Consider the following 142,297-nt stretch of genomic DNA (forward strand, 5'->3'; position numbering starts at 1 on the left):
AAGTAAGCCTTTTATGGTCAAATTGTCAAACTGACGTGAAATACAAAACAATCAGCAGATCACAGTAAAAGGATTACAATCTATTTTCTAATACAGGAAAGATAAATTAGCCTGAATCCTTTAACAAAATGAAATTACTTAATAAATAAATAAATTGCCAGAGAGCTTAACCCCACCCCCCCATCTCCAGACCCAAAGTTGCTTCTTTCCCACCACAGATAACAGGCACAGTGCAGATGGAGGGGCTGGCAGCCTGGTCACAGAGCAGAATGGATCAGAGACAGATTACCCACTTAATTTGAACAATTCTGCATTATGGCCGAACAAAATCACTGTGTCTGATCGACTGAAACTAAAACCTGTAATGACAAAACAGATTCCTGTCTCAGAGAGGGCAAAGGAACTGGCAGCAGTTTGCAGAGGGCAGGCATTCCCAAAGTATTTCACCTATTCTTCCTCCCACAATGGACGGGGGGAAACAGATAGATGCTGGATGATAAACAGTAGCTCAGAAAATGTCTTATTTGATGTGTTGGCTGTGAGGTTGAGAAAAGGTAAACTAGGGTGGTAAATTACATCGAACATATCTAACGTACAACACAGAAAGCTTTGTGAGAGATTTCCAGAGCATGAAAGAACCCGTGGACACATACATTATGTTTGTGTAGTGTGGTGAGAGGGGGTCCAAAAAGACAAGCGTCCTGGCCAGCTGTCAGCTGCCCTGTTGATGCTGCTACCCTAACAGATGATGACAGAAGAGATCCCGCTCTCCAAAAGACTTATAGAAGATCTGCAGCATCTTGATAAAAACACTGAAGGACCTAGCTTCCTCAGGAAGTACAGTTGGCTCTGTCCCTTCTTGTAGACATCTTCACACGGTTGTATCTCCAGCCCAGTCTGCTGTCCAGGTGATACGTTACTTAGGTCATCTGTTTTAAGAAGCGTTATAAACTATTATATGTATAACAATCAAATTTATAGGCCTTCTGTACAGCCCATTGCAAATGGGAGTTTTTTAAGGAAATTACCAACACACTACATTGTTAACTGGAACTGGAATTACTGCTGGAGGTCATTTGGTCTTTCTCTTCCAGTTTTGGTCATGTAAATATAAAATATTGAAGTAGTTTCACAGTTTCCCCTTTCATCTTCCTATTGACTCTGCCAATCCCCCTCTGAGCATCCCCACAACATAATGCTGCCACCACTATGTTTCACAGTGGTGAGGGTGTATTCACACTAATGTGGCGTTTTAGTTTCCCTCTGCACATAACTCAACATATAAGCCAAAAACGTCAGCATTGGTCTCAATGGACAAGAGCATCTTCTACATCACTTGTGGGAACATACAAAAATGTAATCCTTTATAGCCTTGTTTTTTACCTCTCTTTAGGAACATTGGAGTATACAGAATAAAAAAAAAAATGGATGCATTACCCTGTTTTATTGGGTTACTTGGCACAAAATTGGTAACAGGTTATTAAAATCTCAAATTATTAATTTCCTACTTTTATATGTTTACTTGAATAAAAAAAAATCTATTAGTGAAGTTTTGAAATTAGTATGTATTGCTTTGACCTTAAATGCATGTAGAGTTACATTTTTATTTTCTTCCACAGCCTAATTAACCTTTGTTCCTGTTAGCGGCCTGTTATTCATTCATTTCCTAGGATCATACTCTACAAAAATGAGGTCTGACTCCAGTTAGTCAAAAAAAAGATCAGTAGGAATTTATTATTTGATTCAAACACAGGTACAGCTTGTCTCGTTACTTCGTCTAGCCTTACTCCGCTGATCAGTCACTGGCATAGATTGTTGAAATTACTGCGTACCAACACAGAAATGTTTCACAGAATGCAGGAGAGAACATGCGGCGTGATGATGAAGAAATAACAGAGGTAGAAACCATGTGTTGCAAACAAGGGGACATCCAGACAGTGCAGCTTGGCTGGGTGAATAAAAGGACTCACTATTGGCCCTTGAGCTGAAAAAAACTGGGTGGGGGGATAAAGTCTGGATAAAAAATTATTGAAACAGTTACCCCCCCCCCCCCCCCCCCCCCACCACCACCACCACCCCCAGTGTGGATTACAACAAGAATCCTTGAAACAAAATGCATTAAGCGTAAAAGAAAAACAGGCACAAATACTGCACTGGTTGCTAAATTCTTGTACATTCGTTGGGGATTGTGCATTTCTCCAGCTTGGTTTTCCCACCAAAAGCAGTTTCTGTTCTAAACCAGGGTCAGAGCTTGCTTAGCACCGGATCCTTCTGCTTTAACCACCAAAGCCTGGTCTACAGCCCTGAAAAACAGTGCTACTGTATCACTAACAGAGAGTTGAGCCTGGAAGTGGAGTTAAAGAGACATTACTGAGAACCATGTTAAAAAAGAAAAAAACATAACTTTGTGTAGCCTAATCTGTCTCACACTTGAGAAAACACTGTGAAAACAAAGAATTTTAGCGTCTCAGCAGTCAAAATAGTTCTGTTGTTGACAGTGGTAATTTTAACTGTATGAAACTTGCTTTATAAATCTCAGATAGTTTAACAACATCAGCAGGCTTTTTACAGATTCTGCTAAAAAAAAAAACTGGCTTGAATAAATGTCCTTAGACTATCCTTTTTCTCAGTTTTCTTCTGAAAGACACTTTTCAGCTCATACTGAGGGATCCCAGGCCACAAGATTAATGAAGTCCCTTAGTTCTGGCTAGGCCCAGGAGACTGCTCCCAGTAGGACGTGCCCAGAAACCGAACCCAGAGGGCTGTCTAGCTGCAATCAGATCTTTCAATGTGAGGGAATTGCAGCTTTACTCCTTTTTGATGACTGAGTTCCTCCCCTTATCTCTAAAGAAAGCCCATCCACCCTACCAAGGAAGCTCATTTCAGCCGCTTGGTTTCCATAAAGTTCAAATCACTGATAGTTGTAAGTTGAGAGCTTCACATTTGGCTCAAGTCCTTCTTCACATTACATCAAACAAGGCCACAATCAGTCCATCAGTCCACTGCTCTGTCCAGTTGTCACTTGTGAACAAGAATGTTTTTTTGTTCTGTTTTAATTACTGCCCTTCCACTTTTAAAAAACCCATTTGGCAAAAGTTACCACAAGAGGGAGAATCAAACATGTACTACACAGGATGTTTGGCAACATGTAATCCAGTTGCAATACCACCTTGACAGCTTTAGGGTCGAACTATAAAAACAATTCTCAGTTGCTTTTTTTTTCTTTCTTCTTTAATGGGAACTTTTAGAAAAAAAACAGCTTTAGTTCCTGCTCAAAAACAAGAATCTTTCTGTCGATGAAAAACTCTTTTTGTTACACTTTCGGTTAAGAAACTCAACTTTTACATGGTGTGTTGTTTCCGTTAAACTGAGATGAAGACCGTCGCAGTTCAATGCCTTTAACTTCATGATGTAACTATAGTTTAGGAAGCACTTTTTGTCAAAGACACATAGGTGATCAGCAAATTCAGATTTCCCTGAATGACAATGGGAATGTGCCATTGTGCATATAAGCACACACCACAACATAGTACAATAACTGGAGAAGCTTAGATTAATATGCTTAGCACAAAAAATAAGGACATGTGTTAGATCATTTTTTTCTTTCTTGTAACAATGCTGGGAATAAATGCTATAGTGTTTAATAGCCTGTTTATTTCTTAATAGGTACCATATTGACTAGAACAAATGCATTTGTGGGTAGAGCAGCACAGTTGGGGAATACTTTCTGCCAATGCCAAACAGCTTTTTCTGCAATCGTCTCCCGTTTGAAGAAAATTGATATAATGCCTCAGTACTGTATAGCAAACCTGTACAAACCCACAACATCCTCCCTGAAATGGTCAAACGTATGATCACACACTGGTGTCGGATGACATCGCATCAGCAATGTGTGACTTCTCTATGGAAATTGCTGTTAGTCAGCCAGTGTTGATCCCCCTGGCATGAACATCACACACAAGCTAATCTCATAATCGTTCAGTGGGGGTTGAGGTTAGGACCGAATGCAGCCCATTCCATCCTCACCACTCCCAAATTCTGGAGGTAATCTCTGATAAACTCTGCTTTGTGCAGGTGAGCACTGAGAAGTTTTGGGATAGAGTTTAATACCTATGGGTAAACTCTGTACGGGATTACCAGTGGTTTCTAAAACTAATCTTTAACTCTATTTGCATTGAGAGTACCTCCAATGATGACAAGCTTCTTTCTAGTGAGCAAGATGCGACCCCAAACCATTACACTGACTCCTACTGAACATTTTTGACAGAGGATATAGAAAGCTTTTCATGTGGGTGTAACCCACATACGCAACTTTGCTACTCAACTCAACCATGCATTTTTCTTATAAATGTGCCACCCTTTAAGGGGAAATAAACACGCTTTTAAACACTGGAAGATGCATTCCCTGAAAAGCGTTGTTAAAACAACAATGCTTCTCTGCAAAGGTCCTTACTTTCTGTGCTAAGTGTATTGATGATATACTGTATCTTCATTCACATGCTGTTTTGGATTTGGGATGATCAATACATTGATCTAAAATAAAAAAAATAAAAAAAGAAACCTTAAATTAACTCCAGGTCAAAAGCAGGTCCAACTGAGCTGTGCTTGTTTCCCCCGTTGTCAAATTGTGGCAGAAACTCCTTCTTTTCATATAAATAGTTCTACAAAAACATCTCCCACTCTCACACAGTTGTCTCTACAAATGTAAGAGATACATACAAATGTACATACATGCAAATACACACAAAAAAACCAATAACCTCTCAATGTGGAATAATAGACCTGAAATCATATATTTATAGAAAAATACAAAAATAAAATCAAAACAAGTGTTGTTTAAACTGAAGTGAATCTCCATTGCGGTCCACTATGTGATGCCTTGGCAGGTCCGTCACTGTTTGTCTGCTCATATCCAGACAACCGTTTTAAAAAGCACCCACAACACAAAGTTTAATACTGTCGTGTAAAAAAAAAGGTCCATTGACACAAAGAGAGGGTCCTTAGCTCTCTGGCCAGCCAGTGAGGTAAACATGAAAACAACACATGTATCTATCTACACACTAAGAGATCTCTGACTTGAGGGGCTTGTGAGTGGAAATGCTCGAATCTTGCCCCTTATCAGTTCGTGGAGACCTGCGTCACTTTAAAAATAAAAGATTTTGGCTGGTCTTGTCCAAACCAGGCATGTTTTCGGTTCTGTGTGTTCCTGCAACATAGCCAGGCATCTGAAGAATGAACCCAAATATTACACCAGGGAAATATGAAGTTCAAAGTTGTCCAAAAGGAGACTTTTGAAATAAATCGTCGATCAGCATGTTTGTAAAAACCTTTGTTCTTATGACGAAATCAGTGATTTCTGAAAAATACAAGCGACGTTCAAAAGAACATCTCGAGGGACTGTATGTGGTGTTCATGTTGTCTGTCTTAAGAAATCCCTCTTCAAATAGCGCCGATCATATTCTCATCTCATGATCAGGACTTTGCTCAAGCGAGGGCTCTCTGGTGCTGATCATTGATGCGGAGGGCCCTTGGTTGACTCCAAATGGAGAAACAGCTGGTGACCGAGCGGCCAAAGGCGACAGAGACGGAGAGAAGCTTGGTGACATCGCCGCTGAGGAAATTGATCCTTCGTGACTAATGGGAGACCTTCGGAGAGAAGACAAGTGGGGGAATGTCCGCCCAATCACAGGGACTTTTGGGGGTACTGACATAGCCCCTGGGTGAGCCACTGACGTGATGAGAGGCGGTGGGTCAATTCTAGGTTTGGGATCCATTTTGGGCTTGGGTTGAAAGGGCTGGCGAGGATTCTGATTCTGCGGTGTGGTCTCATCTTTTAGCCGGGCAATCTCAGTGAAGACATTGGCAAGAGGTTGGAACTGGGGGCACCAGTTGAGCAGGTAATCCCAGTTATAGCTTCCACGAAGCTCCTCGTCACTCGCAACAATAGCGGTGAGCGACCCATCCACTGAAGGTTTGCCGTCCTCAGGAAATGCATAATCCTTGGGGAGGGAAATGTTCAGACCACGGCCGACTCCTAGGTAACCCCCTCCTTCATCCCTGTAGACAGGGAGCTGGCCAGAAAGCAAGGTCCCACTCAGACTGCCTCCTAGTTTCTTTCCTTTAAACCAAGTGCTGCCCTCCAAAGCAGCAGGTTCACAAGAAATGTCAGAAAGCTGGTCCGCATCCTGCTGAATACCAGAATCTGGTCCTCTGGCCGAGATGTGTTCCTGCATGGACGAGGTAATGGAGGCAACGCGAGGGTACTCGTTAATCATCCGGATCTCATCATCCTCTGCCGCCTCAGCTGATCCTCTACCACTGGAGTGGGAGGGATCCAAAGAGCCGCCTCTGGGGTAGGGACCACCACCAGCTCCTCCCTGATCAGCAGCATAACCTGGCAAAGTCTGGTGGTAAATAGTGTCTCCTCCAGGTCCTGAGGTGCATTCATCCAATTTATTTAAGGCAGTTCCTGACGCAAGAGTCCTGTTTCCCGTATCTTGAGCTTTTTTCCTTCTGCGCGACTTGACAAGGAAAATCACCACAGCCAAAACGACTATTAATATGATAACTCCCAGAGACACAGCAATTATAATAATAAGCAGTAAGTCTACATCAGCAGCCAAGCCAAAGTTGGTATTGGTGACATCAATGGAGATCTGGGCAGTTGCAGAGCGAGAGGTGTCAAGTGGACTATGAGCTTTCACGTCCACGGTAATAACCCTGGTTTCCCGTTTAGCTTGGCCTGACCCACTGCTGCTGCTGCCGGAACTGTCCAACTTGAGGAAAATCACACCAGTAGTTTTATTTACTTCAAAAAACGGTGAGTTGGAAGTTAGGGAGTAAAGAACAACTCCATCCACTCCTCCATCCTCATCCTGTGCTTGAATGTGGCCGATGCTCTGGCCTTTCTTGGCTCCCTCTGGCACTTCAAAGGAAAATTTGGGGGAAGTGAACTGTGGGTCGTACTCATCCTCACCTGTGACAAACACCTGTACTGTTACAGTGGCTGAATGGTTGCCTGAATCCACAGCCAAGGCTTCAAAATTGAAGGAGTTGACCTTCTCATAGTCAAATGCCATCTTACTTCTGATTTCCCCTGAACTTTGGTCCACAACAAAGCTGTCTTTTCCTTTTCCTGACCTCTCCACCATGTAGTACTTCAATTGACCAAAAACCCCAGTGTCGTGGTCTATTGCATGGAGAACAGTCACGGCCGAGTTTGCTGGCTGGTTTTCCCGGATGCTGGCTGTCAGCACCTCCACGGGGAAGAATGGATGGTTGTCGTTTACATCCTTCACTTCAACAGTGATCGGAGCTAGAGCAAAATGGCCGTGGCCATCTGTGGCTTGAACGATGAAAATGTGTGTAGACTGGTGTTCCCGGTCAAGCGTTTGCGCAAGCTTCAAGGCTCCGGTCCACTGATCAATGGAAAATAAGTTCACCTCATCTCCAGAGATGATGGTATATTGGACTTCAGCATTGGGAGTAGAGTCTGGGTCTGCAAATGGAAGCACAAGAAGCAGATTAAAAAAGAAAGAGCAGTAACTACATTAGATGAGAATATAAAACACGAGCCCACCTGTTGCAGTCAGTCGTATAATCTCAGTCCCAGAGGCGGCTCCCTCATTGAGTGACACAGTATATTCTGCTCTAGTGAACACCGGAGGGTTATCATTGACATCAGCGATGGTTATCACCGCGGCGACACTGGAGCTCCTTTGGGGGACACCTCGGTCTGACACCACCACAGTGAGGTTGTAAAACGGCTTGGTTTCAAAGTCAAGCCTCTCGGCCAGGAGCAGAGTTCCTACTGTCTGAAAGCCCCGCCCTTCCAGGAAACGCACGCTACTCTCGATCTGAAATGCATTTCCGTCATTTCCACTGGCGATGGCAAAGTCAAAGCCGCAGTTTTCTCGTGACAGGTCACTGTCAAAGGCCTCAAAGGTCAGAATTGTTGACCCTGGGGTGGTGTCTTCAGAAACTGTAGCCCTGCATACACAAAAACAGAACATTTAAGACAAAATGTTGAGACGAGACCAAGGTTAACTAGTGTAATTCAATCAATTAGAATAGCGTCATAAAGTTGATTTGTTTATTTTTTTAAGAAGCTGCTCTTTTACTGGGTGCTTTATTTAAGTATCTTAATACAAAATTGAGCTAGAAAAAAGGGTAGAAGAAAAACTGCACAAGTAAGAGGCATAACCAGCGCCTTGAGTGAATTGTGAGGCAAAAACCATCCAAAAATGTACTTGCCCTGTGTCACAACATCATCTGCCATTTACCATGGCTTGATTGCATTTGGCTGAGCAGCGAACTCGTCTCACCTAAACCTCGTTTTATTGGTCCTACATTTTTCTGCGATAATTCTTTTTTTAATTTTCACTAGGTGCAAGCCATAATCATCAAAATTCCTAGAAATAAATGCTTAGAAAAATGCCTGTCTGTCTTTATAGAATCTGTACAGTTTAAAAATGTCCCTTTTTGAATTGAGCTTTCAGTGATATTCTAATTTACTGATATGCGTCAGTAAGTGAATGTCGACAAACCTGTATTCTGACTGGTGAAACACTGGAGCGTTGTCGTTGACGTCAGAGATGTGAACCTGGACTGTAGTAAGGGTGGAGAGCGGGGGCGAGCCTCCGTCACGGGCTTCAATGACGACGTCGACTGCTGGGCGTTCAGGGTCAAACTCAGCTCGGTGGTTGATGAACAAGGTTCCTGAACAGAAACTGCAATCTAGTCACGGTGCACACATGTAGGGATTACTTAATAGTCAAAACTGAATGGTAAAGATAGCCTCACCGTTGCTGGGGTTAATATAGAAACCCTCCTGAGTGGACGATATCACTTTGTAGGTGATTTTTCCATTATCTCCAGAGTCCCTGTCAGTAGCTGTTACAGTGATAACGGCACTTCCTGGTGGCGTGTGTTCAGGCAGGATAATCTGGAGAGCAAGTATAGTGAATTACTAATATTTATGAAAAAAATTACGGTTTTCTGTATTCATTTATCACTTTTATAGTTTTTGTCACATAGAGATGCCTAAAAATTGACCTGTCAATGGACAACAACTCAACAGACTGTTCCTTTACTAATAGAAACAAATGTGTACTTGTTACACTGCAAAAACGGATCTAAAATTAAGTAAAATGTTCTTAAAGTTAGTGTATTTATCCTTGATTTGGGCAGGTAAATAAGACTATCTGCCAATGGAACGAGTATTTTTACCCCTAAAATAAGATAATTAGACATCCTGCACTTGATATAGGATGGTGGAAATGAATTGTTCCTATTTTAAGTGCAAAAATCTTATTCCATTGGCAAATCATCTTATTTACCTGCTCAAATCAAGGACAGACACACCGATTTTAAGAACATTTTACTTATTTCTAGTTCCATTTTTGCAGTGATAAAAGGTATGTGTGGATAACCTGATTTATTTCTGTCTCATTATAACAATTTTGAATCAAAATTATATAAGATACAGGACAAAAAAGAAAAACAAACCCCAAAAAACTGTGATAAAGATCCCGAATCCAAGTCCAGAGGACAACAGGCAATACCCTCGGAGAGAGGGATAAACTGCATATCATAACACAGTCCCTGCTTTTCCTCAGTGTGTGCTAATGCTGAGGTAATTTCCTGACACAGTTTATATAGGCTCATCTCTACAACTTTTCCCCAGTTAAAATTAGGCAGTTAACTTTTATCACCCACTGTGTGTGCACCCGGGCCATGTGCCTGCGTGTTTTTACAGCAGTCTTAAAGCTGTGTGCTGCAGCGACAATTTCTGGATTAAAATTTATTACGGTGTCAAGTCGTTACAGGTGTGAGAAGGTCAAAAATGAAAACGATCGACTGTGTGCATTTCCCCATGCAGATGTGATTTATAGCGCACATAGAAATAATGAGTTTAACGAGTTTACATATGGATGAAATTTAAACAAAAAGGACTTTTTCTTGTCATGGGCCGTCCTACCTGATAGAGATCATGGGTGAATGCAGGTGCGTTGTCGTTTATATCCTCCACCACTATCGTAATGTTGGCCTCAGTTTGGTGCTGGCTGTCCGTGGCTCTGACAGTCAGGGTGTACCATGTCTTCTCCTCGAAGTCCAGGGGTCCAGTGATTGACACGCCCCCACTGTAACGATGAATCCCAAATTTGCCTGCAGCTGTTGGGTCCAGCTGCAAGGAGTAGGAGAGGGCGGGACCGGAGTCGACGTCGTTGCCCGTCACAAGAGTGATCTCTGTGCCGATTAATGTATCTGGTGACAAAGTAGAAATGAGACGTAGAAACGAGACGTAAATCTGTTAGCTGCACCCGACACTGGTTGCTGAATTTGAAACGGAGCTTGTCCAAAATAAAAATGCTTACTTTCTGGGATGCGAACCTCCTGGGGTAAAGGAATGGTAGGACTGTTGTCATTTTGGTCAACAATTATCACTGTCAGTGTGGCTAAACCGGCCAGTCGTGGACTTCCTCTGTCTGTCGCAGTAACTACAAGCCTGTGAAAGGGCAGAATAATAATTTGTCCAGAGATGTTGTTGATATTAGAAGAGGAGAACATACGTCTTCTCATGCAAAGCACCTCGCCAAATTTACTGTGATGCGTAAAACGTCTTGAAATAAAAGACAAATTTTATTACAGTAGCATGACCTCACACTAAAAATGTTAGAAAATGCAAGCTGAATACATTTATTTGGTTTGAAATTATCAAATAGTTCCTTAAAAATAAGTAGAGGAATCACATAAAAAATTACTAAGGCATCTTTTTGCTTTTAAAGGATTTATTTATTTATTTTGCCACCATGCAAATTGAAGGGGGATGGTAAGAGAGGTAAAAAAAAAAATCTCTAGAGTTTCGGTTAGAAAATTGCTGCAACCTTTTTATACATCTTTTTCTAGAAAACTAACAGGCGTGAAGGGTGATGAAATCCAATTCTACACATACAATATGTAGCAAACTGAACTTACAACAAATGTGTGCATTGTATGTCCATTTACAAAAAGTTCAGTTACATGAAATATATGTTACATAATATCAGGAAAATATGTAATTGTGATAATATTGCTGAAAATTGTGAAGACCATGTCGAATAAGACTTCTCTTCTTTGTTTAGCAACATTTGAACCTTCCCACCGTTTTTTTGTGAGGTTTCGCATCTTGACTACAGAAAATATACTTTATGCGGAAGCTTCAAGGGCAGGCGCAGACTATCCAGCTGGGCATAAATGCTACTGTCACACAGTGTTAATGCACGGCACATGAAATCTGATAATTGCCAAATATTGTATCCTTTATGATCTTGCAAACATTTATGGAATGACATAAATTGTTTTTATATATTGTGCAGCTCCAATTCCACAAGGATGCATGTTGAATGTTTTCATGGACTTTTATCTTAACTACTGGTTTATCCTCACTTAGTTTTTGTGAAGATCTCCCGGTCCATGATGGCAGCTGTGGTGATGCTTCCTGTCATCGGGTCGATCTTAAACAGGCCGCTCATGCCTGACGATTGGATGGAGTATGTTACCTGACCATTTTGGCCTTGATCCACATCCTCCGCCAGCACCTTGAAAAACATTTAGGAAAGGGAAGAGAGAAAAAAAAAAGAAAAAAAGAATTTAATTTTGCCTCAGGAACAGTCAACGGATCTAACGCTATTTGACTTTGCAATTTGAAACCGACTTTTGGGATTTTCTAGACACCTGTATAATTGGCGTTTCATAGCCTTGTGCTTCTTTCATGTAGGCGAAATAGTTCTGCAGCTGGAAGCGTGGAAGGTTGTCATTGACATCCTGAAGGACTAAATTAATTGCCATGAATGATGTGGAGGACACAGTTTCAGCTTTCACAACAAGACGGAGTCTGGGGGTGTCCTCAAAGTCTAGTCCCTGGGAGCTCTGCACCCAGATTTCACCTGCAGGACAGAAGGGACAAGGACAGTGTTACTGAAAAAGGATGGGTACGATCCTCAAACTGGGATAGCTTTACACACCTTCAAGGCTCCACCAAATTTGATAGTCTCACCTGTTGAGGAGCTGATACCGAAAGCCTGCTTTTTGTTTCCACTAAAGAGACTATAGCTGATCCCTTTACGTGTGCCGTCTGGATACTGGGCCTGAGCCTGAGCCACTGCTGTGCCTGGAATTTTGAAGCAGAGAAAATATTCCTTACTGGTGAGAAAGGAGTAGCTGAGAAATGACGCAATTCTCAGATTCCTAACAATGAACCCCAACCTTTCATGGCATTTTCCTGTAAGCTGACATCTCGAGCATTCCTGGAGAACCGAATGCCATTGTACTCCACTTCCTTCACATAAATCACCACCACTCCTTGTGCGGACTGAGCTGGGCTGCCTTGATCCATGGCTTCCACTATCAGGGTCCTCTGAGCCTGGGTCAGATCTCTCAGGGGTTCGGTGGCCTGGATCTCCCCAGTGAGCGAGTTGATGCTGAAGCCCCTCACAGATGTGGCAAAGCGATAAAACACGGAGCCGTTGGCACCGAAGTCCTTATCCTCGGCCTTCATCGTGGCTAGAACGCGCTGCGAACGCCTGCTGGACACTTCAATGACCAACGGGTCTTGTGTGAAGAACGGAGCGTTATCGTTGACGTCAAGGACGGTGACCGTCACCTGTTAGATAGACGTCCCATCAGTGAAGAGAATAAAATCATTGCGTAAGTGAAGCAATTGGCATCCATCACCCCTTTTTCTACCTGAGCGGAGGAGTTCCTGGGCGCAGCAGGCGAAAGGTCAACAGCAAACACCTGGAAGCTGTACGTCGCAAATTTTTCCCGATCGAGAGGTGCCGACGTGGTGACGCGGCCGGTCTCCTCGTCGACGGCGAACGCTCCGTGTGCCTCCCGGCTGAGAAAATACAACACCTTCCCGTTGAGGTCATCATCAGCATCTGTTGCTGACACCTGAAACAGAAAAGAGAGAAAAATATTCAACAACATATAAATAAACCGCGCGCGCGTTTAAAGCTATGATTATCTCCTGATCATCTGACTCACCTGAAGAACTTGAAAACCCTCGGCAGCATCCTCCGAGACCTCCACGGTGTAGCTGTTCTTTTTAAACACAGGGCTGTTGTCGTTGACGTCCAGCACTTTGACCTCAACTTTGACAGTAGCGGAGAGAGGGGGGCTCCCTCGGTCCATGGCCACCACCTCCAAGATATATCCCGATTTTGTTTCCCTGTCAAGTCCACGGGAGGTGGACAGAGCTCCCGTGTTGGGGTGGAGTTGGAAAGCTCCATCGTGGTCACCGGCTACCATGATGACAGAAGATACAAAAAAAATGTCGGAAAAAACTTGTGTATTTCCTGCAACCTTGTACTTTTATCAATCAAGTAACCAAAACAAGACTGAGGTGACGGCAAAGATCTCTTTTGGACATGGAGGAAGCAAGCATATTCTAAATGGCAGATAAAACTAAGCCTGTATATCTTTATCTTTAGATATAGTTAGTAACCCTTTATGGTCTGAACATATTTACAATTATATTAAAAAATTAAATGTGTTTTGCTTTCTGTCAAATGCTAAATGTATTAGAGCTACTGTAGTTGATTTGGATGTACCATTTACAAGAGAAGTTTGAGGCGATTTTGTGACAGTCTAAAAGGGTTTGATTCAAATAACATCAAATAAACAAATTAGCTTGATCCTTTCTAGCATGAAAAACAATGGAATACAAAAGACACTCTCTGTAAAAGCTTAATTATATCAAATAAGACACATTCTAATTTGCCGCAGCAACTGAAGCAATGTAGAGTAACTAACTTTATAGCAAGAATGAATCCTTGAAATGTGGGGTTAGAAACAATATGCTATCTCTCACCGACAATTCTGTACTCTAGCTCTCCACCAGGACCCGAGTCTGGATCCGTGGCCTTGATGAAGCAAAGCTCCACAGGCGCCTGGTTTTCTGGTACCTCGAGTTCATAGGACAACTTTGCAAAGACGGGAACGTTATCGTTCACATCTTGGACCTCCACATGGACCACAGCCTTGGCAAAATTTGGAGGCAACCCTCCATCCCTGGCATACACTGATGAGAGATTATCAATTGATAGTTTAAACTGATGCACAAAGAAGTGTATTTTTGTACACAACAAATCATATAAAGCTTAGTAAAATAGCATGTTTTGAGTACCAGTGAGTGTGTAATGATCCTGAGATTCTGTGTCAAGTTCCTTTGTGGTGGTGATGACTCCAGTCGAAGGATTGATGACAAAACCCTCCTCTGTCACACCTCCATAGGTTATGTGACCATTAGAACCTGTTATAAAAAAACAACAATAAAAAACAAATTAAAATAAGTGTGAAGAAGAACATTGAAACTATTGTAAACTACCAGGCTCAATTGTCCTCATTTGCATTCCCATTCCTTAACATTTCCATACATTGACCGACAAACTTCAATGTGTTGCATCAGTATTGTTTTGTGTTACCAACACAAGGAATGAAAAAATATGTGTTTTTAAAACGTTTTCAAATAAACATCTGAAAACCAAGTGCTGCATTTGTGTTAATTCCCTTCGTCTATCACCCCCAATAAATCCAAGTCAGCTGGGTTCAGTAGTCACTTCGTTATTACATAAAATCAAATCTATTGAGACAGCTTTGCTGTAAAGACTTCAGAGGTTTGTTAGTGAACATTAGTCAACCGCTTGGCCAGGAGAGCTTAGATCAGAGAAGCAGTCAAGAATCTCAAGACAACTTTGGAAGAGTTGCAGAAATCCAAAGCTCGGGTGTGAGAATCTCTCGAAAGCCAACCAAACGAAACACAAACCAGGGTTATATGGAAAAACTGAAAAGAAGGCAATTATTTGAACCACAAGCGAAATGGTACGCGTGGCAGAAAACAAACACAACACACCAAACAACAATTAAACCAACAACTCCCACTCTGAAACATGCTGATGATAGCATGCTGTTTGGACGCTTTTCTTTTGGCTTCTTATCAGGGAAGCATATCATAGTTGGTGCCATTAAATACAGAGCAACAATAAAACCTGCAAAGAGCTGCAAAAGAATAGCAGGTCAAAATTTTGCTTGGATTTCAATTTTTTTAATAAATTAATTCAAACAACAGCAACAACTATAATAATAGAAAAGGCTGGTGAAAACCGTAACAGCAAATTTTGAACAATCGTTTGCCCTGCACTGTAAGCATGAATGCTTGGTATTGCTGTTTGCACAAACGTCATGGATGTTTGTTGCTCTTTGAGCTGTGGAAAGTCGTGTTTGGAGGTGTGCATCAGTAAGACGGCTTCTGTTTGGCGTTCTTCATCTTTATCAGACCACATTCTGTTTTAGAATTGCTCAGTTAAAGCCCATCACTAAATCCAATAGGGACTATTTGTCAAGACTCGAGAAGTGCTACACTCTCCTTCGATCTGACTGAGCTTGATCCATTTTGCGAGGAAGAATTTGCGAAAATTCCAGTCTCTAGATATGCAAAGCTGCTGGAAACACATCCCAAAAGACTTCCAGCTGTAACCACAGCCAGAAGGTGGTTGTAGCCAAGTATTTACTCTGGAGGCGGGCTGCATACAAAAGCATTTTAAGTAACATAGCAAAAACTAAAAGAGTTAAAGAGATGTGAATACTCAAGGCCTATAAATAACTCTTTATTTGCAACATTTGTGCAACTCAACACATTTCCCTCATTTAGTAGGTCTAAATATTCAAGCTGCTTTTGCTACGGTTGACTGTCTCTAGCCCGTTAACAAGTCACAGCATTTTAATGAGCTCATAAGCTTTATGTTTATCAAGGGTTCTGTTTTCGCAAACCTTGATCTCGGTCTGTGGCCGTTATAGTGAACACCGTTGCTCCTGGTCCTCGATTTTCCATCACTTGGGCCTCGAACTCTGCCTGCTGGAACACGGGAGCTTCGTCGTTCACGTCGATCACCTGCACACACAACAGCTGGGAGGTGGAGAGCTGTGGTGTTCCATGATCCTCCGCCACGATTGTTAGATTGAAGACCTCCTGCTCTTCCCGGTCCAGAGCTTTAAGGATGGAGAGAGAGCCTGCAAACAGAGAGAATGTATAGAATTGTTTAGTAAAGGTCTTAAAAAAAAAAGGATTACTTCACCATTTTGTGGCCTTACCAGACTTCCCACAGAAATCCTCATTTGGATTACACGCTTTAAATTTGCATTCAATTTGAATTGTCTTTAAATCCGTCAGTCTCCAGCTAATGTGTGAATGCGTGTAACTTGTGTGAATGCCTCTAATTCACATGGATCAGTGTGCAGAGTCCATTTATGCTTACCCTCCTCACTTTTTCTGTCTCTATCCTAAAGCCTTCCTGTCATCCTACCAACTACATGGAGGGTCAGCCAAAGTGAGAGGAAATATGAAATACATGTTTACATGTGTATGTTTGTACTTTACGTAATTTATAAATGCCACAGCATGCCAATAATACGCAGTGTGCTGACTTCTTTGTGCGGTCTGAGACTCTGACATCTACGGGGGGTCTTGCCTATTTCAGTTAGAGGCAGAAGCAGGAAAATTGTTTGTTTAAATAGGTCAGGACCCTAGTTTTTAGGGCCCTTTACCTTTTTTAATAGGAAAAACAAACAATTCAGACTTAAATTTATTTTACATTACATTACTAATTTTGACTCTGATACAACTTAAAGTATTATCTATTCATATCATGTCAGCCATAAATACTCCCATGACAACAAATGATTAGGAAAAAATTTTTTGTGCACGTCATAAAACCAGCAATGAAGCTTAAGTAATGGGTTTTGGCACAAAGTTGGCAATTTGTAAGCAGTAATCAGTCTAATCTACCTCCTCCATAAGCCATTTAGTTTGGCAAACCTCTTCACAATACACGATAATCTGCCATTTCATCTCATAATAACTCCAGATTTAACATCGCAGAGCCCAGAAGTGAAATCGACCCGGCCGACACTTAAAAGCAATGACGTTAGGACTTTCTTCCATCTGGAAGCTGCATTAGGTGTCTGTTTTATGGTTCTTAATCCCAGTCACCCCCATATATGAAGCGACTGAGTCTCAACGTATATAATTCTGATTCTACATTCCAATATCCTAAATAAAGATTATTTCCCACGAACAAATCTGTCAAGACAGCATCAGAAAACTGGTACAGATACAAAACATTTCTCCAAGGGATTGAGTGATCCTCTAGTAAAAGAAAGTTATGAGGGTTATAAGTACTTAAGCAGTTAAGACAAAGCGCTTCCAAGGGTGTAATTTTAATCTTCTGGAAAGTGTTGCTCATCCATATCCATGGCCATTACGCACATTTTTTATCACGATATTCACCATAAAAGTAGTCTGTATTAATTCTGTCAAAATGGTTACTCAGAAAATATGTTTGTGTTCCTTTCAAGTCTTTACCTACACCGCCCCCCCCCCTCCACCTGTTTTAGTCATCTCAGATTCTACAAACTTATAAATCACACATTTATAAAAGTAAACAACCAAAGTATGCAAGGTACGAGCGCAGATATTCAACATGCTGGCACTACCTGACTTCATCAGATGGGCCGACAGTTATGGAGGACAAAACTGACATTGAGCATTAATTTATTTCTGCATTTATTCTTAATTATAAGTATGTATTGATTGTATACTTTATTTAATCATTTCATTATTTATTTATTCATTTATTCATTTGTGTGTTCATTCCTACATTGTTTTATTCATTCGTTCAATTATTTATTCATTCATTCATTCTTTTATTTATTCTTTAATTTATTTATTTATTCATTCATTCATTCATTTCTACATTTCTTCATGCATTTCTGCCTCGTTATGCAAATGAGGAGGGGCGGTGTCTCCAGGTTTCAACTTCTACCTATTGGTTGGTTAGATATCATTGCATCACTCAAGTCTCCATGACGACACCAGTCACACCAAACACTGCTACCCATGAGATGTATTCTCAACTTCCCTTAAAAGCTCTGAGACCAAACGTCTGCCTGCCGAGTTCGCCATTGCTACACAATGCTTTTTGGACGGAAAGTCTTCTTCTTCTTTTAGGTATTAATGGCGGTTGGCAAGGGTCAAGATAGCGATATTGCGAGGAAAAAAACAACTGGAGGGAAAGTCATTCTGCATTTATCCTTAATTATGTCGGTTTGGTCCTCCTACAGGGTCTGGGAGTTCGTCCTATAACCAGTAACAACTCCATCTGTCTCGGCTGTTGTGTCCTTGGGCAAGACACCGTCACCTGCTTTTCCTGCTGCCCTTGGTCAAAGGGCCCGGCGGCGCCGATCATGTGGCAACCCCACTTCTGTCAGTCTGCCCCCAAGGCAGCTGTGGCTACAAATGTATCTTAACACTGTCAGCATGTGAATGAGTGAATTACTGACTGTAGCGTAAAGCGCATTGGGTCCACGAACTTGATAAAGTGCTATACAAATGCAGGCTATTTACCATTTTATTAGAGGGCAGCTAAGCTTAAGTTACTGGTTCCTGAAACTGCTGTTCACCAAACGGAGAGGATAGAAAGCCTAGCTAGATTTGTTCTTCTCTTCCTCTGCCCATTGAAAACCTGAAGAAGCCTAAAGAAATGTACCTGTGTTAGGATTCAAAGTGAAACGACCGGCGCTGTCGCCTGCTTGGATTCTGTAGGACACTCTGCCGTTTTCTCCTTCGTCTTTATCGCGTGCCACCACGTACAAAATCACAAACCTGTGTAGGAACGACAGAAGCAGTGCATCACAAAAAAATGACATTCTTTTATGCCATAAATCAATCTCATCTTTTGAGAGGAAGATATTATGAGAAATGCGCTAAAAGTGAAAACAAACCTAATGTTTTGACACTCACCCAACAGGCTGATCCTCCATGACACTGACTGCAGACGGAGAGCTAAAAGTCGGAGCGTTGTCATTTTCATCCGTCACAAACAGCTGAGCGGTGACCGAGCCCCAGCGCCTCTGAGAGGGTTGCACTGCTTGGTCCGTGGCTCGCACCACAAGATAGAGGGAGGGCGTAGACTCGCGGTCTAACTTCTGCCCCAAGGTAAGGACACCGGTTACAGGGTCAAGGACCAGGGGGTCAGGAGAGTCAGGCCAGAGATGCTCAAGGGAGTAACGCAGCTCACTGTTGGGCCCACTGCCGTCCTATGCAACACAAAGAATAGGACTGATGGTGAATACCTCGTCTGCAGTTTCTTTAAATAGTCTCAATTATTTAATTAATTAATTATTTCCGAGGAATGACTGTTATAACCTTTTAATGTGCTCTCCATAGTTCACCAGGCTTTGTAAACACTCTTTGAGATTCTCTTTGAACTTTGGCTAAAACTAGGCGTTAGAGATGGCCTTCAGTCAATCAATAAATCAACTATAGGCCAAGTCTTCTCTGGGGATTCATAGTATTGGTAATAAATACATGTTGTTCATCAAACTGTAATATCTTTGGCATCTTTCTCTAACTACACCTAAGAAATGGGAAAAAATGCCTAATATCCCTGCCACATCACAACCTGCTTAGTGTTTCAGTAGCATAGGAATATAAGCTATATATAACAAAACCAGCATTGCCTTTTTATGCCTTTAACACTTTTTCATGCAAAGATCAAAAGATTCTGCGGCACGAGCGCTGCTGCTTTCGCATGATGCTCTATATACTTTACATGTGCACCATTGCTATGCCATTTATAGAAATGCTATTTAAAAATCGCTGGAATGGAATACAATTACTGATTCTCGTGAAGCATTAAGTAAACGCTTTGTTTTATTCCGATGAAGATTCAGTTACTTCGGCATTGCCAGATGATTGACACTGCAATGCCCTTGCATGATTGACACTTCAAATTCCCTACCACACCACTAATAGACAGTATGGTCTTTTAAATTTAACAATGTGTGCATAAATACATAAAAACATTCCCAGCTTAAATAGGCGCCACCACTAAGGCAAACTTCAGGTGTCAGGGCTTCCTCATACAGGTGGATTCTGCTTTTTCTTTGTGCACACAACAACAGACACTGGGACGTTTTCAAAACAGTACAATCTGGAATCCATTTTAAATTGTGCCGTTTTCAGAGAAACGGCCGTCATTGTGGTGTAAAAGAACAATAGAAACTGTAGAAAAAGTTGTTTTTTTTAACAAAAAATGTTGTGCACAATGGGCCTCCTCTGAGACTGAGGGCATAATCTGCTTTCTGACTTATGAAGCATTGAAATTACATTTTAAGATAGTCAAGTTATTCCTTGAATAAAAAAATAAAACCATGACCTCATTTAAAATTCACAAGTAGTCTTCAAACTACGAGCACCTAAAAAGTAACACAATTCACAGATTTGATGGGATTTGATCTTTCTCAAAATCCACTTGATTTCTTTTAGTTTACATCATGTATTTTATAGTGTGGATTTTTTATACGGAAACACACGTCACAGTTTACAAAATAGTGTGACAGTGGCACTGGAATAAAATCGACAAAGGTTGAAGAAAAACCTTCTGAAAGCCAGGCGAACTATTTATCAAGATTATTTTCATATATTACCATAAAGTTAGTCTTGTTGGAATCCAAATAAAGAGAAGTGAGCGATGACTGGAGACGTTTGGGAATTATTGTACGCTGCCCAAATCTAAAGACAGGGGTTAACGGTGCAACGATTTTCTTACCTTATCTACAGCCTGGAATGTATATATAGAAGCCTCCGGCTCTATGTTTTCTGGGATCACAATTGTCACCGGGTCTTCTGAAAACTCAGGAGCATGGTCATTGCTATCCTGCACATCGATGTCCAGCTTGACCAGATGGCTGCTGGGAAACGCCTGAGAGAAATCAGACACCTCAATGTGCAGAGTGTATCTTGACCCCTTCTCGTAGTCCAGCTCGCGCACCAGGTACACGTTGCCCTCCAGACGGTCCACCATGAAAGTCCCGTCCCGGTCGGTCCCTCCCACCACCAGGTAGGTCACTTGGCCTTCCTGCACAGCAGTATCCTGGTGGTCAGATGGGCGCAGTGAGCCAATAATGGAGCCAGGAGCAGTACCTTCAACCGCGTTGAGGGTCATAGAAAGGACATTGGCCGTTGGGGACGACCTGGAGTTGCTGAGAACCTGAAAAGAGGACAAATCAAGTCAAACAACTTCAATTTTTCTAGTATTTGCAGCCAATTTCATCACCGAACAATGGTAGCTCAGATAGCAATCACGCTGAGCATTTTTTTCCCCCAATCAACAGAGGGGCTGAGCCAAAACACACAGAAACAAACTTCAGAACATTTCGATGTATCATTTAAATGAAGCATGCTAGAAAATCATCAAGGCAAAGTCTGTTGTATGTAACAAGACTGAATTTCTTTTAATATTCAGGAGACAGGGCAGCTGTACGGCACACAACCCGGAACTCGTACTTGAGATGTATTGGTGCCATTTTTTTTTTCTTTTGCTATAATTACAAAAACCCTCTTGAGCATTCTGACTGCACATGAAGGGAAAATGTGCAATTTTCCCAAGTAAATAGCTTGACACTGCAACAATCTGATTTCAACCATGGAGGTAAAGAGTAACAGTAGAATAAAAGATTTGATGGGAAAATATAGATACTACTTATAAAAACGCAGAGCAATTACCAACAGCCACATACCTCAGTCTGTGCTAAAGAAAAACATCTATACAAGAGGGGCTTGGACATAATATACTCGATTACCATGGTCACTGGGCTGGATTTCCATCATATATGTTTTTTTTCTAGTAAACTGATAAATCTTTGTTTTTTATTTGGTCAAATGTGTTTCTGGGGGACACGTGTGGGCCCCATTTAGATTTGGCTCAGGCTGGATGGGTATTTACAGGGGCTGGGCTCACAATTGCCATTTTGCGTGGGAGCCATTGGGGTTGGCCTTGACACACAGTATGTTCCTAAAATTTGGCTGGATAACAACAATAAATTCACAATATGTTGTGCAGCTCTTTTGGCCGTTCAATGCTCTACCTCAAATCAGTATTAAGAAAATCACTGCAAATTGTGTAAAACCCAATCACGACCCATATAGGTCCATTTTTTTTACCCAGAGTTGTCCTGTATCAAACTAAAACATTCTGTTAGCGGAGGCTGGAGTGGGGGACGTTAAGTAACCAAAATTTCCATCCAGGGCCCATTTCTCCACACCATTTTCTACCATTTTCAAATAAAAACGTTGGCAGGTTCTTAGCTTGTTAGATGATGTTGGAGAACTAGCGTCTACTTTATCCATAGTCCAGGTTCCCAATGGCATTTTAGAATAATATCAGTTTAAATATAAGAGCCCTGGCTAAACTCCGTTTGGAGTATTGACTAAGTCATTGCGTTAGCCACATGCTAAAAAAAAAGCCCTTTGTGGCTGCCATTTTTAAGGCCATTATAAAGAAGTAGAGCATAATTTTGTGTGCTTGGCTTGAAAAACTGTATTACAATCCATAAATATCTAGAGGTAAAGCATCTAGGGTTTCCCTAACAGTCAAAAGGTTCTCATACTTTACAACGATGTTCATATTAAAATTGATACTATTGCGGCTTTGGCAACTTCTTGCCTAACATGATTACAATTAAGTGATTTGATAAGGTTCCCCGGTGTTTAAAAGATCTTCCACACTGGTCACAGCTGTGGAGTCTCAGCCCACTGCAACTGTTTTAGTGCCCCTTTAAATTATGAGCACTTGCAAAAGTTTTCTCACACTGGCCAAAGGAGTAGCATTTTCCAACATGTCCAGAAGCCTGTTGGTGCTGAGCAGAGTGCCACAAGCAACAGCTCAAATTTCGGTCATTAAAGTTCACATTTAGATCAAAGAGAGAGAGAGAGAGAGAGCAAATGTTTCTGTATGTTTCGTCAGCACACAGTATTAACTGGAACCACAGAAAATATGCTATGAGACGAAATAAATAAGGTTCTATCAAAATAAAGAGCAAATATGCTAATGTTATCATTACGGTGCAGCAAACATGTCAAAGTCTAAGTCTAATTAGCCACGATCACAATACGAATGTAGACAGTGTGATAAGGATGAAGCGTGGACAAAAAGTGCTGATCTGGGTTTGCTGATCTATACCGCAGTGCTTTTTACTCTTCCTGTTTTTCCTGTACAAGACGTCCAGTGTTTTCACGGTACTACTCATAGTGAACAGTGAAAAGTTTCCCTCGTTGGATTCTATCCACAAACTTAATGAAATTTTATCTCAAAATCAATAAACCGGACATATCTCCTCATCCAAAACAAGCGTTTCAGCATGTCTGTGTGCATACGTGTGTCGCTCTCTGCTACTGTACAGCGCTGTGCATCCCCCCCCCTTTTTTTTTTTGTTTGTATTATTCAGCCCAGCTGGCTCTCATCAAATCTCATCTGGGAGCGTTTGATTTCAAGGTGCCTGTTTCCCCTCTGTCTAATCACACTGTCACACAAGGAGCGCAACGAGTGAAATCGGAGGCCAGCGGTCCTGCTGCAATTAGCATCCTTTTCCTTTCTGAAATCACATCAGGCAGAAAAACAAAGAGCTCCAAGCTCCATGGTGAAAGCAAGCCACCGCCGCCCTTTCCTCGAAGACATTTTTTCTCCTGCAGATTAATTCCTGATATTGTATGTTGATATGCAGGATTGACCTTCGCTGGAGAGAATTCAGAAAATCAGTCCTGGCCAGCACACTCCCAGAGCGCAGCGTCAACCTTTCACTGTGGGCTCTGGTTACCCCCTTGACCTCTGGATCAGGAAACACACTCTAGATTTGATACATGCTTTTATTTATGTAGGCATGGGTTCAGCTTTGCTCCTATTCGTAAAACTCTTTTCCCATTTCTCCTGGTAGCTGTACTGTTCACATCATGGAAAAGCTACAGCTAAAGCAAAAGGAGTGAGGTGGAGGCATGCACACCACACTGGCCTTTAGTTCCTGCCTTAAGTTTAAATTAGGCTGTGATCAAAAACTGGAATTTATATTTACTTGTATTCGGATTTGGCAGGTTGAGCTGAGGCCCGGAGTGCCGTGGTCAGCGGCGGTCACGGTAAACCCGTACTCGGCTCGGTCAGCCCATCGCAGAGGTGAAGCGGTCCTCAGCTCGCCACTGGTGGGGTTCAAGGAGAACCGCTCGGCTCTGGGACCTGGAGACGTTGAAACGGATGAAACAGATGCATGAATGCCGTCACTGCTCGGTTACAGACGTGCTACGGTGACTGGATCGATGTCAGACCATGCTGGGAATACCTGATAAAGAGTAGTGCAGGTTCCCATTCTCCCCCTCGTCGGGGTCTTTGGCTGACAGAGTCGCCACCACCGTCCCAGATGGAAGCCCCTCAGTCACCTGCAGCACAAAAATGTCATCGTTTAAAATTTCTCCCACACACGGTCTTGCATCTGTTGCACTTATTATATGTGCATAGAGTGTTTTTATAAATGATCCCTTTTTTAAGTGATTAGCTTAAAAGAAGAAAATGTCAAAAACACCATGAAACTTCAGACGTTATGCAAGAATACTCAACAGTTTATGTTCTACATACATATTCAGGAAGAAAATATCCTGCTGCTACAAATACTTACACTTTTCACATTATCTTACACAGAACTTTTCTATACATATACATGCATATCTTTTTTTTTGGGGGGGGGGGCTTGCTTCTAACAATACTGACAAATTTCACAATATTTTTTTACTTTTTTATTTTTATTTCATACTTTTTATTCTATTTGATGTTGCACATATTCATACTCACATTGTTTGTCTTTTGTCTTCTGTTATACAAGGTAAGACAAGTGAGTTTTTAGGCGCTGATTTAGAGATGCACCGATCCGACACCAAGATCGGATATCGGCTCTGATGTTGACTAATTAGCTGGATTGGATATCGGATAAATGACGCCGATCCAGCATTCTGATCCAGGCATTTCTTTTTTTTTTTTTATTAATATCATACACAACAATAAAGTTACAGCGATCTAATCACTTCAATTCTATGTTTGCAACGCCGATTGCGTCATCCCGCAGAACCCAACAACTAGTGATGAGCAAACACAGAGCAACATGGAGCAAGCACCGGACCGAGCCAAGTCTGCTATTTGGAAACATTTTAAACTTGATACGCTAACAAGTCCAACTTCAACATAGGATATCGGCAACGCAAAAAGTTACAAGAGGTGGTGATACAGTTGGTAAATTCAACGCCACAAACTTAAACAGGCATCTCCAAAATCACTATGCTAAAGAACATGCGGACCTTCTTTTTTAACAATGTCTATTTAAACCTGATGGCATCACTCACATTGCAGGGTATACGGTTCATTCATTTAACAGTAGTATCGGATCGGTATGGAGTTATTACCATATGCAGTTTTCCTCCTAGTGTAGCTACATCCCTCATTGACAGATCTAGCCACGTTGATTCTCACCTGAAGTACCAGCTCCTTTTCCGGCCTTGCATGAGTGAAGTCGGGGGCGTTGTCGTTTTCATCCATCACGGTGATGTGAACGGTGCCTGTGGTACTGCGAGGAGGGGTGCCCCCATCCTGCACGACCACGACAAGCTGATAGCTCGACTGCTGCTCTCTGTCTAGGGCGAGGCGGGTGCTGATCTCCCCTAAAAGCGAGACGGAAAATTACGCAGAGATGAAAATTAAGACAGAGCAGATCGTTAAGTCCTGAAGGGAAATCGTGTAGCTTTTAATACGCCATTACTTTAACTGTGCAGCAATATTAGTTTCATTTTAATTCCCATTAAAAATGCGAAATTAAATTAAACCTTAACGACGTCGCGCTGTTTTCAGTTACCTGTTTGCGAGTTGATCTGGAAGTGCCTGTCTGAGTGGAGCAGCCTGTATGTGAGTCGGGCATTTAGTCCTGCGTCTCTGTCAGTCGCAGACACTCTCCCAAAGCCGGTCCCTGCCAGTAGGTTCTCTCGCACAGCCAGGAACACCCTCTCCTGGCTCAGCCGCGGGGAATTGTCATTCTTGTCGGTTACAGTCACCCTGACAGTGGCGCTGCCGGTCCTGCCCGCTCCACCTGGGCCTGAGGTAGCGAGGACGGTCAACAGGTACATGTCTTTGACCTCTCTGTCCAGCGAGCTCCGAACAAACAGCCACCCAGTGTCTGGCATGATGCCAAATCCTGCCGCGTCCCCGTCGGGCCTCAGGCGGTAGGAGACAGAGGAGGACGAAGACTGAGAGCCTCCAGAATTTCCCGTAGCCTCTCTGTTGAGAGCTCGAACCTGCAGGAAGCGCGTGTTGAGAGGCGCGTTCTCCCGTAGCTCCACTCTGTAGGTGAGCGTGTCGAAGGTGGGGCCTTGAGCATCCTGCGCTTGGATGTGGACCACAAGAGTGAAGGTGGAGCTGAGCTGAGGCGCGCCGCCGTCCTTCGCCACCACCTGAAGATCGTAGCGCGGGACACTCTCGTACGAGAGGCTTCCGATCAATCGCACCTCCCCGCTGCCGCGGTCGATCCCGAACGTCCTCTGGCCGCTGCTCCCTGCGGCCCCGGCGGAGATTAGGTCGAAGCTGAGCTGGCCGTTGTGGCCGGAGTCTTTGTCTGTGGCCTGAATGCGGTAGATGACCGTTCCCATTTTGGTGATTTCAGGCAAAAGGAGGGACTCCGAGGAGGAGGGGAGGAAGGTGGGGGCGTTGTCGTTGACATCCGAAATAGTGATGTGAACGCGGCTGTTTGCGTAGGCTGGAGGAGAACCGGAGCGGGCCTGGATCTCCAGGTCGAGACTGGAGCAGGATTCATGGTCAAGCGGCAGAGCCGTGCGAATGGTCCCAGAGGTGCTTTCCACTGTGAAATAGCCGTTAGGGTCTCCAGAAGAGATGGAGTACAGGATGCCCTTAGAAACACCTGAAAAACAAGAAAAAAAGTAGATGAGGAGAAGCATTTTGTACCACTTGCAGATAGTGAGAGGAGAACTGGTCCAGATCGAAAAACGGAAAAGTACAAGTGTTAGAGGGCAATATCAGAATCAGACGTACTTTAATAATCCCAGAGGGAAATTACTCAAGAAATATCCATAAGAAATGGATATGGTTATAAGTATTGATTTATTACATCTCAGGCCATGTAATGCTTATCTTTTTGTGGTTAGTATCTCTCAAAATTGAGGAAACCTTCAAAAAGAAGCACATTCCTAGATAGGACTTCATGATTTTTAATAGTATCATAATAAATATGATTCTACCTTTGATATATACTCACTATTGGGCAATACCTAAATTCTCCATTTTATTTGTTTTCTTGTTAATCAACATATTAATTAATCCGCCTTTATAGCCCATTGATAAATACCCAGAAAAAAGTATCCTATTATTTTCTAATACAACAGAGACATGTAACATGTATTTCCTATTTTAAAACAAGACAGGCAATAAGTACACCACGCCGTGAATGTTTAATTAAGAGCACAAGTATTCCCACCTGCTTTTGTCGCAGCACGGACCACTCCCACCGCCGTCCCTCCGAGAACGTCTTCGGACACGGTGAAGAAATACTGCGCCTGTTCAAAAACAGGAGATGCCGCGGAGCCTCCCACCACGCTCACGTTCACTCTGGCGTTGACCGGCGCCATCAGGCCACTGCCGTCCTCGGCTGCTACCTCCAAGGAAATAACCGTGTTGGCTTTGCCGTGGAGGGAACGGGAGAGAGAAATCACTCCTGCAAGTGGAAAAAAAAAAAAAAAAGTTTCATCTTTTCATTACAACTCCCAACTGGAAATAAATAAATTAGATTTCTTCACAACAAAATTATAATTATCCCTGCTTACAGGTCTTAGTCACTTATTTACATTTGAATTTCAGTGTTTCAATCCAGTTGGGATCAAAAGGTAGACAGTTATCAATCTCTGAGGAAACAAGTGCTGCAGACCTACAAATACATATACATTTAACGCACTGTTTAATGAGTTTAAAGGGGACACATCATGCAAATTCCTCTTTTTTAGCCCTTGGATACATTTTACTGTGTATATGGGGTCTCTAGGAATGCAGAATAGTTTAATGCAGTCTCTCCAAATGCTGCACAGATATCTATATATTCTGTTTGGGTCTTATTAGACTTAGACTTAGAGACTTAGACAACTTTATTTGTCATTTTGTATGCACAGAGTGCGTACAGAACGAAATTTCGTTGCATACAGCTTGTAAATTGCAGCAAAATTATAATAAGGTGCAGCAGTGATTTAAAAGTGAACAATTGAAATGTAGACAATACAGGAGAAGTCACAGTGTACATTATTAATAAGCCGTTCATTTTTCTCTATTCTCCAAAATGTTTTTTGAACAATTATGTCACAGTATCTGCTGCGGAGCTACTAAACTATGTCATTGACTTCCAGCTAACAAATTACGGGCATCTGCCATTTTTAATTTTGGCATCAATTTTTGTAGTCCAAGCTGATGGATGCTGCAGCTACAGGATAAGTGAAAATGTTTGGTTATTGTGCTTATTAAACCACACCATTCATCATTACACCGTCCCACAGCATGCTACAGAAATGACTGGAAGAGGTGTAGTGGCGCGGTATAAAGCGCCTCATTTACATTTAAAGAGACCGGAACAAAACAGACACAACCTCAGAACAGGGATAGAACAGGGGCTCGTGGGACACGATCAAAGAGGAATTCAGACCGAAGCATTGCAGTTCCACTTTATATAAATCACAACTGAATGATTTAAATTTGAGAAGGAAGAATCTAAAAGCATGATATTTCCCCTTTAAATGTACAGACACTGATTCCTGACTGGTTATTCGAAAAAGGAAAATCACCTGTGTCTTTGTTGAGGGTGAAGAGAGGGGAGCCCCCTCCAGGTACCATTTTGTAGGTCACCCTGCCGTTTTCTCCAGCATCGGGGTCGTTGGCCGTCACCTTCACCACAGAGGTTCCAGGGGCACTGTGGGTACTTAGACTGACCATGTACAGAACTGGGTAGAAGGTGGGCCGGTTGTCGTTGATGTCCACCACAGTGACCTTCACGTGGGACTCAGAGCTTAGACCACCCTGCATAAACAAATCAAAACATTTCATTCAAGAGTTTCTCCATTTTGTTACGTCAGAAAAGGATGCAGGAGCTCATGGTCATTGGGCGCAACGCGGGGGAACACACTGGATGTGTCACCGGTCCATCACGGGCAAACGTGCATGTACAAACTCACGCATTGTTGAACTGTAGGAGAAAGCCGAAGTACTCGGAGAGAACCCACGCGCGCACAGGGAGAACGTGCAAGCAACATGTGGAATGATCCCAAGCAGGGATTCAAACCATGGACCTTCCTGCTGCAAGGCAACAGTGTTACCAACTACTGAATTAAACTTGGAAAAAAAAGTTTTAGTTACACCTGTACATCACCTGTCTAGATATACAGCACACAAACTGTCTCGTTTCGTTTGCTTTGCTAAAACTCAAGTTGGTATTGATTAGAAGCTCCGACAATAAATCTGAGTGGTCTTAAAGAAAGGCTTTTTGTTGACAGTCCCTTAAATATAGAGCAAATTAACTGCGGTGTGTGTTTGTCAGCAAATTATGGCGTTTGCATTTATTACACAGTTACTGCAGGGTTAGTTTATGAGGCTATTAAAAACAGGGATAGCTGAGACAAAGGGAACATATACTACGCGAATAGAGCTGGAGATGGTGGATTTGAGGGAAACCACTGGAGTGACTTAGCCCAGAATGGCTGCAGTTTAGATCCAGTTTAAAGTGTATCCAGTGAACCAAGGCATCTGTTTATTCCTATTTACCGGAAACTTATTAAACCAAAAAGGCCTAATTGAGATAAAACTTTTCTTCTTTTAGGGGCTTCCCGTCAGGGTTACCAGGTAGCATCCAGTACTGAAATGCTACAAAAATACACTGACTTAAAGTATCTGTTTTCTTTCTTCCACATCCCCATCCCTTCCTAGCATTTCCTGTTTTCCACTGATTGCTTTGCCATCCTGTTGCTCCCTTTGATTCTTGAAGACAGTGCAAGAAACAGCATGCTGGGTTCTGACACGAGCGCCACTTTGATCAGATTTATTTCAGAGCGGCGGGTTGCACATCTTTGATTTGTTTACAACATGAAACATCGATCCAAAGTATTTTTTTTTCCATGCCGCGAGATTGTCTCGTGTCACAAGGAATCAGAAATAAGGTATATGTCCTCTTGCAACACATCGAGCTCATTGCCTTTTTAAAAAAATTCAACTTTAGGTCTAAATATTGGTTTAATTTTAATAAAAAGGCTATATTTTACATCTTGTTATAATGGCTTAACAGAGAAGGGACGATGATTTTTGTAGATCTGTCACCACATCTTATCCTCGTCTCCTCTGATTACCTCTTCTGGCTTGCTTCGCCCATTCTCCAACCTGCCCTCTGTATTAAGGCTCTCAATTTCTTTCCATTCACTAACCGTTTCGTCCATGACTTCTGTGGATGCTGTTCTGCCACCAGCTTCTCTATCTCTCTGCCTACCCACTGTCCATGTTCCTTGTTTAGCAATCCAAGGTTCATGCAGTGAGTTTTCTGGTAAAATTTCATAAAAGTTCTCCACTACTCCACTCCTGGCTTAGTCGGCATTTGGGTTCAGTGACAAACTGACAATGACACATTACAAATAATTTAACGAAACCTAATCACTCAATCAAGGGAGTGAGATATAGGTTAGTCTGGCAAATATTTACTCGTATATTGTTTAAAATCTAACATGAGAATAATTGTAATATACTAGAGATGTAATAGTGACATTGGCACTTACTCCATCTGTTGCGGTCACAGTTAGCTCAAACTTGTCCAATCCCTCATCCCTGTCGAGGGCTGTGTTGGTACATAGCTGGCCCGTCTCCTTGTTAATGGTAAAGGGAAGCGTGCCTCCAGAGACTGAGCCCAGGGTGTAGGCGATGGTCCCAAAAGACCCTCGGTCTCCGTCTGTGGCTGACACCTGAAGAAAAAGACACAAGATTTAAGAAAAACACACACATTATTCAAGCTGTATCATCATTTAAACAGTCACCACAACATCACTCCCATCAAACACCCACAATCTGGGTAGAGAAAATTCTTTGTGTCACAGTTTTTACGTATGAGCGGAAAACCTTTGGTTATCACAATAAAATACCACAATTTAGTCACCTCATAGGCCTGTGCATGTGCTCCTGGTCAGATATCACACATCAACAGCACTACTTGTTATGATTCCCAGAACACTATAAAAACAGCATCTGTGCGAGCGATCCACTTTATGCAACTCCTTTTATAGATCCCAGATTTATCGGAGATAAAACTAAAACTAAAATGAACATAAATCTCATCTTTGGTGTGTTTTGAAAACTTCTATGTGACCATAGAAAAGGAGGGAGGTCACTAGAAAACCTTTAATGTGGTGGGATTAGAGAAAAAGAAGAAGAAGCAGCAAAATAAGTTATGTGAGAAGGTCTTGAAAGGTTGGTCAATTGATCCAGAGTTAAAAAGCTTTAATTATTGATGGTCAAGTGACAAAAACCACAATAAGGAAGTTGTTGGACGGCTTTCTATCATTCGTTTAGCCTCTGGTTACTAAGGAGAGCTCCTGCTTTGAAAGCAAGGTATATCAACTTTTTTTTAACATGGTTTAACCTTCTTAACCATCCAGCTTTTAGAAGTTTGAAAGTCAAACTTTCTTTAGAGGCCATGCTGCTGGGTTTGGCCCACTGAAATAATAATAAAAAAAAAACAGTTTTCCCTGAAAAAGACATTATCTTGACAGGATATGTTCATTGAGAGCTTGAAATTATCAGTATTCATTAATCTTGTGTTAGACAGGAAGACCTCGTAGTTAGCACTGTTGCCTCACAGGAAAAAGACCAAGGGTTCAAATCCTGTCTGTGTTGGCGGCTTGCATGTTAATCCACATCCCTGCAGGAATTTTCTCCGGGTACTCCAAAATGCCTGGTAATTGCTTGTCTTCTGCATCTCCTAGTTGACTGTTTGGCAGACTGGTTCACATGTCCAAGGTGTGCCACGCCTCTTGCTTGGTATTGACAAGCGTTTATTTCTTGTATTTTTGATGATTATGGCTTACAGGTAAGGAAAACCTAAAATCCAGTGTTTCAGGAAGATTAAGCTATCGTATTAAAACCAAATCCAAAAAGGACTTTTAAACACAAATGTCAGGCTTCTGAATAATATAAACATTTCTATGCACTTAATATGCGGTTGGGCCCTCTCTTGCATGTATGACTTGCTGGCCAATCAAAAACAGGAACACCAGGGTCACTGAACCAGCATTTGGTGCCTTTAGCAGTGTGGGAGATGCCAAGTCCTGCTGGGGAATAAAATCAGCATCTCTGTGCAGCTTGTCTGCAGAGGGAAGCATGAAGTGCTCTAGCATTTCCTTGACACAAGGAATGCAACTTTTGTAGCCTGTGTGGTGACTCTCGATGCACAGACTCCATCCTCAGTCCACTCCTTGGGAATCTCTGCCAGATTTTGAATGGATTTCGCTTAACAGTCCTCTCAAGGCTGCAGTTCTCCCTGTTTCCAGTGCACCTTTTGCTACCTTTTCTTTCCCCTCAATTTTCAGTTAATATGCTTGGATACAGAACTCTGAACAACTAGCTTCTCCAGCAATGACCCTTTGTGGCTTACCCTGAACGACTGTCTTCTGGACATCTGTCCAAGTCAGCAGTCTTCCCCTATGATTGTGTCACCTACTGACCAAGAGTGAGAGACAGTTTTAAGGCTCAGGAAACCTTTGCATGTGTTTTGAGTTAATTAGCTGATCAGGGTGTGGCACCATGAGTTTCCATCAATGAACTTTTTCACGGTATTCTAACTTTCCGAGAAACTGTATTTTGGGTTTTCATTATATGAACTCCAAAATCATCAAAATTGCAAGAAACAAAGGCTTGCCATATATCACTCTATGTGTAATATTCTAATGTTTTGAGATGTACCTGAACTACAAATGGGGACACCAGCCTTGAATGGATGTTGTCAATGCAAGTTCTCCACACCATGTTTACTTATCCCACAGAGTTTATGGACGCAGCTAAAGTCTGACTTTCCAACAGTTCCTCTTAAGCCCCAGAGATTACGCTGCAGAAGACAGCTGCAGGATATTAAGAAAGTGTGTTATGGTGAAATTATTGTTAAATCTTGACCATATGAGCTCAGTCCACATTTTTCTCACTCCTCACTTTTAAATACAATGCTTCCAACTCTATTCCATCTTAAGTTTGTTGGATGCTGTAACCTTTAAGATGTAGACATCTACTTTGGGCTGAATGTACGATTTCCATCCAAAGGGTGAACGTCTAAGACATTTACTTTCACAGCGAACATACTGCATCTCAAACAATCATTTAATATTGGGCAGAATGGCAAATTATGGTCTAGATATGTCAAGACCTGGAACTAGAGACTAAAAAACATTCAGCATGTTTTCCGTTGGCTAAAATAAGAAAATAAGATAGAAAATCAAGTAGCCTTGAAAAGATGTCCAAAGATGTCAAAAAATGGTGCCTCTGTGTTTGGAGGGAAACTAATGAACACTTCGCCCACATAGTTATTCAGAAATAAGTGGACCTCTTCCTATTTTTACCTCTGAGTGACTTCCTTGTCTACATACCCAAAAGGGTTAGCAACTGAAACTGCTGAAAATTTTCTTTATAGCACTAAATCTTTGTATCTAATGTCCACGTGTGATAGAGCATTTTGTACATCTTTCGATGTAACCTGCTTTTTGAATAATTTGCCATTCCATTTGTTGTATATTTCTTTCAATAATGAGATTCCTTAGACCAGATTAGATCCATTTATAATCATTTACCTTCATTGTACTTGGCAAACGTTTACATGCAAGTTCCGACAAATCTAGGAAAAACACTCTGAGATCTCAAAACAACAAGGATTTCCTTGGAACACACAAAAGGGGAAATGTCGTGTTTGGACCGGGGTCTGGTCTTTTAAAACGCGTCCATAATGGTGTTTTGTGGTGTTTATGGTCCTCGTTAAAAGAATCCTCCTTGCTCAGATGTTTGAACCTTGAAGCAAAGCCAAGATCCGCAAGGCCCCGATAACATCAATCCCTCACTGTCCCAGCTGTCAGCAGCTGGACATCATGTCTGTTAAACCTGCAGTTTCAATTTAATTTTAAATTTTATTTTGTCTTGGGAAGTCTCTTTCCCATATGTCTCTCTGATCAACATTTTAATTTAAATTAAAGCCAAGATAATTAAGAATTCAAAATGAGCTAATTTGTTATTATACGTTTAAAATAATCACTTTTCATCCAGTGTTTTGACTTTAGATCAAGTCTGACTGAACTAAAGCCTCACTGTCAAACCCCAAATTCTCTCCTCTTTCAGACTTACACATACACACGCTGACCACTTTCTCAGCTACACTTGTTAAACTGTTTAATAACACATTAACACACCTTTGGGTTGTGGTGAAAGACGATATTCACAAAACGGACCAAACTCTTTGAGGAATTACCCTCACACGTTGTTGACTCTATGCCCACAGAAAACTGCAGCAGCTCTGAAGGCAATCATGGGTCCGACGTGATACCAGAAACACGTACCTAGTGATGAAACCGGTGAGTGTTGATCTGACAAATATGTGCCATTGTTTCAAACACTACAAATGGACGTGAGTGACATTTTTTTTGCAGTTTGTTTTATCAAAGCACCGAGTCCTGGATTTGAACCTGCCCTGGCCCTGAACTCGACAGAGAAAACAAGCACATATCAGACATCCGGTGGGATACTTCCTTCTGCTCCTCCGACACATGTCTTCACCATTATGCACACCTATTGGCTGCAGGCGGACAAAACCACACCACCATCTTGACTCAGACCGGTGTTCATATCTAAATTAAAACAGGGCTATTTCAACATTTACTTTGCGAGTTTTAGTTGTTCTAGCCAGAGCTAGGCAATGGTTTTTTTTCTGAGTAGTCTTGCTCTAGTTTTCTTTATCAATCTGGACTGGATATGTTGTGGGTAAAGAACATTACAAGTACTATCTGTACAGAGCAGGATCAGTATTAAGGCTATCTTTCCGTGATCTTGGCTTTTGTCTTAATGTCCGTTGTATCCTCCTGGCTGTCTGTGATGGATTAGCCACCTGTGGTGATGGAATACCGCAAGACTTTAGATTCCCCCACACCCACTCACATATGATCAGGATCCTTTTCACTTAATCTAATTAAAAGGATTTTAACACCCACAATGGTTCACCTGGTCATGGGGTGACTTCATCGTCACCTCTACCTTTAATGGAAATTGCTTATAAAAGAAGAGGTAAAAAAATATATATATATCTAAGCTTTAACGCAGCGAGCACATTTGGAAGTATTTTGGAAGACTGGGACGTCCGTGGGAAAAGACTTGCAACATTGCTGGGAACAGGAGTAAAAGCAGGACACTAATTCTCCACGCATTAAACTTTAATGTTACATATTCTTCATGCTGAGAAAAAAAAAAAAACTCCAAAAGAAACACAAAAGTTGGACAAGAAATTTAGGCTCCCAACCATGAAAGTTAAGAAAAAAAAAAAAAAAGATGTAATGATGTTAGCGCAGTTTCTTAGTATACTGCACACAGGGCAGCGGTTAGGCTGATTGAGGAGCTTTGGCACTCTACGCAGAACTTTTAAGGGTAGAAATCCATGACCGTATTGACAAAGTACAACATTTAGAAATGAGTACCAGATGAAAACCACATTACTGAAGGAACGGGAGCATGCATAAATAATTTCTGTTATCAGCGCTGCACCACGACTCGGCTTACGCTGCACGGGCCAACTCGGATCATTTAATCTGACACCAGAAACTGCTTACTCGTAGCTTTTTCTCTGTAAATTCTGCTCACATGTTTGTTTCTAAAAGTGTTTTTTTTTTTTTTAAGCAAAAGAAGGTAATCTCGAAAAACACAACAGGTCCTCATAAATCTGCCGTGTTATAGACTTGGAGGAGCCTGCTCCCTGATCAGAGGAGAAGCCACCCAGACTTGTCAGTGCAAAATTACTCCTCACCGAACTCTTCATCATCCTAGAGAGGTAAACACGAAACGTACACAGCAATGCGAGCTCAGAATAAAACCCAAACCTTACAACTGCTAAATCTCTTTGGGGCGTTTTTTTGGCATAGTGTACATTTATCTCATGCTTGTCTCCATCACTTTTGGAAACAACCATGTGAATCAGTCACGCTTAAGCAGGTTTTTGGATCAGACTTGATTTTTAAAATGTATTTGTGGTCTACGTTTTAAGTCTCTGAAGACCTTTTTTTTCCTTTGCTGCTTTAATAATCAGAACAGTGTCCTGACGAAAATATGGAGTTGGGAAAACAAATATGTTACACGGTTGTCTGTATAGTTGGTAATGATCATTTCAAAGGGCTAAAAGTTGTGGTTTTGATTGACGATGCTCCTGTTTTGCTGGACTTAATATATACAGTATAATGGAGTTGTTGTAGTAGCAAAGCCTCACATTAAGGAAGTGCTGTGCAGTAATATACACAATTTGCAGTTAATGGGCTAAATCCTCCAAAACCACCAAGCATGGTTCTGTTCTCTAATGCAACACCTGATGAAAGGAAATGAAAGTTTATTTAAGAAAAAAAAACTATAAAAACGATTGACATGATATTTCTTTGCTTTGTCTGTAGTATTTACAGTAAATTGGAGGAAATGTTTCCAAAGATTTGGACTTGTAGCTTATTGACTTTGGACGATCATGCCCTAAAGGTCCCGTATACTTGATGTTGCTGCAAGCATATTGCTGTTGTGGGACCTGTGTGGTCATTAGTTATCTCCAGCTCAAGAGTTTGACTCTGGTGTTGTGCCTGCTCATTAGGTGGTTGTCAAATAACTAGAAATCTGAGCCCAGAAAACCGTCTGGACACTGAAATCATCAGACATTTAGTGCAGCCAGTCAGAAACTCAAAATTCATATTCTTATCAGTTTTTTTTTATAAAAGCAAGCTTGATATCTAAGCCCTGCTGGGTTGCCCTGTCTTCCATTAGAAAATTGTCAAAACATATTTAATGCATAATTTGTCCAAGCTTACAAGAGACAGTAAATCATTCTGCCATTATCTTCTAGCTGTTTTTTTTTATTATTATTATTTAAATGGAGTGTTTCTTTTCTTCTTCATCTTCATTCTTACAGCCATGGAGCCATATTCTTTTGCTGCTCTTTGTTCAACTTCTCTATTCTCATCTTCGGCAGTGGTGGGTGTCGGTGCAGATAAGTCTTGCTGTTCTCTGCAGTTTATCTCTGTGAAACACTTGTTCCTGTCAAAGCAAATGCACTGCATCCCAGATACAGCTGCAGCTCTCCCTAGGACTCAAAGCTCTTAAAACTTTGCGTGAAAACAAAAGTGGAGCCATTTTTTTTTTCAGAGGCTTTTTTTTCTTCTTTTTTTTTTTTTACTAAAACCTGGATAGCACATAGAGTCATTATATTGAAATGGACCTCTGTTTGCAGAATGCTGCCAGAATCTCAACTGGAATTTGAATAATAATGATGATAATAGATCACAAGATATGGGTAAAATGTAGCAGCAAATTAGCATTGACAACTATTGCCAGATAACTTAAAACAGATTTTTGAAGAGCTCTATAATGCAATTTAGTAAAAAAAGAAAAACAAATCCCAGGGAAATTAAATGATAGATAAATTGAAATCAATTGGTAACTAAATACGGAAAAGAGCTGTCTGTGATTGGATGTTTCATACAATCCAAGTAACAGTTCATAACCACCTTGAAGATGCTTTGTAGCTGTTTTGACAACTAGTGACTTAAACTAATTTCCTTAACCTGCCCATAGTAGAGGGATGTGAGTATGTGACTACAATTAGTATTGTGCAGTGATAGAAGGTCGTTTAGAATTTAAATTTTTTCTTCTCACGTATAAGGCCCTTAATAATCAAGCTCCATCATATATCAGAGCTCTGATTACCCCGTATGTTCCTAACAGAGCACTTCGCTCTCAGACTGCAGGTCTGCTGGTGGTTCCTAGAGTCTCTAAAAGTAGAATGGGAGGCAGATCCTTTAGCTATCAGGCTCCTCTCCTGTGGAACCAACTCCCAGTTTTGGTACGTGAGGCAGACACCCCGTCTACTTTTAAGACTAGGCTTGAAACTTTCCTTTTTGATAAAGCTGATAGTTAGAGTGGCTCATGTTACCCTGAGCTATCTCTATAGTTATGCTGCTATAGGCTTAGGCTACTGGAGGACATCAGGGTCTATTTTTCTCACTCTACTGAGTTCTACTGTTCTCCACTTTTGCGTTGCTTGTCATCATTTCTGCTTATAAGTTTTTGCTCTCTCTCTTTTTTTCTTAATAGCAGGTACGCCTGGTCTGGCGTTCTGTTAGCTGTGACATCATCCAGAGGAGACGGCTCACCGGCTATTACCATTTAATGTAGAACAGATTACTGGATCAATGTGTGCTTCTGTGCTTGTTTGTTTCTCTTGTTGTGTCTCTGCTCTGTCTTCTGTAACCCCAGTCGGTTGAGGCAGATGACCGTTCACACTGAGCCCGGTACTGCCGGAGGTTTTCCTTCCCGTTAATGGGTGGTTTTTCTTTCCACTGTTGCCTCATGCTTGCTCAGTATGAGGGATTGCTGCAAAGCCATGGACAATGCAGACGACGCTCCCTGTAGCTCTACGCTTCTTTAGGAGGAGCGAGTGCTGCTTGTCAAGACTTGACTGGGTGTCCTTTTTTTGATCAATCTGTATAATCTGACCCAATCTGTATAATCTCAATTTGACTTTGGAAAGGGCCTTGAGATGACATGTTTAATGACTTGAATTGAAGTTTATAGTTATTTTAGCTAAGATGGGGATCAGAGTCAGAATTAAACTAAACAGAATGTAAAACAAATAATGATATACATATGTAATAAAACTGCACAGGATTTTGGCATTTTCATGATTAATAATCAGTATAATTCATCAAAAATACATAACAGGTAAGATAAACGAATATGCGTAAGTCAAAATGGATTTTGAAATGGAAGTAGGAAAAACAACAATCCATGGGTATGAAATACAGGTATGGGTTTACAAAAAAGACCTGAAAGAATCTATATAGGAGGCTAAAACAGCACAAATGTATTAATCAACTTACAGCCAGAGTTTATAGTACCGTGCAATGTGATTTTCCTTTGATAAATATGAAAGTCTAATGAATACTACAAAAATTACCAGAAACATCCATTTTTAAAAGGTTACGGCTGCATAACTGCACATTTATTCTGTAACTTACAAACGGAATCCATGCTATACAACAAGACACTGCCAAAAATGATTCGCAACGTAAGGAATCACAAGCGTGAGCGGGATGAAATGCAAAACAAGTCATTTTGGATTAGATTAAGTTAAAGCACTAACTTACTACTTTTTTTCCCCCCACTAATGCTCACCTCTCACATTCCTTTGCTCTCCGTTGAGCAGCATTCCTAATAGCATTCCTGCATTTCCAAATTAATTTCTGTTTCTCTCTTGCCAATGACTTTAGGCACTCCGGGTACAATTAAGATATATGGCGGGGAAGCAGAGAAGGGAGGCGAAGGTGGGAGTTGGAAGGAGCAACAGGGTGAATAGTTTGGCAGAGGAACAAAAGGCCATGGCTAATGATAACACAAGACCTTGAGACGGGAACGAGGAGGACCGAGGCCTCATCTCCCAACTTGTTCAATCTCCATTCCTCCCCTGAACTCCCCCTTTTCCTTCTAAAGTCTCTCAGCCATTTTTTTTTTTTTTTTTTTTTTTGCTGTCCTCTCTCGCACTCGCTCTTTCAGCACCCTATTACGGCAAGTGCTTGTTGTCTTTCATGTGGAGTTCACGGCTGGAAATGATTAGGCCCATCAAGCCGCGCAAAGAAAGAGAGAAAGGGAGGGAGGTGAAAGAGACTGCGCGAGGGGGAGATTGATTTCTATATTTGGAAGAAAGAATGGTTAAAATCATCAATGAACACAATAAGGGATGATGCTCGCCAAAAACCCGACAAAGCACGTACTTAAAAGCACGCAAAGACAGACATGTTTGTAGATGAGAGGTAAAAAAAAAGATCCCTTTTGCTGCAGAGCAACACAAGGGCATGTGTTGTGATCAAAAATGTACCTTTAAGCAGCATCTTATGCTGAAAAAAAAGAGAAAAAAGAAGTGTAGGAATGCATTTATTTCATAAGGTGAAACAATACAGGATATTGGGTTTTACATCAAACTATAATTTTTAAAATGAGGGTCTACAAATTAGATAAAAGTTTCACAAACCATAGGCTGTGTTTTGATATAGTATAGTTAGTCTAGAACTTCTGTCAAGGTTTGACCCGACCGTACGCTGTGGTTTTACATGCTCGTTCTGATTCCAAGATAACGCTGAAAATGGTCGGGTTTGTGCTTTCATGAACAAAATAAAAGCGTCGCAGATCTTAAACTGTTTATTCTAAAATTATAGCTTCGGATTTGGCCCGTCTCAGCATTGGTAATTAGAACTGATCAAAGTTTCCCTTTAATTTAGTTCCAAAAAAGAAACTACAAACCGCAACGCAAATGTTAGCACCATTAGCCACCTGCAGCCAGCAATGACGGCTGGAGATTTTTTTTTTCTTTTTTTACAAATTGTACTGCCTGTCTACACAAATACATAGAAGAATTGATACAGAATGACAACTCTGAAACTACCTCCTTTCTTAATTCAAAATAATGGCCTCAGACTGCTGTAGCTACAGGGTGTCAAACATAAATAACTCTTTTTCACATATAGAGCAAAGGCTGCACAAAACATCACTCGTTTGTCACCGGCACAGACATATTTTGGGATTTTTGTTTCTTAATGCAGCAGAAGATTTTTTTTAGCAGGGGATTCATATTTTGTGTAGTCATTTGTGTACATTACCGTGTACAGTTATAGCTGGATGCAACAAGTTCAATACACTCTTGCTATTGAGATGTAAGTAATGAATTTCATTTTTTTTCTTCCAGCAACTAGTCAGTGACCCCAGTGATTGAACCAAAATCAGAAAGGCCAACTTAAGCATTGGTTTTATTTATCGTGAGTCATATTGTTTTTGCAACACACACCAACATTACTGCATATTCCACATTTTTTAATATTGTGCAGCCCTAAATAGAACTCATAATATTAGACTTATTTCATACTGGTGTACCTTGCCAGCATCCAATGGTTCAAGGCGCTTGGAAACACAAACATTTCAGACTCCACCTTCTAGCTTGCCCTGTTTGGCAGGCACTACATGTGTCAACCTTACAAAAATAGCGACGTACCCCACAGGTTGAGAGAAAACCCACATATCACACATATACAAGCTTAATGGAATCGGTTTTCTCTGGACTCAGGTGGTCACAATAAAATCGATGACCATGAATGGCATTTTACACACCGACTGCATAGCCCTTTGTAAAACAGCCATCGTTTTAATACACCCTAACCCAACATAAATTGTTTAAAAACCTCAACTGTAAGAACCACTCTGCCTAAAAACGTCTGTCTTCGCTTTGATTGGCAGCTTTGTGCTCAAATACCCACCAATCATAAAGTTGTGTCTTTCTTTTTTTTTTTTTTTACTTGTCGTCTCTATGTTTAACGGTTCAGACACACAAACAGCTTTAAATGATCACTGGTGGAGCCTAAAACACCACAAAAATGCAGGCAGAACAACCCTCCGGGTTAAAGCCTGTTACCAGTAACACCAGAGCTCACCAAAAATCTGTCTTCTTCAGACGGAGGAACTCGTCCAAAACACTAAATGTGAAACTGAAGGATGGTTGAAAACAGCCTCTTAAAGGGACGAACGGAAAAACGTAAAGCAGTGGGATGACCTCGTCTTTCAAACCGCTGCAGAGTTTTAAGAGCTATAGGATATATAGATGGTAGCAGGCGCCCTCCCACTTATTTATAAGCAGCATGTATCGCATGCGCTGGCTCCTGATCAGAGAACGGGTCAGCCTGTTTTTTTTTCCTGAAGGTACCGTGAAATATTAATAGGCATCTAAAGCCCGCCTCTCTGTCTGTGGTTGAGGGCTCAGTAAGAAAAAGTCTGGCCGGTGCGACAGCTGCCTGTAACAGATCTGGGCACGTGTGAAAATACCAGGCATTTTGATTGTTGCAATCTACTAACACAGATGCTAATAGGGAATTTCAGATTAGGTGCTAACACTGAGGGGGGAAATGTCCACATTTACCACCTAGCGAGGCCGTGCTATGGTCGTTAAAGGGTCCTGTGCGTGCTCACAGCAGATGTAATATGGCCCACAATTATCGAGACTCTTTAAGGACCCAATTCGGGTAAAGAACATTGCGCTTTTGCAAATGATCCTCGATTAACAGTCAGATTGATTCAATTGAGAGCCTGACGAGGCTCATTAGAGTTACTCATGTTGATCAACAGTGTTTTAAAACCACCAGACTAAATCACAAAATACATCAAAAGCTAAAACAAGAGCGGAAAATGAATTGCATGAAAGCAATGTTTTCTCTGGAGCCTTCATATTTGATTTATCCAGAGAAGTCTCCCCTGTACTATAAAGTAAGCAGTGATTATCAATCATTGTCTTCCAGTTTAAAAAAAAAAAAATCCTTGAGAATGAGATGAAAACAGTAATTAGGAAGAAAGAGAGCACAAAGAAGCGCTGGAGTTGGACCTCAGACTGAGGTCTGCTGTCTGAGACGGACTTGGATGGTGGGTTTTTGGATGAACGGGGGCATGAATGATGAAAAAACTGTTGCCTCGGGGAAACCGCCCTGTGTCATTTTAATTCCTCCAACTCATCAGCAAAAAACGGAAGATTACAGAAGTGTTAAAGTGGATGCATATGTGTTTCTGGACACATGTGCATGGAGATAGACATACTCGGGGCATTTCAGTGGTTTGTGCAATAAAAGGATGACAAACAGATACAAAGACAGAGGCATCTGCTTTGTTGCTTCCATAATTCAAACACCGCAGCATTTCAATTCAGTTTTTTTTTTACGAGTTTGTGGAGCTCTCAGACCATAAGAATAAATGCTTGGAATATGAGAGCTTTGAATACTTGGAATATGTCATCGGTTACTGATTAAAAACACACTAATATGCTGAAAACAGAAAAGTAACACATCTCCTTATATAGGGCAACAAATGGTTACTTACTTTGACACATCTTTAGTCAAGTAAAAATATCTGTACATGTATAAACAATTTATGCTACTAAAAGCAAAATATATAACACCAGTGATGGATTATAGTAAAATTTCAAATAAAAACATCTTAAGGACAGAATTGATGTAAGGAGAACATCCGAAGGCAAAATGTTTTAGGAGATTTCACAAAGCGTACGTGTTTTTGTACGCAGACACAGAAGGCAGTATTGACTGATCCCCTCTCAGAGCAAAAAACCTCAGAGAGGATGAGATCAATGCAAATGATTTGAATTATCTACCTTGATGACAGCTTCTCTGGGGAACATGGCTCCCTTGGAGATTTAACCTGGTCTTGATTAGATTCTGTCATCGGGGATTCTCTGCTGAATGGGCATCTTCTCCCCGTACGGCACCTCTAGGCCACCACCCCTTTATATAGCCCTGTGAAAGTTATCCCTAAGCCCGGTGGTTCATCACATGGTGTAGCCAGAAATCACACACAAGGAATATTTGTTGATCAAGGAGTAGATTTTCACGCATGCAAACATATTGCACATTAGCTGGATTAAAAAGAATATGTGTAAGGATGTAATCCCCCATCCAGTTTCCTAAGGCGGATTTTCTTATGCTTTTAAAAGAGCTATGCGGCTTTGCTTAAAACAATTTGCTTCCAAACAATCCACCAATGAGCAAATGAAGGATTTTAGCACCAAAGTCATGCAGAGCAAAGGAAGTCATCATGTGCAAACCTGGGAAGGACATAGGTAAAAATTATGATGTTGTCAACATAGCATTTGTAACCAGATCCTGGACAGGTTTATTTGTATCAGTTGTCTCTGCTCACTTAAATGGTATTTTAATCTGGCTAAATTCACAACACAACTAGCCTTAATTATATCGTTATATACTTCTGACCACCAGAGAGCAAAATGAGTTTTTGACTAAAACGCTTGCCTGCATTTTTATTTGCAGCAACTTTCAATGCCTTGAAAGGTTGGTGCCCTTTAATAGAAATTGTGATTGTGTCTCAGAACTGCAGACCAAAACTGTTACTCTTAGAAATTAAAGACAACGTCAAAGGCTGTTGGATTGCCTACACTTAAATCATCTTGTGCTCCATGTTTTTGCAAAAACGTATTGCATGTTCACCCTGCATTCGTTTGCTGCTGCGATTCTTTATTGTGTGATTTCGGCTTCCTCTTGCCCATGTTTGGGTCCTTCTCCATAACTAATGACAGTTAAAACAATTTGAGGAATATTTGGATGCATTTAATTGACAGACATAATATCCAACCTTTGTATTAAATATTTATGGGTGATAAGGACACACAAGACACAAAGAATAATCAAGAAAGCATATTGGGAGGAGCGGTGAGCGCAGAGTAGCAACAGTTCAGCGACACGCCGCAGTGAGAACCTGGGTTGCAGCTGGCATGTTGGGTTCTTTGCTTGAGGCAATGTAAGCAATAAAAAAAGGAACACATTGCTGTCAATCACTGATAAGGTGCAGAAACATTTCAGGCAACAAATGAAGCAAATGTGGAACCTGTTGGACAAGAATCTACACTCTTCATCAAAAAAACCATTGTTTTAAAAAAAAATAAAAAAATCTCTTACAATATATTCTGAGCAGTGACCCTGAACACAACTCCCTAAAAAGCCACAATACTTTTTCCACTGCTGCGTGTTCCCCACCGAAAGCTCTAAATAAGGCGTGTAAAAATGGCAGACCCGCAGAGGTAAACTCCAAAAAAGATTTGTCACTGCCACAAACATTCCTCGTCCTTTACTCCCGCTGAGCCGCCCTTGTTAGAGAAGCGTTGAATCTGTTGCCAGATGGCAGCCTTTAACTCAAAGACTTATTACATCATTTACCTATTACCATCTGTACCCAGTGGCAACGAAAACAATAAATCCAGCAAACCTGAGTTAAAGGACTCTATGCTGACATGTTTCCATTTCAAATTAAATCACAGCGGTTGAACTACCCCTGATTGAAACCGAGTGTCCGTGTGTGTAGAGGGGACAAAGGCTTCCAGGCCAGCAGTCTTTCTTCAGATGAACATTTATGCTTTAGTCTCATTGTATTTCTCAGACCGTAAACGAACACGTTGCTGCACAGGAGGTTCAGAGTAATAAGGCCGAGCGTGTTTATAGGTAAAAGCAAGGCTTAATTGAAGACAGGCTAAATTAGTCTCACCTCACCTCCATAGATGCAAAGAGCTGATTCTGATTTGACAATATTAACTTTAGAGATTTTTTATTTTTTATTTTGTGCACAAGAGCATGCACAAGCCGTGTGTATATGTGTACTTGTCCTTGCAGCTGTCTGAGAACTTTTTTTGCATTTAACCACCAAAGCAAGGACATTCATGGAAAGTGAGGACCTTTTCTTCGTCCACACTTTTTTTTGGGGGGGGGGGGGGGGGGGCTAGGGGTTAAGTTTAGGACTTAGGTGTAATTTATATTGAATCTTAGGGTTAGGTCTAGGTATGTACTGGTAATGATTCGGTTTGTGGTGAGGGTTACACCATAGCAAGGGTTTAAAATGAATGAAAGTCAATGGAAGTCAATGCGAGGTCCTCAGTAGACATTCAAAACACGTATGCGTGTGTGTGTGTGTGTGGGGGATGATATTAATGTGAGTCGTAAGGGGTCAAAGGTTAGCCCAGCTTCAAGCTGTGCCTTTCTTTGCTTAAGCCTCACAGATGAGCCTCCATGTGTGTTTTTCTATGTGGGTGTTAACAAGTCACCCTTGATGGGGCCTGAATGTGACAGCGACACCTGGTATCCTTGTACAAATGGGAAGCCATCTCAGCGAGAGCAATACTAAATCATTTGGATGTGTTTCAATGGTAGATGAGATTTGTTACTGGAAAAAAAAACAGGAATAATCTCTTTATATGTCATTAGCTGTTAACGGCAAAATAAAGCACTGAATACAAGTTTTAGGCAGGTGTGAAAAATTGCTGTAAACCGAAGAGTTCTTTCAACAATTGAAGTATCAATTGTTTATTTTCACAAATTTCAGTGAGTCAACAAAAAAAACAGATGTATGTAAAGACAATATTTGGTGTGACCACCCTTTAACTTCAAGACGGCGTCCGTTCTTCTAGGAACATTTGCAAACTGCTTTTGAAAGGAACTTGGGTGGCAGTTCCAAACATCTTGGACATCTAACCACTGATCTTCTGTGGTTGTAGGCTTCCTCAAATCCTTCTGTCTCTCCATGTAATCAGAGATACCCTTGATGATGTTAAGCTCAGGGCTCTGTGGGTACCTTGCCACCACTTCCAGGATGTCTTCGTCTTTAAACTGAAAATAGTTCTTAATGACCTTAGTTTTATGTTTGGGGTAAATTTTCATACTACAGAACAAATTTGAGGCCAATCACACACCTCTCTGATGCTACTGCAACATGGACACGCATCTGCTTATATTTCACAAGATTGAGGACATCATTAATCCTGACCAAATCTCCAACTCCGATTGCAGAAATGCAGCCCCAGTTGAAAGTAACATCTGTTGGGCTCTTTTTGGCATTAAGACAACAATTCTTATCGCCATATTGCCAGATAGTATAAGAAAAATAAAAAAAATACAGAAATGCTGCCACAAACAAGTTAGGAACCTTGACCTTGCTGCACTGTTGCCTGCAGACATTCATTATTGCACCACTTTCCAGCCCTTTGGCAAACAAACCGCTATTCCGCTACTGTCAAAGATTTTAAATGATCACCCATTAGTCCAGAGCACCTGCTGCCATTTTCTGCAGCCCAGTTCCAGTGTGTTTGTGCATAGTTGAGTCGCTTGGCCTTGTTTCCATGTTAGAGGCCTGACTTTTTAACTACAACTCTTCCATGAAGACCAATTCCGGCCAGAGCTCCGGACAGTACGTGGGTGTACCTCTGTTCCCACTGATTTCTGATAGCTGTGAACTGATGGCGCTGCTGGACATCTTCCAATCTCAAAGGGAAATGAGTTAGATGTGTCTTTGACTCGCTGCACAGTTTCTTTGGCTGACTGCCCCGTCTGTGATTCTCTATGTTGCCCGTTTCTATGTGCTGCTTCAAAGGAGCCTGAACATCTAATCTTGAAACGCCAGTCTGCTTTGAGATCTTCATGTGGGACGGTCCTTGCTGATGCAGTGTCACTACCTTGGTCTTCCACAATCTCACCTTGGTAGCAGAGTTTGGCTGGTCATCAACCAGTTTTAAGCCTCCCTCACATCTATTTCTGATTCAATTAATGGTTTTGTTTAAAGCAACATTTCACACTGGGCATTAGCACCTGTCTGCTATAATTGCTTGATCATATAAGTGACCACAAACCTGCAGCACCTCTGACTTTTTCCAAGAGTACTTTTAACAGTCGTTGGTGGATTGAATGCAAAGGGTAGTAACACCACCACCTTTACCTGATCGAGATTTATCTTTTGTTTGCTCCCATTGTATTATTGTAAGTCGATAAAAGTAAGCAATACATTTTTTTATATGTTTGAAAGCATTGTTTGTTTGCAGCATTTTTGTCATGCCTGCCTAAAACTTTTAACTCAGTCCTGTATAAAAAAAACACAGGAGATTCAACCAGATGTGCATTTTCTCTCCTAATGGCCTTTGTGTGTTCTCCACGTAACTACTTCTGTTCTTTGTTCGTTTTAAAAATCTTCCACCCATTACCTCAGGGAGGTCGTAACATTAAAGATAGCATGCGCAACTCTTAGCTTTGAGCTTACATCTGGTATTGCCTAATACTGATGGAGTTAGGGCAAACGATGCATCTGCATCTGTTTGGCTTTGCACATTTCCACTTGACAAAAAAAAAAAAAAAAAAAACTTTGTGTTTCCTCAATATGTAGTGTTTGTAACAATGCTTTTCGGCAATAAAACTGGTTAAATTCCCCGTGAGGAAAATGTATTTGGTGGTTGGGCAGCAGAGTTGAGTATGTGAGCTGTGTCCATGTAAATGCGCTTTGCTTTGAAATGTGGCAGCACTTATGGTAAAATAATCAATATTACCTCATAAGTTGTCTTCTTTTTTAGGGGGGGGGGTTGCCAAGAGGCATTATTAAAACCAAAAATTATTCAATATTCTCATACTATCTATTGTGGACATAGTTACCATAGCCGGTCAGTTTACTGAGATAACTGCTTTATACAAGTCTGCCAATGTACTCTGGCATATGAAGAGCCAATGTTAAGCACAAAGTATAACCTATGTAACCAATACGTTATATGATTTTATCAGCAATAGGAATGATTGTTGCTTTTTTTGTCTTCTAACATACGTACAAGCTAACACAGAGTGTAGCTGAGCAAATGCAGTTTCAAGGTAAATTCAAACCAAGTATTGTACTTGAAACCACTATTGATAAACATGTTCTAACAAAACAAAAATCTGATTGTACTGCTATAAACCTAATTGACCCGCAGGAAGAATCAATAAACAAAGACCTAGTAGGCTTGTTAATTACAAAAGATTTGAAGTCCATCAATTGTAAGAAACACTTTACAGATCATTTGTAAAGCCAGAAATTATTTGGTATATTTTGAAGGGGTCTTTGTCTGAAAATATTGACTGCATTGTTCTTGTTAAGACGACATGAGCTTTAGTATCCCTGAATACGTGGAGGTTCTGTCTAAGTTAAGCTGCACTTCATCGCTCAGTGATGTTGATCCTTAGCATATGGTTTCTTCCCTTCAGATACAGTATTCTTGAGCTTTAGCTATGAGGTGATATTTTACTGAGAGGAAAATCTTTTGCAGTGACAGCAGTCATGTGTACCATGAGGTTCCAACTATAAGGAGCAAAGACCAGCAGCTGATAATAGTGGATGTTTGACTACCAATTGAAGTAAGTTGATTGAGCAGCTGGGAGAGGTGGCCCACTATGATAACTGGATTAGCCCCTCGCTGAACTGAGCCTGAACCACGGCCAGAGTCAGACAAGGGTCATAGGTTGTGACTTTGGAGGCAGAGGTTTTTGCGTTGATGCTCATTAGTGGCGCTGTTTATGACAAGTCGTGACTAAACACGGGTAGCAAATTTAATTCTGAGATGGTTAAAGTATTTTGGTCCCTTGCAAAACCTCCCGAAGGTCCCAAAAGCTGGGCGACACCACATGGCGTGTGTCTGGGCTTTACAAGCCATTCCACAGTGGTAAAAAAAAAACAAAAAAAAAACAACGTACACATGTCACTCATGCAAACCCAATTCTGCACAGCATTCACAAACAAGTACTGAGCAGCAAACTTGCAGTCGAAGCTGCTACATCTTAATTAATTCTATTGATTAACTTTATTCACTGATGGTTCTAGAGAAAAGCCCTTGTTAAGCTACAAATATACATGATCAGGGGAACCAAGTTCTACACAGCACTTTGAATTATCTTGCTACTGAAACGTGATACGCAAATAAATGTGCGTTGCCTTACCCAAAATGCTAGCAGACATGGGTGCATAGTGCCAGTGAAAAGTATTTATTTACAGTTCTGTCATTTTACATCCACAAACCTCAAGAGTATTCTATGAGGATTTTTGCAAACAGACTAACTACAAACTAATCATGAAATGAAAGAAAAAATGATAAACAGTAGTCAGAATATTAATTAAAGCTGAATAGTTGATCTGTTCTGTGAACAGGCCAAGGCTTTAAAGGGTCTGGGGAAAAAAGCTAAAAAATGTCTACCTACTCCAGATCTGCCCCATTAATATTCATTCATGTCATTTAGATGCAAAAACAACCAAAATATTATATTTTTAACTGTTAATTTGTGTGTGCTTGTTAAGTATGAACAGACTGAGAGTGTCCATGTATTGTCCATTTCTTTCATTTACTTTTTTTATATAGAAATCTGTTAGCTCTTAAGACCCACTGGAAACACAGACCTGTATTACTTCTTTGAATTACTGGAAAAGACCAGATCCTGAACGTCAACTTAACGTAGGGACAATGGCCCTAAACATACAGCCAGAGCAACTACCAAATGGCCTAGATCAAAGCACATTATTTGGGTAGAATGGCCTAATCAAAGTACAGGCTGAAATCGCAAGACTTGAAAATGATTGTTCATAGATCGTCTCCATCAAATCTGACCAAACCTAGGCAACAGTTTTAGGCTTTGGATGGGTAACGCTGGTAAAGAGATGCCCAAAAGAACTTGTAGCATTAATTGCAAACAAAGTTGTCATTACAATGTATTATAAAATAAATACAAATACACTCCGACTTACTTTCTGCAGTAGTTTAAAAAATATTAATCATTTCTTTTCCACTTCACCATTATGCATCACTTTATTTTGGTACATAACATAACATCCCAATAACTTTCTGTACAGTTATGTGACAAAATGCAAACATCCTCAAAGGATACAGAGACCTTTGCAAGGTGCAGTATAAGTGGCTGAATAAATGGAAGACTGTGCTATTAGAGAGTGGTCCAGAGCTTGAGGAAGGTTAAGAACAGGCTTATCCTTTGTAAATTAATTTCCTGATTCTGCACATGTGAAGTGAACTTGGGGAAGTGCTGAGCAAAGCAGCCCTGATTCCGGGAGCACCTGTTAAATCACGCTTTGTGAGCCACTAAATCCCCATCCTTCAAATTTTGACCATACTCAGAAGTGGGGGCCAAGTTATTTGGAAGATGCATTGTTCTGTTCAAAGCTGGTTAAATCATCTTCCCCCTTTGTTCTTTTTTCCTTTACTCGCCCTCGACATTTTTAATCTCGTCTTATCAATTTCTCTGCAGAGAAATCGAGTTAAGCGTTCCTCTGGGTTGAGTGGCTTTCTCCTTTGTTTATTTATCTGTCACTGGGATTTCTGTCGTAATGAGAGACAGTCACTTCTGGCGGTGATGTTTCAGCTGAACAGCAGGAGGCCTAGCCGATTAAAGCAAACACCGGAGGCTTCGTTAAAACCTAAAAGAGACGTCGGTAAACCCACGTGGTGACGTAGCGCTCCCGCTAAAGACACACAGAGGGCCACGAGCACACTCTTCCACTACCACTATGAGCCCATCCTCCACGACCGACACAGCCAACTGGAATTTCCAAGAAAAACAGGTTGGATATGCATGATGCTGCCCCGGGGTCAGATATCCAGCCAACTCATGTGGGGAGCAAATCAAGCAAGGATAAAGAAAAGAGGTAGAGAGAGGCAGCATGAGGAACAGAAAGAGGGTTAGAGGAGAGGGGGAAGTTGGGTTAGCAATGCCCACGTAGCTGCAGTCGGAACCAGATATTTACATGCATTGTATAAAAGACATACGTTTTTTTCACGTTACATGACATTGAATGTTGTTAAACCTTTCCTCTTTGTGGGTATGTTAGGACTAACAAGCTTATTTTTTTTTTTTAAAAGCAGAAGTTTTCACACATTTGCATAGTGTTTGAATGAATAATAAACTCTGATTGATCTGAGTCAATCCCCCTTTTTTTTGGCTCTGCCCAAACATTTTTATGGGACTGAGATCAGAGCTTTGTGATAGCCACTACAAAACACTGACTTGTTGTCTTTTAGCCAGTTTACTAACTAATATGATGGCCTGTTTAGGTACGGTGCCTCTTTGAATGACTCATTTGTACCCAAACTTTAGGATGATGTCCGGACATAATGCTTCAATATTTACACTGAACAGAAATCCATTTGGTTACTTGCTAAGTTTTAACGTAAACCACGGCAAAATGCCCCTGCAACATGATGCTGCCACCCCTGTACGTCACAACTGGGATGATGTTCTCGGACTTGCAAGGGTTGATGCAAAAAAAAAATTTGGCATCAAATCTCATTTATCTCTGGGATAAGTGAGATAATAAATATCCCATGTCGTTTCAGGTTATTATGATAGCTGGACATTCCCATGCTGTTTATGTACTTGCATATAATATTTTAAATAGAATAAAAACTTCAAGTTTCTTGACATTGTAGACAGGGATGAACCCAATTTTTGGAGGTTTGTAATCCTCTACTTTTTATCTTGGCTGGTCTCTTTTGATTTTCCTGTGATGTCGCCTTAAAATACATCCAGTCAGGAACTTAAAAAAGCAACGATATTACCTGGGCTTTCCAAAATTAAACAAAGGAACAGTATTCTTAGTGTATATAAACTTCTAAACTTACAGAAAGTAATTCCAAAAATCAATCTCCCATTATTTAGGCATCTAGCAGAAATAAATAATTCTTGTCATCCTAACTGACGTAAAAAAGAAAAAGTTGTGTCTTATTTAGTGTCAGACTGTTAAAAAAATTGATTATTCGTCATTTAAGACTTAATGACTTTGGTTGTATATTTTCATGAGTATAAAAGTCTTCATCAGTCATCAGTAAGAACAATGAGTTCTCATTGCAAATAGAAAGCATCAGTGTTAACACAAAAGCTGAAGGACAAAATTACGGAAGCTCTCTGTGGGTTTTCAAAGGAATGTCGAGAGGTTAGACAGTTACTTTGTCTGAATGCAGAGAAAATGAAAATCTTAATGGCTTGGAACGAAGGCAGAGATAAACTGGAATGTAGATTAACTTATTGCTGAGCTGCCTCCATGGCTTCAAACAAAGAAATAATGAGATTCAACTCACTGATTAATTGGGAGGCCTTCATTACGCCATGTTTTTCATCACTTATATCTGTAAATGCTTTCATTTACAGTTCTGAATTATTTCCAGTCTCTGACGTCATCATGAAAATAAAAAAAAAGAATCTGATTATCTCGTGCCTCCCAAGAACAAGAGACAGAAAAGTTCTTCACATTCCACAGTTAATGCAGAAAGGAGCTGGAGGGCCTTGTTTTTCACTCTGGAAGAATAAAAGAACACCAGCAGAAAATATTACAGTCCAACGTTAATAACGGGGAGCCCGACTGTGGAGATAATCAGTTGCTCCGCGCCACATAAATCATAACCAGCCCATCATCGTTGCCCCAGACTGCAAGGGAAAGAAGGAGGTGTAAACAGAAGGCAAGATTTAAAGGGATGAAAGAGAGATTACATTAATGTGCGTGATAGTGAGAGATGAGGTGACGACGTGAAGCGAAAGTTTACGTGCGCGGGGAGAGGTGCACAGGAAGGGCAACGGGGGATTCAGAAACACCACTAATGTAGTGTTGTTGAAAAATGAAACAGAAGGTAGAGAAAGCCAAAAGAAAAGGGACAGCAGAAAAAAAAAGCATTCTTGTTTGAAATGTCCGTAAGTAGAAGCGCATCTGTTGTACGACGTTTTATAGTTGGTACTTTGATAGAGGCGAGGGTGGTATATAAAGGTTAAGAGGTTTTACTTGGACTTAAATGGGAGATTAGCCCAAAGTCACGGGGTAAATAGACCTCCAGCACAGTAAGCCAAGGGGCTCAATGTGGGAGGGACTGGGCGAGATGCACTAAGCCACAAAATAATGAGAAGTGATCGGGTCCCAGCTATCACATGGCCGATCACACCGAGGTGGTGCAGCTTATTAGGCAGATCAAAGGAACATTAGGAGATTTGGCTTTAGCAGTGGGAGGAGAATGAGGGATCCAGTGAGATAAAAGATTTAAAGACACCCTAACCTGTATTTCAAAGGCGCTTATTTCAATTATGAATTTGATTTGCATTCTATTGGTTTACGAGATGCATCGAGAACTCGCTGCTGACCGATCTCAACCGACGTTCAGGTTGATTGGCCTTGACCAGAAATTCAAAACTAAAAATCAAAACAACCCTCTTCAGTGGGAAACTTGTTACTGAGCGAAAAAGACTCAAAGTGTTAGAAAACGCAGAGAGGTGGAAAGCTATTTAAAGATAAACTGTTTTTCCTCAAGTAGAGACAAGCTTGTTGTTTATTCAGGCCGCTAGAGAGTGAGTGAGAGAGCAGGAGGTTTGTAACAGATAACAGGAAGGCTCTCTGTTATAGCTTTGACCTTTAAACTTCTGTTTGATATTTCCAAAAAGCAGCCACCATCTCCAAACCCATTAGATTAAACAACAGAGTTAATGCAAGGATCTAAACACGCTAAATGCTAATACATGACAGAGGTGTCTTGAAGCTAAGTCCTAAGTGTTAAACCGTCAAGTCTAAAGTAGTCGAAGTCCACAAAAGTTCAATTTAAAGAAATGAACGGAAACATTTGCCTTTTGAAAAACTATGTTTTTTTTGTTTTCTGTTTTCCATAGTGAAACATCTTATTTTATTTTACTCTCGGCAAAACAATAATGAGATTGGGGTTAATCTTTCTGTCAAAATATTTGCTGTATTTAGCCAAATTTCATGAATTAATGGGCCCAATTGGCTTTTGAGTGCAAGTTGATGGATATTACTTACGTAAAATAAAAGCAAATGATGGTTAATAAAAGTAAAATGCTTTGTGCTTTACCGAACATTTTCTAGTTTAAGAAGATTTTAATTCGTCAGATAAAATCTCCCTCTATTTTGTGCATGTGTGTGTGATAGTTTAACTGTCCGTCCACATTTGCTAGCTAGCTGACAAAATATGTAAAAACTAAATCTTTGATTTACGACTAGGGGCTGCACAAAATTTCCTCTTGCAATACTATTAAAGAGGATCTTTGAAGACAGATTCAAATGTCAGCCCTGCAATCATTCCGTGTTTGCTTTAGAAAAAATAGTAAACCCTGTTTTAGAGCAACTTGCATGCAGGAGTATTCTATCAAAGCAAAACTCGAATGTTCATAAATAAAGAGAAACCAGAATCAGCTAAAACTGACATCGACCAATTAAAGCTAAGTAAAATCAGGAGATCAAAAATCTAATTTCAAGCACTATTTTTTTTTAACATAAACCTTTCATCCTGCTGCTATCAACTGAACCTCCATCAATATACTCCAATGCTTGCGTCTCTGTTAGCTCACCCTTCGAGGTATTCAGTCGACCTCCAAAAGGCACCCACATGATGATATTCCTCTCTGCCCTAAATCCTTCCCCCAGCACCGCCATCAAAGCTCGGATGGCGGCATCATTCCTTAGCCAGCAAAGCTTTACCTCTCGGAGGGGGGGTCACATTTAGCGCGTCTCAGCACTTACAAAGAGAATTGCTGAGAGGAAAACCGATACGGCTGCAGAAACACAGCCAGGTGGGAGTCGGATAAGATGCAACATCAGACGGTGGTTGCTGGATGAAAGCTAGAGGTCCCTGTCGTATAAAGTGAAGTCATGTTTTATTACGCTGAGCTGACTCAGCACGTTACTGCCGGCCCTGTCTGCGTTAAATATCGTTGACACAAACAAGGAAGCATCCCCACCAGTAAGTTAAACCTTTCTTAAAAGTATTCACACCTCTTGAGCAGCTGTTGTTCTAACTCCTCAGAGGCAAATCTAACTCTGGACTGACAGCAATCCACACGGTGTTTATTTGTTAAAAAAAAAAAAAACTTTTCTTTTGACTTCCGCTTCCACAATTAGATACTCTTTTGTGTTGGTTAATCACGTCAAAGCCCAATGAAATGCATCAGTCTGTGGCTGTAGGTTTAGAAAATGTAAAAAAATATTCTTTAGGTGTGAATACTTTTCCAAGGTAATGTAAAAAAAAGTTTTTTTGATAAGTAATAGGACTTTGTACCTCTAACGGTAATCAGAATTATCTTTATTTGCCAAGTTTGCGCACAAACAAGTGCGACTTTGGTTCCAATTTGCCCTCAATGAAGACTTTTTTAAATATAAACACATTAGAAGGCAGATAAAGCTAAAAGATAAGGTATAATCAATGTTGTTTTTCCACGTAACATTGAGAGAAACGTCTCCGTGCGACAGAGGGATTTCCTCCTACGGTACAAATGAAGCGTGAAAACAGAGCCGTTTTAGTGACGGAAACGACAGTAACCGCTCCAGCCATGGAGCGGTTACTCCATGGCTGGAGCCATGGAGTAAAACAACACGTGCCTGTAAATTTCACATCCTAAATCCATTGCTCCCTCGGGGGCCAAACAAAACAAGCCTGTCAGACCAAGTTACCCACCAACTCTAGATGTACAATGGCGCCTTACATGGATAGCCTCTCCCTCTTGTTAAAGCATACCTCGACAGGGTGTTTCCCTTCAAAGCTGTCACCGTCCCATGCCTCCGTTTCCCTCTCGTCTTTAAGTTGTCTTTTCAATCTCTGCCGACTCGCCCTCATCATCGGCGTCGTTTTTCTGGCCTTTTCCCTGCTGTCTCTGTCTTATTGACAATTCGTCTCTGCGGGCTTTAGCTCCAAAGACGACGTGTGCAATATTCTTTGCTGAGACTAAAACCTTAAAAGCCGGGGCGACAGAACGTTAAACAACAATGATTTGTTTTCCTTTTCTCGTACTCTTTTCACCTGTTCTTGTCATCTGAATACCCTCCTCTGCCCTTAGAGGTAACACAATCTATTTAACTTAATTTCCTTACTCAGAAAGTACTCAGAAATGTGCTCTTTTAAAAAAAAAAAAATAGGATTTTCTTCTGTTTCAGTTGTGTTTTTTGTATGTCTGTCACCAAAAAGATGGGGTGTGTCTGGTTCCTGGTTCAGAGGATCCTTATTTTACTAATTATTTGAATATATATATATATATATATATATAAGAAATGTTTTATGCAGGCTTAAGGAAGCAGCAAGTTTTCTCTGCTGCACATTTGTGTAAGCTGTAGCGGCACAAAAAGTTTGAGATGTATTAAAATCAGATAGTTTTCATTGTCGTCCTCACGTGAGCTTATTTCTTAGAAATTGAACTAACATGGCAAATTTGACTAAGATGCGCGGTAAAAGGCTTGGTGTGTTTGAAATTCCAAATTTTCTACTTGTTTGGCAAAGAAAATGTTATTTATTGGTGTTTTACTTAAAGGAGTGGCCCGATGATGCTGAGGCTCAGCACTAGAGACAACCCAATCGATCTGTCAGAAATCTGTATATCTTCCACTTCTCCATTCACAGGCTCTGATCGGTAATCGGCAGGTCAAAAACTGAATATCAAACACTGGTCAATAAGCACGGCAGTATGTAATTATATATGCTGTGTTTCAACATCAGGTAAGGTTTAAAAGCATGTGTGGATGAATAATTTGGAATAATCTTGTTTCATTTTCAGTTGGATTCAAAACCACTACCTCTATCAAGGACGCGGGAGCACGTGTTTTCTCCTTGCTGATATAATCGTTGAGGGGAAAAATGAAAACCTGAAAGGACACGCCGGATCTCAAAAGAAAACTAGAATTTGCCAGAAAAAGACAGATCAGTGCATCTTTACATAACAACACATTAAATATTTTATATATCACATAATGTAGATCAGATGTTTAAGAGTTTTGGGATGCCTCTGTTCTCTCAGACCTTCCCTCTCCAGCTTTCTTTTCCTCTTTGTCATTAGCGCTCTCCCTGTTTTCTCTGTCCCCCCCTCCAGCGAGCGACAGCCTCTGTTCTCTTTGTTCTCCACTTGGTGTAGTCGATAGCAGGGGGCTATAGGGGGCGGCAGACTCAGCAAATGGCTCTCGTGCTCCTTTTGCCGATCAGCTGCTTTGTTGTAGCTAATCTCCAGCTTTCAGTGTGGTACACGCTGGCACAAAGCTACGCAGGCTCAGACTGCATGCAGACCTGCAGATATAGCTTACAAGTAGCCTGGGGCAAAAGATGCATGCTAATTTAGGCTCCAGAGTATAAATTAAGGCAAAATGTGTTTACAGACATGTGCATGGGCAAGAAAGAGCTTCTTTATTTTGTGCAAATCCATGTTAACAGTAAGGTAAAGTGAGGAAAGGTGCTTCTTTCTAGGCTTGCAGCAGCAGAAAGGTAGCTGCAACGCTCTTTCCATCAAAAGGTCTTTCCATATCACCAGAAACATCAGAAAAACAAACTGAGCAGTGTCAGGTTTGGAAAACAACAGATGAGGAAAGGTGAAGTGGGGCTACACACACTCAGCAAATACTTTGCTTTGTGTTACTCACCGTCATCACTGTCTGACTAAGGCCTCTCCTCTCGTTACAGGAAGGGACGTTTTATCAAAAACGCTGCTTTTTTTTCATAAACCCTGAGAGATCCTGTAAGCGTTTACCAGCTTTTGCACAGTGTTGTTTGTCTCCATAGCCCATATATTTATCCAAACTAGCATTTCCAAGGTGGCTCCGTACTGCCTGCCGTCTAAAGCAGAAACACAACGGTTTTATTACAGATATGTCTGGAGAGGTGAGGCTTGGGGAACCTATAAAAAGCAGAAGGATGGATAGATCTTTCAGACAGCTGGGATAGGGGGATATAGCGTAAAGACACGCATATTCCAGACTGCTGAGGAAGCATAAAGACTGTACTTGTCTTGTTTGTATTTATGCATTCGCCAAACAAGGAGCTAAAGTGTGCATGAAAACAGTTTACCATTGCTACATGGCACCGCAAGTAACATTCCCACTACATTAGGTGACCAGGTTAACAGAAATGAATAACAGAGAGAAGCTCAGCAAACTTGGTTTAACTTGAAAGTCTCCGTGATTCCCAGTGGATTTTGCTCGTTCATCGTTCCTGGCACCGAAAATGAGAGCTGGATGAAGCCAAGGACTTAGTCGGTTAGCTCTTTTTTTTTTTTACTTGAACCTGTTTGCATCACATCCTGAGGCACAGATTTCACAGCTTTCATCACAGTGTGCAGCTGCTGTAGGCACGCTCTAAGCCAGATGTATCAGGTGACACCGCACTCAAAGCCGTCAGAGAAATTCCATCTTACCGGCATAACTTACATTTGGAGATTGAACACAGATTGAAAAAAAAAGAGAATAATGGGATTTGGTCGATAATCAGTATACCTGGATACTTGAGAGACAACGGATTTAAAACAATACCGTGAAAAAGAAGCAAGTCGGCAAGACCGTTCCACTTTTTGTGCTAACGCCAAAGCAACTACATCATACATCCAATAGTCACAATGAAGCATCTGTACCAATCCAACACTGATACAGCCAGGCTGAGTTGCTTAAAGGCATACTATGCAACATTTTCAGTTAATTAATGTGTTCCATACCGTTTTGGATGATTAATTGAGTCATTTCAGGTCAAACTGTTTACAATGCAACTGTCTACTTTTAAATCACTGCTGCACCTTACTGCATATTTGTTTACATTTGTTTTACATTGTTTACATTTTCATCTGCCTACTGTTCACTGCTGCACTTTAACCGGAAGTCAATTGAAACTATCCTGTAAGTGACTGCGATTTATCACTGCACTTTATCCAGTACTGTAATTCACTGTCAGGTATCCTGTAGAGTTACTGCAATCTTTCTGAGCTGTGTGAAAACGAAATTTCGTTCTGTATGCACTCTGTGTATACAAAATGACAATAAAGAAAGTCTAAGTCTAAGTCTAAGTCAAACAAAGGTTTTCTCGGCCGCCCTGGTGGTCTGTGGGGGAAATACCGTAATTGCAATTGCAAGAGCCCTCGGCTCGTACACACAGGCTCAGAAGTCTCGTGCAAGACCGCGAGAGTCGGTCTTGCTTTACGGCGAGAACTCCATGTGTTTTTGCCCTGCCATTCCCTATATGCACGCGCGAAAGCAACAACAAAGAACCGCGTGTTAACGTGAAATAAACATGCAAGCATATCGAGTTTTTTTTATTATTATTATTATTATTATTATTAATAATAAATCTTTTTTTTTTTTTTTTTTTTTTTTTTAATGTTGGCGAGGCGGTAGCGTGAGTTTGGCGAGGCGGCCGCCTCACCAAGATAGCGCTGCGGGAAGCTTGATGTTCATACTTTCACTGTGTTAGTCATTGTTTGTACTGCCGTTTTTTCCACTTTTCGTTGCGTTCGCCTGTCTGCTAAGCTTAAAACAACCGCGCCTGGCTTGACGGAGAAACCAGAATAGCTGAGCATATTTATGACAGTGCACTTTTACTTTCGCCCTCTGGGGGGAGCCTCGCTGGAAAATCAACCCCAGTTGCATAGTATACCTTTAATGTTTTGAACACAATTAGAACCAGTGCCTATAAACGTGTATGGTTGTATGTCCTGTCCTGTGTGTCGCTGTGTTGCCTTGTGATGGACGGAAGACGCGTCCAGAGTGTACCCCGCCTCTCGCCCAATGATAGGCATCCCCGGCATCCCCGCACAGACAAGCGAGTGTAGACGATGGATGGATGGAGAACCAGAGCTCTTTCTCACAAATGATACAATGTGAAGGAAAAAAAAGCCTTTTAAATGATCAAGTTAACATTTTACCTTGCTCCTAAACACTTTTCCTTTGTGGTGTATTTGGTGTGTCTTGGCCCGGTCACTAAGACCTGAGACTGCGTTAGAACTGAGACAGGAAGTGATGCGATAAACCAGGAAATTTCCACTATTGTTTGGAGTTCAAACGGAAGCGCTGCTCAAAGCGATATGCTCAAGAGCTGGAAGTCTATACGAAGAAATCACACAAGAGCAAACTAAGATCACACAAAATGTACAGTAGATACACACATCGGCACCAAATCAGTTCAGGAGATATTTTCTTTTTAAAGAATTTAAGGAAAATAATGTCTTATCATGCTTTTAAAATCTTGTTAACAGCAGGGTCCCAGAACATTTTGTTTGATTGTTTTGTACATTTTTTTCCCCGTAACTTTCGCAGCTTTCATGCAAATAGGAATTGCCCTTGTTTCTGTGCCTTGAACTCAAACTACCGTATTCAAAATGCGTTTTGGTAACAAACATCTGCTTGCATTTCTTTTTTCTTATTTGCTGGTATTGAAATAACTTTAAAATATTTTGTTGTACTGTTTCATACTATGTGGAAATATTTTTTCATCTACCAGTTCCTATCTGTGGAATAGGAAATTTTTTGTTTTTTTCTTTTAAAAAAGATTATGAAGAGACTTATATCACCAAAACTATTATACTTTCCATTAAATGGGATTAGAAAAAAAAAATATATATATATGTTTTTCAGAACAAAAATATACTTTAATATCTGTCACTGGCATGTAACTGCAGAAAATTCATGACCATTTGTTATCTATGATGGGGACTAAGGTTTTTGTGTTCAAAGGACTTGGGTGAAGCGAAAACAGAAAAGAAGCTACACCAAAGGGTTTAAATCCTAATAACAAACTAAACAGCAGAGACAGAACTAATTGAAATGTTAAAAAATAAGGGGGAAAAAGCTGGTCCTTGATATTTTAAAGCAAAGCTCTTAATGGTCTTTTTTTGATGTGTCCAAGATGCATTTATGACTTTGCAAATCAGAAAAAGGAAAAAAACATCAATCCATCTCCAAATTGAACTTCTCACACTCTCACTCCAAAAAAGAAGCTTTAATAGGTTAAACACCTGAGTCATTGTTTGACTTTTGTTTGAGAAACCACATCAGTAACACTACAGCTGTTATTCTGATCTGACTAAACATTATAATGTTTGCTGAAGTGCATTTTGCACCTATCCTTCACAAATTTAATTAATCACACTTTTACAACATCGCCCGAGGAGACAGAAACCCGTCTTACTATTCCTGTACGCATTCCTCCTCCTCCTCCTCCTCCTCCTCTCATTCCTCCAGTGACACACATAAAGCGATTGGTGTTAGATGTGGTTCATTTACTGATTTAGACATCTAAGCTGAGCTTTAAAAACATTATCAATGTCCCAAATTCTCCTACAGCCAGAAGGAGAGACCTTAAAAAAAAAAAGAGCCAACATGCACAACACACATCCCTCAGCCAAACACTGTTTACTTGCTCTGACCTCGCACTTTCTGCTCTGCTTTAAACGATTCTCGTTCACCAGAGTAAAGCTCCTCATGAGCAACAATAAAAGGATTTCGCGTTGATCAGAAGGTGATGATTAAAGTAGATTTTTACGGCCCGTGGCAAGGGACGAACCGCGCGTCCACACACCAGCGTCTTTACCGTACGTGTAAACCCGAGCACCCAGCTGTGTTTGCCAGACTGTATGAGACATCAGGGATTAGGCCTGAAAACCAATCTTGACCAACCCTGACTAAAGCTCTGTAAAACAACAAAGAAGAAACGCTTTGCAGACAGAGGCTGACATGAAATGGTCCTTTCATTAGTTCATTACAGGAGCAGAGCCACTGCTGGACACATCTGGATTACTCATACGGCTGTAATCAAACGACCAGCCACGAGCGCGAGCACTCTGAGAGGAGCATAGCCGGTTCAATCGAAGTTACAGGAGAGAGCTTTGCATGCAGTAGCAAAATATTCCTAAGAAGTTTAGTATCTATATGTGTGAAGGGGATTTGAATACAGTTCGTTAACATAATACTTAAGTACCTTAATATCAGTCGCTCTATTTAGGTACTGGTCTCATGTTCCAACATTTTTTTGTTCTGATCCAGTTACAATACAGTGCCTTGCGAAAGTGCTTATAAAGGTGATACTTTCTACATTTTGTCACAATAAAAAACGCACAGTTCTATGTACCTTACTTGGTTCTTATGTTAGAAAACAAGAAACATAACTCACAACTGTGGAGTGGAGAACCACTGGCAGGAGAATCTGTCGATTTTTCACACACTCCACAAATGTGACATTTATGGAAGAGTTGTGAGATAAAGCTATTGTGAAAGGAATGCATGACCCATGTGTATTTGCTACAAGCTATGAAGGAAACATGTTCTCTGGTCAGATGAGACCGAAATTGAGCATTTTACAAAAGTCTATATGACAGACAAAACTAAGACTGTAGACCTCTCTTAACATAAATCCCTGTGGTAAAACATGGTGGTGGCACCCTTATTGTGTGGGAATACTCATCTCTGGTAAGGACCAAGAAGATGGTCGCAGTTGACGGGATGAGCGACATTAAAAATACAACCAGAACTGCAATGTGTTTATTTAGATTGGAGGCACATTTGTGCGTCAGATTGACCCAATATAGGTCCAACTGAGAATGCGTGGCAAGACTTAAAAAATATAAATAAAGCTCTGCAGCCGTTCCGACTGAGCTTGAGCAGTTTTTGCAAACAAAGGGTACGATTACTTCTGCAAATTCTTCCTCTGATCCTCTGCTCCCTCTTGTTCTCGTTATTCAGAGCGACGCTGAGGCTGGAGGACGATTTAGAACGTGATCGCTCTGCTGACGAGGTGCAGCATAAAACTCAACAGCTATACTTACTGTGTGTAATATTTTTAAAAGCTGTTAGAAGAATGCCTTTCTAGCATTTTCAAACCTTAAAAGAACCATGACCGCCGCGGGTTTAGATCAGCGGGTGACTCACGAAGACAGAGAGCAACAACATTGTTGATGTCGTCTGAATTTTACTCCTCTGCCTCCGTGTGCTTGTCTTTTCAGGTTTCATACAGGGACGCCTAACCTTTTTTAACAGAAAACACCTATTCTTCTTGACTCCAGCTCAGACGGCTCACAGCCTGGAAGAGCTAAATCGAACGCCGTGTCTTAAGAGTTGAGGAGGGAGAGGGTCTTTGAAGGAGCAGCAATTCCGGATAATGACTTCCAGAGTGGCTCGGTTCAGAGAGACTGGGACTAATCCTGGAGCCTGAGTTGCCAAGATTTTATACCAAGTGATGTACAAGAGCTACGAGACAGAACCTACAGCTAACAACCAAGACCGGAGCTTTAAAGACCCCTGTCTGATTTTGGGAGGGTGGTCCTCTAAACTGCCTCTTCATGTTGGCACGTGATCAATGGGCCTGCAAATGTTTTTGGCGCTACGACTACAGGAGGCATAAAATATTAAAGCAACAAAGTGAAGCTCAACCTCATGAGAGAACTGTAGCATGAATGTGTGTGTTGTATATTATAGGGTAGCTTATTAATCCCTCTGTGACTTGTTTGTGGGACAAGGAATGGACGGAGAGCAGACCCTATAAGTGTTTTTTTGGTATTCACATCTGACATGCATCTAAGCAAGACATTAGTTCTTTAAAAAAAAAAAAAAAACAGGGTAGATGCCATTTTATTGTCAACATCTCATCAATAACACTTGTCTCTCTTATAGGCAGTCATTTATCAAACTCTTACAGTAGATGTACATGTAAATAGACTCAAGGAGATTACGTTTAATTTGCTTACATATAAGCTATTACTTAGCTGGACCTTCAGCAACTCCTGACATGTGACATTATGTAAGCCACTCTTGTTAAAAAAACACCCCACTCACCACAAACTCCACAGGATCTTCCAAATCGTATATACACGTCATGAAGTAGAACCCAAACACTCTTCCTCACAGAAGAGCTAACTAACTATCCAAAGCATTTTTTTTTTTTTTACATTACGCACTCTATGTAAATCCAAAACGCAAGCCACAGTGCAGAGGCAGATCTGGCTTCAGGTTGACATGGGTGTTAGATGACAACAGCAATAAGTGATTGGAAGTTGGACCTGCGTGCAGCTTTTTGACACCGGTAACGTGATAGGCTGCATTTGTGACAAAGTACACCTCCACTCAGTAGGAGCTGCTGAAAGGGAGATGACATACTGCAGCGTGTTATTTGTAGAGGAAAGGTAGACCAAGAAACAGCCTCTGTGGGTTTTTTTTTTTTTTTTGGAGACAAAACATTTAGCAAAAAGCTTCTAGCAAAACGTTTTTTTTTAATTATTATTATTTAAAATAAAGGGTACTGACACACAAAAAAAATGTTTAATGAGCAGAAAAGTGAGAGCGAAAACCTTTTTGTTTCTCGCATTTAAATCCACATTCCCCGTATCCCGACCTATGGACCTTGCAACAACCCTCTTAACCTGAGCGACCCTGTGACGACCCCCAGCAGGGCCACAGAAACACAAGCATGTGTTCATCCTCTTAAAGAATGAGAGGCCATTTAATCAAAATGACTAGAAGTCCAACATTAGTTGTGAATAAGCTGCACCTTTCCATGCTTTTTTTTTTTTTGTTTTTTTTTTGGTCACTGGAAAATCCATCAGTGTACTGCACATTTAAGAATGTTTTTTTTTTTTCTCGTAAAATTAAACTGTGTAGACTTAGAGATAGAAATGCTATGCGGCTATTCAAGCTAGGTCTCATGCAGTAGGAGAAACAAGGACTAAGTTTCTAAAACTCACCTTGAAATCTTTCTTTTTGATGCTATTCACATTTTTACGGTGGTAAAAAAGCTATTTTTTTCTAAAGCAAGGGCCCTGACCAAAACATCAATTGTCCATGTTGAATCAGGTACAGTTAAAGACCACAATTACTATATACTCTGGTAGGCTTAGATTTAAACAAATTGTCATTCAAGTAAGACATTTTTCGGATAGGAAATGAGAAAAGGCATTTCTCAAAACATAATAAAATAATCTATCTATCTATCTATCTATCTATCTATCTATCTATCTATCTATCTATCTATCTATCTATCTATCTATCTATCTATCTATCTTCTTTTAAAAATTACATTCTGCCAATCAGCCATGGCGACTGAGCATATGTAGAGACATCACTGACCAAAGAGCCAAGCTGATTTCTCACACAAGTTTCTGTTTGGGTGTCAAGAGATGTTCTGCTACTGCAATCATTACCCGCAGGTTGCAGCATTTTGTCTCTCAGGTTTGCATAAAGGTTTGTCCACCTCTGTGTGAACATTGCGAGAAAAAGACGATATTTGACAGATCGCCGAAGGTCCAAAATCAAAAACCAAAAGTTACTCGGATGAGTAACGGGGCCTTTGACCATGTTCTTATCCCCCGTCTATGCTCTTCTCATAGACCTTGACCCAATCAGAGAGATGGATAAATCAGGCAAATGCAGGTCATATATTTACATATGTCTGCTAAACCCTTTCCCCACTTAGGGATCAGAAAACAAATCACGGGGCAGAGAAACCGAGAGAAAGTCAGAGCAAAAAACGACCAAAGTCAGGACAGGGGTAATTTGTAACCGGCTTGTTCTGGTTTCACTTCAACCTATTCCCATACCTGATTAACGGTTACTCGCGTCTCCTCTCCTGTGCTTTAGGTCACTGCGGCAGTCTGCGGCCACACATTCAAACCAGCCATTAGATTAATTTCCTCCCTAGCTGAGTCACCCTGCAGGAGGTCAGTAGTAAACTACATGCCAGATGGAGAACACAGAGCGGCGCTGCTGAGATCATCGTTGATAATTCACTTTTTCCCACCGTTCAATAAACGAGCAGGAACACAGAGCAAAAGGAACATGTGGGAGGGTTCGAAGAGTGCCGTTCAAATCCCGAGAGAGGGAACAATGAGAAACGTAGTGATGTCATTAAGAACAATAGTGGAGTATCAGCGCCGCAGTTGACCTCCCGCCAATCATCAGCAACACTCAAGCTCACATAAAATCATGGCTGAGGAATTAGGTGCAAAAGTTTGCTACTGCCAACTTTACCACCAACCAAATTGTTTAGAGGATGAGGTGAGAAGGGATTGTGTGTGTGTGTGGGGGGGGGGGGTGGCTGAGGAAGCAGCATAACCCGTATGATTAGCTGTAACTAATCATTGGAGAGAAACCCAGAGGGGTTTTGTCTGAAGGTAAAAACGGGGAGAGGTGGTCCTGCACTAGAGTTGAGACCAAAGCCTCAGACACCCTGATGGGGGGAAACGTTACAAAAAGGTCCTTGTGTCTCCGATAGACTCCGAGGTTTACTGCATACATAAATGTACAGCATCATGCGCTGTATATAATGTCTTCAGCTATGAGCTGCGTGTCTGGCTTAGTGTAGAACATGACAGACCGAAGAAGAGCGAAAATAGGAGAAAGAGCAGACCTCCGATACGGGGACAGAGAGCGTGGAGTATTTAAAAGCTGCTCACGGTAAATCACAATAATAGTTCTCTTTGAAAAACTCCCATAAGAGCGGACAAGCGGAGGGACGCTGCCGGCCAACTTGATGGTGCAGATTAAATCTCTATAGCTGGACCATAAATGAGCGTCTCTGTTTCCATAGGTCTTCTATAGTCTGCATCTCGCATTACCTCTGTCCTGACTGTGGTCTGCTCACTAAACCCAGCCTGACTCCCAACTCCTAAAGCTGTCTGGTTTCTCCTTAAGTTGCCAATAAGCACGGAGCAGCAGTTCCCAGAATAAGGAGAAGAGACCAACAGGGTGGCTAGAGAACTCTCTAACAGAAATGAATTGGTTTAGTTTTTTTTCACATTAAAAGAAACAAAAACTGTGTTTGGAAAGAAGGTGAAAGGGAGATGAGCCATTTTGTAAAGAAGTGGTGCTATGCAATAAACAACTGCACTGTATTTAATGTTCTAACTTTAGCTATTGCTTAACCGTGGCCCTCCTTCAAGTTTCATATAATTTTCATTAAAACAGCTTTTTTATATATTGGTTATTTCAATGCTGATGTATGAAACAGTTTTCTGTGCAGACCCTTTTTAAGCCATAATATGTTGGGTAAAGGGTGAATTAAACCCAAAATCGGACATTGTTTAAAAATTACAGGGATGGTGTGTTGGGGGCGATTGAATGAAAAACCTAAAATGGACAGAGATTTAGGAAAAGTACATGCCACCCTAGTTGTGATTCAGATTTAGATTTAGATTTTTAGTCAGTTGAAGGAACTACATTTATATAGATCTGCAATTAAAAACAGTTTTCTTTCTTTTGTTTTTCTTTTGTTTTACTGCAATAACCAGCTAGTGTATTATTTCTTCAACACAGCGCACATCAAACTTAATTAGGAGCCCAAAAACAGGTATCTCAATTGTCCAATAACACTTAAAAAAAAAAACAGTGCATCTATCTTTTATCAAAAATTATATCTTGCACCCTGTGTCACAAATAGGAATCAGGAAAGTTTTGTAAATCATTTTGGTTGGCCCGTCTACTCCTGAACGCCAGTGAAAAATTTGCTCTGCATTCTTTTGCATACCTCTGGTCACATGTAGTAGAGTGAGTCCCTGCTTGCCCTCCCAAAATCTGAATCCGAATGGAAGTTGCAGCTGAGACCCACGGATGGAACTGTCAGCTGCAATCCTGTCCGAGGTTTTGAGATGTAAACGTACCTTTCTTTCCCACACCTGAGAAATCCCAGTACATCTGACACAAGTATACTGTTTTGCCCAGCTTTGCACAAACCCTGACTTGGTGAATTCAATCCCTCAGCTACTGTTGGCTTCAAAAGGAGGGAGGGGGGGGACACTGATGGAGAAAGCATGTTTTGTTTTTGCACCTCTTATCCAAGCTTTGGATATCTGGTGCATTTTTGTGTAAAGGAATTGGTCAGGATTTTTTGAAGCAATTATCTGTTAAAAGGCATCTTAATTTGGACTAAACCCAGTTTAGATAGTCCCAAAGTGTGAATGCCTAATAGGGCTGGGGGAGGTTAAGTCCAAAAGCTGATTCCCTCTGTCTTAAAACACTTTCTAATCTCAAGAAAGCCATGTCTGTTTATGCAAGCGCAATTAATAAAACTTTAAAAGTGTCGTCACGTGTTCATTGGAATTTTTGACAAGACATTGCGCTTTCAATAACCGTTCTGCAAGAAACAAACAACGAAGATGTAACAAGTGGAGCATTTCTGGTCACAGTAACTAAGACAAAAACCAACTGGTGTTAAAAGAAAGAACATATTGGCAATTTAAGTGAGCATCAGTTTATTGATTGTTACGTTGCCTTACTTTTCTATGAAGTCGCTACTCTGAGCGGAAAATATTTTACATGATTTACTCTCGCGTATGTTTCACACAAAGATTCTTAGTGATGGATTGCCTCCTGCCCCTGTTTGCTGTGTAAAAAAAAAAAATCATCAGCCTCTTTAAATCTTTAAACTGTTCTAGTTAAACTGTTTTACTATTTTTAATGTTCTTTTTTTGTTTCTACATTCTATCCCTACTTGCTTTTATTCTGCTTTATTTTCCTATACTTTAATCATGTAAAGCACTTTGTATTGTCTCTGTACTGAATTGTGCTATATAAATAAATTTGCCTTGCCTTGCCTTGCCTCATATTTTGCATTGGGTCGGTATTGGTCCCGGGACAACGAAGCCCATGATTACTTGCATGGAGGTAGGAGGCAATGATACTTTTCTGTGAAACATGAACTAAAAACTGAACGTTTAAAACATTTCTGGTCAGACTACCTACCTAAAAGAAAAGGTAGTAAAAAAAATATTTCATATAGCAATCCCACGTTTTATACCACGCTACTTTTGTATCAGTCCTCTGAATGAAAGCCCTTAACACGTTTTGAACTCAGATTGTGTTTCGTGCAGGAGCTTAACTTGCCTCGTACCTCCATTTGCCTAGTCAATAATCATAGGCCAAATACACAATTGACAGTTGTTGAAAGGGTTATAAAGTAACATACGTTTAAACAGCTGGACGTTTTTGAGACTGCAGCTGTTTTAGGACAATAGAGGTCTGCTTGGTGTTGGCACCTCTGAGTCTGGCCATTAATGTTAGCCTGAATTTATTCTAAATGTAGATGACATGACAATCGTTTATTTCAGATACAATATTATCTGTTTAGAAGCGTTTAAGAGAACCTCCCAAACAATCAGAGGAAGCGACTCTTTCAGTCACTGAAGTCAATTTCAGGAATTGTCACCTAATAAGCCAGCTTGTCCGTGTGCCTCTGTGTGTGTGTGTGTGTTTGCCTGTGTGAGAGTGTGTGGTTGTTTTATTTGTGCGAAAACGAAGCCAATAAGAGCTCCGAAAGCACAAGGTCATACGAGGCATTTTTAGAATCTACACACGCGTTTCAATAGTTTGCGCGGAGGTCAGCAGGACGGTGCGTATAGAGGGAAAGCATTCACTTAAAATGAGTAAGTGATGGATTTATTAGGTGTAGAATTGCCACAGCCGTCCTCTATCTTGGCTGTCAATCTCTGTTTGTGACCAGTTTTCATGTATGCGTACGTGCAGATGTGTGCTGATGTGGGCAATCTGCAACAAAGCCAGATTAATGGAACACTCAGCGCTCCGGCTCGCACACTGGCCATGCAGACCACCGGCGCTGCGTTAACCTAGATATTGGATCAGAAAGGCTGTCAAATCTAGAAGAAAAGTTATATATGAGTCTGTCTTCCAGACTCCACCTGTCATTTTCTTTTAATTGTATGTTATATTTTATACTTCAAACAGTTAAGCCTGAAACCTTTACTCAGTTCTTCTGGCTCTCATCCTTAAGTGGCCCTTGCGTCATTTACCCCTGTCGACTCAGCATATCTGATTTAGGTTTTCTGCCAAATACTTTCTGCCACGTATCAGGACCTGAGTCCAAAGAGAGAAAGAAGAATCCATCCGTCTTATTTATCAACCCTGATTGTTAAATCACACAAAGGAAATGGTGAGGAGCAAAGGAGGCCAGAGCGCTTTATTTTAACATGTACAGGCTAAGTCATATTGGAGATATTACTGAATCCCTGAAAAGTCCAATTAAAACACAGGGAAGGTTAAAAAAATAAACATATAAAGGTCTTCAACCAAATATGTAAAAACCCAGCTTTAACTTTAGAAATTTGACAAAAAAGGAAAACCCAACTCTTTTGCAGGCAGCTCTGAATGCTCTGTTGCAGGTCAGGGGTGGAGCCTGTGGGGGGATGGGGGTATTAATTAAACTAAATGATCCTTCCTTTACGAAACACTTTGCACCATTTATCAGGAAACATGACATTTAGGTGTGCGTTGTAGAGCAATGGGTAGCCTGAATAACCCTACGGGGGTCACTTCCACTTCCCTGTGTGAAGGGAGACAGCTGCAGAGATGCAGGACTAAAGTGTATCTCAAAAGATTTGTGACTGGATTAAGACTCTTTGGTCTGCCCCTCGACAGAAATACAAATGACTAATTATCCAGCGTGAATAAAAGAAAGCATACAGTCCTTGCTGTATAGTCTCCATTTTTCACATTTTGCAGAAACAACAGGGAAATGACTAGAAATGACTTTCCAGTGTCACACTGAGATTAGACCCGCATACAAACTCATCTATGAACACATGAAGAGCCAAGTCTTATAAAGTGACATGAATAGAAGTACTACTCCATTTTGAACACACACACACACACACACACAGACTGGGAGGTGATTGTTACCAGATGAGGGAGGGTTATCAATCTAGTCCCACTCGGTCACATACAAAAGATTGTAGCGACATTTCCCTCATCCTCTCCCTGTGTGTGTGCGAGGACGCACATATGTGTGTGTGAGGGGAAAAAAATATTTTCTAGCAATTTCAAGCAATTCTAAGAGGAAGGGGGCTTATTTCGCCAATGAATGAAGGCTCTCCCCCACCCACTCCAGCCCTATCCTATTAGATGAGCTGGCAGCTGGCCTGTGTACGTCCCATTCAAATGGAGAGACATGTTTAATTTGACAATCAAGAAAACAAAGGGCTTCATTCAGAGCCACGGTGAAAGCTTTGGGTATTGCATGCATGTCTATGTGCCCATAAAGATGTATTTAGTTAGTTTGGTTTTAACCAAGACATATAGATGTGGAAATATTTGAGATTAAAAAAAAATTAACCTGAACTGTGACCATAAATCAAAGCCGCACAAAGAAGTTGGCTGTTAACCAGAGTCGACTGATTTTTGAGCTTGAGAGGGCCTGACCTGTAAGTGGAAAGTCAGAAACTGAAAAATCCATCATCAATAAATTCACCATATCTACCAAATCAACTATTTTTTTGTCACAGATGCTGTTGCTGAGTGAGCAAGACCCAAAGTTAGCTATTTTCAGTATCAAACGGGGCGTTTTGAATTCAGTCACAGGAAGCGCAGCGATGTTACCCAAGTTGATCTTAGGTCAGAAAGCTTTGTTTTTAGTTTGGGGTGACATGCTGAATATATCTCAATAAATATCCACATGGAATCAACATTGTATTAATCTGTATAGGGTCATGGGGGGCAGCGGGTGGGGGGGTTGGCTGGTGTGTGTCTTCAGATTTTATAGACAGGGCACATCCTAAACAGACCGTCACTCGGGATTAGTTTTGCTACAACATACTTATACAACACACGACATAGCAGATAACAGTAAGGCTGGACAGATTACAGCCAATTGCTCTGTTTTATCCTTTAGAGCAGAGGACTTCAATCTAGCACACTCAGGTCTGTCTGGAATGTCAACAGCAGCGTGAGCAGGTACCTCAATAGCCATTGCTTTTTTTTTTTTTGTTATTCATAAACAGTTAAAATCCGGGACATATCCAGGGACAGGCAGTCCATAAGGGGGACAGTCCCAGGAAATGGGGGGATCTGGTGACCCTACTTTAGAGCTCTTTGCCTGTCTGGCTTGGAACATGCTGGGGCTGGAAATGTGGAAATGAGGGATTGCTGCAAAGCCATGGACAACGCAGACGACTGTCCCTGTGGCTCTAGTCTGATCCAATCTGTATAATCTGATTGAAGTGCCTTGAGATGACATGTTTCATGAATTGGCGCTATATAAATAAAACTAAATTGAATTGAATTGAAATCTCAGAGAGACTATTTTTATAAAACTTGCTAGACTAACTGTGCTACTTGTTAACATAAGATGCAAAATGCAGTTTAAAACGTCAACTCTGTGATCATTTCTCTTTGGCTTTAAATATTAGTGCAACCTTGTTTTCAAAAGACTGTTTTTCTCACACAGCAGCACAACCCTGGTTTGACAGCTCATAGTAGGGAGGCCAGGTGAACGTATTTTATAATGCTGTTAATTACCGTTCTTATAAAGCAACTGGAATCCGCAAACATGAATATTGCTAAGTAAAACGTTTAGAAAAAAAAAGGGATCAGAAATTAGCTACAGAATTTTCACGAGAGCGTCTTCACTTCACATGAGCACAAGAAAGAAAGACGGAATGAGCCCGAATGCGAATTGACGTTTCCGCAAATTGAAACCTGCACTGCGCCTGGGCCAGTGCTCTGCCAGCTAAATTGATTCGTGCACAGCAAATTTACAGTTGTGGGAAGGAGGCATTACCTCAGTTTACCCCAAAGCTGCAGGAGACCGCAGGGGTTTTAAAAGGTGATGCAAATAAATCCGGCTCACGGTGTTCCTTTGCAGCTGGCTCGGTATTATTTACCTCACTTCATGCCACGCGTTGTCAAAAAAGCACACTGAGCGCTTACTCGCGCAGACATATTATCCGTCTTCAGAGTGCGCATGAAATTATGCCACAAAAGCTCGAGCACGTCCAAACAAAACATACCATCCTTCAAGCCAGAGGACAACCATACAGAGTTTAAGCCTGCTTTTTTTTTTTTTTTTTAAGAATGTAAATAAACACGTTTTGGCATTAGGAATTCAACCGTTTTCCCAAATTACAGACGATTGTTATTCTTCCAACAGCTGCATGTAATTGTAAGCATATAGAAGTCTTAAGCCAAGAACCGAGTATATCTAGGGGGAATGTCTTTATCTTTATGTTTTCTTTTTACATATGATCCAACCAGCGTCAATTCAAATTGTGTAGATTTCTATGCAATTTTTTTTTAGCTATAATTTGCCATAATTAGTTTCCAAAGCAACTTTTTTGAGGTCATGGCAAAACATTCCCATCAATGCTTATCAGAGGATAAAGACAACAACCCCATTCCCACTTAATTCACTCCGTCTCCCCCTCCTTCTTCCCCCCCACGCCTCCTTTCTCCCCTTTTTTTTGCTTCCTTCAGAGTCTCGTTTCCATGGCTACCACTGAACGATGGCTGCAGCCGCTCGAAAACCATCACACTCATCCCCCCCCGCCACACACGCTATCTGTATGAAGCAACGGCGATCACCCTTCACGTGGGTGCATGTTCACGTGAGGACTGTCTGTCTGCATGACCCCCACTCTCCCCCTCTGACACCCTTGAAAAATACGTCCGGGTGGAAGATTCCTCCTTCCATGCACACACACGCTCCTCTTGGTTGTTCTAATTCACAAAAGACAAATTGTCTCCCCTCAGTGCAGCCGTTATGAACTTATCAGAAGCATGTAGTTCATCATGGTTCAGTTTAATTTTGGAAAACATAGAGGGAGGACTGTCTTAAAATATGAAGCTAAAAAAAAAAAAAAAAGCTGTGGTAAAAGATCCTGCAAGGTTTAAATGCCCACAAATAGTTCACAACACCATTGCCTATTGCATCGGGGAATATGCAACTCCCCAAAGCAATGTTCCACTTTTCCAAATTTTTCCTATTTAGGCTATCTGCATTACTTAACGGCGCGCGCACAAGCAAGGTGCGGGAGAAGGAAACAGCCTGTTTCAAGGGCACACTCAGGCAGATAGAGGTGAAGTCGCGCACACACACAAACGCTCACACACATTTACACAAACGCGAACCGATGATGAATTGGTTTTTTGCACCACCTCCCCCCTAGCCTCCCTCCACGTCGCTCATTGGCATGGTAACCGTCAGCTTCGCCGCTCCCTTCTGCCTTCATCCTTTTTTCGCGCCAGCCGTCCCTTTCATCGGTCTTCCGATGGCGTCTGAAATCTGCTGAGCCGAGGTCGTTCCAGAGCCTTTTACCGCTGCACGACAAGTCAATCACGTACCAGACCACCTTCATGGCTCTGCTGTGAAATATTAAGGTTAAACAGAATCATGTATAGTGAAACCTGCTTCATTTGTGGTTATATATATATATATTTTTTAAAAAGGACCAGGTCTGTGTTTTTTATTTAGACCTTTATGAAGTGAGGCATTTTTAAACTAATAGTCTGCGCTCATTGTCCCAAACCTCATTGTCTTTGTTGTCTGAGGAATCAGTTTTACACATGAATGTGTTGGGATTATAAAATGTAGCACATTTATTAGCTTTTTTTTTTTTCTCATGGTGGAAAAATTGGTCATTTTTGACCATAAGTCCATAGTGACATGTGCATTTTAACAACATAAAACTAGGTAATAGCTTTAAATTGACAGTTTGCCTCCAAAGAAAACTTCGGTATTTATAATTAAGATGCAAACTGACAAACTGTCAGGTGATCGTTGACAGCCTGTTGGAAACTGTTATGGTCAGAAACGGGGAACGTGGCGCACAAAAGGTGCTCTGTTCTAACCTATAGAGACTTCAGATTTGCTAATGTTGGCAGCCTTTTGCAAATCTCTGCTTTACAGTAAGGGTGTTGATTTTCAAGGGAACGCGCGCAGAGTGCACACAGATGTCCACACAGTGCACAGAGGTGTTCGCTCTTACTAAAACAAACTGTGCTAATCACTACTGTACAATGGCGATGCCAAACACCACTGAGAGTGCCAAGACTGTACTTGTTTTAAAATAAAAGTAACACGCTATAGCAACTCTCACTTCACATACACACTTTGACGTCACTTCTGCTTCTAATTTAAAAAATAAAAAAAAACCTAGAAAGAAATAGTTTGAAAGCTGATAATTACAGTTTATAAAGGGAAAACAGAATAAAAAATATGTAAAAATGAAATTTGGCCTGTAAGAGTTCTCATTTTCTTAATCAATTTAAGTTGCTCCAGTAGGTTTTGACCACACTTCATCTATGTGTAATCAGCCATTTAAAAACAGGTCTCCCGTTCTCTCGAATTTCAACAAAGCTGGATGCTGCTTTTATCGAAAGCTTTCAAACTAACAAAGAAATCAAACAATATAAATTGCACAGCAATAAAGATATGTGACCCTTTTTTTGCCTGGTGACCTACAACGTTTATATGCGTGCCACAATGAGGGCCTTTAGCTCAAACCCTCTTATCTGAAGAATAATCCACCAATGATTCCTATAGACTGATAAAATGAGTGTTGCCGTTGGTGGAGCTAAAACCAAGCTAGAGTTTATGACTCCCACACCTGCACACATGAAAGGTTGTAAAGTGAGCAGACGGTTGTCTTTTTTCCAAAAACCTGCTGGCATGTGTTGCCAAAAGCGAAAGGTTCCCATAATGCAGCTTTAGTTTGGTGGAAGGAGAAATGCTAAACTAAATATGGATTTCAAACATTGAGAAATTAAAGATATATTTTTTGAATAAGCTAATTTACATAGAAAGATCATTCTACAAGTTATATGAAACCCCTTTCCCTATAAGTTTATTTGTCAGTAATCTATACTTCTTTACCTATTATTTGGAATCTATCTAATTTAAATTATTTACCTCATGGTTGTTATTTGAATGCTTGAAGAACGGAGAGTAGCGGACCAATACCTGCCTGTCTCACTTCATTAGAACCTAAAGTGTGTACAGCGTTTGCAGAATACAGAGTATAATCTGTTCAGCACTTTCTGTGGTCTTCAAGTTTCCCCCATATGCCTTGAAAACGACTAGAAAAGACATGAAAGAACAATTCTTTAGATAAGAAAGAAAGGCTTGAGAGGAGAAAATACCCTTCGACGGATTCACATTAGTCCTCGAATCCGGCATGAGAGCCCAAGTTCTGGCACTCCGAGATCCTTGCAATCAAGCAACTCCTCCGTAATTGTCCCCCGGAGCTGTGCACAGAATACGCCGTGCAGCCAGCCGGCGGTGTGGCTGTCGACTAGCATTCATGTGTCCGCGTGTTTGTGTGGAAGCACGAGTCTACATAAACGTTTGTGCATGAGAAATGTGGCTTTGTTTGTGTGAACAGTATTTGACAGACTCAGAAATCCCTTCCAGGATTCTAAAATGATCGTTCCCAAGAGAGGCGGATGCTCGCCGCTGCACAAACGTCTGCAACTAATCAAAACACAAAGGAAGATCGGAACACTGAGTCGGTCCATCACAGACAAATGGTTCCTACAGTCATATGATAAATATAGGTATGGGGCGGCAATAAAATCGCTGCATAAAGATTATCTGCTGTTGATAATTCAAAATCTACCAGCTAATTAGAAACTGAAAAAAGTCCATATTTTTCCATTGGTGAATGCCCCTTTCTATGCCCTACCAGGTCATGCGGACACAAAAAAAAAAAAAAATACTATTCCGCGTGGAAGTTATTAACGAAAAGCTGCACTCTTTTATCATTTTGGGCTTTCAAACCTCTGCCTGTCATGGAACATGATGGGTTCGGAAATGTTGGCAGCCTTTTGGAAATCTGACACTTATGGCAAAGGATCTGTACTATTTTCAAAGGCAAGCACTCAGAGTATGGCGTTTCTAGCTTGTAATGCTAACCAGGCTGACCAGATCATATGAGCTCTTAGACCTGGGTTTGTCTTTGTTTGAAAGAAACGACAAATCTTTAGTCAGTGCATCTTTCATTTGCAGGATGTGAAAACATTGAAAAGTTTAGTGAGAGACACTAACTAGGACTGCTGTCATTTCTTTTGATTCTTTCAACAGGAACCCAGTTAGAACTTCTAGCAACCAGTTTAGCATTGCTCATAGCTTTTAAATGCTAAATTCTCCACAGCTGACATGTTATATTTCAAAGCCAAGAGATTTATTCCAAGCAGCATAAAGAGGTTCCTAAACGGCACAGCGCACACACCAGGGCGTGTTTGGCCACAGCGAAGCCGTTTCCAAAACCACCGAGCTGAAAACGGGCCAGGTGCACAGAAAAATGTCGGTGCTCCTAAATTGACATTAAATCTGACACATCCTCGCTCGAAAAGTGAAATCGCGTGCAGCAGCGGGAGCAAGCACGGGCCTAAATGTGAGGATTTACCCTAGCCCAGCCAACACCTCGGCCACGCCAGAAGGCTGTAAATGTAATCAGTGCAAAGTTAAAAACGTCACGTTGCAACTACTGTTTCATGTCAGAGAGATTCATCCCGGAGTTCGTTCGCAGCTCCAATAAAAACACCTTATGTGTGATCTGAATTCTGTCACAGGGCTTGTAAGAGCTAGACTTTGTGCGGGTTGCAGAAAGGGAATACTGAAAGGTGACGGGTGGGATGAAGAATTATTTACTGTTAATGACAAGTTACAGTAAGGCTGCTTGAAAATAGGAAAAAGAAAAAAAAAGACCACCGTGAAGTGGATCAAATGTGCTTGAAGGAAAATTGTTAAGACATGTTTAGGCTAAATAATCAAATGGTGTGCTTGTAAGACTTTTAAAGTATATTCAAAAATATTTTTTTTTACAATATGGCAAAAAAAAAGAAGAAACATGATAGATTCAAACTTATATCCAGCTTACTTCTATGTCCAAGCTGCCACTTGAGAAGGAAAACCAAATACGGAGCTTTAATCTTCATAAAAAAATATATTTTGAATGAGTATCCTGCCGTAGCGGAAAAAAAATATTTGTCATTTCTCTTCCATTCATTCCAGTCATTTTGACCTCACGACTGAAGATTTTCACAGTTCATCCAAGCAGAGTCAAGCAGTTGCCCATGTTACCGGTAAAACTATTTCCACCCCTGCTGTACTTCCATCCCCGTCTGACACACAGCTGCCAACAACCGCACGCTTGCATGCACCAGGGCCGCCAGTGGAAATAGGCTTCCTACTTTATGTGGTTTCGACCCTTAAAGCCCGTGCTCTGGTTTCATCCCGCGCTACAGTTAACCTTTGTACGCACATTTGATTTAATTTAGCAAGTATTTTCTAAACAGAAATATGAACATGCCGTAAAAACGTATGTGAAAGAGCCAGTTTTAAGTGTGCGAACAGCCAAGGAGCTAAATGGACTCAAAAAAAGAAAGAAAAACAGAATAAAAAAACCAGTAGTAAAGGTTAGCGAGGGCAGGTGGGAGGTAGGAAAAGATCTCTTGTAAAATATTCCACTATAAGCGAGTGGAAACTTTCTCTTACACTACCCTTAAATAGGCATATTGTGGTGGGAACTGTGCTTATAAAATCTGGAGTCCACAGAAAAAGACAATACGAGGTGAACGCATGCCAGACGTGTGTCTGGGAGACGTACAAGAAAGTGCGATGTGGCCCGTGTTGTGTATAAAACATCTTTCCCTGCTCTCCGCTGTTTCAGTGAACTCAAATAGATAAAGCCCAATCAGACGTAAGACATGCTGTTTAATGCTGTGTCTTTTGGCACCACCGACATGGGGCTGCTCTGGAATATTAATGTTTCCTTCTCCTCACCTTTCGCCATCCGTATATTACTGAGTTTTCCGAGAAGAAAGTCAAGGAAGACAGGGGGGGAAATTTTGAGCTTGATCTGCCTGTTCGGAAACTCCATATCCCCTCTCTTTTCAGTGTCAGTAAAGGCACCATATCTAAGCAACAGGACGTTTCTCAAATGACGTCAAATGGCTAAACTTAGAAGAGCCCAGAGTACATGCGTTGCGGCTATATTGGAGTCGTACAAACAGAGCGGTAAAGCTTGAATAGCTAACTTGTATGAGTCAAATAGTGGGCAGATCTGCCCTGAATATCGCCTCCACAGACATGTTATGTTATATCTGCCGGAGTGACTCTTGATATGACGATCGTGACCATATGAAGGGAGTTTTTCCATTGATTTCTCAAAACCCTGAAGGAGTGGTGCGAAATGTCAACGTTGGATACAAGTTTGTTACAGAGAAGACTTTACTGTGGAATCTGACTAAAAACACCTATGTGCTGTCTACATTTCCTCAGTGGCAAGGCGCCAATGCTTGAATGTCCAGACCTAATACCAGTGGCTGCAACATCTGTGCAGGTAGGCTAGGTTTATTCGGCATTGTCTCACATGCTGATAACGTCATCATACCATCCATGAGGGGTGTTTATGTGAGCTGCAGTGTTGGCTAATCCCCTTGTTATAAGCGACTTTGGGCTTGTTTTCGCTAAAGACGTTTGCAACTTTCATGAGTCACAGTTGCGGTTTCTTTTGGGTTTATTTTTTAACATGAACTCGCTTTTTTGGGTTTAGCTTTTTTTCCCGACAGAACCCCTTTTTGTGATTATCGTGCCGTGGAACAAGAGCTATTAGCCAGGCTTATATCAACACTGTCTGATTACAGCGGGTTGATTGACTTTTTGAAATTTTTGAAAAGAAGCTGTTTTTAAGTCTATTTTTTTGCAGTAAGCCCTGTAATAGTTTAAAGCACAGACCTGTAATAATGCATAGATTTTTTTCTTTGTATTAGTTGCAATTCTACATGGATTCAGTGTGTTTCTTCCTCGCGTTTAACCTGTTGTGTGAGAGGAGAGGACAGCCTCTCCTGTTTTTCTACTAATACTGCTTTCTTTCCACTTATATTGAGGCCTCTACATTTGAACCAACATCTAAGCTGTTCTGCGCTGGGTTTCTTGAGAGAAGCAGGTTTAAATGAAGCTCCTGGACGTCGTGGTTGTCCAAAATAATTGGTATTGTGATTGTTGTCATTGTACTTTGTACCATCGGCTGTCTCCGGGCAAATGTCACGTCTTTTGAGAAACATCCCATACCATCTTTCGCTGACAACAGTCATCGGTGCAGGAGTGTTGAGTACCTCTGAGTTGTTAAAGAATGAAGTCAGTCAGTGGAAGCACAGAAATGTAAGAAACTAAAAAGGATTTCATGGACAGGTTGAGACGTATTTGCAAAGTTGCGAGAGAGAGAGAGAGAGAGAGAGATGAAGACAGCTTGTAACGGTAAGGTTGACAGGGTGCTGTAAAACAGGCTTGGTTTGGAAATGTTTATAATTTTTTGGAAATCTTGTAATAGGCAGGATCTATATTCTCTAAAAACGGACGTAGATTAATGTTTAGTGATGCTTACCACACTAACCTCGCTAATTGCTGATGTAAGATGCTAAATTCAGTTTAAAACGTAATCATTTTGTGTTGGCTTAAAAACAATAAAGCACATGTGTTTTACAGTGACTGGTCTCCCACACTGCAACGTGCATTTATATCTGTTCCTGATATAAAGAATTACTGATTGCTCGTGGCAGGAAGCCTAGCAAACAAAATACTATAAAGGCTGTTCTTACATGTTCTTTCTAATGTACCTCTTAAAGAGAAATTTAAATCAGTATCGTCAGGTCAAAGCTTTACAACAAGAAAAGAAAACCACAAGGATGGGAAATCTGCCGAAAAACTCTGATTGGTACATCTAAACAAAAACAAAGCAGAGAAAGCTGGGATGTACATGTGAACTATCTTTGACCCCCTATGAGGACAATAGAGTATGCAAAGCTGGAGAAACCGACAGCACTGCTTGAGTTGAACTGGCGCCAAAGTTATTGCTAAAACAGACAAATATCAACTTAATCGTGAAAAATCACTTCTTGTATCACGCTGGAACAAAAACACAGTCGTCGTTCCCCCAAATTCTCATCCGAAATCTCAAAAATCTCTCGCTAACGTAAAGTCAAATGATAGAAACTGATATACTGGGAAGCATGCGCTTATGCCGCCCTTCACCCTGAAATGACCGACCACCTGCTGTCCCAAACTGGAGAACCCCCTCCCAAAGCAAATACGACACGGAGAAACAGAGGAAGCGTGCTAATTTACACCAACTTAGCTCAGTGTGATGGTAAATTAGATCAGTAAGACCTAATGAACTGCGGAGAGCCTCGGATCACCTGCTGTTCGGCTGCAATGCAACTGTGACCTTTTTGTGTGGATGACTTTCATTTTTTTTTATATGCCTGGAGTTGTTCCTTGCATTCTCAGGCTGCAGAGCACTGGGGGGGAAAAAAATAGATGATTCGACCAACAACAGGCGAGACAGTGACAAAGTAGCGTCTCAGAGATAAAGTGAGAGCTAAAGAGGTCAAAACATAAACAGACTGTAAACAGGCTGGTGTAGAGAGATATACTGGAAAAAAGTCAGAAAACATATTTGAATATGACAATAGCCCCATGTCTGTTCAAATTCTGATGACCACAGCAATTTTATAATGCACATGTCGTCAAACTAAACAGAGAATTGGCCACAAAAAAGAAGAAAAAAAGAGTTTACCGTATTGTAGTAGTGTTGGTAAGATACAGAATAATTTATAGACTAAACAAAATATTTAAAAAAATACTTACTATGGATGGATGTGTCACAAAAAGCACGGCTATGTTAGCTAAAAATTAAATCATGACAAAGCGTTAACTTCACTTTGCTAATTCTCAGTTATGCGGGTCATCGCGACAGCAAACAGGCTCAAATCGGAGGCAACCGGACTTTTGTTCAGTTCTTTCTGAAAACGTTTCGACACCTATCCAGCAGTCTTTGTCAATTCTGGTGGCTCGCGACCAGAATAACTTTAGTATTCTCCCAATGTATCAAAAAGGGATTTTTGGTTGCCCTAGCCCAACCATTCAAACTGTTAGTGGTTCCAAAATGAGTTGCTGGGAAACTAATGACAAATCCATGCTTGTGAGGTTATAAGGCAGCAACAACATGCAGGTAAGTGCAAAGAGAGAGATATTTTATAATTGACGGAGCAGATATTGGAATAGAAGCTCATGAGACATGAGGTGAAGGGCTGAGTGGATGAAAGCCCGAATAGAGAGAGAGAAATCCATAACAAGCGAGATGAAGAAATAAAAGAGAAGGAAGTCAAACTGCAGAGGGAGAAGAAAAAACGGCAGTGTAAGAAAGAAAGCTCTCACTGCCATATGGTACAGGGTATTGGGCTTAATGAGGCGTAAGGCCATCCCCTCTACAGAGGCAATGGCAAGTCAAATCACACATGAATGAACACTGATAGGTTTGAAACATGGCATATCCCAACAACTTGTGATATGGAACTAAAGTGCTGCTTTTGAAAAGCATTTCCCCCAAAAGAGCTGAAAATGTTCCATGCAAAATGAAAGCTGTTTGATAAGAGCTCGACATTTGAAGCTCATTACCGCTGAAACTGTTCTAACAGAGAGATATTTTCAAGATCTGTGGAAAATCTGGGCTCTAAACCGGTTGCGCCAATGGAAAAAGAATGTCCTGAGCTTTCACTGGTTACGCTGCAGATTGCAGTCTTGGTAGGAATGGGAACACCTGGTAATGGCAAAAAAGTGTTTAACTTACATCGACACTAGTATTGCAGTGACATTACAACATAGCTCAAAGTGCTCACCTTTATTAAAAACAGCTCTTTACTGAGGAAGCTGTAATTATGGAAACTGTCTGGACCATGGGGTTTTTGATCTCACAGTTCAAGGGCTGAACTTACAGAGAAAGCCAACTTTAAACACAGAATATCCGTTTTGGCCCTGATAGAACAACTGGCGTTTTCAGGGAAGTCGGTGGTACTTTAAAAGTAAAGACTATTTGCATTAGAAAATCAGTGAGTAGAACCCACCTTCACCCTGGGAATGACTTGCTGACAGTCTGCCATACTTCAATAACTGAATCTACAACATCAATACCTTTGTTACAGATTGTTAGAATGAGTCAATGGGCATACAAATGAGCAGGCTAACATAGAAAGCTAGCTAGCTGATTGAAAAATTGTGCAGTTTAGTTTTTATTTTTTTGCACTTTGAAAGCTTCCAGTTTCCTCTTGACACAAGTTGCTGTGCCCCTGGGCAAGGCACTTAACCCTAAGCTGATTATTGATGTGTCAGTGTGAGTGGGACTTGATGAATGCGGTTTTGTGTGAAGCGCGTTGAGTGGTTGAGATGACTAGAAAATACCTACATAAATGTACTCAATTTACCATTTAATGCTATGCTGCTTTTTACCAGATCTGAAATACTTTTTTTACTCTTGTTCTTAAGGTTGTTGACATTTTCTTTTTGTCAAACACCTTCTGTCTCTTTACTTGTAACATTGACTGTCATAAAATATCATTATTAAAAATTAAAGCGTCTTTTAACCATTGGGGGCCGAGTGGCATAATTTTGTGCAGCCAGTGAACAAAGCTTGGGATCTGCTACATCTACATGCATTTCTCTACCTTCGGTTGTTTCTGCATCAGTTAATCGAGCACACTGAATGGATTATTATTGAAACTGTGAATGTGAAATGTGTTTGGCAAATTATTAGCTAATCACAAAAAGTAGTAAGACATAGAAAATGCCTTGAAAATGAATATCTATATCAGCCCCATATGAACATTACTCAGGCTGAATGAGAACACAGTGAGTTTCTTAAATAGAAGGGTTCATCAACCCACACTTGGATTGATGAAATACAAAACCAGAGGGGAACCCCATTTGGGTCTTAGCTAGTTCCCAAATGTGTATTAAGAAAATCAGTTCCAGTTCCACAACACATCAGAGACCCGTACAGGAACCTAAAATTGTTCTGCATCAAACCTAAAGAGGCAACAACATGGGGCCATTACGTAATCCATTTGCCACGACCCAGTCGTTTGCAGCAAATAGCTGTGCAAACCGACTCAGCCTCTGCCGGAGATACTATCCTGTTCCTTTCCACTGTCGCCACATGCATGCTCAGTATAAGGGATTGGTAGAAAGTTAATGACATTGATGCAATTACCTGGGCTTCCTTAGAAAAACTTTTACCAAATGGCAGGATAAACTGAAAACGACCAAATCTTTTCTAAATACGATTGAATTATAATGTATGTAATTGAAGTTGAATATTTCTATAGTATTGGGTTATATTGATTTAACCCATTGAAAACCACATCCCAGTCCCATTATTCAAGCAAGTTCATACTCATTTGAGTCTCATATATAAATGTTCATTTGGAAATAGGGATTAGTCTGTCAATGGAGCAAACTGGTTTAAACAAGAAATTAGATAAAAACTATTTAGATGACAATACTTCTATTTCTTTGACCTTTTTACAGTCTTGCCATGTGATGATCCGAGCCTAGAATTTGGCAGGGGCGCTGAAGTCTAGACTTGGAGAGCTATTATACTGTAACATTTAGATGTATCACTTATCCAACAAACCCAAATCAATTAGCTGAATTCACTCATCAGCTTGGCATTCAGCGCTACAGAGGCCTGTCCATTCATTTGATTCAGGTGTGCTGAAGAAGAGATGCATCTAAAAGTGGCTGTTAAGGACTAGAATCAGGGACCCCTGCCATACCGCGTACAAGTCCTTACCAAAGTGGTTTTTTTCCATGATAGCTTCTAGACACCAACATAAAAACAAAGTTCCATTTTTGTACCACCAGTTTTAAAAGGTTGAACATCATGCTTTTATGCCAGAACAGTTACACTGTGAAATACATCAAAACAACACACCCTAAATAACCAAACAACTTTTAAAGTTATAGATAAAGAGAGTTTTAAATTGCAACTTTTCTAGCAGCTAGCAGCTAGCTAGCTTGCACTTACTCAGAAATAATGAGTCACAATTTTGTTCAACTGTGCTATATTTACAGAATTTCTGTAACTGTGCTGCAGCATCTGGTAGCATATCAAACAAAAAAAAGTCCTGGGGGGAAAAATAATAATGTATTTGCTTCTGCTTGTGTGAGGTTATGATTCAGTTGGGCTGCTACATCCTTCACTTTGAACTCTAATGCTGTTCCCTTATCCAGCTCTGATTGTAATTGGTACTATTTTTAACACAACTCAAAAGAGGTTAAAAATGTGACCAAAATGTTTTGCATGCTATTTGTGCCATTCGTAACAAACTGGGCAATCCAAACAACCGGACACCTGACAACCATAATTGACTCATCAATAATAATCTGGAGGTTCTATAAAAAGAAACCTCAACCTTTGGGCGTAACAGTTATAGAGATGTCTAAGTAAGCTGGTTGAGAACTGATATTACTCCAGCCTTTGAAGATAAAATCCAGCTCATTATCTGTAAATTTCACAGGCACAGCCAAAACCATAATGGATTTTCTCTTTTGGGATCCGAGCCTCCAGTAGCAAACAGGTGATGAATTCTCACTGAGTGATGACGGATGTTATGAGAATAGCTCACATAGCAGACACACAATCCTGATCCCTTGTCACACATACCCTGTCAACATGGCCCAGACCTGGGAGAGACGTGTGAGTTGGTAAGAGCGAGTCGGCTAAATTGACAGTATGCGTACCACGGAGACCAAAGCGTGTCAGAACAGAGCCAGCTGTTAGCAGCATGAAATGATTCGCCAAATTTTCTATCACAAGGGGTGCCTCTCCGTGTGTGAACCCTGCCATTTGTTAACATTTATCACCTGTTAGACCCTACTGACACATTGGGTTATAGAGATCTCTGCGAACCACGACCTGTCTTCACTTAGCTATTGACCCCGGCAAAAAGAGAAGATGCTAACAGATAAATCACAACACACAAAAGACAACATTTAAATAAACCAAAGGGGCTCTCTGTAGCCCCACTGCCGGTCCAAAGAAACAAGCAGGACTGGAAACATCAACCGGACAATAAATTTCATCTTCCAACAGATTTTCAAGCCTAATAAAATCTAAAGTGGGTGTTTTGTGAATCTGGGCTTCGGCAGACTGTCTAACCTCCAAAGTGCAAACTGTGGTTTGTTCTGGCGCTGGTTTTCAGAGAGAAGGGGGCCAGAGTCAGCAAGACACCAGCAGGAGACTGGTTCACTGTTACGGGAAGCTAAAGATGAATAACCTCCCTGCTTGCAATGCATCACCGTACGTCCCCCTGCTCCATTGATATTGGTTTAACAAATGCAATTAGTCTCAAGTGCATGCGAGTGTTTTGTTTTTAAGTATCGTTAGTGTTTCTTTATATGGGGGCTGCAAAGATTTCAGGCAGATGGTTCCTGAATATGGCCGCCACACCAAGAGAGCTGACTCTTCTAACAGGGTGTTGTGTTTGTCTAGGTGGTTTTGTGGGGGATTCCAAAGGAGTAACACGGCTTGGCAAAAGCAACCTGTCTCTTTCCTATGTGTACACTTTGTTTGATTCACCTTCTTACCATGCACACGGGTTCTTGTTTGATATTTCCTACTTGCTACCACCAAATTGGCTCACTGTGCACAATTTAAGAGGCAAATTAAAAAGAAATGATCACCCAGCGTGGAAATTTACCCACAAAGATCCATTCACTCCATTTAGGGTGCAGTGAATCGATCGAGTGTGAAATGCATATATATTCAGCCGTCTTATTTCTGATACCCCTAAATAAAATCCAATACGACCCATGGCCTTCAGACGTTATCTAATTAATAAAAAGTAACAACTTTAATCCTGAAATTCTGGTGTGTTCCTTGGTTTTATGATGCTTTTTTTGCCCTAATGTTGTCTAACAAACCTTTGAGGCCTTCATAGAACATCTGGATCGATGCTCCTCAAATATTTCCTTCATGAAAGCATGAGAAGAAGCCATTGTTGGAGGAAAGCCATGAGAAGTCCTGTTTGAACTTGGCCAGAAGCTACACGATGACACAGCAAGGATAGGGACGAAGGTGCTCTGATCATATGAGACCTAAATAGTTATTTTAACCCTTTGTATGTCAAAACTAAAATTTCAGGTCAATAGAAAATCTGCACAAAGGTTAAATTAAAAAAATTAAAAAACTTTCAATTCAGTTCAATTTCAACAAAAGGTGACACTACAAACCTTTAACTCAAGGAAACTGAAAAGATATGCATGCCAAATTTATCTTCTTTTATTTAGTATAATATGTTGAAAACCATGGATCCTTTTTCTTATTTTTCACAAATAGTTGCTACTTTGTTTTTGGTTATCACATAAAATTCCCATAGATAAACTGAATATTGTGCTTGTGATGTGACAAAAGTTTTGACTCTTTTATATCTGTCATTCTTATTTCTCCTCACCATAAAATCCCTTTGATTTTTTTTGTTTTGCAATAACAAATCTCAACTAATCTCTTTGCTTTTTGGAGGCGTTGCATTTCAACACATCGTCATCAGATTTCTAATGCGGTGAAGAATTCTATTCACTCTTGGACATTAAGAAAGTTACATCATTCTAAAGTAGATGGTATGATGATAATCCCTATTACTTATTTGACCTTGAATTTCTTTTTTTCTTTTTTCTTTTTTCTTTTTTGACTGCTCAAAACAGGGGGACTACATTTTACCAGCATACATTGCACAATATCTGAACTGGTGCTGTGGCATTCTATAGCAGCATCAACGGGTAAAGCCGCCTCTCTCAGATGTGTTCCCAAATGAGCGCATCTGTGTGTCTGTCTGAGAGATTGAGTGCTGTTTAACAGGCCTGACCTGAAAACCACATGCTTAACATCACAGGGGAGACACATCACCTGCTGAAAATGATATCTTAGCCTCAGGAGTGTACACAAGTACACGCAGACAGATGCGTGACATATAGACGTGCACCTGCACACATGTTTGCATGAGAGCTGTTCACTTTGATTCTGCACACATGACTCCCCATCGTAATAAGGTTACCTTGATTTTACCTCTGTGCTTATTGTATTAGAAAGAATTTGCGGTTTCCTTCCATAATGCTTTTACTTAGTATCCGACTCGTGAAGTGAAGTCTGATGGTGGTGCGTTTGCTTCACAGACAGGGTGTATGAGATTGGCTGGGCAAAGTTATGTAAACATTAGCATGAAATCTTTTTTACAAACACCCCGTGAGCAAGAGGGAGTGTATTTTGTTTAATTTTGAAGATGAAAGCACATGGAAAGGTAACAGGAGAATTGTGAAGGGTGAAAGTAATCATAAAATCTCAAAACAAATAGCGTTCCCAGAGATAAGCTAAATTTAGCAACTTAAATATGCAAATAGGGGTCGATGACACAATCAGTGGATCTTGATGTAGCCATGGGAAAACCTTAACAACATTTAAAATGTTAAAGCTAAATATTCATTATGGTAATTGGCAACCTAAATTTCAGCACCAGAACATGTGGAAATTGGCCTGTGTAAGAACGGCACCCAGATAATTTATGGAAACAGAGTTATGGATAAAGGGCTGAGCAACAAATACAAACAAATAGTGCAAATTAATGTAAAGGATCTTTGTGATTGTGCTTAAATGTTGACAACCCTGGCTTTTGCTCTATGCAGTACTTTTATGAGCCTAGATTAAACATCCCATCTCAAAGATGTTTCACTGAATCCCTGAAGAAAGTAGCCAGCATAGCTCCAACATGAGATGTAGGGACACCCATAGCAAAACAAATTGCATGTCAACATATCTACACATTTTATTACTGATGAGCAGGGAGGCTCACTAATAACTCTTCCAACGTCCAGGTTAAGTCTCTGAGGGGCTGGTCCAAGTAAAGTCTTTGTCTCCAAAAGTCTTCTCATAAAACACATTTCACCCGGTCTGCCTTTGCCACTGTACTGCTGCAGGTTAGGAACGTTCTCTCATTTAACACATGAGCATTTAACAATCCTCACTTCCAAAGCAATTATTTCAACACGCAAAAGAAATATTAAAAGCTACTTGAAATTATTTTGAAAGATGATGAAGTGCAATAGTTGCCCCATGAGGAAAACAGTAGAAAGAGACAGACATCTGCTAAAAATGTTCTGAACGAACCAGATTGCATTTTACTTTGTCTTTGCAATGATGTACTTAACACCTGTTCAAATCCAGAATTAAAGGGTTTACTTTTCCTTCCTTTGAAGATTTTTTAAGATTCTTAGACAACGAGGTTCCAAACTACGGTTAAAAGCTTTGCGTCAAAGCCTGGTAGTAGCAGGAAGAAAAGAAAACATAAGAGGCAAGTTAAGTTTATTTTCTTTTAAAACAACCATAAGTAATTTAATTTTCATGGGTTCAATTTAAAATAACATCTGTGCGGTCAATATTATGAAGCTGCAGCAAAAATAAACAGATGGTTCCTACAAACCATTAGCATCCTATGGTCTCAGTATGCGCCTGAAGTGTGACTTACTATGTTGTTCACAAACCATTCATTGATTTCAGTTCTGGTTGCACGAGATAAAGATCGTTTATGAGGCTCACGTTCAATACATCAAGTCTAGGTCGAGTCTGAAGTCTCTAAAGCAGGGGTCTTCAACGCTGGTCTTCAGGACCCACTGTCCTGTATGTTAGACGTGTCTCTGCTCCACCACACCAGAATCAAACGACTGCACGACCTCCTTATCAGCCATCAAGGGCTTCAGAAGGCCTGGTAATCATCCATTTGTTTAAGTGAGGTATGAGGAGGCAGAGAAATACCTAAAACATGCAGGGCACTGGCTCCTGAGGACCAGGGTTGGAGACACCTGCTCAAAAGCACAAGTTTAAATCAAGTCCTGGATCTTTAGAACATTAGCCTAAACACAAGTTTGCAGTGTTTTTCTTTTCTTTCTTTTTTTTTTTACTTTGGCAACTCGAGTTTGAGCCCATTAATGGAAGCTAGTGCCTTTTGTGCTTCATATAAGCCTAGTAAATGAGACTCCTGAGGGTGCAAATATGATTGAAATATAAAAGAATGTCACAGAGAGATGGAAGACCCCTAACAAAGATTTAGGCTTAATTTAATTTATGTCAGTTCTGAATGTGAAGAGATCCAAAAGACCCATCTTTTTATGTTTTGATATGACAGAGCTGGTGGTACACATTTAGTTATGCATTCTTTTGTTTCATTGTTTCCTCTCGGCGTATTCATTTTTGTGGGTCAAAATAAGTCCACAGCAGCTGTGCTTTCAATAGAGCAAAATTTTTCAAAATTAAACGATAGTGCTGCTAATTGCTTTTACTATCTAAAGATAATGAGAGAAAATCAATGGTGGGTTATTAGTACAACTACTTAGCCGAAAGAGTTGCCAAGTAGTCGCACCGGGGTAAGGTGGGGTGTTGTTGCTTCATGATCGATTGATAATCCTTTTACAGTTGCATTGCAGGCCTCTAAATCATAACTGCATTGACTCATGTTGCACCTAAATATTCCTGTTCCCACATGTAAATACAATGAACGTTCAACATGAAAAATGTCACGTTTCATCCCCATCCACGAGTTCTCGGCGTTCTCATGGCCTTTAACACCTCAGGTTATGGAGGTGGCTATGATGGATATGCGTGCCATACACACTAACGGGCTCTATAACCTCTCCTATGCCTGGGAAATACTCGAAGGAAGCAAAGGAAGAGGAAAGCAAGGAAACCAAAAAATAAATAACCCCTTTGTGTCGTGGCTGCATAAACAGTCCAGCACATTAAAGATTACTGGAGTGGCCAAACTGATAAGACGCTTCCTACACACAGAGTGGAAGTGTGTATGCCTGAGAAAAGAGCGAGAAAGAATAAAGGGAGAGATGTAATGAGAAAGATATTAAGAAAAAGAAACAGCACTGACGCAAAAAAAGGGAAGAAAAACCACAGGGAGACCTGGAACCGAACCACAATCCAAACAAGAGAAATATAGTCCATACCTTTTTTGATAACACATTTCCTTGCTCAGATATTAAATATTGGCTGGCTCTTTCTGTTTAATACAACTGTCCAAACCCCAGACCTAGGCAGCCAAGCCAGCATGACAATATCAAAATCCGAACACTGATAGCTATCTTCTATAAATATTGGTACAATTCTGAGAGCAGTCCACATTTGTCTCGACTCTCGGGAACGTGACTAAAGCTCACATCAGGATTGCCTATTTCAAATAACATCCCATAAAAACATAAACTAAGGCGACCCACATCTTTATTTCTCCTTAACTGACAGAGCAGGATACAGAATGCTTCAAAATCATAGAATTAATAGAACCGCTGTACAATGTTGGAGAGGAAAAAAAAAAACTTGTCATGCTGGCTGTACCATCATGCGTAAGCGTGTGTCCCATCTAAGCAGCCAAACACTGCACTATCCGAGCAGCAAAAGATTAACATCAGTCGGCATTATGCTGCAAATGACAACCCTTGTGGGGAGACGCTTGGCCTGGTCACCACAAAAAACCCTGAAAAACGTGCTGAAATGAGTAAATCAAATCTTGGCCTCTCACTGCAGCCTACTAAAAAAAATAAAAACCACCCATGATGTCTGGCATGGGATAATGCCGGCATCCAACGCCAGAAGATCTTCTGGCTAAGATTAGAAAAAGGATGGACATATTGTTGCAACTGTTTCAACAGCTAGACTGGGGGTCTACAGAGGTTTATAAAAATATAATCAGCAGGCAGGCTAACACAACAACAGGGTTTGTTCCACATATACTTTTTTTTTGATAGGGTAGGGCCATGTCTAAATCTCCACAGACAGAAGTTTTGGACAATCTTTGCCAATACTTGTGAAATTAATCCAAAAAGAAAAAGAAACTTTCTAAATCCATGTCTAGTTCAAACACTTTGATCAGTAGTCCAAAGCATTTTCTTGTGACTGCACTGGACTTTGCTTCTACCAGCAGGGCTCCCTCAAATATTTTGTGAATGAGAAACATCCCCTCTTCTTAACTTCCCTCATTTTTTTTCCTTCTCAGGGGGGTAAAACTAACCCTGTAAAAACAGTTGGTCTAAACAGTTCATAATGCCACGCTAAGGCCGCGCTGGAAGACAAACAGCCTGCCATCCACTTTCATTTCTCAGCAGAGGTTCTGCTAATATACATGAGCTGCTGGAATCATGATAAAAGCGAGGCAAGAAAAGCTCTGGTGAGATAACGAACAGATACCCGGGGTTCACCCTACGCAGCTGGATTGGATACCATGGTTACCCTGATGGGGTTAGAGAAAGGACATAGCAGAACTGAGTAAATCTGCTAGCAGTAGCTTCAGGAATCCAGGTAAGGTCTCACTCCCTTGTCTTTCTTAATGCCCTTTCTTGCGTGCGTTTATAAATCTTTTCCTCCTAAAATAGACAACGACGGAACACTTCAGACCTCAGACATAGAGCGTTCTCTTAAACAGCCTTTTAAACAGACCTTGGTGACTGCGTCTTACTTCATACACAGGTCTGAGCTCCAGCTTTAAATTCACATATAAATCAGGGTTTTTTGTGTAGGGAGTGAATGTCAAGAAGATGGTGCGAGAGAAACAGCTAAACAAAAAGATAAGAGCACAAGTGAGACATGTATGCTAGGGTTTTACCTAATCTGTATAAGTAGGACAATAGTCTTTCGGCAAGATTAAACACCCAGAATGAAAAGCTGTCAGGAAGGAGGAATAAAAAGAGATCACAAACGCCTGAGGGAACAAAAATAAGGTTCCTTGGTTCTTGTTTTTCTTACCTCTAAGAAGCAGGTCCCAGCCGGGGTGTTTTCCTTGATCGAAGCGTTGTAGAAACTCTTGGAAAACACGGGTGTGTTATCGTTAACATCCTGAAGCACGATATTCACCTTCACTGTGGAAGACAGAGGCGGCCGACCACGATCTGTCGCAACAACTGTCACACTGGGGGCTGGCTCTGATTCAAAGTCGAGAGCTGTTGCCGTGGTGATTATCCCCGTAATCGGATCGATTGAAAACCAATCAGAGCGAGAGTTTTTACCCTTCAGCAGGCTGTAGCGCACATCCCCGTTGGGACCTTGATCCTTGTCTCTGGCTGTCACCTGGAGAACAAAGGATCCTGGATAGACCACCTCAGGAATGGTTTGTCTGTAGGCCTGCTGGTCGAAAAGTGGAGGGTTGTCATTGACATCCATCACCTGGATGGTGAAAGAGGACTCTGCCCTGAGGGGAGGTGTGCCTGAGTCTGTGGCCATCACCCTAAGATCGTATGAATCACGCTCCTCTCTGTCCAGGATCTGGTCCACATATATCAGGTAAATTATGCTGTCTTTGGTTGTGAGAGCAAACTTCCCATCGCCCCCCTCCAGGGAGACGTTGACATTAGCATACTCTCCGTAGTCTGGGTCAGTGACGGAAATCCGTGCTACGTACTGGCCTGGCTGGGCTCCTTCGGAGATTCTTGGGGAGCCGTCCTCGCTGAGGAAGATGATGGTCATGGTTGGCTGGTTGTCATTGAAGTCACGGACATGAATTGTCACAAATGCATTGGTAACCTAGAAAGAGATGTAAACATTTTCAAAAAAAAATTCTTGCTGCATATTGTTGTCACAAAATTGCACATTGAATCAGCAGAATTTTTTTTTCATATGGCATCTTTTTTTCCAACATTTACATTTATGAAAAACCAAAACTATTTTTTATGTTGCCAACAATCCATTTTTAACCTAAAATAAGAAACCAATGTTTCCCCATAGGTTGCTCCTCATTGCTAAGTATTGTCCATTATGCCTAAAGCTCAATGCAATGAATTACTGTAATGTAATTACCTCAGGCTGGCTAGCATTATCTTTGGCCTGGACCACCAGTTCATGGACTCTCTTTAGCTCAAAGTCCAACGGTCTATTGAGCGTGATGACCCCTGACTTTAGATCAATGACAAAGTAATGGTCGGGATCACTTTGCCGGCGGTTGATTTCATAAAGGACCAGGCCGTTATCACCTTCATCTTCATCAGTCGCGAACACCTGCAAAGACAAAGCACGTCAAACTTTAAAGCATCGTTGTGAACGTGGCTTAAGCCCATGCCAAGGTATTAAAAAAGATTGGCGCTAACCTGTAAAATGCTACTCCCTTGGGGAAGACTTTCAGAGATGATTGCGTGGTATCTGCTCTGATTAAAAACAGGTGCATGGTCATTGATGTCCGTCACCGTTACTTCTAGGGTCAAAGATCCTATCCTTCTTGGCGAGCCTCCATCAAAGGCCTCTATCACCAGGTTGTACGATGAGCGCTTCTCTCTGTCAAGCAGTCCGTCGACCACCAAGTCCAGATAAAGGACCTTATTGGCACCCCTTTTGGTCTCAAGTCTGAAGATCTGACCAACGTTGCCCTCTCGAATCGTATAGCCTTGGGTAGTCAGCTGATCCTTGTCGCCATCGGTGGCAGGATCCAGGGAAAACCTTGTCCCCACTGCCGTGTGCTCCGGGATCTTCAGAACAGCCTTTTTTTGGGGGAACACAGGCGCGTGATCATTGACGTCGTTAACGGTGATGGACACCTGAATCGTGGTGCCGGTCATTGTCACTGCGATGAAACTGTAGTGGTCCCTCTCCTCCCGGTCCAGGCGGCGCGCAGTGGTGATGATGCCAGTGGTCTCGTCAATGTGGAGGTCACTGCCGACGCCCGTGCCCTCATGGTCAGAGATAAAGTAAAGAGTCGCTGTTTCGCCAGGTGGTAGCCCTGCGCTGATGTCACCAACAATGGTCCCTGCTGGCTGGCCTTCATCCAGCTGGAGTTCCAGTGTGCCATATACAGCTGTTGACTGAACTAGGACAACGAAGAGATAAACAAGGAGCTTCTTTAGGCAGATGCTTGAAAGCAGACAGTGTCTGCCGAACCAAGCCCTACGCCTAGACCCTTTACTTGTTATTGGCATGGCTGGCTTCTGCTATACCTGGAAGGGGAGGGAAAAAAAAAAGAGGAAAGAGAATATATTAGGACATCTTTTTTTAATAAATATTTTGCATGTGAAGTATTTTTATTCCGTTTGAAAACATCTTAAAAATTTGCTGAGCTCTTTCAGCACAGGAACGAAAATAAAAACTTTCCATATTTCAAAGTTGAGCACGCATTCTAAATCCCCTGCATGACAGCGCGCTAACACTTTTACAGTCTGGAACCAATATCAAAGATGTTGCCTGATGAATTTCAGCTTTTTTTCCCCCCCGTGAAAAGAACATATATAATGTTTGGACAGAGCTCTTCTGCGGGACTGCTAAGGTTTTCGAAAAGCATGAAAATGGGAATCTAACTCGGTCCAGGATCCCAAAGGCTTCAACCACATTGAGAACAGAGCCATAAAGTATATTTATCTTGAGGATAGTCTTTTTTTTTTCTTCTTGCTGGGTGAGAACATTGGTAATGTGTCTGCTACATCACACGATGATAGCCAGAGGGATATTTAAGATTGCAAATGAGGTTTTCCCAGGCATTCAATTCAAAACATGAGAAATGTTACCCTGTAGCAGCTTCAGTAATTGGAGAAAAGCAGCCATTTAAGATAAAGAAAGCAACAATTTAAACACTGCAATTATTTTAACTCAGATGAGCATACCTATAAAGATAACATCCTCTTCATCTCAATTCCAAATCAATCTCATTACTCACAATATTTTATCAGAAACATCCTGTAGAAATACGCATATATATAGTTTCATAGTTGTGCCAGAAACTTTGGTATGTCTTACTGTTTGGTATACTGACAGAAAGCGCATTACTATTCTTCAAAAAGAGCACCTGACATTCCGTTTCACAGCCCCAAATTGTAGCCACCATCTGGAGCAAGTTAAAACAAACACCAATAATTATTTGCAAATGGCAGCTGACCCATCTTTGACACACATACAGCGCTTTCGCACACTATCGTAAAATTAAGAAAGAATGCTCTCGTAAGTGCTCTGGAAAGTCTGCACAAGTTTACAGCAGCCTTCATTAGATGGATGCACGGTCTTACCTCCTGATGAGGTCTACAAATATTTAGATTACTTTCTAAATGAGGTTTACATATGCTACGCCTTTATTTATGGACCGAGATTCATCAAGCATGGGACTTCTCAAAACATCCTGCAACAAGGAGATCCATCAAGGTGTCAAATAAATCCGTCATAAAAAACTTTGTGACCACAAAAGGACGCAGCGCTAAAACATCGTCTACATTGATCTGAACATCAACACCCTCTGAGAAATAATAAGAGTCCTGCTTCTACTACTGAACATTTTACTAAAGTTCTGAATGGTCCATGCAAGGAAACAGCAGTAGCAGACTAAAATGGGAGTTTTAAGTGGTGGGTGTTGGCCGGCATTCGTCAGCCATATTCACCCTAGGTAATCACTCCCAAAGCGTGTGTATAATCTGGACAGTTAACTGTAGGAATGTCATGCAGCCTTAAAGCAAAAGCCAGGCTGGTACCTGAATGTATTACAGCAACGTTTTTCTGTTTTTTTTTTCTCTTGAACTTTAGAAAAGAAAAAAAAACATGTTGGATATGCTAATAGTTACTAACCAGGTGTTTTTTAGGAAAAGTACCTGGGACAGCAGCAGATAAAGGAAGGTAAAGTAGCCCGTAGCTTTCAGGAAAGTATTAGGTAAATCATGGGAGCAAACCTGGTAAGTTCCAGGCAAGTAAGGTTCAAAAAAGAACATAGTTGGTCCTTGTAAAGTACCTGGAAAGTTCCAGGAAAGCACCAGTTAGAGCTGGGCGATAAATCGATTTAATCGATTAAATCGAATTTACAATTCTTTAAGATTTCATTTTTTGGAAAATCTGGAAGCGGAGCGGGATGAAAATCAGTGCCTCCAAATCCGAGACCATGGTCTTGAACCGGAAAAGGGTAGAGTGCCTTCTCCGGGTTGGGGAGGATGTGCTGCCCCTAGTGGAGGAGTTCAAGTATCTTGGGGTCTTGTTCATGAATGAGGGGAAGATGGAGCGGGAGATCGACAGGCGGATTGGTGCAGCGTCTGCTGTGAAGCGGGCGCTGCACCGATCCGTTGTGGTGAAGAGAGAGCTGAGCCAAAAGGCGAAGCTCTCGATTTACCGGTCGATCTACGTTCCTACCCTCATCTATGGTCACGAGCTTTGGGTCGTGACCGAAAGAACGAGATCCCGGATACAAGATCCCGAAATGAGTTTTCTCCGTAGTGTGTCTGGCCTCTCCCTTAGAGATAGGGTGAGGAGCTCAGTCAACCGGGGAGGACTCAGAGTAGAGCCGCTGCTCCTCCACGTCGAGAGGAGCCAGTTGAGGTGGCTCGGGCATCTGGTCAGGATGCCTCCTGGACGCCTCCCTGGTGAGGTGTTCCGGGCACGTCCCACCGGGAGGAGGCCCAGGGGAAGAACCAGGACACGCTGGAGGGACTATGTCTCCCGGCTGGCCTGGGAACGCCTTGGGATTCCTCCTGAGGAGCTGGCCCAAGTGGCCGGGGAGAGGGACGTCTGGGGCTCCCTACTGAAGCTGCTACCCCCGCGACCCGACCCCGGATAAGCGGAAGAAGACGGATGGATGGACGGACTGGATTTTATTTTGCCAATACACTCATTGGGTTTCCATGAAGAGAACAGCATGTGATGCTGAATATATGTTTAGGCAAAATTATTGTCAAAATATTGTTAAGTGGAAACTTTTTTTTTTACCATAATACGAGGTACTTCATTTACTTATTTACTTTTTTTTTAACTTAGTTTGAAGTTCACAAGTGCAGTGACTCCTGTTCTTAGCTCAATGTGTAATACCACTAGCAGCAAATGTTTTGTTATATTTTCATTGTGGCACGGCTACCATCTTGTTTTGCATGTTTCACAGCTTGGTTTTAGTTGCACTTTGAATCCAGGTCAACTTCCTGACGAAATGCTTGATATAAAAAGCAAGGTTTTAAAATAATTTCTTGAATTTCTTTTTATGAAACAAAAAGGAGGAAAAAATTGATTAATCGGATTTGGTATGATAAAATCGGAGATTTATTTTTTAATCCATATCGCCCAGCCCTAGCACCAGTAGGCTTCGAAACAGTACACGATAAGTTCCAGAGAAGTATTTAGTAAGGCCCGAGAGAGTACTTTGTAAGCTGTGGGAAAGAACCTTAAAATTCCCAAAAGGTATTAGAAAAGTGCTAGATAATTTCTAGCAAACTACACTGCCAAATTACAGTGTACCTCGAAAGAACGCCTTGTATTATGCAGTGCTACCACATCATTTATTAACCCTAACAGCAGAAAGGCTAGAAAAAAATAAATATTTAACACTGTTTTACAGTAGTTCCCTAACGTGACATCAGAATCGGCTAAAATCGAAATTAGCAGGTCAAAGCATGACAAACTGCAGCTTAGAAAGCAGCAACAAAATAATAAATGCATCTTTAGGCTAATAGTTTCTAATATTTTCACTGCTTCACTGAATAAAACCAGTTGTTATCGAGCGTATAGGGATCCTAACAGATTGCCATGAATAGAAAAAGAGCTAAACAGGAAACAAAGCAGAATTTTACATCTAATGAATCCTACTGCTATCTTCTACTTCACCAGTCCCCACGTCCCCCTCCCTCCAACACACACACACACACACACACACACAACCTCCAGCGGTAGTTTGTGTGGCCTCTGAGGAGGAAAGATTAATAAAGGCTATAGCCCCACTGGGACAGAGAGAGGGACACTGATACTGCCCCCTCCCTCCAGTGTGGTCACTGACCCCTACATCTGGTCCAGACGGCTGCTCCGGACAGTTGCTGCACTCCTACACAGGGGAAGGGGAGCAGAGCCTAGACCGTGCACATGTCATCCAATGCCTACACACGCGCTCGCTCGCTCTCTGTGGACGGAAAAGCCACGGTGATGACATTTGCGTGCATAGGGATGCGTGTGTCTTAAACAAGAGTGGGAAGAAAAAAAAAGAGAGAGAAGCTGAAAGAAGATCTGTGAGAGAGACAATTAGGGGCGTGTTGATGAAAGCCTTTCAAGTTCGCCTCTGAGAGGGGAAACTCCGAGTCAGGGTTCGGGCCTTATGAGACCCAGCTCTGGTGAAAAAAATAAACCCACAGAACTGAACGATCATGCATCCACTGAGTGGGAGTAAAAAAAGGTAAAGAGAAGAACAAAGAAAAGAAGTGGAAAACCTGGATGCTGACAAAAGAGAAAAAGGAGTGATTACAGTTTGCTTTGGCCTGACAGCCTTATTGTCTTTAGGGACCTGAGAGCAGTGCAAGGCAGTCCTTTTGTCCGACGGAATAAAGTCTGAAAGGGTGTTTTTTTTTAAAAATGTATTTGTGCGCACGCGAATGCACGTCCTCCGTTTCGCCCTCATTCGCTTCGTACGGGTGTCGGTAAAAAGTTATATTGGACAAACATATCACATGGCTGCAATTTGTCACTGTCAATGAGCTGTCGGCCAATGACATCATCCGGCCCCTCTGACATGTGCTGTAATACACTTGTGTTTACTCTGGAAAACACGATCTGATGAGAAACAGAGAGAACAAAGGCTCAAAGCTCCTACTGGCTTAAACGGCGGAGGAAAGGTTTAGCACTTGATTCACCCCCTCTAGCGGCACTCTTTATTCTTTCTGCAACCCATCAAAGTCTGTATCAGTGATTTGGATTGGGAAAAGTTAACGCACAGGTTTAAACTTGATTTTGTTGCTCCGGGGTTTTGTGTGGCCATGACATCTGCATGCAAATCCATGTGCGACCCCCCCCTCTCAATAGTTCCAACCTCTGAGGGCTCCATGCTGTCTCAGCCACATTATATCTGGCACCGCTCCTCCATAATCTGCCTTCGCCGCCACATGCAACCCTCAAAGCCTTAAATACATCCTCCACTCTAAAGTGCTGTTACTAAATATTAGCAAACCGTACTGTTTTCACTACACGGCCGTCTAAAAACACTGCTATTGGATCTCAGCGGCGAGGGAAAGCTTCAGCTCCCTTTTACCCCGAAATGGTTACTCCACCTCCTTTTTTTTTTTTTTTTTTTTTTTCTCCGCCCGTCCCCTCTAATTGATTTAGCAGATTTTGTTGGGCACGCCACAGCTACCCCACTGCCAAGTTCAACAGGACCCACAGTCACAAAGATGGCCTCTTCAAACCAGATCTTTCTCTGCCCTGTTGCTTTGGCTGCAATGGTCCAGCCAGTTCCACAATTGCTGAGAGGTCTAGCTCTGCCTCTAAATATTTCAAAGCTAGTCATTTAGTTCTTTTGCTGCCTTTGCGTCAACCAGAGCACACGCTGACCAAACACGGAGAGATAGTGAAGTTAAGCAGAATGCAAAATGAAGGGGAAAAAATGCTTTAAAAAAACCTCATAGGCAGAAACATGATCCAGCTCCCTATTAAAGTATTAATACTGCTTTAATGTTTTAATATGTTGTAGCATTGCAACCACAAACTCCAAATGTATTTTACAGAGATTTTATATGATAGAGCACATAAAATCTCCCAATAATTGGGAAGTGGAACTTTTAACAAATCAAAATCGGAAAATTGTGAGGTACATTTGGGTCAAGGATTAATAGGCATACTATGCAACATTTTTCAGTTAATTAATGTGTTCCATACCATTTTGGATGATTAAATGAGTCATTTCAGGTTGAACAAAGGTTTTCTCGGCCGCCCTGGTGGTCTGTGGGGGAAATACCGTACTTGCAATTGCAGGAGCCCTCGGCCCGCACCCAGAGGCTCAGAAGTCTCGTGCAAGACCGCGAGAGTCGGTCTTGCTTTACGGTGAGAACTCCATGTGTTTTTGCCCTGCCATTCACTATATGCACGCGCGAAAGCAACAACAAAGAACCGCGTGTTAACGTCAAATAAACATGCAAGCATATCGAGTTTTATTATTATTATTATTATTATTATTATTATTATTATTATTTTTTTTTTTTTTTTTTTTTTTTTTTTTTTTTTTTATGTTGGCGAGGCGGTAGCGTGAGTTTGGCGAGGCGGCCGCCTCGCCAAGATAGCGCTGCGGGAAACCCTGATTCATACTTTCACTGTGTTAGTCATTGTTTGTACTGCCGTTTTTACGACTTTTCGTTGCGTTCGCCTGTCTGCTAAGCTCAAAACAACCGCGCCTGGCTTGACGGAGAAACCAGAACAGCTGAGCATCTTTATGACAGTGCACTTTTACTTTCGCCCTCTGGGGGGAGCCTCGCTGGAAAATCAACCCCAGTTGCATAGTATACCTTTAAGGAAGAGCTTTTCATTGTAATTACATCATCTTTGCATACTTATGGTAGGTTCGCACCCAATGCGATTGCAGTGAATTTTTTGCCTCTTTCGTGTGCTGTCGCTCGCTTGACGTTTCGGCGGCAGTCCGTGTGGCCAACAGGCAACAACGCTCCACTCGCTTCACTGCTTTGTCAAATGGTAGGAGCTTCTATCTGCTGCTTGCTGGTTTCAAACTCAACATGGCGGACCGGGATTTTACAGAACGAGTCACTGTGCTGTATTTGTTTCCTCCGGAGATGCCCCCTGTTAGGGTCAGCTCTGAATGCAATTGGTTGAATTTGACTTATTTAAAAGGGTGTCGGACTAAATTGGACAAAAGCTTTTAAATTCTTAATTCATATAACACTGAAAATTGTGTATCTTTATCCTTCGGCCTCACAGGTATGTGCATAAAATCCTGTTAAAGTACATCAAGGTTTATGGCTATTATGTGAGAAATGTTCAAAGGTTCAATGGCTATAAACACATTTCCTAAGCGGCGTAGATGTAAAGACATAAGAATCTCAGTTTGCAGCCAAAGTACGCCGTAAATCGATCTGAGGTTTCAGTTTTAGTGTCATTTGAAATGGTAACAACAATCCGTTTCTTGACAAGTGTGCGACTGAGTGACGGAGGATTTGCGAGGCAGAGATGAAACAAGCTGCCTTCAGAGTGCTTAAAAAAAGCTTTGCGATAAAAGGGATGGAGGAAGGACTCTGCTGGGGGGGGGGGGTACATGGCGGAGTGCTTGGCATCTCAGTTTTCATGATGTTTGGGTTCTATGTGTGCTTAAGGGGTCGACAACTATGACCCCCATCACCTCTTCAGTTGCATTTTCCTGGATATCTGGATACAGACATCCCATTTCTAACCCCAGCTGTCACTCTATGTGTGTGTGTGTGTGTGTGTGTGTGTGTGTGTGTGTGTGTGTGTGTGTGTGTGTGTGTGTGTGTACATTTCACTCTATGCACATATACACACATTTCCTCTAATTACATTTCTACACTAAAGCCGGGTATCAGTTTCAATTTGTTTGCACAATTGGCTTAATTAAAACAGAATCAGCCTCAATCTCGTCATTCTGCAGCAGCAGACCACCGTCTGGGATGTTAGACGCTGTCTGAAACACACATGCATGTGAGGTGCAAAACAGAATTAATAATGCAAGAGTGAGTTCATGGACATGCCTTACAACTGGTATACCACAGGCAGGGGAAGTACCTCAGCTGGGAACACAAAGTATCTGGGTCGAGGAGGCTGGAGGAGTCTGAGAAGGTCTGTTTGAGTTAATTACTGCTTTCCTGGTACTTCCTCCACGTAGCTGAAGTGGTTCATTTAGCTCAGAGTGATCATTGATTTATTCACCAATTTACTCTGAGTGAGATGTAAAATACCCAACACAAATGTATTAATCGTAAGACCTATAAATGCTGGCAATATTATAAGTACGATGCTGTGAAAAAAGTATTTGTCCCTTCAAAGATTTGTTCTGTTTGTATTTGTTTTTTTTTTTTTTTTCTTTTATTGAGACATTTAAATGTTTCTGTTCATGGAAAACTCAGTACATATAATGTACTAATCTCAGTATATACATAAAGCCACCTGAATCTATGTGAAAACTCTATTGCCTCCCGTGTGAAATCTTGAATCAACTGTGATTACACTCATCTTTTTTTTTTTGGTTTTGACAGCCACAACTAGGCCTGGTTATTGCCCAACCTTTAGAATAAAAAAAAAAAAATCAGTAAAATAAAAGCTGTCCTTTAAGATGATGTGAGCTAAAAGATCTCAAGAAGTATTGCATCACTCCTCCACTAATCAAATTAAAAAACAGCTGAGTAACAAAGGCGCTGACATCTATAGGTCTTGAAAGGGGTACGAAGCCATCGCTAATGCATTGGGACACCAGTGAACTAAAGTGAGAACCAATATCCACACATGGAGAAAACGTGGAACAGGCATAAACCTTCAGAGGAGTGGCCAACCTACCAAACTTACTCCAAGATTGCATGGAGGCCACAAAAGAACCCAAAAATATATCTATACCTCTGTAATCCTCAGTTAACAGTTCATGATTCAAAGTAGGGAGACTAGGCAAAAGTGGCACCTAAGAAATAATCACAAGGCGAAGATTACTACTGTCTAATGTGAACTACTACTGTCTAAATTTAATTAATTTATTTATTTTTAAATGTTGATGACAAAGCTTTAAAAGAAAGTAGAGCATCATACCAACAGCCAAACAAAGTGGTGGTAGAGAAATGGCAGGGAGCTGCTTTGCTTCTCCAGGACTTTGAGGCCTTGATGTAATTAAACTTATAGTGGACAATCTTTTTTCAAGCTCTAGGTGTGTCAGCTTATTTATTGGCTGTTCCACAAGTCAATCATTGTGACGCGCTCACGTAACACCAATGTGCTACTCGTTCCTGGCTAGCTTCCTCTTGCTGCGCACTTCTAGTGTTTCAGCCGTTCATTGTAGCTCCGCTGCTCTCAGTGAATACTTTGAAAATGGCAGAGAGTCCGCAAAAAGCAAACTGTCTTACGAGTTTATGAGAAGAAGAGGAGGGCTTTAGAAAACAGAAATAAGACCAGAGTGGAATTGGGAGATTCGTTTACGCAATCCCCCCGAGGAGTGGAAGAGCAGGTGGTCTTGCGCATGAGAAGTTACTCAAAAGGGGACTTGGGTGTCTCTTACCGACATGTCCAGAAAAATCGTCCAATCTAGCTTTAATGGAAACACAGATTCTGCTCAATAATCCTGAAGGAGATATTCTGGCCATCAGCTGGTGGCTGTAAGCCGGTGCATGCAGTTTTTGCAGCAGGACAAACGCAGCAAGTCCACCTCTGAATGGCTATAATAAAAAAAGAGTTTGGAGGGGCTTGGTCAAACTTTGACTTAAATCCAGCTGAGATAATGTACCACAACTTAAAAAAAACTGTTCAAGCTCAAATTGGTTTTATGCTACAATTTATTTTTTGTCTTCAAGGATGAGTATTATAAATAAGGCAAATTGATTAAATGAATTTCAATTCGCCATCCCGTGGCAAAGGTTTGAAGCTAATTTCTCTTTTTTAAACAATCTTATCTAATCTTACCTGCTTCTACTGGGATACTACCTAGGGAAAGGTGAATAGAATAGTCTGAAACTCTTCAGCAGCAGTATGTCACCACAACACCATTGTTGTGACTGTTATTTATTCTCACAGAGACTGCAAAGGAGGAATCCAGGCACACACACAGAGTAACAAACTACACCAAGGCCCCTGTGACAAAAATGTCCCAGATTTTACCAGCCAGGCAGGGTAGAACCAGAAACACGCTCGTTAAGTGAAAACATAAGAAGGAGATGAGTATCAGGAACCAGAGGTTAGGGGTTTGTTTTTGACGATCTCAGCATCAATACTGCAGTGTGCACAAACGTAATGGCTACATTGCAAAACACGCCAGGTAAACTTTGGCAGATTACCAACAGAAGCGTCACCCTGGACCCCATAAAATGTGCTTGTTCCAGAAGGTAACTAATCTATTGAATTATTCTGGCTCAATCTAAAACATGGAGCTTGTTCTTTACTAAACACAAAACATCTGTTCCAGATGACAGGCTTGCATGCGCTTTCACTGCGCAGTAAAATGAGCGAGCAGAGGGTCACGGGCAAATATAGCTAAAAACAGAAGGTACGGTAGCGAAAACACAGCTGGCCGGAGAAGTGAATCGGTTTATGGATAGCGGTGCCTTCCTTTAGATGTGACTCATTTATCATAGTTCAAAAACAAAACTAGAAGCAATACTCAACCATTTCTACAGAGCATCCACCTTGTTATGAAATTTGAGATGTTGCTCTCTTCATAACAACAAAAACACAGATTGATAAAGTAAACAGCTTTATCGCCTCAGATGGGGAGCAATAATGCCAATCTCAACAGAAGACGGGGTTTCTTCTGCAGTGTTGCCTCATTATTGTTTATTTCTTTCTAATTTCTCTGTTCCCCTTTAAATTGGGGTGTACAAGCTCTTATATTATGAGATCTTACCAGATGAAAACAACATGTCTTGTTAAAGTGAAGTAGTCTCTAATTACTGTCAGCAGTTGCGTTTATGCGGTAAAGAAAGTCAAAGTTTATACTGAGCTCCAGATATGAGTGCTTTATTTTTTTTACACTCAATGTCAGTGTTTGAGACTCTTATTTTTTTAATTTATTTCCTTAGATGCAATGTTAGATTAAAGGAGACACATCAAGCTTTTCAGTTCTTCCTTTTTTTTATTGAAATCATTCAGTTGTCATCAATATAAAGTGGAACTGCAATACTTTGGTCTGAATTACTCATTAATTTACCCCTACATTGCCCCTTTTTACCCCTGTTCTGAGGTGCATCTAATGTCACAGAGTGTTCAACTCCACCCTGGTCCGCCATTTTTGGAGTATGATGGGGGACGATGTAATGAACAACTGATGACTTATCCACTTGTAGCTTCAGCATCCTTCAGCTTGGACTACATTATCACTCTGAGAAATAAAAGTGGTGGATTTGCGAGACTGGTTAGCTGGAAGTCCATGAACTTTTCTAATAGTTCCACAGCGAATATTGTGACGTAATAGTTAAAAAAATGTCAAAACAGAGAAAACTGAACAGCTTGAAAATATGTCCCAAAAAGAATATGAATGTATTCTTGACAGAATACATTCAAGTTTTCCGCACTCCTAGAGACTCGAAGTACACAACAAAATGTACTTAAAGGAGCAATAAGTTAAACAAAAAGATACTGTAAAATCAACCTTTGTCATTCTCATTTGTCACCCAGGATGGAAGCATATCGTATAAACAACCGGTCCTCTCCATCAACGATGTCTTGGTCAAGTTTTTTTTCCCTTTCAAACCTAAAGGTACGGTCCGGAGTGTTGTCCGTGTTTACTTCCTGGTTCCTGAGCCAATCATATGAGAGTTCCCAGGGTTCCCAAAACATAGCGCAGCATTTGGTATTTTATTTTGGCCAGCACCCTGCTAACATGGAAGCCAGTAAGCGAAGCGGACCAGAAACAGAACAGAATACGACATCATATACCTCTCCAGTGGAAGTAAAACATTCAGTGGAGCTTCACAACAGCAACAAACCATTTAGAAAACGGTGTATTAGATTTTTGTCATTGGCAGCCTTTTGTACCAATTTGAGCCATGAGGTGTCATTATTACTTATTCCTCTTTTAAGTGCTAAAAAAGTGGCTTTGGAACAAGTCCCCTTTAACAGCCAACATTCAGTCACATAAGGATTAAAGAAGAATATAGAATAAACACCCAGGGAATAAAGTATTGTTTTTTTTTAAGTAAAGGTGTTTACAGAATATGATCTCTTTTTGTCATTATGCTCAGTCTAGAATATCACTGGAAGTATTAGCTTACAAGCTAATATTTTCTGGTAAATTAGCCAGACAATCTAATCATGTAGCAAATTGGCTTTTTGCTGCTTACCAGACAGGCCGCTCCACATTTTTTCAGCATACAAACTGTATTTTCTCAATAAACAGTAACAGCGTCAGTGGGTGGCACTTCTTTATTTTTCATAAAATGAATTTCCAAGCTGACTTGCTCACTTTCTTTCTTGCAAATAAGAGAAATGTTTAGGAGTGACCAAGCGTGCGCCAGAACAGGTAAGGTATAGTGCCGAGTGTGGAGCGACTATTCTCCAGTGAGCCGGAGAAAACTCAATTACAAATTCATTAAAAGTGCCATAAAACAGAGCAGCAGTGAGACAGAAACGTATTTTTGGGGTTTTAAAACGAAATTTTTCAAAGCATTAGCGCACATTGATACAGGTAACCCATCCATGTTTAAATCATCTTGTGAGTTAGAGGTATTGTTACACCCACATAACTAAATGATCCAAATCACGGTGCATTTATACAGAAGGTTTATATGACAGTTTAAGCATCACCTTTAACAGATTTCATGCCGCCACACGAACTAAACATCTGATTCTAAACAGGGATTTGTTTTACACTGTTTGTTTTTTCCACAGTAGCGACCACAGGACAAAAAAAAAAAAAAGAAAAGTTGTTAAAACTTAGTCCTCCTGAGAGCACACAAATGCCGGCTCTCACGCACACACACATAAATAACGCACTTGTGAACCATCCGTGAAGCCGCAGAGAAAGTGAAAACACAGCTGGACGTGTTTCACCTACCTCTTAACCTTCAAGGCCAAACTGCTAAGTCAGAGTACGGCATCGTCCTACTGAGAGGGCATCTTAAAGAATATGGGTGATGCTTGTATGATTTATATATATATATATATATATATATATATATATATATATATATATATATATATATATATATATATATATACATATCCTGTATTAATGCATGCAATAACAACATTGTATGAAATGCAGAAGGTGACCAGTTTAAATGAAGGGATGCCACCACCAGAAGCTGCTTTCCACCATCACCCGCCGCCCCTCCCTGTCTGAGCTCAGTTAATATCCCACAAGGGCAAAGCTGTTGAGTGGAACCATGTCCATGACTATGTCAAACATTAATGCACCGCTGCTGAAGCCGAGATAAATGCCCCAACAGGGTGTCAAGCAAACGGCTTTCCTTGTCATCCTTTGCATTTAAATTGTATTCCTAGGAAAGCATCAACTCCGTCCTTAATCAGAGGAAAACATAACCTTGAGTAGAAGCAATTAAGCAATGTGGAAGACATTAAAATCTACAATCAACTACCTCATAGCTCAAAATTACGCTGCACGTCTATATTAGTACTAAGGTATTTGTTGTAATTACTGTTTGTTCAAGAGCGTGCACCGCTAAAGCCCACAAACACATTTATAGCTCGCTCAAACCTTCGCCTAATCATGATTCTTGGCTTTAAAATAGCCGTTTCCTTCACCGGACAGGAATTTAGTCCCGGGATGTGAGTCCTTTCCATGCAACTAAAGCCGTAAAGTCGCTTCCTCAACACGCGATCAGCGAGTTTGCGAACGCACAAAACACGCTACGCCGTACGGATCATTAATTATCGAGCTAAAAGAGGAAAAGGTCGGAGACAAAACACGCGGATGATAGCCACAACAGGATCAGGAGGAGGGGGAAACAGTAGATCCAATGTCGTAACTCCACCACACGCAGCCGAGCAAACCTGTCTTAATCTCCTTCTGCATTCCATCCCATGAGATAATCGGCGACGCGGCCAAGCAGCGAGCCAGCCACATTCGGATCGGATGATGTTATTGTTTCTGAACACGCATAAATAATAATCAAAGAGATAAGATGTTTGGTCGAGGAGTTTGCCAGCTGGCTAATTGTTGGGAGTGAAAGGAGGTGAGTATTGTCACAAGAAATAACCTAAAAGCTTCATTTCTGGTTCTTCTTCTTCTTCTTCTCCTTTGCGAGTGATAGTTCTGGGAAATCCATCAAGACGTGCACTTACTTAACTCTAGCTCAAAAAATGAGACAGTTACTTGGCTTACTAGATATTAAATTCTCCATCAACTCCTTAGTTAGTGGCGCGTCGGCAGCTGTTCTCCAAGAAAATGCCTTTGTATCATATTACTTTATTGCACTTCTTGTGGTGAGTCTGGGGGTTGAGCCTGTCTGTCTTTGTTTTATACATTAGTTAATAATGTCAAACGAAACAAAACAAAAAAATTATGAAAAGACACATGTAGGGTTACCACATTTTAGGAATCATTGTTGTTATCGGGAAACGAAAACCTTTAAAATTTTCCCTTGTTTTGCTTTTCACGACTAGCCAGTATCTGAATTCCCCCTAACATGTATAGAAAAATCTGTTTTACCTGCACAACGCAGCTCGTGGCTCTGTGCAAGCGTTTGAAGTCATCAGGAGCTCAGATCATCTCACTAACTTCATTAAAAACACATGAGATGCTTTACAGAGAAGATCTCTCCTCTTCCCCCCTGAGCTGAGTCACTTTTTTTTTTTTTATCTATCCAGCAACCAGATGGGAAGCAGAAAGCGCGTTTCATTCATCTTTGTTCTGACAGAGCCACTTTCATAGCTATCTTTTCGTGCAAGTAGTGACATAAATACATAGCTGCATTCATATAAGTGTGAAGCAAAGTGGCCACATGACTGCTAATGGTGGGCTCAGCGGAGAAGATTCAATAAAAAAAAAAAAAAAGATCTAAGCAGGAATCTCTTTTATGATAACTGAAGGGACAGACACAGAGCTGAGATTACTGATAAGATAATCCATTAGTTGACAGCCATAAAACCTTGACCATGAAAAAAAAGCACTTTGGTTTACCTTGGTTTCTAGGAGCTCTATGGGCGAAGCCATAAAAACAGGAAGTTCCTCCTTTTCAATTTTTGTATTATATTTCTACATACATGTTTGGAGACACTGTGTTTTAAAGACTGAATTTTAACTAACTCAGCCAACGTTTTCTTGCTTGCTTCAATCTAAGGTGACCCCCTTGGCAAAAACGTCCATAGCAGAGGTAACCTAGCTCTAACCTGACTCCGCCAGATGTATTTTGTTCCGACTAGCTTCACTCACATACATCTGGGACATCGCCCATAGAGAGTGATTTCTTCAACCAATTTTATGGTCTGGCCAACCAGGACGCAGGGCTGGAGTTTCATAGATGTGACGTAGTGGAGACGCGACCATGACATGAGACTGATTTGATAGCAATGGTGGCTCGTCGAGGAAGCAAGCGTTAACATTGATGCTGCTATTTCTTCCGTGTTGTCCAATCTACCTAATATTGTTTCATTACAAGAACATCAGAAACCGGCTCTGAAGGCTTTTGTTGGTGGAAACGATGTTGTCGCCCTTCTCCCGACCGCATTTGGCAAGTTAGCTTCGGTGTGAGTGGTTGAAATAGCACGTCGATAAAGATGACAGACAAGTGGCTTATCCAATCATATGCAAGGATTTTTGATAAGGCCCAGCCTTCAATAAAGGCAATTCCTATGGCGGTGTCCCAGATGTATGTGAGTGAAGCTAGGCGGAACGAAATACATCTGGCGGAGTCAGGTTAACCTAGCTCAGCCAGATTGATAATGTGTAGCACTTTCACATTTCACATTCAGCAGAACTCTCTAAGCTGATTGGATGAAGCGACACCTACTGCCCGCCTACCAAAGGTCGGTTTTAGCCAATCCCAGTATCAATGAAAAATGAAAGCAACAGGCAACAGTAACCACAATAAGTTACGCTAGCGAAGGAACTTCTTGCCGTTCTTCTTTCAAAGAAGAAATTGTGGATTCTGACAAAACAGATGGAACAGCAGCAGCTACGTCTGCGTCCTCCTGTTCTGCCCTGTTTATTTTGGTTCAGAAATGTTTGTGAAATTATAATAAATAGACTGAACTGACAGTGTTTCTCCAGTCTAGACCACTCAAAGTGCTTTCCACTAGCTCCAAATCCACCCGGCCGCACTCACAAACACTCACTCACACACATACCCAATACGCCGGTCGGTAGCCAAGTCGTGGTTAAATGCCCAGAGGTGCATTGATATGTCACAAGAGGAAACTGGAATCAAAACCAACATTCCAACTGCAAGACAACTACTCTACCAACTGGCCACAGTCACCCACTGTGTTTATATACAGTCGTGCATATCTTACTAAAAAAACAACACTGCTGTGTGTTTTTTGTCATATTTCCAACAACAAGACATTTTCCTCTCTAAAAATGCATTTTTCTTCATCCTTTGATTCTGTCTAGTATGGGGTTCCACGGGTCAATTTATGGACAGTTTGCATGTGCTCCCACTTGGAAACATTATCAAAATGTACAGCAATTTCTTTTCATTATTTAGAATGACACCCAGCTGTACCTCTGTTAAAGTTTAAAGATTTCCCTTAGCCCCTATTTCTCTGCATTAGTGACGTTAGTTCTTCATACGTGTACACATACGTGGCAAATAAAGCTGATTCTGATAACACCAAGCATGGCAAATATCTCCAGCAAAGAAAAAAAAAAAAAAAAGAATTGTGGCAAAACTAAAGATTCATCCAGGCTAAAATCTTGCCTTTTTTTAATATGAACAGGTGCCCGAACAGATGTCTTTGATTGGTCCACTGTGTGTCTAATTTCCCATTCAGCACATCATTGCTTTCAAAGGATCCCTTCTGCCTGGACAAAGACGGTGAGTAATGACCCGCAGCGGCGCCAAAACCGGGCTTCAGATCGAACAATAGCTGGACCGCACGGTCTCAGCGCTCCGGCTCCACTCTGCGTCCAACAGGAGAGTCCAGAAATTCCCTTTGCTTGGCCGGGTATGTCTTACTGTAATATCTTCTCCAGACTCATCAAGAAATGAGCCTCGAACACCACATGACAGAGGCAACAGAAACGTAGGATATTTCAAGTTGCAACTCGGGCTTCATGGTCAGTTGTTGCAAACAATGATGAAAGTGTTAACTATTTGAGAAATTGATGTTCTATTTAATTGGATGATTACAATAATAGTCAGACGGCAGCTGACAGGACTCCCTCAGGGGTGAAGGTATAAAGTGCTATATAACAAAAGGGACTTCTTATCAGGAGTGATCTCATGTCAAAACTCTACTGGCGAAGCTATCAATAACTGTCTGGCCTTGCTGCGGGTAGAAGATTAAAACACTCCAGTGATTTTCCAGAAAACTAAACATCTTAGGGTTCATTCCTCCTCTCAAACAATGCTCTAAATCTGCTAAACACTGATATAGAGTTTGCATTTTGCATGATGAATTAGAATGGCATCAAAATCCCCCACAGTATATAGAGTCCTTGCCTTGTGTTATGTCTAAAGTGGTGGGTGAAAGGTAAATAAAAAAAAAAAAAACACCAACACGGTCCTCAGGCATCAGCACCAAGCAGTCGGTGAGAGATGGAGGGTAAATATTTCCACTGGCTACTTGGGGAGCCAAGGAGGATGTGTGTGTGTGTGTGTGGGGGGGGGGGGTCTCTTTTTCGCAGTTTATGTGTATGTGTCATCTTCTAGACGTTTTCCTGTGTAAAGCTATCATGTTTGTGATATGCTGTATATTAATATATTGGATAAGATGCTAATGTGTAGGTTTCCTTTGTTCTAACTGTGATCCAGTTGCATTTAAGGACTTCATCTGATGTTATGTTTTTTTCGGAAAGGTTCACAGTTCGAAATATAACGGTGAGGTAATGTTAGGGTTGCGGTGACTGTGCAGGCGTATGTGTGATTGAGAAAGAAGGAGGGAAGTCACTGAGTCACTTTCCGATATTTGTATACAGATGGTTATCCCCCAAGAGTAAACCCAAAGCCACAAAAGAACTGCTCTGAAAGGCAATTAAAGAGATGTTTCTAAACTGCAAGATTCTGCTGAGAAAATGCTTTCTGTCCTCCCCATCTCCCTTTGTTACTCTTATTGGCAACACTGTCATGGGGGGGGGGCAAATTTTACCAGAGTTGCGCTGAGAAATCGGCTGGTGACAAAAAGTCGAAAGCCAGATCCTTTTCCAATCAGTGAACGGGATGTCAGCGCTACCAGGTAGAGCTAACGAGTGCGATGCAAGTTGCTGCACAGAGAAAAAGACTCCAAGTTAGCAAATTCCTAACCGTTCAAAGATTAAGTCAGTGAAAGCGCAGAGAAGTAAGTACCAATATAAAAGAAAACAGTTTGCTATGACCTGTCGAGGCATGTATGCAGTTAATTCAGGCTGTGAGACAGCGAGAGAGAGCAAGTAGATAACAGGAAGGCTGGAACGGGTTTGGCTTTGTTGCTCTGTTTTATCCGTTTAAACATTAAACTTCTGTCTTTCATTAACCTTCCTGGATTTTGAAATGTTGGCACCCTTTTGGAAATCTTAGCGTTAATATACAATGTAGGCCATGCAGTTACTGAAGTTTTTCACTCACTTTTTATTTTGGCTGAAAAATGATCATCAAAGCAACCTAATTGATAAAAAAATATATTTTGTTCTATACATTATTATGGTATTTTCCACTTTCCAACTCTGCACACCTAGAAAAACTCTTAAATACGGGGACAGTGCCATGGGGAAAAACATAGCCTTTCACACAGGTGGACATTGTCACCATGTTTAGTAACTTTTTGGCGTCTTTTTAAAAACGCTCTTAAAGTGACTAGCGATGATTCTGATGACTTTTAGTACATTTGGAGACTTGTGAAAACAAATTTTGTTCTTTGACCAATGCAATCAAGATTATAATTCTTTCCATAATCAAGCGGCTCTATTATAATCATCGGCAGCTGCGGTAAAAACAACCGCATCTATTTCTAATAGATAAGGCTAATGACAGTTTCAGATGTCATCTATGTATGACCATTCATTAGCACGAAGGTAAGAAAAAAAATGTCATTGCTGTTCCTATATCTTCTTATTTTACAGCTCTTGAAATCAGAAATGTTTGCAATAGCCAAAGCTTTAAAAACCGCAGGAAATGGACACCGGTCACAAACTCTAATTGATCCATTTCTATGGTTTTCATAAGAGCCTTAATACATGACAGTTTCATATGCAAAGATTTTAGCTTCCTGTAAATTGTGTATTGTAGGAAGCCGTTTTGTCTTTGTCAGAACATACAATGATAAAAAAAAAAACATATCAGGAAAATACATATTTTTGTTTTATGTGGGTTTCGTGGTGGCCTCTACTGTATACAGCACCAGTGGGATTTCAGTGTCAAAGTGGGTGGCAACTGTGCAATCTGCAATGTGTATTCCCATTCCAAGTAAACTCCCAAAGCAGCTTGAGAATGGCAAGAGAACCTCAGCCAAACATGAACAAAAGTGCAAAACACTAAAAAGGAAGGAAAAAAAAACAACAACAACAGAAATCCTTGTGAACGCCTGTAGTCTGTTTCATCTTCATCAAACAATATCTGCCTGTATCAGCATGATTCAGGTAAAAATTCACAAATCATGTTATTCATCCACTACGAGGCAGACATCAAGTCAAGGCTGATGCCAAGTCGCAGCCATCATGAATGCGATGCATCTCAAAGCGTTTATAGCAAGTCATTCAGCAGATGTTTCTGTCGCAGAAGTGTGCGTTTCCAACTTGGCCCCTTGCTGGAAAGCAAGCCCGTGACCCCATCTGACTCTTTACTCGCTCGTTCAGCAATGCAGAACCACGGAAAGTGCAAGATAAACAGCAGACTGTTTATTCTGTTGATAAACTCTAAGAGGACTTGACTCAGAACCGAAGGAACCGACCTCTCCGCCTTGACAAGCTGATACAGACGCCATTAAAGAAAGTCATTTCCACAATCCTTCTGAGGTACGTTTTAATGTAGACGAGTAAAACCTTCTTCAAAAAAAGGAGCCAAGGAGAACAGCTCAGTTGCCAGACTCCAAAAACGAACCAATCAAAAGCACTCTGCTATGTAATCCTGGCAGGAAATATTACTGATAATTAAACTCCGAAATGAGTCCACGGTGAAATAGTTGAGAAAACATACTTGACTGCTCAAATCATACTGGACCAAAAAAAAAAAAAAAAAAAAAAGGTCTCCTTCTCTAAGCAGCTGATAAGAGGAACCATAAGTTGTTTGCACAGAGGCCCTAGTCAGTTGTTGCTGTACCAACTAGATATCCATATGGTTCATGTTAGAAACCGTCCTTCTTGCACGCCCCATCACTTCACACACACACAAAAAAAAAAAAAAAAAAATCTAAACTCTCTGTGGTTTTTATGCAGACCAGAGGCTGACACCGAGGCCAGCGGGCTGCTGAGCCGGAGCGTGCAGGAGCTGTTGAGAAAGTATAGAGTAACAATGCGAAAAAAAAAAGCCTGCGTCCCTCAGTGCAGCAGAAAAGCAGAAGCTGTGGATGCAAGTGAAGCCGACATCAGATATGCCTAACTATTGTGGTCGGGCGCTTAAATGTAACCCTGGGTTCTCCGTTTTTAGCTTTTGCGCATACAGACATGACTGGGCTGCTATAAATACATTTTTTATGACAGAGGAAAAATGTAACATTAAGTTAGAATCTGGTTTTGAGAAAGACGGCAAGGACAGAGCCTCCTGAACTTCTTGTTTTTAAAGAATTATAGCTGGTCTGCGGGTGAGATTTTTTGTTTGATTTCTAGTTCTTTCCTACTTCTGATTTCTTAAAGTCAGTGTATCTCCTGGAGAGATGCACCGATCAGCTTTTTCTTATCCAATACAGATTAACAGCTGTCCTTTAAATCTAACTGGCTGATTCCTGATTTTCAACGACACAAAATAAAAAGAAAATTTGCTGCTGGTTCTTTAACAGAGGTGATGGTTTTGAATCCAACACAAGATGAAAGAGTGTCAACATCATCCCCATTCAGGCTTTAAAGTCCCTAACATTTATCTGATACTCCAATTAAAAAAAAAAAAACTAGTGCACTTAAACAAATGTGTAGTTTCAATGTATTTAATGAGTATAGGGAGGAAAAAGTTCAGATTTGTCTGTATATCACCTCTGGATAGCTGATCTGAGCCATTGGAGGAAAGATTGGCCAATTTCAGAGTATTGCTTATGATCTGTGCATCTTTACTCTCCAGGAAAGCCGCTCAGCCAAGTTCTGACCAACTTTGTGCACTTTACAATGTGTGGTCACTGAAAGTTGCCAACGCTGGCAATAAGCAACGCACACATTTGCAATAAACATTTCCATAGAGCCCAATAACCTTGTATGGTAGCCAACAGACTGATTTACTTTCCATTGAGGTCTCAATAAAATGGGGGATCATATTCTTCCTTATATTCGCAGCTATCCGCTGACGTTGAGTTGCTTTTATTGCCCCTCCACATCGTGGCTTTGCGCAGCAGGCTTGAACCGCTGCCGGGCTCTGCATGCAAGGTGAAGATGCATTGTGCGCACCCCGATCAGGAGACATCTGACGCCCACCCAACCACCCACCCACCCAACAAGACTTTATTTCAATCCCAGAGCCCGACAGAAAATTGTTAACAGCAAATTCAGGGTGGCGACGACTGAAAGGGTCTCACTTACATTCATGGGACTCAAGTCCGGCTCTGGATGTGCGCTCTCTGGTTGGAACCTGATTAGTATGCAAACGGCTTTCCAATCGCCCCCTTTAGACGAGAGGCAGTCTGCGAGGACGAAATATTGAATGGAGAGAGCTTTCTGGGGTTGTTTCCATAACATCCACAACAAAGGCAAAAAAAAAAAGAAAAACGACAAGGGGTTGCCAATTCCACCGACTTGTCTAATCCGGCCAAACAGAACGGCAGGTTAGGTTACTCCACCGCTGAAGCCTCTGTCTCCACCAGGTGAGCGCGTTTGGATCAGCTGGGAGGCTGCTCCTGTCTCTTCTTGCTCTGCGGCAAAAGATGGGAGAAGAGTGGGGGAGAAAAAAAGAGAGATCCTCCTGCGCAGCTCAAGCCGGGATCCCACCGCCTATCTTAATTTTTTTTTTTTATTTCACCCTTCTCTCAGCATCACAGCCGCTTCAGAGTGCCGTGCACCTCTCCTAGCTGAAAGCCGACTCCTCCGCCACAAGGCCCAGCCCCCATACGCTCCCCTCCGTCCCCCTCCTCCGCCACATCCTCCCCTCGTTTACCGACCGCTAATTTATTCGGGTAGCCACACACACAAAAGAAGGGAGGGGGGGGGGGGATAGAAGAGAGGGAGGCGAGAGAGGCAAGGCTGTTTAGTACAGTGGAGAGATGAGAGAGCGCAGACTTTGGTGCCCCCCAGCTCCGTTCGGTGGAAGTTGTCTTTGTGGAGACAAAGGAGCGTGCCTTCGCTCCACTTCTAAAGGAGCTACAGCTCCCTGTGTGCTGCTATAGAACGAGTTGTCTGCCTGTCTGTGTTGCTAAATAATTAACAAGGGATTTGCGTGTGTGGTTTTTGAGTAGACACTTTAAACTAATTTGGGAGGGGGCCACTCGGGCAATCCGACATGTGCGTAAATCCTCCCGTTTTGCGCTTCAGGTCAACCTTGTTTGCAAAAAAAAAAAAAAAAATAGCAAAAGCTTAGTCGGATTGGAGGATAGGAATAGGTGTCTTCATACTCTTAACTTGTTTTTGGTCTGGACTTTGACTAGGCCATTCTAAAAGCATGAATGTGCCTTAGTCAAAATCATGTAAGCTCTAACCAGTGGGTGAACTTCTGTGGCCGTCTCCAGTTTCCTAAAAAGCATCCCGGCAGAATGCTGCCGCCTCCACCGCCATGTTTCACTGTGGGGATGTTGTGTCCAGAGTGATGTGCAGCATTAGTTTCTCATCAGACTTTACCGTTGGTCTCATCTGACCAAAGTTGCCAAGTTGTGTCAAATATTATTGGGGCTTTTCATGCCTTTCTTTAACATGTTTTTCTTCAGGCCTTTATGTTTGCAATGGACCAGATTTGTTTAGTGTCCATCTAAAGCTGCACTGTTGACAGATCCTTCCAACTGAGCTTTAGATTATTGAGGCTCCTCCAGAGACAACAAGAGCCTCTTAGCTGTTTCTCTAATAAAAAAACCCTCTCCTCCGAGACCAAACGTACAAGAAGACCTTGTTTTCTAATTTAATTGACTTCCGAAGGCATCTGGCTGCACCAAACTACACGTTCTTCAAGGTATCAGAGAAAAAGGGGGCAAATACAAAGTCAGACCATATTTTCAGATTTTTTATTAGCAAAAGAAATGGAGAATTCTGTATCATGTTTCTTCCCCTACTCAATTATGGGTTGCTTTGTGTTTTGTGTCGGTCTATCAAAAAAAAAAAAAAAAAAATCCCAATAGAATGCAGCAAATAGTGACAAAATGTGAAAATGTTCATGTGATCTGAATACCTTTGTCTTTCAAATACCAACTAAATCCAAATACCAGTTCAGAGACAATTTAATATTATTATTCGATAGACTGGCGACCTGTCCAGATGTACCCCGCCTCTCGCCCATTGACAGCTGGATATAGGTAACAGCACCCCGCGTGACCCCACAAGGGATAAGTGTGTTACAAAATGGATTATTATTATTATCATCATTATTAGTAGTATTAGTATTAGGATTATTATTATTATTATTAAACCTTTATTTATACAGGTAGTCTCATTGAGATACAAGTTCTCATTTACAAGAGAGACACATATAAAAACGCATATCAGGTTAATACATAATATAGTTATGGTTTACTATAGTCTTAAATTGTCTATATCTATGAGATTAAGGACCTGTAAGCGGAGACAGCAGGTCAGCCAAGGCTGAGCTCTAAACAGAGACACACACTATTTAGACTGCTAGCATCAGCAGGATGGGAGTAATTCATCACTCCAGATTTTAGGCCAAGCCTCTAACTGCATCACTGAGGCAGAACGAGAGAGCAGATGAAGAGGAGGAGGAGGAGGAAGAGGAGGAGAAGGGACCGTCTGCAGGATATATGCACTGGGCGAAGGTCTGAAGATGGGTAAAAGAGGTGTGGGACAAGGGACAAGGACAGCGATCTATCTATTCCTACTTTTTCTAGGAGACGCTCCACCACATGATATGCTGCAGGTGGTAAAGGGAAGCTGCATTTCAATCTTTAACCACTGTCGTTACAACAAGCAAGACACCATGTATACATTAAACCACCAAACTCTGTGTGAAGCCCGGTTTGTAAGTTTAAGTTGTTACCGTATTAGATGATGTTGGAAATTATCAATTTTTTGGGGTTGCACTAGGTTTTAAAATCTAAGCTGACCAGGTGGTTTGGGTTTAGGTGCCAGAACATAGAGCAATGAGTTTAAACACATATTTGTTTATGTTTCAAATGTGTTTTATGTTGAAGAAAAGCACAGCGGTCTTTTTGCTCATCAAATGATCCAACCCTTCATCTTTGCCTTTTTCTGAATAGCATTTATTCCCTTACTGCAGATCCATCTATCCATCCATTCATTATCCTCTGCTTGTCCAAGATCGGTAGTTAGTTAAAAGACATATTGACACGTGTGAAGCAATCTTTTCATTTTCCCTGAGCCACCAATATATCTATAGTTGGAACTAAAATTGTTGAACTTTTTTTGAGGTTCCAGGTTGAAATATAAAAAAATCAAAAACCTTATATGCCCTTTTGGGTGTCTAAATGTATGCACGTGTTTGTGTTTACTTTGTTCAGGATCAGCCAGTTGTGTGATCGTTCTCCGCAGAGAGACAGTGACACAGTTTTAACAGAGAACAGATGGCTGAGGAGTGAAACTTCTGGGGTGGCTCCCCATGATGGAGGATACCAGCGCAGGATTTAGAAGACTGCTACACACATCCATATATGTAACCTCTTTCTGTCTTCCTGTCAACTTACAGACACATACATTACAATCACACATACACGCCGAGACATTTATGATGAAGAATGATTTATTCTGCCTCCTGCTTTCCCTCTAACCCCCAAAGTCAACAATCTGACCATGATTGTCCCACTTCACATTAAAAAAAAAAACCACTTCAAACTTACAATTTGTCAAGTTCTGTATAGGAATTGGATTTATTACAAGTCTATACATTTGTAACAAACCCCAACTGAACCAACAGTCATACAATAAATTCTCAGAAACCTTACAGGAATAAATAAATCAGTTCCCCCAGAATGGGCCAATATGTTGAGTACCAAGATTAGCGATGTGGGACGCATCTCATCCTTTGATCGGCGTTTACACGAAACAGAAATAATTGTGCCATGGTGGTTGGAGCGGAGCTGAAATCTGCGAGGACGTTGGAAATGCATCGTTAGGATCTAATGGAGGGTCCCGTCTACACTGGCTGAGCTCGCTGGCTGACTTTCTCCCCTAAGCAAACACTCTCCTACAGTTGACTGAAACACCGCGACGACTCTGACGTGAACCAAAGCAGTTAAACGGGAGAGGAAAACGAGTGCCAGTTCAGCCAACCGAGGGAAATGTAGAAATGTATCGTTATAAGAAGTTCATGAGAAATTTCTCTGGACAATAGGACAGACTCTTAGTGCACATCGGTTAACTCGTTTTGATTTTCAATGGTGTAAAACAATGATCACAAGCCTTTTTTTTTTCAAGCCTGTTCAGGTTTGTTTGTTTTTTCAGCCGACTAAGCAAGAATTAGTGTCATACGCCTTTAACTTTTCCACATTTTCATATTTGTGAACATAAACGCTTCATTTCACCCTAAATACACTATTCCCATTTCAAAACACGGTGGTGGAAGCATCATGCTGAGGGTAACCTTGGTATTGTGGTTGTGTCTGCGTGGCTATCTTTAACTGAGCTGGAGTTTATCATCAAGGCACATGGAAAGGAGGAGCTGGTGGTCCCAAACCTCTCTATTACTTTCTTTTTTTAGTTATTTTTCTGTTACCTCTCAGAGAGCAATCCTCTATCACAGGGATCTTCAACCCTGGTCCTCATGAGCCACTGTCCTGCATGCTTTAGGTGTTGCCCGCCTCCATTCACCTGACCTAAACTAATGGTTAACAGGCTCATGCAGCCTTTGACGGCTGCTGAGGAGGAGGACGACTGGTCCAGGCCTCAATAGCACAGCTTACCTCCTCGGATCCTCCCCTTACACCTCTTCTATGTGAGAAGAGGCTCAAACATTAAGATAAATGCCATTAGCTCATCTCATTTCTCTCATCATAAACCAGTGCAAAGATCGGAACTTTTTTCTCCCACAGAGGCCTTCTGGAAGAAAAAGAAAGTTGTCAAGCTCAAGCCTAGGAGTGACACTATTTTAGTAACACTTTTTACTTACTCCAGCCGCTTCTTGAGTTTTCCAACATGTGCGTCAGCGAGCTGTCAAAAATCCTGACAGATTGATGGATGCAGTTTAATTGCGCGTTCCGTTTTCGCTCAGACGTTGAAATTTCTACGTTTGTGGTTGGGAAAAATGACCGAGAGAAGTCCCTGCAAGTCAGAATGCCGAGCGACAGGGTTGGAGGTTGCTGAAAAATCCTAGACGGCTGCCATTCATAGAAAATTTGGTCACAGAATCAGATGAAAATTGTGCATTTGCACTTCTATCAATCCGTATCTAATTACATTTTTTTGCACACTTGCACTATGCAACCGCGTTTGTTAAACATGTTACTTAAAAGTGGTAAATGATGGTTAAAAGGGGTAAATGGTGAGATGTGGGTAGTGTTTTAACTTGCATTGCTAACAGTAGTTAGCTTGGTCATTCAGGACATCAAACATCACATCTCACTGGTTTTCAAAGTTGGGATTACAGCTCACTTGGTTTACATTAATAGATTCGACTGTCGTTTCCTTTGAACTGAGTGCTCCAAAAAAATTTCCTGAACTGCATTTTTTTTGTTATTTGAAGTAGTTTTATGTTGCTTTGCAGATAACCAATGCCAACGCTCCTTCGGTGTACCAGTGAAGACAACGAAAGAACCCTGAGTGGTACTTGTACCGCAGTTTGAGAACTAATGGGGACAGAGTGGCAAGTCTTAATGTTCCCATTAAATCTGACTGAACATGTGCAAAAAATAAAATAAAATGGGCAGTAATGTTTGTATGTAGATGGGCTAAGCTAGTAGAGGCAGACAACCAAAGACTGTAATTCTCTATAACAAACAGGGCTCAACAGAAATGAACTAATTATGCTCCTCTTTGTGTTGGTCTGTTAGATAAAATCGAATTAAAAAAAAAAACATTGGGTGTTTTTGGTTGTACCATGACAACATTTGAAAAGGTTCAAGCAGTATGAATAATTTCCCATGGTACTGACTACTGTCTTAACTAACTTTAAGACCTTAATAATTATGTTTTATATTAAACTCCCATTTTTTTGCTTTAAGATTTTTGCTTTTTTTTCTACTGGTCTGATTATTCTAATATTCTAATCTTAAATGCTGTCTTTTTATTAGCTGGAGATGGGAAAAAATTATAATTAACAAAAATAAAGGCTTTGAAACATCATCAGTCTGTGTTAATCAATATAGCGTGTTTCCTTTAGTTAATTGAGTTATTAAAATAAATAAATGTTTAAATATTTTACAAATGTATTGAATATGACAAGTTTTTATACTGCTCATTTATTCTTTCAAATACATGAACCTTTACAGAAAATGGATGTTATCGTTCATTAGTAACCTACACTGTCAGCTGTGACACCATTTGTTTCCATTTTTTTGTCTTCATGCGATAAATTTAATAAACAGAAAAACTCCACCAAAGCTGTAGCAATGTTCCAGCTACTGCTGATGAAACAAGGAAGCAGAAGAGAACAAAGGCATATTTAAGTCCTTTCTGGATATGTTATAAACTTGTACTGGCTTGAAATGTGTTAATAATGAAAAAGAAAAGATTTGAAAAGGCTTCAGACCACATCAGTAAGGCTTTCTAATAATGTTGCTATCTCTCCCAACAGTCCAGTGTAACCCTGAGGCTATTTAGGTGTCGACCCCAGCTATCTGATCCACCTTTTCCTGCGCAGCAGGATGAGATGAGGTCACAGCTTTGCTTTGTGACTGCTTTGTGTAAAAAAAAAAAAAAAAAGAGGAAAAAGTGGGTGTTTGGTTAGACTTTCCTTTCCCATGACCGAAATATCACTGCAGAAGCCTGAAAGAGGACTTCACTCAGAGGCTTTCTGTACCACTGTAAATCTGCTACCTGACTCCTTCCACCTTGTAATTACGCGACCATTTATTGTAAACCATTTATTGAAGGGGTTTCCCCTTTTATAGCTGAGCTGATGACTCACAGCTGATCACGCACACGGAAGCAGCAGATGCTCTCCTCTTGTGTCAGACATCAGTACCAAGATAAGGTCCCACTTTATATTCCCTGCCAGGACAAGCACAGAGAGTCCTTACTATTCTTGTAGTTTCCATCTATCCAACCATCCATCATCCATCCTTCAGCCACTTATCATTGCAGGATCACTCCAGTGCAATGTGCATGCACACCAGCACATGCCTATTAAAACACGTAGGGGGCATTCCCATTCAATGCCCAAAATGGTTTTGTATGCTGCTGCATTAAAATGTCCTGGTTTTGGTACTGAAGTCCCAACACTAAATCATAATGTTCCCTCCACCGAACTTTACTTTTCTAAACCCAGTTTTGGTCCGTGAGGCAGACACCCTGTCTACTTTTAAGACTAATCTTAAAACTTTCCTTTTTGACAAAGTTTATAGTTAGAGTGACTCATGTTTTCCTGAGCTACCTCTATAGTTATGCTGCTATAGGCTTAGGCTACTGGAGGACATCAGGGCCTATTTTTCTCACTCTACTGATTTCTACTGTTCTCCAGTCTAGCATTGCATTGCATTGAAATGACTGTTGTCATTTCAGCTTTTAACTTTCTGTTCTCACTCTTTTCTCTTCATAGCAGGTACACCTGGTCTGGTGTTCTGTTAGATGTGACATCATCCAGGGAAGATGGCTCACCTGCTACTACCATCTAATGTAGAACAGATTACTAGATCAATGTGTGCTTCTGTGCTTTTTTGTTTCTCTTGTTGTGTCTCTGCTCTGTCTTCCGTAACCCCCAGTCGGTCGAGGCAGATGACCGTTCATACTGAGCCCGGTTCTGCTGGAGGTTTTTCCTTCCCGCTAATGGGTGGTTTTTCTTTCCACTGTCGCTTCATGCTTGCTCGGTATGAGGGATTGCTGCAAACCCATGGACAATGCAGACGACTCTTCCTGTAGCTCTACGCTTCTCCAGAAGTGAATGCTGCTTGTCGGGACTTTGATGCAATCAACTGGTTTCCTTATATAGGACATTTTTGACCAATCTGTATAATCTGATTGATTTTGACTTTGTAAAGTGCCTCGAGATGACATGTTTCATGAAATGGCGCTATATAAGTAAAATTGAATTGAATTGAATAGTTTAGTTGTTACATTTTACAATTGCTTTCATTTTGTTATGATAGCACTAAAAGGGAATTGTCGGATGTTTTGTAGCGAGACAATCTCCCAAACGGACCCTTCCAGTGGCGGCTTGCTATCAGGGGCACCGTGAGGTCCTGAGGGTGACCCTTTTTTTTTTTTCCACAAATATTTGTAGATACAGTATGTGTGCCGAGGAGCGTCTGGATTCATTTAAAGGGGTTTCTCAATAGCCTATTGTTTGCTTTTTATGCATTTTTTTTATATAGTTTATTTAAAATAAATATTCATCTCGTTTTGTGGTTTGAGTTAAACCCATGAAAGGAAATCCTTGCAGCAAGATATTTAAAAGTTTTCACCTTCATAGAAGATTGTTAAAAACAAACTTGCATATCCTTAAATAGTTTCTTATTCAAACGATTAAAACCTTTCAAATTTATTACATTCATTTTTTTCGAGTATGTCTTGGTTGTTATTGGAAACCACTAAAGATTGTTTTGTTCTCATGCCTGCAGGGCATCTTGGGTAGATTTATTTAGGCCTTTTACCCCCCAAAGCCACCCTATATCACGCAATACTTGTATACAATACATTTTAATACAATGTATTGTATACTTTATACTTTTTTTTCTTCTGCAAATGTCATTGAAAACAAACCAAAGGCTAAACATTGAAAGCAATGAAAGATATTTCTTGTGCTCTGGCAACGGAGAAAAAAAAAAAAAAAAATCATCCGTATTTTTAGAAGCTGGCACCAGATTTCCTGCTTTGTGTGGCTTCCTCTGGGAAGTTTCAACTCATTCAGCAAAGTTAAAAAGCACATTGTTTGTGTGAATATTGTGTGTTAACTTGTGCAACTTTTGAACTCCCGGGGAAAGTTCCCGCGTTGAAATATGATAGAATAAGGAATAAATCACATGTTTTATTTTGTGTTATGTGACTTACTGCAAATGCTTTGCAGAATATCCGTATCCAGTCAAGACAGCTCCTCCTCTCAAAAAAAAAAAAAAAAACAGTTTTCAGAAATCTGCCACAAAAAATCCTCTTTTCCCCTCTAATATTTATGCTAATTCTAAGCTTCATGGTCCGCACTGATTGACGTCATCTCCGCAATGTGCTTAGAGTTGGAAGAAATGGAAGAAGTTGCAGAAGTCTCTTAGTGGGACTAAAACCCCGTGTCAGTGCGTGGCTTGTTTCCATTTCTTCAAGCTTCATTTAAAACAAGGCCTCCCAGCCTCAGCCTGATACTCGCTGACATGACGGTGAAGACTTTCTCATACCGAGCTGTAATCTGTGACGAAGGGGCGAACAGGGACAAGAAGCGGTTTGAGATTTTCTGCTGCAGCTGTTGTTGGCCCCTTGCACTTTTACACGCAGGTCTGACCGTGGAGCAGTTCCTCTGACGAGCTTCCAGGTTTTGTACAACGAAGACAGATGACACCTCACAATCCACAATCTAATCTGTTTCTTGTCGTTTACGGATAACCGTTGCCCTCGCACTTCTTCTTGCCTCGTAAAAGCCTTCTTCGGAAAGTAACTCCAGGGTATTTTAACAGAGTTTTATGGTATATAATAAACATTTCTTTTATCATAGTTAAATAAAAAAAGAAAAAAGATGAAGATAAAAAGTCTGGCATTTGCTTGTACTTGTTCAGGCAATAAAAAACAATTTTCACAGAAATCACAGCTACAGTTTCTACCAGCTTTGCATATATATATATATGTGGAAACATTTCAAAAACCTGTAAAAAGCAGTTTTAAAGTTCTGACATAGATCTTCATTTGGACCCATTCCAACACATACAGCTCGGATCTTAGCCATCCTATTGTAGCTCTGGCTGTATGTTTAGGTGGGTCCCCCCTTGGGGGTGGGGGGGGGGGGGGAGTGAACCCATGCTGAGTCTCAAATCTTCACAAGCCTCCAACATGTTCTCCTCCAGGATTGCTCTTTATTTGGTTCAGTCAATATTCCCACCGACTCTTGCTACCCTGTTCTTACTGATGAGAAGGAACCCCCCCCCCCCCCCCAGCATGATGCTGCCGCCACAACCGTGACTGACTGCGGGGGACGTGTGTTCAGCCTGATGTGCCGTCACAAACCCTATTAACCTTCACAACGGGGATGGTTTGATCCGACTTTTGTGCACTGTTTGCTCCACACACACAACATGTAGCATGAAGGCCAAGACGTTCAGTGTTGGGCTGAACAAAGCATCCTCTTCTTAAAATTTGCTGCCCCCCCCCCCCCCCAACCCCCCTCCCATATCTACATGGTTCGTTCTTAACAGGAGTTCTTTCAACAACGGCCTCTCTTCTAACCAATTTCGAATAAAGGCCAGATTTGTGGATTGGATGACTAATAGTTGTCCTGTTGACAGATTCTCCCTCCCGAGCTGTGGATCTTTGTAACTCTCGAGATTTACAATTTGGCCTCTTGGCTGCTGCTCTGATTCCTGCTTTCTTTGTCAACTCTGTCAGTTTTAGGTGGACGGCCATGTCTTGATACATTTACAGTCGAGCCATCTGCCAACCTCTTTCCAGTTTTGGATGACGGATTGAACTGTGCTCTACGATGTCCCCTTGGAATCTTGTTTTGTGATCCAACCCTGCTCTAAACTTCTCCACAACCGTATCCCTAATCTTTATGTAATTTTTTCACTTAGCCTGTTATTAGTGGTGAATGTTGGATTTTGACTCCGTTCAGTTTATTTACGTCGCCCCAATTCACAACATGTCATCTCAAGGTACTTTATAAAGTAAGTTCAGTCGAATCATACAGACAGACTGGTTTAAAAGGTTTTCTATCAAAAGGGGTGTTTGAGATGCTATAATTTCAGATATTTAGCATCTGGCCGTTGAATTTCGTGTCAACGTCCGGAATTGCTGTGATTGTGTCTATCCGCTTTCGTTTCTGGTTATGTTCTTGCTTAAAGCGGTTTAAAATGACAAATATGTGGTTACCTTAACGTATCTCATTGGCAGCACCTTGGTTAAATAAAGCCTTTATCATGATGATGATGATGATGCTGATGATGATGGTAATTTATTACACTGGAATCTGTTGAGCGGTCATCAGAATAAAGCAGGCTGAACACAAACGCAAGCAACAGTATTTTTAATTTTATTTTATTTTTTAAATTGATTTTATTTATTAAAAACTGTAAGAAGTCCAATTTCACATCACAATTTTGCACTACATGGTGCTGATCTGTCACATACAATCCCAATATTTCATATCACAATGGCAGTGTGATAGTTTCAAAAGGTTGAAGATGTGTGAATACTTATCCAAGACTTTCAGCATATCACTGTAATTATCTTCTGCTGTGAGCATCGTTTAGCTTCCAGGCTTTGCAGGACATCCCATCGGCTCCAGACTTACAGATGTCTTCTTCCACATTTGCACCCTTGTTTCCCCCCCTCACATCCTCGCCAATCCATCTCTGCCTGACACCTCCCTTCCTCCCTCTTCCTGTTGCTATCAGAATGTTTTATTGTTTCAAAGCAAAATCCACAGAGCAAACAGATGCATAATTCAAGGATGACCCCAATCTGAGACCGAAACTTGTTTACCCTGAGAGGAAACCGTTTAACTGCTGCCGAAGGAGCACGCCGTAAAAACCTTGGCGAGGATGAAAAGCGGGCGTCACGTATCGATAAGACTGAAATAAAACGCATGTTTGCCAGACACATCTTTTTTGTCATGGTAAAGCAGCTGTGTGGATTTTATGTGTGCAAAAAGCTGGATCAGCGTGGGGTTTCAAGCTGAGAGTCTCTCTCTTTCTCTTTTACTGTTAAAGAATTAAAACAAGCTAAAACGCCCCTGTTCCAAAGCATCGTTCTGAAGTGTAAAAGCAGTGCACAGCCAACCGCAGCTGCTAGAATACTTTCTCCTTCAAACTCTCCGACTGGTTCACCACGCAGCATGAAAACCTGCTGAAAAGCTTTCCTGCCCAACAATGTGCTCCCCATGCAAGCGTCCAGCAAACAGGAAGAAGCCAATGCTGAGAACTTCCCATATGAGCCAGCTCCTGTGCCCACAGCACAGGATGATAGTGTGTGTGTGTGCTTGTACTTGCAGCTGAGTGAGAACACTTTTTTTTCCCTTTTTACTTATAAAGTGAGGACCTTTTGTCGGTCCTCAATTTTATTCTGGGTCAGGGGTTAGGCTAGGGTTAGGGCTAGGCTATAGAAAGGCTTGAAGATGAATGGAAGTCTATAGAAGACAAGGCACGGTCCTCGCTATGTACTTTAAACAAGGGTGTGTGTGTGTGTGTGTGTGATGGTCGTCCGTTCTGCTTCCTTCCCCTCGGACCTTTTTTAGCCTGCAGATGCACGGCATCGTGGGAAAGCGCCATTTGCACCTCGGTCCACACTCGTCGAGGACAGATTTAAGGGCTGTCGTGAGCCAGATGTGTTTCAGTGACATTCTATTAACAGTCGCTGTTAATGTTCTGGATTTTATTGTCACTGATGAAGAGGTCTGAGGTAGTGGGGGAAAATAAGAGTCGTTAGAAGGAGGGCCCAGTCGCTCAAAGCTCATTTGTTACAATTTATACTTTACCTCAGCTGGCGTTTCATTGCTTATGGAGAAGGTTATAGACTTGGCTCTTCTGGATAGCCTGGCCCTTTCTCACACACACAGCGCACTCCCTTCCTTTACGTATTATTCTAAGTCCCCCCCCCCCAAAACCAAATTTACGGCTTCACCGGACAACGGGTTCCAGTTCTGCTTGTGTGTTTGCGTGTGTGGTGCGTGCACTCCGGGACATCCGAACCTTTGGCCGAGCCTGGGCTCGTCTGTGCCAGAGAGTCCAGAGGAACAGAGGATGGGAAGGTCAAGTGCGTCCAGGAGATAAGTCGTCGGCCCCGCTGGCCTCCTGGATCAGCTGCTTCCTGTTTATTTCTCCGTTGTCCCATGACGATAACAATGCGTTCACCTTCGACTCCCCGCCGGAACAGAAGCACATCCTGCGCTGGATGTGACACTGTTCGGTGACTCTGCGCCTCCAGTCCAAGAACAATCACCGCCTCCGCCGCTACTCCTGCCGACGGAAGAGACACGCAACACCGGAACGTGGTGCAGCAGAAAGTACCGTTTAAAAATCCAATCAGGTTCATTTCAGTTAACAGCCACGTTCAAAGTCCAAACAATGAGCCTGATTCCGTCGAATCAGAATTGTAATTTAAGAAAGTCATATTCTGGGAATTCTGTCCCTTCCAGTTTCCATTCACACTTCTGGTAAATGTCTTTGGCTTTTTTTTTTTTTTTTGTTGTGGCTCTGGCAGGAGTGTGAGATGTTAGCGCTAGAGAGTGGAAAGGCTTGAAAGAAAATCACGTTTGTTGTCAAGGGTAAAAGCTAACACGGAAATCTACATGGATCTTTGGAGAAAGAGAAGAGATTTCATGAAAAATTAAAACAGTAAATAGCTACAAACAGAGACAATAACCTGTTCTGTTATGTATGTACATATATTTAACTGCTGTATTAGTCGTTTTTCCTTTTAACACGTTAAACAAACTAAACTTAGACACAACTCTTTCTATAAGCAAAAAAGCAAAGGACAAAACTATTTAAAAGGGGAGAAAGTTTTGTCTCGGTTTTTAGTACTTTTACCTTTGGTAACCAAATGGATTTTTTTTATTATTCTGATTGGGCCAGAGACCACATATTTGGGTGTCTAAAACTTCTGCCAACTCAAACACAGAGAACAGTTCAGATGTGGTGCGTGCCCACATAGAGCTCAATAAATCTCACCTCCTGATCTTTATCACCTCCAGACTTCAGCTGGTCGTAATCTGGGGTGGATTCTGTTTGTATTTTTTTTTTTGTTTAGTTTTTTTGAATCGTTTCCCACTCCTCTCTTTCCCCTCCAAGCTGCTTAATGCAGTGACAGCGGGACCTAAATCTAAGCCTAAAAGGACCAGTAGGACTCTCACGTTGCCCTGACTGTCAACAATGGTTAATGATATCAGTTCCTTCTCATCCCACTTAATGACCGGCTGCCTCATCCAGTAACTCATGCAGGACAGTTTAACATTTAACATTATTTTGTGAACAATAACTCTCAATCAAACTCAAGTCTTACTGAACTTTACTCACTAATTCTAAGCATGCAAATAGAAACCTCCCAAAAACGGCCTAATGTCAAATCACGGCAGGCCCACTTTATGCCAAAAAAGACGTGGTCATTTTTAATATTTTACCATATAGATTTCAAATATTTTACAGTGATCTGCAAATTGTCATGAAAATCTTCTATACTAATATTTTTAATGACTATCAAACAACATTTATAATGCTCCACCAGTCGTGATACGATAAGCTTTGGTTTTTCTTCTGTCTCTGTGGTTTTTACTTCTGTTTTCTTTTATTTCCCATTGCAGTAGATACCTGGGTTTACTCGTGTTGTGCTTCCTGATTATTTCCAGATCATTTTGTTGTGCAAACAACTGTTTTGGTTTTGTATTCTCTATAGAGATTGTTTCCGCCCATTTTCGGCATTCCCCAGATTTAGAATGGCCTCAGCTCCTTGCCCTCCGTCAGCTGTACTTCATTCAGTAATTAGACTCACCCCGTTTTTTGCATCGCAGTGACCAACTTCTCCCGCATGTAAGCCTTTCTGTCCCATTAGTCCTGTGTCAGATCCTCCTATTGCTTTTAATAATTACCAGTTTGCTCTTTGTCATTTCTATTTGTGGCCTATGTTAGGTCCTCTTTTGTTCAGTAAATATTCAGGTGCACTATGTCGGACTGCCTGCCTCCTGTCTGCTCTTTGGTCCAACACCAAATAAAAATGTGCCACAATCCAAAGTGTTGGTGGGGCTTCTACAAAGGTTTTGAAAACAGGTCTTTACACATTCTTCAGGTTGGATTTCATGACTTTTTCCTTATTAAATAAATTCTTCATTGCCCAAAAACCAAAAATGCAGCTATGCAGTTAAAATTATTTAATTGTTAGACCACACACGTAATGTTTCTTTACATCAGCCCCTAAAAGCCCCCCAAAAAAAACGTACACGCAGAAAAGATTTAAAGAGCCAATCTGTGACAAATAAAGTCTGACAAATGTACTATTACGTTATATTAAGACACTGAAACTCTGGGTCTTTATGGACTTGCTTTCAAAGAATGTACAGTGTCAAAACTGCACAAAAATCATGTAGTTTTAAAAAAAAAATGTATTTAAGTCCCATGCCTGATCCCCAAATTGTGAAATTACGTCTAATGTAATTTTTAAGATTTTAAAAGCCCAGGATGTCTTCCAACAGGGGCAGCGAAAACACTAAAAAAGTCATCTTAACTGTAATATAGCTGTGTTTCTATTGCCTATTTTGTTCAGTAAATGTTGACCAGGCGCCCCTCTGCTGTGTGCACTGATTGAAAATAAGGATGTACTTAATTTGTTAAATGATTAGTTTGTGAAAATGGGGTAAAATTATATTGAGAGCTATATATCCTTTATTCTATTTGTAAAAACAATTTTTTTAAACATTAGAACATCCTTAAATAAGACAAATAAAATCACAATATATTGACAGACCTCAACTGAATTATCCTAAATTGATCGTAGATTTTTGTAAACACAAAAGTTGAGTTTTGGTTTTGAAAATGACAACAAAATGCTGCTAACACTCAAATGAAGTCAATACCACACACTGTATAGCAGGGGTCAGCAAGCTCTCCCATCCAAAGAGCCATTTTCCCCTCAGTCCAGCTAATAAAACTCATTCAGAGCCACAAGTGTGACATGACCTTTTGAAAACAGACAACTAATAATGATCTTAGTGTTAATTTTGAAGAACCACCATTTTACATCAAATTTTTATGTGTTAAAATTAAGAAAATGGTTTGTAAAAAGACAATGGGTATATTTTCTATGGGATTCTATACTTAAAATGACGTTAAAAAAAGCACATTATTCCTAATGAAAAGAAAAATGGATCTAAAATTACATTACTGGTATTTTTGTAGTGCTCTGAACAAGCATCTGTCGTGACATGTAGGCATTATTTGAGTGTAAACATCGCGTTTGTGTGAAAGCATCTAGAGATGTGCCCTTTGTGTGCTCTTTAACGTCTGAGCTACTCCGTCTATCCTTCAAATGGTTTGTAAAAGACATGAACTCAGCAGAAGAAACTAACTTAGGCTACTTTATAACTTGTTTAGGTAGAGCAGGGTAAAAATAATAAACAAGGTTAAGTCCTGGCTCCTCTCTCATAAGAGCTAAGAGACAGAGAAGAGATGATGTGGGGTTTGTCAGAGTTTCCAGTAAATGCAGCGCTTCTTCCCAAAATTAACTCACTAAACTTAATTTGAAGGTAATTGGTCTTGTCTCCTTTTTTATCCTTAATGATGTCTAAAGTTGTGGAAGAGAGAAGAGAAGCAGCACTGATCTTCACAGTTCTGCCTAAATTTGTTTTCAGTTTCAGAAGAGAAGTTCAAAGAACAAATTATGTTGTTGATATCGTCGCAAAGATGTGACGTCGTGCCGAGCCCACGTTGTCTGCAGACCGGTAAATCCATCCTGAGAGGTCTCAAGTCTCTCCAACTGTAGCTTGGCAGCCTGCGAGAGTCGAATATTCACAAGCGCCTTCTCTGTCATCAAAACGCCCGTCCTACATGACATATTTCTTCAATTATGCCTCATTTCACAGAGACAAAAAAAAAAAAAAAGGTTCCAGCCAAGTCTTGAGCGTTTTCCACCAATAACTGCAATAGGCTTGGCGGCTTTGATTCAAAACAGACGCGGAGAAACTTTGGATGTATTCGAGACGTTTGTTAAATGCACTTTGTAAAGCAGTTTGACTGGTGAGGAAATCATAAATACTACATTTGCACAATTGGTGGTTCAGGTAAGCGACTTGGCGTTGGCAGCGTCATAAAGTGTTTTTTGGAAAAAGGCCCTTGGCTTTTCAAAGATCTCTGTGTGAGCTACCAGCGATTAGCTAACACAAGGGAGGTATTTTCCTCATTTACAGCCATAATTCTGTGTTATTGAAATTGTTTCAGCATGCGTTTCCTTCACAGGATTAGACCACAGGAGCTAAGCTTTCCAAAGTGCAGAGTGTGGCCTACGTTGGGCAATTGTCCAAAATACTTATTTGTGACCGCAAACTGAAAAAAACAAATCCGCTTCTGCTCGTTTTTTTTTTTTTTATACAGATTGGTTTAAAGTCTTCATTTTTAGACCTTCAAATGACATGACGAAGTCAGATCACAACATAAAATAAACATACCGCTGCAGAGGGTGCTACAGTGTCCCACAAAAGTATGTTTACCCTTCCAACTTTGGCATATTTTGTCACGGTACGAGAGCAGACTTCAATGCATTGTATTGGGGCATTAGGTGATAGACCAGTGTCATGTAACATATAACTGGGAATAGCAAGGAAACATTGTTTTCACAATTTTATGCAATGAAAATAAAAGGTGCGATGTAAATTTCTGTACAATCTCCCTAATTTAGTGTTTTGTAAAAACCTTTGGCTGCGATTACAACTGCAATACTTTAAAGACACGTCTCTGCCTGCTTTGCAAAGTCAGAGGCCGGAATTTCTTTCCATTCCTCTTAGCAAAATGGCCCAGTCTTTGTCACGTTGGATGGAGAGCATCTGTGAGAGGAAAATATCAAATCCAGTGACATTATCTTATTTGGGTTCAAGTCTGGACAGGGCCATTCACACTTATAGGGTAGTTCACGTGTGACGTCCCGCGTGACGTCAGCGCTACATCCGGGTCCCGCTGGTAGGCAGAAAACAGTACTGTTCTCGTCTACTACATGACAAAACGGGTGATTTAGAGCGTACTTTTACTTCGTTTATTTATGGAATCTAAGCAATGCCTACGACTTGTTGTGCTCCCGGTTGCACAGAGAGGCATTCCAAATCGTTGGATGTACGTTTCTGTCGTTTTCCAAAGGAGGAAGGACGAAGAAAGAAATGGATATTTTCAATGAAAAGAGCGCAGGCAGACACTCCCAATGGACTGGGGGGGCATCGTACTACGACAGAATTTGCAGTCTACACTTCATCTCCGGTAAATACAACTTAATTCTGCTCTAGTCATTGTTCTACTTAAATAGCTGCGGAGGGTACACAGATCGCTACACGGGTCGGAGAAGCGGTAGCAGCAGCAGCCAAACAGCAGCGGCGGAGCAGGCAGCGGCTGCTCTACCAGTTCACGGGCTGCGGCAGCAGCCAGCGGCTGCTGTGTAAACACTACACGGGCCGGGGCGCCGGCTACACGGGCCGGCGCCGCCGGCTACACGGGCCGGCGCCGCCGGCTACACGGGCCGGGCCGGGCCGGGGCGGGCCGGCGCCGCCGGCTACACGGGCCGGGCCGGGGCGCCCGCCCGGCTACACGGGCCGGGCCGGGGCGCCCGCCCGGCTACACGGGCCGGGCCGGGGCGGCTAGCAGCAGCTAGCAGCAGGGGCAACAGCCGCTGCTGCTGCTATTACGCCCCGGTTCACGGGCGCTAGTATTTATGTGTTTACGCTGCAATGTCGCCGACACCGCCACCCATTTTAACAAGAAAAAAACACCTAAATAATCCGTAGTGAAATTTTTTTTTTTTTTAACCTACCGGGCCTCTGCTGAGACGCGGCCTGTGTCCGACGCCGCTTTGTGCTGTTGCACAAACATGTGTGAACAACATCCATCCATCCATCCATTTTCTGACCGATTAATCCCTCATGGCGTCGCGGGCGTTGCTGGAGCCTTTTTCCCGATTTAAAATAATTGTAGCCATCCAGTGGTTTCATGGCTTTCGTGCTCTCTGTCTGTACTGGCCTGCCATGTTTATAAGGCAGCTGTATATGTCATGGTACGGAGCGCTTGGCCAGCATTTCACAGACTCGCTCCGTCCCTTAAGGCTTTTGCTGTGTGGATCTGGCAATCTGATACCATCAACCATCAACTTACTCTTAAAACGATCTTGTAGTACGTTATCTAAAGAAGAAAAATACGCGGAGAACTCGTCAGTTTCTCTGTTTGCTTCCGCCATTGTGTTCGCCTTTTGCCTACCAGTCCGGCGCGCATGCGCGAAAAACCCGCCTCAAAACAATAACAATGAACTACCCTATAAATATGCTGTGACCTACAGTAAAACCTCCTCCCCCGTCTCCAGTCTTTTGAAGCGTCTTACGTTTTTTTTTCTCCCAGAGTTGTTCTGTATGTAGTGCTGAACAACAGGAATTAATTACTAAAAATAAATAAAAACATTTAGAGAAAATAAGATGATAATCCATCCATTCATTTTCTAACACGGCTATCCCTTTTGGGGTCGCAAAGGGTGCTGGTGCCTATCTCCAGTTGTCATCGATAGTCATCAGTCTATCGCATCAAGATGATAATTAAAAGTAGAAATAAAATAATCCAAAAAAAAATTTAGCGACATGAAATACAACACTGACAAGAAGAAAATAAAGAAAATTGATTAACATCTCATACCAGCTCAAAAGCCAAGAAAAATAGGTGTGTCCTAAGAGCAGATTTAAAAATGTCTGCTAAAGAGGCGTTTGTTATTTGCAGCAGCAAAGCGTTCCATAATTTGGAAGCTGCAATGCCAGAAGCTTGATCCCCCTGAGCTACAGCCATGTCCATCATACCTCATTGCCATCATTGCAAAACATTTTCCAGGGTGAAAATGTTTTATATAAATTATTATGTTTTCTTAAACGATGTAAAAAACACGTTCATTTTAGTGTATTTTGTTTGCTTCACAAGTTAATGATTTAAAACGTGATGTGTAGCTATTTTTTGTTCAACATAGAAAACCAGAGTTACACATCAAGTCATCTGCTGGATAAAATGGAAGAAGTCTGATGAAGTTCTGTAAAGTGGCTGCAGTTCTCAGCTCTAGAACAGTAAATAAATAAAAACCACACTGTATATGCAGCAGGGGGTAAATAAAGTTAATCAACAAAAGACGGAGTCCTGTGTGTCCGGAGTGCAACAGAGGCATCCCCATAGCATGGAACATCCCTGCTGTGTTCCTTGATCTGCCTCATGCTTCTCGTTCACTAATGTTTAGTAAATTTCTGAGGCCATTTATACTTTGGTGAAATTTCACACATTTACAAATGAGGTCAATATTAAAGGAAGTTGGTTTTATTGAACTTCATTTAGAGGTATCAGGGTAAACTAAGCAAAATCACAAAATAAGTCAGTTTACACCTTTGTTTCCCCCATATTAACTCCTAATAAAATGAATCGAAGTATGTGGCTCTAATGTGACAACATGGTAAAAAAAAAAAATGAAAGCGGTATTAAAGGTTTTACGATACCCTGTGGTAAAAAAAAGGTTCCACATACCATAACCAAACTATTACTCTCGTTGGTGTAAATGACTTTGTACTGGTAAGAATGCATTCAGTGTGAGCTTATTGGGTAAACCTGGTGATGTTGAAGTTTTCTTTTGTTTAAGATACTCGTTTGTAAAAATAACAAAATAAAAATAAAAACTATACAGCTCATGTTCCTTAAGAGAGTTTTAGGTGATTTTTCAGCATTTCATAGCTCCTTCCGTTAAGTTTAAAAGTATAAGTATAGCAATGGTTGCATTCAGGATGCTGTCAGACATCTTTGACCAATAGCTTTAGTTTATTGTTCGTATAATACGTCATCCAAAGTGATCTGTAAACCTTGTTGCCGTATAGCAAGCAATACTTACAGCATAGCCTTCATCCAGCAGCTTTCTCTTTTGTTTATGTGTTTTTTTGGATGTTGCCAGTCCATCCGTTCTGAATCTAATTGCTGCTTTTTTCTTTTTCGTTCACCTCAGAGGCCTGGCTTAATACTTTCCTCTGAACTATCTCTCTTCCTTGCAGAGCCATACTTTTTCATGTTGGTGAAGTGTGTCGAGAGGCTGGATGGGAGGATTTGGGAATATTTGAAGTTGCGGTGAAGGGGGCTCACTTGTCACTCTTCAATGCGACCACGATCTCATTCACCAATTTTCTATGCATTAGGCTAATATTTGAGTACTGCTCTTTTCATTCTAGCACACTCAAGCTCACTATGTGTAAGTTCCCCATCTTTTCCACCCTGACGTGTGCACGAGTTGCTTGGGGACTGAGTAGTCGCTGTGTTTCCCATCATTCTCCGAAACACACAAGATAGACCTAGAAGGAAAAAAAAGCAAGGTAGTGTGTGCACGCAGCCGTGACCAGAAAATCTGCTGCAATGCTTAGGATACCCACCGGCTGTCCACATCACAGAGACCACAGGTTTCTGAGCTCTGTAATCACTGCACACGGGCCTATTTTAGTGCAATCTGACTATGGATTAGGCAGAAAATTGCCAGGGATAGCAAATGTTTCCATGGAGAGGTTGGAAGTTGCTTGTAAGAAATAATAAACAGACTCGGATCCGACGAGGAGCCACGAGAACGGTGGCAGCTGGAGGAGCTTCTTGTCTGTGTCTGACAAATTGGTTTAAAAAGTAGGAAAAAAAGAGAAACGAAAACAATTTTAAACGGAACATAATGCCACAAATCTATGAAAATCAAATTTTTGTGTGTGTGTTTTTCTTTATTCTCACATTTAATCACAACCACTTGGGTTTGTCTAACTTATGTCTTCTGCCTCAAACGCTATTAATCATTTGGGTGAAATGACAAGGCTGACATCACCGTAAATGTTTATATTCCGTCGAGCTCAAACGCATATTTGTTGGGGGGGGGCCCAGAAAGTTGTTTCAAATCTTCCCAGCGTTGAATTAATGACAGAGGCTTGTGGCTGCAACTGACACTAAAGTCAAGTCAACCCAATAATTATCCTCTTCAATGAATAAAAATATGGAAACGGTCCTGCGCTGAACACTCAATCATGTGTCGGAGCCATGTGACTCCCATCAACTAAAGGGTGTTCAGAATAATCAGAATTATCAGCCTCGCATGTGAACAAATGGCAGATAAAAACACAGGTAAACGAGCTTTGTCTATAGTCACGCACAAAAAAGACTTGAAATATCCATTGAAACCTCAATATTTATTGCTTTATCTCTTGTGAAGTGTATGCTGTTTGCCGCACAGCACAACATTACATGTTACAAATGGTTTATCCATCCATTGCCTTATACTTTTTCCATTATCAGGTGACAGGGTTAACAGGTAAAGGCCGGGGAAACCCAGACATCTTCTTCTCGAATCGTCAGGTACAGTGTGGTTTCACCAAAACCCATGTTATTATTAGGCCCATAAGTCACCAGTGCCGTTACAATTAAACAGAGAATTTTCTTTTATTCAGTAGATTAACATTAAATTGCGCCGCAGTAGAATGGAACGTTGTCGGGTTTGGAGCCGCACAACAGGGGAAGCGCATCTCGACGGGGAAGCTCAGACCAATGAGCCACCTGATTGCGTTTTGTGTCTGTGAAGCCAATATTTAAACGGACAGCAACAGCCTGTGTCATCTGGGACATTTATAATTTCCCTGTTGCAGACACAGCGGCTTTACTGACCTTTTTAAGTTGCTCTCAAACATCAGCGACATCTCATCAATCCCTACTCTTTGAAATACGGAACAAGACACCGAGATGTTTGGTCTCCTCTGTTTTTTTGTTTTGTTTTTGTTTTCCCAGTGTCCTGTCTAGCAATATGGCAATAGGAATTGATGTCTCAATGCCAGATAGAGCTCGACAGATTTTGCTTTTACAAGTGGAGCAAACAGCTTTCGCCATAGTGCTCCACTTGATTTATGCTTGTAAATAGCTTTATTATGATTCCTGCAAGGAGAATTTCAAATTATATGGACATGACAATGGGAGAATAAAGGAAGATGGTCTCCTCTGTAAGAGCAGGGACTGGGCTTCAACCCAGAAGGAGCGACTGCCTTGTACACAGTTAAAAAACATGGCCTAAAGCTTAGATGAGCTGACTGTCATCCTTGACTCCTGTGCAAGCGCGGACACACCAACAGAACGACATCTGCAAAAAGCAAAGAGGAGACCCTGAGTACTCCAAAATAGTAACTCGACCTGTTCGTAACAAGATTTTGACAACCATCCATCCATTGTCTTCCGCTTATTCGAGATCGGGTCACGAGGGGCGACATCCATCTCCCTCAGCAATATCCTCCAGCTCTTTCTGGGGGGAGCCCAAGGCGTTCCCAGGCCAGACCAGATATATTCCCTCCATTTTGAATTCTGAATGTTCTCTGGGCTCTCCTCTCAGTGGGACACGCCGACAAAAACCCCAAAGGGAGGAACCCACTGCACATCCTGATCCCGATGTCAAGACCACCTCAACTGGCTCCTTTCGATGCGGAGAAGCAGCGGCTCTACTTTGAGTTCCTCCCAGATAACACGGCTCCACACCCATTGGCATCCAGACCTTCAAAACCACAAGATCGCTGACAAGTGGCTGTTCCTTATAGAGTTCAAATCACTGTAGAAATAAAGTTGAGGTGACAAAGAGGTGTGGACACAGCTCTGTCTTTGGCTATACAAGGATGTGGGAGCTCCTTAAAGCATCCCCCACATCCCTAAAAAATACCCCGCATTAGCCGACTCCAAATCCACAAAACGTATTTGGACCAGACAACCTCCCGTTGCCTCCTCGTCAGTTCTACAAGAGCAAAGACCTGGTTCATTATTCCATGGCCTCCTCTGGAAAACAGAGTAAAGATATTTTAACAATAACATAAAAAAAGACTTGCATCTTTTTATCATTTTTATTTGGAACTTTTGTCTCCTATTCTGTGCTGAAATCCTTGCACAAGATGGACACATTCAACATGCGCCTTTGCTCCCAGCTATGAAGACATGTCAGCGCTCATTGAAAAGATAAAAAAATAAATAAAAATAAAAAGTTCTTGTAAGCACACAAAGACTGTATGCATTTGGTGTGTAAATCACAGCAAAAAGAAAGAATCTGCCCTGGCTCCATCAATATGATACTGGTGTAAATTATAGAGAGAATAACATCGCCGTGGAATGATTTATCCCAGCAGCAACTGGGTCAGCAGTAAAAGAGACAGTACATTAAGTTTCTCTCATGAGGTCATTCAGAGAGTTTGTTTTTGTTACTGATCAGCTTCCAGATAGAAAAGAAAAAAAAAAAATCTCATGGCTGGATTTATAAAGAAGTGTCTTCTTTTCAGTCGAATAAAATTCAAAGTTTATTTCCCCTTTTATTTCAATTAAGCCTTCCAAAGTGGATTAGGGTTTTGACACCGAAAGCAACATTCCCCAAAAACCAAACCCAAATGCTCCCTTTAGATCTTGTATTTCTCTCAGACTCGTCCTAAAATTCAAAGTTGCACGTTGGTTTTGAACCTTTTCTTAAGTCAACAATGAGTGCTAGGGTTTCCCACAGTTTGCTTTGACTTTTTATTTTTTTTTTTCCTCCTCTAAAGCAGAGCAGCACACTCTCACCTGTATTTAAAATGATTAATTTCCTGAACATCAGAGAGCGTTAGCAACAAAGACGGGAAAGAGTTCGAAAAACAGACGGCTTTGATAGTCGAGAGCTCATTGTACCAGGAGCTAAGAGCTCTGTGAGTGTGTGTGTGTGTGTGTGTGTGCGTGTTTAAAAGGAAATATGGGTGCCATGTGGGGGTTGAAGGTGTAAGAAAAAGCCTAGCAGGCCTTCTCATTTGCAGACCGTTAGATCCCACTGCTAAAGGCGCATGGGGCGCTTTGAAGACTGTGCAGCCGCCTCACACTGTGCTGCAGGTGTTCAGAGCGATCATAAAAAGACGCACAAACACAGGAGTTCTTGTTCGCACTCATAAAGCAGCTCAATGCCAACTCATGTTTCAATGTCCATCGATTTGAATTCTGTATGAAACACTTTCCTGTGTGCTACAGGTCCCCCCCTGCTTCCCCCGTTGGAGATTTATCCAGATTTGTTCCGCTGCTCGGATTTGTTCAGTTGCAGTTTAGTAAAGATGGCAAAGGAGCTGTGATTTTATGAGAACCTTCACGTGGGTTTGTGGCTCGGCTTGGTCTCTATTTGATTTTTGCCCGTCTGTCACACTGCTGAACATGCCAGCGCTGTTTGGCTCCCTGAACGATGCTAAAAGCTTTCCTTTTTCAGGAACGCTTTCCGTGGTAGCTCTCCGAGGCATGTTTTCAGCGGCGATGAAACGAGAGATTTAGAGGAACACGCGAAGGGTAGCTTAGAGCAAACAGGACGGGAGGCGAGCGAGTAATGGGAATGAAAAACCTAAAAAAAAAGGACTCATTCAGATATGTTCCAGGTCTAAATAGCTATGATTACATGCACAAAATGTCACGATCGGATTAAAATGTATTCGGCTTAAATAAACGGATTGTACCATTTATGCGGGCACACAATCAAGTAATCCGATCATAATTATATATAATATTATAGTATATGCACCTGGTTTTATTCAGAATAGAACCACTCTGACATGCGCAGTTATCAAATTCCTCTAAAAACACAGAAGAAGAAGTACTTACATAGTTGCTAAACAACAGAAAATAGTAAACAAAGCAGTATTATACAAGTTTGTTTGTCTTCCAAGCGCCCAGGCTGGACTTGCACGATGTTCTGACTATGGCTGAAACGTTACTGAGTAAGCAACAATTTTGAGCTCTTTCATCGTTTTGTAGAACAGAAAGGTTGTAACGGGAGCCCCGACGTATTTCAGCCGCTCGCCAACGCGGAAATACGTCATGTTTACGTCGGGTGCACATGCACACTTGGGTCAGTTTGCCACATTCGGGATAACTTGAGCCTGTCAAGCATTTATAAGCACATTTATCTGATTATAAATCGGCGTAAAGCACCCCTCTCATTCATATTACAATTTCATTCCAATTGAGCTGAATGTGATCATCATATTCACATTGGCTTGTTTACATGACGCTTTTTTATTTAGATCAGCCCTTTATTCTGATTACTTTTGTCCATGTAAACGAAGCTGATGTTAATTGTTTCGTGGCCTACATTAAATGCAACAATTTATTCATAATATTAATCCTAAGGTAATAACTAATCTCTAACAACTAACCTACACAGCTTTTGGGTAATTTGAAATTACTAATTTCAAACTAGGTTTTTGGTGGTTTTCTTTTAAAAATTGTTTCCTTTTTGCTGCTTTTGCTTAAAGGTATAGTTTATGTAAAGCAAGACTAGTAGTTGTCAGGGTCGACATGTTCTCCTTGCCTGATCTGCCAGTTTAGGTGGACAGCTGTATGTTGATAGTTTTGCACTGGTGCCATAACCTTTTCATTTTCCAGTAATGGATTGAAACGGGGCTTTCCAAAAATGTTGTTTTATAGCCTGACTGTCCTTTTAAACATTTCCACAAGTTCCTCCTTGGCCTGTCAGTCGTCTTTGTCTCCATGAAGTCGTTTGTTTATCAATGTTCCTTAACAAACCTCAGATGTCTTCACAGAGGCGGTGTTTTTGTATTGAGA

At 41.2% G+C, this 142,297-nt stretch overlaps 1 protein-coding gene across 1 annotated transcript; it reads right to left on the reverse strand.

The window, feature by feature from the left end:
- Window positions 1–3,213: 3,213 nt before the first annotated feature.
- On the reverse strand, window positions 3,214–116,659 carry dchs1b (dachsous cadherin-related 1b). Its single transcript, XM_036143050.1, has 29 exons — window positions 116,121–116,659; window positions 94,039–94,878; window positions 93,752–93,949; window positions 92,705–93,478; window positions 30,713–30,895; window positions 28,742–28,973; window positions 27,394–27,630; window positions 25,765–26,820; window positions 25,386–25,573; window positions 24,208–24,304; window positions 23,947–24,104; window positions 20,649–21,089; window positions 18,839–19,134; window positions 18,585–18,700; window positions 15,811–16,050; window positions 14,168–14,293; window positions 13,853–14,062; window positions 13,027–13,283; window positions 12,727–12,933; window positions 12,247–12,643; window positions 12,038–12,151; window positions 11,716–11,927; window positions 11,428–11,579; window positions 10,377–10,507; window positions 9,980–10,266; window positions 8,803–8,944; window positions 8,547–8,718; window positions 7,580–7,989; window positions 3,214–7,498 (listed from the first exon to the last, which is right to left on the reverse strand). The coding sequence occupies exons 2-29, from the start codon at window positions 94,858–94,860 to the stop codon at window positions 5,454–5,456; spliced, it is 9,900 nt and encodes a 3,299-aa protein (XP_035998943.1). The 5' UTR covers window positions 94,861–94,878; window positions 116,121–116,659; the 3' UTR covers window positions 3,214–5,453.
- Window positions 116,660–142,297: the final 25,638 nt, after the last annotated feature.

Source organism: Fundulus heteroclitus, chromosome 11, assembly GCF_011125445.2.
Source record: "Fundulus heteroclitus isolate FHET01 chromosome 11, MU-UCD_Fhet_4.1, whole genome shotgun sequence".
Classification (NCBI taxonomy): domain Eukaryota; kingdom Metazoa; phylum Chordata; class Actinopteri; order Cyprinodontiformes; family Fundulidae; genus Fundulus; species Fundulus heteroclitus.

Coding starts and splice junctions, on each gene's coding strand:
- dchs1b (XM_036143050.1), bottom strand. CDS start 94,860: ATGCCAATAACAAGTAAAGGGTCTAGGCGTAGGGCTTGGTTCGGCAGA. Junction 27,631..28,741: donor CACCCTCAACAAAGACACAG/GTGATTTTCCTT, acceptor TTCCACTTGCAG/GAGTGATTTCTCTCTCCCGT. Junction 8,719..8,802: donor CTATATTAACCCCAGCAACG/GTGAGGCTATCT, acceptor GTTTCTGTTCAG/GAACCTTGTTCATCAACCAC.